The sequence below is a fragment of the Bos indicus genome, chromosome 19 (assembly GCF_029378745.1).
Source record: "Bos indicus isolate NIAB-ARS_2022 breed Sahiwal x Tharparkar chromosome 19, NIAB-ARS_B.indTharparkar_mat_pri_1.0, whole genome shotgun sequence".
Taxonomy (NCBI): Eukaryota; Metazoa; Chordata; class Mammalia; order Artiodactyla; family Bovidae; genus Bos; species Bos indicus.
In genome coordinates this window covers 6,693,688-6,802,235 of record NC_091778.1, presented here as the reverse complement: position 1 = coordinate 6,802,235, position 108,548 = coordinate 6,693,688, and the positions used below count along the sequence as shown (strand labels likewise).

General features: G+C 46.0%; 1 protein-coding gene across 4 annotated transcripts; it reads right to left on the bottom strand.

Moving 5' to 3' along the window:
• Positions 1-8,591: 8,591 nt before the first annotated feature.
• On the bottom strand, positions 8,592-62,719 carry HLF (HLF transcription factor, PAR bZIP family member). 4 transcript variants are annotated; one of them, XM_019981407.2, is made up of 4 exons: positions 62,185-62,719; positions 59,711-60,046; positions 17,872-18,092; positions 8,592-12,846 (listed from the first exon to the last, which is right to left on the bottom strand). In XM_019981407.2, the coding sequence occupies exons 1-4, from the start codon at positions 62,297-62,299 to the stop codon at positions 12,631-12,633; spliced, it is 888 nt and encodes a 295-aa protein (XP_019836966.1). In that variant the 5' UTR covers positions 62,300-62,719; the 3' UTR covers positions 8,592-12,630. The 4 variants fall into 4 exon arrangements, with proteins under 4 accessions (XP_019836966.1, XP_070628582.1, XP_070628580.1 ...); XM_070772481.1 differs by having other exon boundaries at positions 62,590-62,713; XM_070772479.1 differs by lacking the exon at positions 62,185-62,719 and adding an exon at positions 61,918-61,939.
• Between the last annotated feature and the right edge of the window lie 45,829 nt (positions 62,720-108,548).

The window sequence follows — 108,548 nt, the reverse complement described above, 5'->3', positions numbered from 1 at the left end:
CATGGGGTCGCAAAGAGTCGGACACGACTGAGCAACTGAACTGAACTGATAGTATGTTAGACCTGGGTTCGATCCCTGGGTCAGGAAGATCCCCTGGAGAAGGACATGGCAACCCACTCCAGTATCCTTGCCTGGAAAATTCCATGGACAGAGGAGCCTGGAAGGCTATAGTCCATGGGCTCGAAAAGAGTCAGACACCACTGAGTGACTAACACAGAGTATGCTAGAATAGGAATCTTACAAGTAAATCTAGCCTAAGGGGCAAAAGTGCGAAAAGGCCTCCTTGTTTTTTGTCCTGTGTTACTCTTGAATTCGTAGAAGGCAATGGCAACTCACTCCAGTACTCTTGCCTGGAAAATCCCATGGACAGAGGGGCCTGGTGGGCTGCCGTCTATGGGGTCGCATAGAGTCAGACACGACTGAAGCGACTTAGCAGCAGCAGCAGCAGCAACTCTTGAATTTCAAAGGCCAGAATGAGGACTCCAACCCTGGGCTCCTCCTTCCTTGAGTTTCTTATTTATTCCTGCAAGGTCAAGGAAAGGAGGAGTCAGGAAGAGTGAGAGAAGGAACTAATACTTGTTGAATGTCTAATATTTCAAGTTGCTAGGTGCTTTATATATGTTGCTTAATGCAAACAATATTAAGATGGCATTAAATGACTCTGAGGCTCAGAAAAATTAAGTACAGTGTTACTAGCCTAAAAGAGCTTCTCCATCATGAATGGTTAATGCATATTTGTTTATTAAGTAAATGGATATCAGAGACAGGGTTTGAACTCAAGGGTAATTCAACTTCAAAGCCTTAGTGTGCTAATCCACAAGCTGCAATTGGAATCACCTGGGAAATTTTTAAAAGTAGTGATGTCTGGGTTCCACCAACCGCAGCAGATATTCTGATAACAACTGGTTTGAGGTATGGCCTGGGAATCAGGATATGTTTTAAAGTTCCCTCAGGTGATTCAGATGAGCAGCAAGGTTTAAGAGCCTCTGTTTTAGACCTAATGCCCAGCTGACTCAAGGAAGTGGCTTCTCTGGGGTTAGATGTTCTTCCTAGTTCAGGCAGCCATGGATAAAGTGCGGGCTCACAAGGTATAAATACCCCAGCCCTACTGGACTGTGCAGGGCAAGGGGGGGCGAGGATCGGTACATCTGGATAGCAGAGGGCTCAGGAGCCCAAAATCCTGGTGCAAAATCCTGGCATCAACTTTTCCTGGGTGTAAGCTCTGCTCCAGAGACTCTGACTGGAGAACTCTTTGAGCCTTTGTCTCTTTCTTTTTAAATGTTTGCTTATTTTGGATGCACCAGGTCTCAGTTGCAGCACATGGGATCTTCCATCTGTTGTGGCCACCGGAGACTTTAGTTGCAGCTCGTGGGATCTGGTTGGTTCCCTGACCAGGGATCAAACCCGGGCTCCCTGTCTTAGCCACTGGACCACCAGGGAAGTCTGAGCCTTGGCTTCTTTAAGTGAAAGGTGAATGGTATCAAATAAGGATGTTTTATTTGTCACCAAACAAATATATATTCACAGAAATAGACTGACAACATTTTTTGTAATGTTTTCTTTTGGAGCACCTCTTCATCTTTTAAAATACACCTTCACATCTGTAAAAGAGAAGTGGCCTCCGGCCTCCCCCCTCTTTGAAGCTTGCCAAAGTTGCCGGTCAGGGATCCACATCACTCTCAGAGAATCAGTGCTGGTCAACCAAGGATGCGCAGAGGAGACGCAGCTAGGAGAGTTCTCTAGGGAAGCAGGCTGGTCTTCCAAACCAGAGGCTGCGTGTTTCCGGAGGATGCAGCACGGGTTTCTTTACAAATTCCCCAGACGTTCCCTCTCTGCACCACTAGCTGTGAATCATTGATCACCAGAAGTCACGGAAGTGAAACCTTAGAGGGATCCTCCTACCAAACTCTATGGACCAGGCTCTGAATCCATCCACCCATCACATCCCTAGAACTTTATTCAGATGGTGACTGCAGCCATGAAATTAGACACTTACTCCTTGGAAGAAAAGTTATGACCAGTCTGGACAGCATATTAAAAAGCAGAGACATTACTTTGTCAACAAAGGTCTGTCTAGTCAAGGCTATGGTTTTTCCAGTGGTTATGTATGGATGTTAGAGTTGGTCTTCAAAGAAAGCTGAGCACAGAAGAATTGATGCTTTTGAACTGTGGTGTTGGAGAAGACTCATGAGAGTCCTTTGGGCTGCGAGGAGATCCAAGCAGTCCATCCTAAAGGAAATCAGTCCTGGGTGTTCATTGGAAGGACTGAGGTTGAAGCTGAAGCTCCAATACTTTGGCCACCTCAGGCGAAGAGCTGACTCATTTGAAAAGACCCTGATGCTGGGAAAGATTGAGGGCAGGAGGAGAAGGGAATGGCAGAGGATGAGATGGTTGGATGGCATCACTGACTCGATGGACATGAGTTTGGGTGAACTCTGGGAGTTGGTGATGGACAGGGAGGCCTGGCATGCTGCGGTCCATGGGGTCGCAGAGTCAGACACGACTGAGCTGCTGAACTGAACGTGAGAACCTTCCTCAGCCCTCCACTCTTCCTAATTCTTTGCAATCCTTCTTCCATATAGCTGCCAGGCTAATCTTTTCTAAGGAGTCTGCTTGTGTCATTCTCCTGACTAGGATGAATTCCAAAGGCCTTGGAGTGACATGCAAGGACTTTTATGGTCTTGCCACATCTCGTTTCCCATCACATTGCCCCTCAGACCCTAGGATCCAACATTGTTGTCGCCCCTAGGAAGGACTCCCTGGTGGCTCAGACAGTAAAGAGTCTGCCTGCAATGAAGGAGACACGAATTCGACCCCTGGGTCAGGAAGATCCCCTGGAGAAAAAAATGGCAACCCACTCCAGTATTCTTGCCTGGAAAATCCCATGGGCAGAGAAGCTTGCCAGGCTATAGTCCATGGGGTTGCATAGAGTAGAACACTACTGAATGACTTCACTTTCACTTTCAACACATAAAAATGTTGTTGCTCTACTTCCTGTTTGTATTTCTTGGTTTTATGATCCTCTAATAGTCTAGGAGAGTTCTGGTCTCTCTCCCCACTGTGCTGCTACCTGGAATATCCCTGCCCATTGTTTCCTAACAAACTTGCTTTCCCTCACTCAGCTCAATCATCACCCTCCCTAGAGAGCCCTTCCACACCTGGAGGCCATCCTGCCCCCACAATGGAGAGGGAGGGAGGCTTGGGACCACTTCTGTTTATGGACTTTAAGGTATATTCCAAAAGATGAAGAAGTGCCCAGAGAAAGTTCCAAGAAAAGCTGCCATTCTATCTCTGTAAATGTATATTCATTTGATGACAACTCAAGCATCCTACTTAAGCATCCTAAACCCTTCAAAAATGTAAGACTTGCCCAAATGAACTTCCTGCTCCTTACCCCCCATCCATCTCCAACACCCTGCTTTGAGCTAGCATAATCTTCAAATTCAAGGAGCCATATATGTGTGTGTGTGTGTGTGTGTGTGTGTGTGTGTGTGTGTGTGTGTGTGTGCGTGCTAAGTCGCTTCAGTTGTGTCCAACTCTGTGAGACTATGGACTGTAGCCCACCAGGCTCCTCTGTCTATGGCATTCTCCAGGCAAGAATTTTATTATATATATGTAATAAAAACAAATTCCAAAAAAATTCCAAAAATTTAACATATATATGTGGTTTTGATCAATTACATAGTGGTAATAAAGGTAAATAAAAGTGGTAATAAAAGTAAATCACACCTAAAGAAATTTTAAAAATGGGGGGGCCTTATTTTCACAGAAAATAAAAATAATCTCAGTCTATAGATATGGTTTGACAGCTGAAAAACATGGAGGAGCAATACAAGACATAATTATAAGCCCCCAAATATATACATTAGAAACAAATTCAGTAATGGACAATACCATTAAAATAATGATTTCAAGGGAAAAAGAAATGACATACAAATTCCAGCTGCATTTTTCAAGTGGATGTTGGCAGGTATCCAGTCACTTGGGGTTTTGTACCTCATTGGCTACTTTAGGAAGAGGTATGCTGTGCTTTATGAAAATGCTGATATTTAGAGCAGCTATTGCTCTATTTGCAACTATTAATACTTGTGATGGGGCTTCCCAGGTAGCACTAGTGGTAAAGAACTTGCCTGTCAATGCAGGAGACTGAAGAGATGCAGGTTTGATCCCTGGGTCAGGAAGATCCTCTGAAGGAGGGCATGGCAACCCACTCCAGTATTCTTGCCTGGAGAATCCCATGGACAGAGGAGCCTGGTGTGCTACAGTCCATAGGGTCGCACAGAGTTAGACGTGACTGAAGCGACTTAGCACAGCATGGTACCACATACTTGTGATGAGAAATTTTAGATGTTAGCTTTATAATGTGCAATGTGGGTTCATGATTTACAAAGAATTTTAGGGAGTATGTGAGTCAAAAACTGGGAGGATCAGTGCTCTGAGAAATGTTAGGCCTCATTTCTAGGGAAGTATCTGAATATCTGGGGTGGGGGAGGGAGGCAGGGCCAAGGAGCCAGGGAAAAAGTCTAGGCTAGGGGGACGGTTGAGGCTGGAAAAGCTGACCTGGAGGTAGAGGCTGCTTCTCCTGAGGGAGGCTGGACAGCTGTGGATACTGTTCAATCCAGGAAAAACTGAGGCCACAGGAAGGCAGTGATATTCTGAAGGTTCAGCCCAACAGGTTGGGCCAAAATAGGGTGGCAGGTGTGTCCAGGAGGCAGGTAGACCTCAAAGTCCTGTATGTGAGAGCTGGGTTCCAAGGAGCCAGCCCCACTCCCCAGCCTGGGAGGGAGACTGGCAAAGATGCGAAGACCTCAAGTAAGGACACTGAACTGCAGAAGAAGGTTCTCAAGTCAGGGCGGACTGACCCCTGTAACAACCAGTCCCAGGATCTCAAAGGTTTAGTCCAGAGCAGGGTTTTTGTCCCTCATGTGACGGTCCAGTGATTCAGAGACCTCAGTCCCTTCCTCCTGGAGTCTGCATCTTCTCGAGGCATCTGCTGGAGCCAGGAGAAGAGAAAGAAGGAGATATTTGTGGGCCAGTTGTGAATCGATGCCTGGCTCACTCCCGCTCATGTGCCATGGGCCAGAATCCAGTTGTCTGGACACACCAAGTGCAAAAGGGGCTGGAAAAGGTGGTCTCGGTGAATGTCTAGAAAAGCAATGGGGTTTTGTGGCCTCATTGAGTCCTATTGTGACATGCAGGGCCCGCAGGATCCACGTGGTGTGCAGGCCTCTCTCTAGCCATAGCTCGGGTTCTAGGGCATGTGGACTCAGAGTTGTGGAGCGTGGGCTTAGCTGCTCTGTGGCGTGGGGCATCTTAGTTCCCCAGCCAAGGGTTGAACCCATGTTCCCAGGATTGCAAGGCAGATTCTTAACCACTGGATAGCCAGGGAAATCCTGAGAAAGCAATGGGTTTAGTAAGCTGCTGACATATTTCTTACTCTCGTCATAGACCATGGGGGCCCCAGTCTATCTCTCCATGTGATTAGCAGGAGCTAACAAGGATTGATAGAGGTATTGATAGAGGTATACAGATGGATATATGAATGTAGATGTACAGTGTGGAGACTGGGGCAGGCCTGAAGGCAGAAGCGAATGAAAGACGCTTGAGAGCCACTCATGACTTCTCGTCTCTGTAAGCCTTAGCCTGCCCTCACGCTGCAAGGGTCAGCCTTTCAGCACCACTTGGTACATTCGTTAAAGCAAAGATCTCCAGGTTCTCAATAATATCAGAGGCAACAGAGTTGACTTAAAATTGGTGATGCCTCATGGATTTTATAAGATCAATCTCAGAAACACAGCTAGGCCCATAAAGTGATCACAGCTCTCCCACTTACTCATCCAAAAGAGGCATGTCACCTAAACATAGTCTAGGATTTACAAAATAAAAGTGCGCCCACTAAAATACACAACGTAGAGTCTGACTCCATTGTAGCACATCGCTAGTGAAATTAAATCAAGCAATACTTATTAATAATTGCTATTATTACCACAAAAAGCAAATATTTGTTGAATTCCTGTTATACTCTGGACATTGATCCAAGTGTTTGAAATGCATGTTCTCACTTAATCCTGCTGCTGCTAAGTCGCTTCAGTCATGTCCAACTCTGTGTGACCCCACAGATGGCAGCCCACCAGGCCCCGCCGTCCCTGGGATTCTCCAGGCAAGAACACTGGAGTGGGTTGCCATTTCCTCCTCCAATGCATGAAAGTGAAAAGTGAAAGTGAAGTCGCTCAGTCGTGTCCGACTCTTAGCAACCCCATGGACTGCAGCCTACCAGGCTCCTCCGTCCATGGGATTTTCCAGGCAAGAGTACTGGAGTGGGGTGCCATTGCCTTCTCCCCTCACTTAATCCTACAACAACCCTACGGACAGTAGTAGTATGTCTGTTTTGCAAGTAAAACTCAGGGTGCTTTGGTGAATTGTCTATGGTCACACAGTAAATAACAGAGGGGTATTTAAGTCCAGGTTTGCATGCCCTGGGCTCACCCTCCTAATCACAGCAATTGCCTTTTGCCTTTGCTGAGTCCCTCATTTAAGTCACGGGGAATAGCAGCACAGAACACAAACTTGGGACTCAGACATCCTGTCTGGGTTTAAATTCTGCTTCCTTCATTTCCATGAACCTGTTTCTTTACCTGTAAAACAGGAAAAATATTGGTAGCAATTTCATAGCATAAGAATTAAGTGAGATGTGGCAGGTACAAGGCTTAGGACTCAGTAACTTTTGCCTTTTCCTATTGTGCCAGGCTTTGCACAATGAAAAGTCAGAGAGGGGCCTTTGCGCCCAAGTCTTCACTGACTCAAAGCACAGAGGAGCAGAAGACGCTCACCACTTTCTTCACTTGGGACTTTCTCCTTCAGTAGTTCCCTTACCTTTATTACCAAGGAGCCATCTCCCAACCACAGAGGCAAGATTTCCATAATTTCCACCCAGATCCCGGCTAAAGACACACAAAGAGACTTCCAAGCCAGTGATTTTCAAAGAAGGAATGGTTGCTGTGTTTTGAAGAGAAAGGGCTTGGGGGCGGATGGTGTGTTCACGTTTAAATGTGAGTGGAAAAGCCACCCCCAAGGCAGCATGTGACTGGCTCAGGGACTGAGTGACTGTGAGTGATGGGGGCATCTGCAGCGGGGCTTCTCATCAGTTCCTGCCATCTGAGACTCAAAAGTCTCTCCAGGCGTGGAGAAGCAATCATTCCATCTAAGAGCTGAAAATGCAAAAACACAGAATCACCTACTCAGAGAACCTGAAGGTCATTGTGCCTATTCCTCTGAGGAAGGAGAAAGCAATTTGATGGTGGTGAAATAGAGCTAACTCTGAATTATGACTGCTTAAACTGGAAGGGGCCACCTGATGGATGTCCCCCAAGCTTGGCCAAAGCTCGGATCTACTAGGGGTGTCGGAATACAAACCACACCCATGCTGGGGCGTCACGATTTCCCTCCCCACCAGCCACCTGCCCCTTCTTCTGCACAGAATTGTTTTCTGCCTTCTTTGGAGGAACGAATGGTCTGAAATACTGAATTGGAAAAAGTGCTCCAGGCACACATTCGACTCCCTGGGTCCCCATGGCAGTTATTTATTGAGGGCTGACAATGAGCCAGACTATGCATTTGTTATGTCATTAGTTCTCCCCATGACCCCCAGGGATGGAGAGTGGAAGTTCATCTCACAGAGGAGGAGATTAAAAATGCTCCGTGGCTGTTCAAGGTCACACACCTATGAAGTGACAGCTCTGAATCACTGGGCTCCTCACTGGAGCCCTTTCTCTTCTGCCAGAGATGCTGAGCTCCTTGGCTGAGGCTGTGGCCCACGCAGCAGCAGTATTCTGAGCTTCCCAGGTGACTCTAATGGGTTGCCTGGGCTGGGAACCACCACACTACATCACCTCTCCTGTAAATCAGGGATTTTTTATTCCATATTGCAGCACAGATTCCTGTGTGGGGTGGGAAGCCATGGATCCCCTCTACAGAAAATTGTTTATGTACAAAAAGTTGCATGCAATTCCAGGTCATTACAGAAGTTTTGAAGCTTCTACATGGATTCCCCCAAGGTCATGAACTCAGATGAAGGTCAAGTCTGTAAATCCTTGGGCTCCAGTTACTTGGCCACACATGCAAGTTAGCTGGGAGTCTTTAAGCAGTTCAGATTTCCAGGCTCTATCCCAGATGTACTGATTCAGAATCACTGAGTCTGTGGTCTAGTAATATGTTTCCAGATGATTCTCAAATATATGACCAGAAAACAGCCTTTGGATTGGTTTTAGGGGAACACCACTCTAAATAATGCCCATCTAATGAACCAGAACTCATTGCTGTCACTTCTACCAGCTACATAACCTCTCCAAGCTTCTACCTTCTCTTCCATAGACGGAGATAACAATTGTCCCTATCTCATGAGGTTAATGTGGGATTAAATATTCCTTGCAAGTGTTTAGCACTGGGTCTGACATGTAAGTACCCAATAAATGTTAATTTCTCACTAATTATATTATTAATCATCTATGTAATTAATCTGTCAATGGCTTCTTGGTGATAGAATTGGGAATAGAATCCGATATCCAGCAGACTATCAACAAAAATACATGAAAGACAGGAAACAATTCAAATTTTATTAAACATTAAGAATAACAGACAAAGTTTTGGACTTAACAGCATAAACAGCAACCAAAACCATGGTGTACAAACACACTGACATCAAGTGAACTTGTACCTGTTTAACAGATGCAATCTTTGTGGTGTTGCCAAAAGGATAATGGTGATTATTGTTACGTTTGGTAAGGTGCTCCACATGAAAGATTTTATGCCTTAACTACTCTCACACACACATACACACACACACACACACATACACTCCTCTACATACACTTAGCCCTCAGCAAAATGTACTGCCTTTAGTTGCCAAATCCAATGCATCATGATTAAAAACATGGCTTTGCTCATTTAAAAAATGGCATTAATTGTAGAGAAAACCTAGAGGAGATCTTAGCCTCCTCAGTGGGGGCCTAGGAGCCCTTAGAAGGAAGCTGGCAGACTGAGAGCAGGTGTCTATCACCTTCTGGAACTGCTCTGATTAACACGAATTAAGTTTTCCTAAAAGGAACTTTAGGAATAAGGGAGGCAAACTCCTTTGCATTTTACAGAATGACCTTTGTTTTAATTTGGGATGGGGGTGGGAGTGACTCTACTTAAAATTCTTATTGACTCTTCTCCAAACAGACTCAAGACCTTTCAAACATATATTTAGAATTGAGTTCCTCACAAAACCGGTAAGTTGGAAGGAACCTCTGGGCTTTCTAGCACTGCTTCCTCTCCACCCAGTGCTAGAATTCCATCTGCATGCTCATGAAGCAAACGGTCTTTCTGCTTCAAACGATGGTTTCACAGCGGCCTGTCATATGTGAAGATGAAAGGCCTGTCACTATCCTGCTCACTGTGGGTTTTGGAATGGTCAAAAGCGTCCACTTTCTCAAGAGGAGGAAGTGATTGCTTACAGCCCTCCCATTCCCTACCTATGTCCTCCAGGTGTCACAAGCAGAACCATAGGCTGATCAATTTTTGCCTTTCTTTGCAAGTCTAGTCAAAAGGAGGATGTGACCTTGTCAAGAAGTCCTAGGCTGCTCATTCCAAATCATGTCTAAATGATGTTGGCATAATATGATTTGGATTCATTTTTAATGGCCAAGTAATTAATCTCTGAAAGATGCTTATGATGAAAAGGTGAAAAATGACAACAGGACTCTTTTAATAGCTGCAGTCTGCGGAACTCATCTGACCCTGGATGATCCAAGTCATTCCAAATCGGGCCATGCCTTCTCATGTCATTTAGCAGGACTGCTTTATTTACTAGCTGACTGCCCTGGACAGAAGGCAGTGAGTTCAGGGGTTGAGTGCTTGTGTGTGGTGACAATGACCTACATATAAGGCACCTGTACAGACTCCAAAGCTTTAAAAAATTTAAAACGAGGTAGGTTTCTGAAACCTCCCCTGGCATGCCAAAGAATAAGTTTTATTATGATCTTTAAATTTCTTCTGCAGAAAACATCTGTGATGCTCATCAGATACAAGCAACCTAATTTCAGAAAGACTAGTACTCAAATACAGTTTTTTCAGTTACCATTTTAAACTTCAATGAATTTGGATTGTCTTCAGTACAATCCTTCAATACTTCTCCAGCTTTCTTGCTAGACATTGAACTATTTAACAATTCTGCTGCAGTTAGTCTCTTTACCTATAAAAAGGCCAACTCCATGCTTACTTGTGTCTCTGAATACCATTAATTCAGTTCTGCTTAAGTTTGATAGAGGTTTTGTTTATTTTATTAGTTATTTACCCGAACAAGGTTATTTCAATTCCAATATGCGTCCATCTCCCATCATAACCTGTAGCTTCAGATAAAAAGGGATATCTGTAGGAATATTCCATTATTCAGATTCCCCAAGACTATAACAGTAAGAGAGAAGCATTGCTAACAGATTGATAAGGAGATCACCATTAAAGAACCAATAAAGGTCATTAAAGAATCACATACTCTGGACACAGGAAACTACAAAATCCCACTGATAAAAGGGTATTTTAATCTTGCAGAAAATGTTTCTTTATAACAACAGCAAAATCTCTTAACACAAGTTAGTGAAACAAAAGAACAATCACCTTTAAAGTCAAGACAGCGATCAAATTATAAATCATACACATAGCACCGATATTAACCTTATACTGTGTAAGATGCATGTGCCCACAGAGGAGAACAGAATTTTGGGGGATGCTTGCAGTGATATTCATTTTTAGAAACTCATAATTTTGAAGTGAACATTTCTGTGGCAGATGCTTTTCCTAAAAATCACTGTATCATCCAATAAATATTTGACTAACATCCATTTTGTGGTTTTGGGTTTTCTTTCTGAGACCTAATAGGAAATAAGAAAACTCCTTAGATATTTTAGAGCAGAATTCGTCACAGCAAGCTTCGATACTGTTGTAAAATTTTAATTTAAAGCAGAAAACATGCTGATGTGTCAGTGACAAAATTAAAATATTTAAGACTTCAAAAACCCCCAAGCACTTCTCTGTACAACATTGATGAATATATATCTTTGCTATATAATTTTAAAACATGGAATAGTTTTCCTTTTCTCTTTGCTATATATAATATATGTCTTCCAAAATACATCGTCAGTATTTATATCTGAAAAATACTGTACAAAAAGAACTTCCTATAATTACTCTGTATAAACATTAAACAATTTAATAATCTCTCCTTTTGGTCTACAGTAAACACTTAAATTGATCGGATTAACCACAGTTTGTGACAACACCATCCCCTTTGGAGATACACCAGTGTCTTTTACATTCATTTTTCAGAAGTCCACTTAATAAGAGCACATACGTTCAAAAGAAAACAGAGAATAAGAAACATAAGCTCCAGAATCATTAATTTATGAAGCATTCAAATATGACACCACTAAGAAAAAGGGGTTTTACGAAACATCAACTTATTAACTTAACTGATTTTTTAAAACAACAAGGTATAATTCACAAAAATATATACATTACCAAAAAATGGGGAAAACTGAATCTTAAGTAATTGAATTGTATTGAATATCAAGAGGGATGTCGAAAAAGTTAACTAGAAAATTGGGGTTGGGAGCATGGGAAAAGAGAGAAAACAAAAGCAAACACATCAATGTCAAAAGCTGTTCCAAGATGCATTTTTTGGCTGTACACTGATAAGTTAACCCCTTGTTCTTAGACCTGGCGTTTCCCTCTGCTTCCCGGTCCTGGGGATGTTCTGGGCATGCTCAAATACATTACTGTAATTTTTGCTTTTTAAAAGACAGTGAAATTCTCAGGTAGGGAAAATATCCTACTTCCACTAGTAATACTCAGGCAGCATGCTCTAGCGTACAATAGGATTATTGCTTTAGGTACAGACAGTGCAAAAACACACTCTGTGTTCTATAAGAGTACTCTTACTCGCTGGAGTTGGTAGAGTTAAAAGGAAACTTAGTAGAGAGCAGTTAAGTAAATATGGGATCTAGTAAATCTAAACAGCACTTTGAATTTGAAGACGATTATCACCAAAACTTAAGAAGAGAGGAAAGCAACCTATAACTGAATGGAGCTGCAGTGTAGTGCTAAATTACTCTGTGCACCTTATTAGCATGGTAACTTACAGATTAAACAGAAACAAGAGCCTGTGGTCTTGAAAACCGAGATCTACTATTTCAGCAGGGCCCTTCTTAGTGAACCCGAGAAGGTCCTGAAAGAGTGGGCAGGAGCACACATGAAGCCACAGGAAAGGGCGGGAGGGGGGTGAGGGGGCGGGGACCAGGAAACCCGCGCGGTCTCCTCAGTCCAGTAAAAACATGGCACCTTTCGTTTCAAAATGGCGGGCGCAAAGGGATGTACAAGCGCGCACACACACTCGCTGACCACACAGGGGCACAAACACACACACACACACACCGCGCTGACCACACAAGAGCACACACACACACACACACACACACACACACACACACACCCCAAAACGTGAGTCCGTCGTGTTGCTGCGTCTGGTAAAGTGCTGATGTCAGAAAGGTCGGTCGCTGCGGTGAAGGCCTGTCCGGGCCGCGGCCGCCCGCCGCCCACCTACAGGGGCCCATGCCGGGCCTCGTACTTAGCCAGGATGTTCTTGCACTTGCCCAGCTCCTTGCGCAGGTCCGCCACCTCCTGGCGCAGCGCCGAGTTCTCCTTCTCCAGGAAGGACGCACGAATGGCGATCTGGTTCTCCTTGAGGCGCCGCGCATCCCGCGAGCGCTTGGCCGCCATGTTGTTCTTCCGGCGCCGCGCCCAGTACTTGTCGTCCTGCCGGGAGACACACGATGCGTCAGAGCGCGGCCGCCCGGGCCTCCCTCCCTGGCCTGGCCCTCCGTCGGGCCACCTCTCCCGCCAGGCAGAGCGCAAGCCCGCCAAGTGGGGCGCAGGCCCTGCACCCCCGAAGGACAGGCCGAATTCCTTCTCTTTGTTCAACCCCTTCCTTCCCTGGGCGCGTGTTCTTTCCGAGATAAGCTGGTACGGTATTGCTGGAAGACGACCTAGCAATGTCTGTCAAGAGCTGAACAGCCACCTCACGCCTGGGCTCTCTCCCTAGGGCAGTCCTCACTCAACCTGCGCACACAAGGGTGCGTTTTTACTAAAGTGTTGTCCGCAGATGGTGACTGCAGCCATGAAATTAAAAGACGCTTTCTCCTTGGAACAAAAGTTATGACCAACCTAGATAGCATATTAAAAAGCAGACATTACTTTGCCAACAAAGGTCCGGCTAGTCAAGGCTATGGTTTTTCCAGTGGTCATGTATGGATGAGAGAGTTGGACTGTGGAGAAAGCTGAGTGCCGAAGAACTGATGCTTTTGAACTGTGGTTTTGGAGAAGACTCTTGAGAGTCCCTTGGACTGCAAGGAGATCCAACCAGTCCATCCTAAAGGAGACCAGTCCTGGGTGTTCATTGGAAGGACTGATGCTGAAGCTGAAACTCCAATACTTTGGCCACCTGATGCGAAGAGCTGACTCATTGGAAAGAACCCTGATGCTGGGAAAGATTGATGGTGGGAGGAGAAGGGGACGACAGAGGATGAGATGGTTGGATGGCATCACCCACTCAATGGACATGAGTTTGGGTAAACTCCGGGAGTTGGTGATGGACAGGGAGGCCTGGGGTGCTGCGGTCCATGGGGTCGCAAAGAGTTGGACACAACTGAGCGACTGAACTGAACTGTCCAAAACTGAAAAAAATGGGCAACCCCTCCCCTCTCAATTATCAGTAGGAGCTTTGATAACTACATCATGATAGAGTCACACAACTATTAAAAATAATGATCCTGCTGAATCAGAAAGATGCTAGAGACATATCACTGTATGGGCAGAAACAGTGGAAATTTGCAGATCAATAGGTTCTCATCCCACTTCGTTTTTTTTTTTTAAGTAATAATATATATTCAGAAATAGTATAAATCCAGATACCCAGCTATTAAAAGTGGTGCCTTCAGAAGGGAAATTGAAGAAGGTAGGATCTTTGAGTTTTTATGTCCTTCTGAACTATTAGAATATTCTATAATGGCATGTATACTTTGGCAATTAAAAACAAACAATAAAGTTCCACTTGGCCATTGATTAATAAGTTCTTATTCATGGCTAGCATTTAAATAATTTACTATAACTTTTTTTGTTTAACTGTTTGTTAACTAGGCCTTCTTAGCCTGAGCAATGTTTGATTGTGGTCGACTTGAAAACAGTCCCTTTTTTCCCCCATCACTGCTCTCTCTGCCAAAAAAGGGAAAACCTTCCTAGAAGCATTAAGAAATGTAAGTCTTCTTCCATTTATGGTGCCACCAGGTGGGTTTTGCAACCCCTTTTTTTCAACACATTGCAATAGTAAATTCCTCAATCCTAGCAATGCTAATACCCGCAGTTAGTACCACCCAGAATAAGTGAGTCAGGTCAGTTCTTATCCTGCCCCAGGATTCCAAGGGGTATTTGGCATTGGAGGAGGTCACATGGTTTGAGGGCAAGTCTCCAAGCAAGTTGCAAGATCAGTGGTCTGCCTCATCCTTGCCCTTTACCCTCAGCCAACACTGCCCAGCAGACAGGAGGTGTGAGACAAAGTCAGTGCAGGCACCTTCTGTCTGCCTTTCACAAGCTAGTATTGTTCTCTTATTTATAAAGCACTCCTAGCTTACTATACATTTCATAATAATATATAACAAAGTGAAAAACATGATCTTCATAATGGCCAAAGAATTCTTAGGAGGCTATCCTTTGGAAACCATGGGGCAGGATTTGTTGCTTGCCATTGGGAAAAGGGCGTGGGGAGCTGGAGGAAGAGGAGAGAGGCCAGGCCAGCTGGCTGAAAAGAAGCTGGGAGGAGCTAAGAGAGCCTAAGACTCCGTGGGGTGAGAGGGTCTATGGCACATTAACAGTGAAACCTCCAGTTCTGATCGATGTTGTCTATGTTAGTAAGCCCCAGATCCACGCCCTTGGTAAATCAGGAAATCTACCACTCTCATCAGTGTTCGCCGAAGTGTGGTTTCCAAGATGATCTGAAAGAGGGACTAACTTAGGATGTATCAGAAGTTGCACACGGGGGCCAGGGAGTCGGGAGAACAAGGCCCTGGGAAATTGAAGAAGCTGTGTTTTCAGGGGGATGGAGAAGGGGTACCACCACAGGCCTTGGAGGTTTGGGATCAGGTCTTAAGGACCAAGGGAGTCACCAGCTGACCTCAGTGTAACAACCGATTTCTGAGCTCTTTTCACTTCTGAGGTACTTTCATTTCCCAGCCTCCTGTGCACATGAACAGATGAGCGAGCCAAGGTGTGAAATGTGGACCGTCTCAGGTTGGAGGGGAGCTGGGAGTAGGAATGGAGCAGGGGACACAGGAGGCAGGAATGATGGAAGGAGGGCTGTCCCCGAAACAAAACCAGCCTCCCCCGCTCTGTTACCTCAGAATGGGAGTGGGATGCAGAAGTACTGATTGGGGCTGATACATCACCTGTGCCCTTTCCCTCTACCTCCCAGGGTCAGATGCCATCTGGCTCCCGAGGCACCACCACCTGGCAAAGCACCCTCAGTCCAGTCCCATCTTCTTGAGGGTCTGTGTTTGATGCCACCTCCACTCAGCAGGCCCCTCCTGACATATCAGCACTCCCTTTTTCTCACTCGGGGGTAGGAACAATGTCAGTAGTGGGTCACCTCTGAATCCCCAGGCCCTGACTTGGCAGACACTAGCATTTGAAAAATATTTGTCAAGTGAATGAATGGGTCTTTGAAAGACACCAAGGCGATTAAACTGATTCTCAGTTAGGAACCAGTATGCCACCCCTTCATCTTCCTGGGTGGGGGCGAGACGCCTGCTAACCCAGATGAATGGCTCCAGAGAGGAAGGGCAGGCAGTGAGGGCCGCTTCACACACTCAGTCTGCTCAGCCAGCGCTGGAGGCCGCACATGTGGCTCCCACCTGCCCCAGCTCAGTCCTCCTGCTGCACAAGAAACACCTTAGAGTTCTGCGTCCTGTTTCACCCGTGCTCCTGGTCTGGGGCCTGAGGCTTTGCTCTCAACTGAAGGAATCCAGAGACCCCTGGCAGGAGAACGTTCTTGCCTATTCCCCACACTGGCACGTGGAAAGGCCACGTCCAGCCGCGGCGGCGGTAACATGTATAATTCCAGCACAGCAATGTTCACGTGGCCTCTGTTGCCAAGGTTACCTGGGTAATTAAAGCAGCTTGCTCCTTGCTTTAAACTTGTAAATTCAGAGACTGTGTAAGTCTGGCTAGAGGTTTTATCTACTATATAGCAGCACCTCTTCAAACTTGCCTCCACTCAAGAGGACATCCATGCTGAATGGGCTCCCTGGTTTAGTTTAAGAAGCCAGTTCTAAAATACAGAGAATTGGATGACTAAGAACACAAGGTGAGGAAAAGCATCCATTGAAAGAAGGTACTTAAACTGCCCAGGACCTAATCCCAGGGGCCCTTTTCTTATTCTATCTTTGTCTAACCATCAGTTCCCTGACTAGTCTCTGTCTTCTGGTGTGTTTACTATGCACTTTCCTCCTTTGAGTCTGACAGTTATTGAGGATGACAGTTATTGGAGGTCCTTGTTGTAGCTCCTGTCGGGGCCACATGCTGCAGTGATGTTTCTGGAAGCTAGCAGACTTGGGGACCCGGCTGGGTCTTGTTCTAACTACCAGGGCTCACCTTCACTTTCCTTTATCTCCATTTCCTCAGTGGTGCCATGACCATTTTGATCTAATGAGCCTCTGAGGTCCCCTTCACCTCGGACATTTTATGACCCTGCATCACCGCAGGTAATCTCAGGTGCTGGATGAGAGCAGTGACAAATCTGCAGGCATGTTTTCTTCCAGTGCTCCTTAGGTCTGAAAAGCAGGCATAACTGGTCTACAGTGGTTCCAGAATAATGTCCCAAACTCCCTATTTTCCCAACAGGAGTTCTCTTCATGTGAACCATGTTTAGGTTTGAGAAGTTAGAAAAGACCTAATTATGCCTGCTTCCAATGCCTTGAATGTATACAATCACATCTCTATTGTTCATATGATTAGAAAGCAGCATAAACACAGACAATTCTAAGCAATGGCTAATCAAAAATGGTTCCATTTTGGTATCAGTAGGCATGGCATAATTTTAGAAAGAATTATCTTCCTAAGGTATCATAAAGGTGTCGGATTAATTTTGTTTAAGTTGCATCTGATTTCCTAAGGTAAATCTATTTTCCTTTATAAATAATGTCCCTTCAACACAGTAGAGAAAAAAGAACCCCAAATTAACCTTTTGTTGAGATACTCAAGTGATCACTACGTGAGATGCAGAGTCAACATTACTTATAAATAGGGTCAGGAAACGCCCCAGCTTCCTTAACAACATCCCACCCTGGCATCCAAGGTTGGCAATGTGGAGAGAGGTCCTGTCTCGCTGTTACTCCCTGAGGCCTACAGAGAAATGGCAGCAGTTAATTAGCATTAAACTCCCAAAGGAAAGGTAACCCTTGAAGACTCTGAGGTCTAGGTATCCTTCCCAATATTTTTTTTTTCCCCTTTCCAACCTTGAAAGATCCAGATTTGACTTTACTAGGCTTTTATGGGTTTCCTTGCAGATAGCAGTGGGCTTGCTTCCTTCATGGGCTGCAAAGTACTTCATTTTATTGCTTTTCCTTATTTCTGTACATTATCAAGATACAAAAGGCATAGTACAGAAGACACCCAGAGAGGAAGCAACCAGCCTTGTCACGTGCTGAAAAATGGGGCCGAAAATTATCAGTCTTGGCCTCTCTCGACCCCGCTCTCCACTTGCCCACAGCCTGGTTACCAGTTCCCGTTTACCTTCAGGTCGTCCGGGATGAAGACTTTGCGCGCTTTCTTAATCATGGGTTGTGGCTTCAGCTCTTCCTCGGAGAACTTGCGTTTGCGAGGGTCAAACATCTCCTGGCCGGGGATGCTGGAGAGGGCGAGGTCGGCCGGGTCCGGCTCGTAGCCCACCGGCACCTGGATGGTGTCGGGGTCAATGGGGCTCGGAGTATTGCGGTTGGCTGGCAGCAGCTGGCCTGGAACAGCACGGGAGCTTTAGTTCGTGAGCCCTCTATGGGAGCCCAGGAGTGGGCTATCGACTGCCGTCTACTTGATGACACTCAGGACGAGGTGAAGAGTCTTAAGCTCACTTAAATGTGACCCCAACATCCCCCCTGAGGCACAGCAGGCTGAACACTTTACTCGTGTGTCAGATAGGGGGAAACAAAGACCCACGTACACATATTCACAAGCTAAATTAAAAAATGCCCACGTTCATCCCTTCCTATAATGTAATCCCGAAGCACCAACTCTGTGGCAGGTACTTTGTTTTTTTCACCTTTAAGGTTTCTTCCAAGTGAGTCAGGGAATCAGATTAAAACCAGCCAGTAAGATATAGTGAAGGGGTGAAAGGAAACCACACATGCTTGCAGAGAGCGGAGGAACAGGACACAACACAAAGAGGCCAGGGAACACTTCCCAGAGAGGATGCTTGGCGTAGCTGCATCTCTACACAGAGAACTGAGCCACAAAGGTAATCCAGGGACAGACTCAAGACAGGGGGTCAGGTTTTGAAGGAACCACGAGCAGTCCTGGGTGGCTGTCAGAGCACGAGACTGAGAGAGGCAGAAGTGCAAGAGATGTGGTCAGGAAGGTGGCCAGTAGGGATGTTCAAGAGGCCTTGAATGTCACTGAGGGGTTCTGAGCATGAAAGCAACAGGCGGAGCTGAGGTTTGGAAAGTGTGAGGAGTGAGCTGAAGGGGACAGGACTGGACACGGGAGATGAGCCGGCAGGCTGCACCTAACCCACACGTGCACTCCAGAAACACCAAGCAAAATGGAAAAGACATGGTGGAGATGCTCTAACTTCCACCTGAGGCAGCTGCGAACCAAGCCGCCAAAACGCACAAAGGTCCTCAGAGCAACAAGTTGACTGCGTTTTGGAAAGTGTCTCACTGGTGAATGTGAACTTGATAACAGACTGCAGTGTTTATGTGGGGAGCTCTGAATCCTAACTTCCAGTTTCACTTGAATTTTACAGTCACCCCTTTCACGCCCAAAGAATACACGAGGGGATATGCCTCAGCTGGGTCTGGCCCAGGTCCTCCTCTGCCTTCACTGCTGAAGGCCGGCTGTCACGTGGAACATCCTCTGGGTGCCATTAGAACCTACCCTGGACTGAAGGGCAAAGCCGTTGGCTTGCTTTCTGGCTAAACTGTGAAACCACACTTGTCTGTTTTTCAGAAAGGCCTGGTGGGGAGCTTGCAGAATGAATGTTCTGGGTGACCTTTTGGTCCTCACTCTGCTTTGAGCTCTCTTTGTATCCTGCTTGCCAGAGAGGAAGGGATGGGCCCCCAGGCACTGGCAGAGGATGGAGATTCTCATTAGCCAGGCTCTGCTTGGTTCCAGCTTCTAGTGGCTGCTGAGATCTGCAGTGGATGGTGTCAAGCCAGATTTGATCTTGTGCCTCTCGACACTGACTGAGAGAATGAGCCGTGTCTGACTCAAACTGGTATTTTATTTTCCCTTTAGGAACTCTCTTTGAACTTAATAATAAAGCCACCCCATACCCCCTCCACCTGCCCGATACAAACACACACACACACACACACACAGGCATAAATACCCTCTCCTACCATCTAATTGCTCAAAGTTACTTCAAGTACTTACGTTGTATTTAAACATTATACTCTTTCTTTATACATGTTAAGCTTTACACACACACACACACACACACACACACACACACACTCCTCCCCTACTGACCACATGGTCTTTCATCTTTCTTCTGTTTTATCCCCACCCGCTTCTCCCAGTGTGCCTACTTCAGAATTCTGCTTCTATAAAGAATATTGCTCATTTAATGGTGGCCCTCAGAAATGCTGGCTGCTGACATTCATTCATGGACATTCTAACAATTACACTTCACATGAGGCAGAACCTTTATCTGCATTCTTTCTCTTCAGCCCTTTCTTCCAATGGAAGTAGGTCAGCCCTACCTGAAGCATGGAGAAAACCTACCCGGACTGCAGATGAGTCAATGGCTTTCAGTGGCTTCCCAGCATCGCAGAGCACCCAGCAAAGGACCTGAGAAACATCCAGGTCTCCCTTCTCCCAAGATACCCTTGCATCATCTTGTTTGTCTATATTTTTGACTGCATTAACTCTGTTGGACACGTTTATTTCCCCCTTTATTACTAAATGTTAACAGTATCCCTGAGTAACAGGAGGGAGGATCTTTATTATTTTATCCTACATTTTGTGGATTTGCAAAATTTTATTAATAAGAATTTTCAAATTAAGAATCATTTAATTTTTTAAATTACCATAGATGTTCATTGCAAAATTTCAACAAATGCAGAAATGTGTCTCCCTTGCCCTCAATCCATCTTGCTGCTCTTCCCAAAGGATACCTTTAACTGTTTAGTGTGAACTTCTCAATCCTGTAGGCTTATACTACCCCTAGGTCTTACATTACTCTTTCTATATATCAGTATACCATATGCAATTACCCATGTTAGTACAAACAGAACTACTCTGTTCTTTTTAAAGGGTGAGTAGTTCCCAAAATTTGGATATAACAATTTACCTAATCATTTCCCAACTGATGCATTTTTAGGTATGTGAGGGTTTTTATAGAAGAGATTTCTAAAAGTGAGATTGCTCTTACAAAAGGCAAGTATTTTTAAATTTCTAAAAGCATTGCTAAGTCTTATCTATTTATACTTGCACCAACATTTGTGAGAGTTCATTTTTGTACAAATTAAATGATAAGTTTTAAAATGTTGCCAACCTGACTATACAAATATCACTATTGTTTAATTTACATTTCCTTCTTAGTAGTGAGACTGAACAACTCACATGTCTATTGGGTATTTATTTCTTCTCCGGTATACTACCCTTTTCTTATTTTTTGCTCCTTTTTAAGTGGATTTTGTTGCTTATTCATTTGTAAGCACTCTTTATAGAAAGAATTTTATATCAACTATGGATATAATCATTTCATCTGTTTTCTCTGTAGAAAATATTTTCCCCCAGACTATTTGTTTTCTAGCTTTGCTTAGAGTTTTGCACTATGGGTGAGATCTTGCACTATAATATAGTAATAATATCTTAAAAATTTCTTCTTTATGGCTTCTAATTTCATATCTTCTCTATCCCCAAATCATACTATATGCACACATGTATACATGTATATATACATACACTATATATGTGTACATATGTGTGTGGGTGTATATATATATATATACACACATATATATTACTCTATACTTTAATATGGAGAAGGCAATGGCACCCCACTCCAGTACTCTTGCCTGGAAAATCCCATGGACAGAGGAGCCCGGTAGGCTGCAGTCCATGGGGTCGCTAAGAGTCGGACATGACTGAGCGACCTCACTTTCACTTTTCACTTTCATGCATTGGAGGAGGAAATGGCAACCCACTCCAGTGTTCTTGCCTGGAGAATCCCAGGGACGGAGGAGCCTGGTGGGCTGCCGTCTATGGGGTCACACAGAGTCGGACACAACTAAAGCGACTTAGCATGCATACTTTAATATAACTATACTTTAGGATTTTGAGTCACCTATGATTTATTTTTGTATAACATACAAGCAAGGGCCTTTACATAATACTTTCCAAATGGATTAATATAATGGTATTAGTAAGATTTGATGTTTGAAAGGGCAAGTTCTGCCCTCTTTATGGTTCTTTTTGGAAGATTTTCTTCAGTATTCTTATACTCATAGAAATAGGAATTTCAGGATACATTAAATTATATTCTAAATTAATGGGATTTTGAATTACGAGTGAATGAAACCATAGGTTAGTTTGGGGACAACTGATATCTTTAAAATATTCAATATATCCTTAGTATACTCTCCATTTTTATGATTTCATCTTTTTCTTATATCTTTAAGGCCACTTTACTCCCTTATTAGTTCTAAAAGCTCTAACAGAGTTTTCAAGGTAAATAATCTTTTCTGCCTCTAGAGATAGTTGTTGTCTCAGTGTTTATAATTTCTACTTTAAAAATAAAAAAAAAAATAACTCACTGCATTGGCTAGGCTCTGCAAAAAACACTGAGTAAAACGGATGAGGCTAGAGTCTGTCCCAGACTTTAATGAAAATAACTTTTAATGCCTTACATCCTTAAGCTTTGTTCTAGACCCCTAGTAGATAACCTTCTGAGAAGCTAAAATAGTTCCAACCTTCCCAGCCCTACTGCACTGAGAGTTACTGTTGTTTTTTTTTAAATCAGAAATTATGTATGATAATACATTTCCTCAAATGCATTTTTAGTATCTGTTGAGATGATCACGTGTTTTGTTTCTCTTTTCGTGTATTTGTTAAGTCTGAGCTTGGTATTTTTCCAGGGCTTTCTCTGAAAGAACTGGGTGGACAGGATCAACCCCATGGTGTAGACTCTGCAGTTTGCTGGGACATAGTTTTCTTTTTCCTAAAAGCATCTCAGTGAAAGTCATTTCTAGGAGAGCCAAGGAGGATTTCTGGTGGAAAGGGTGGAACAAAGGGCTTAAATCTGGACAGAGATTCAAAGTCATCTTGAAACCAAAAATTGGCCTCTGCTTTTGTCACAGAGTAGGTATGCCTAAACCTCCAACGAGCATAACTGAAGATAGGGTGTTTACTATTCTTATATACTTAATAAGAATCTAGCAACCTTGACCCCACACAGTCATAATTTGAGTATGAAATAGCACTTCTGACTGTCTTTGCACCCACTGCCTTCAGAGGAAAACCATGATCAGGGCTCACTTCACTGCAAAATACCCTGCTTCTGAGAATCCTTATGTAACAGGGAACCAACTAACTTAGAAGACTCTGTAACGTTCAAGGGTCCATCATGAGTGACCACTTTAGGTACTGACATTAAATAAAGGCCCTACAAGCACATCCTAAGGATTCGGGCTTCCTGGACCCTGAGGCTGACTCTGGGCCCTGAGGTCTTTATTCCAATGGCAGGAACCTCTTGGCCGGTCTAACAAGCACTCTGCAAAGACAGCAGTGTCCTGAAGGCCAGAGGTCTTGCCCCTCCCTCTCCCCATGTTCTGTTACATGCGACCTTGCAGTTCCAGGCTGAGTCTATTTCCCCAGCCTTCGCATCTGGGCTGGCCCTGTGACGAGTGCTGGCCGACAGACCATGACAGAAGCGACAGTGTCAGCTCCAAGGCTGCGCCTAAGGAGGGCTCGCACGTCCTGCTGCTTCTCTGCAGCACTTCAGTCCCCACCAGTCACACCGCCCCTCGAGCCTGCAGTGTGGGGAGGGGCTGAGGGGGACAGGGGGCAGGCCAGTCCAGGCCAGCCCAGGTCACCTGTTCCCCAGACGTGCAAGTCCAGCCAAGATCAGCTAAGCCACCTGACCAACTCATAGCCGTTTCAGACAAGGGAACAATAAGCCTTCATCTGTGAATGCTACTGAGCATTTGTGAGTGTTTGGTAAACACTGTTGTGGCAACCCGACTGATCTACAGGCTGAGCTGCTGTACTTGGGGAGATGCTTATACAATAACATTAAGATTACAACAAGGTTTTAAAATGTACTGAGTAGTGGTTAAGCCGTCTAGTGAGTCAGACTTGGGTTTGATTTCTCGTTTTGCCACCTATAGGTTATAAACTTGGGTGTTTGAGTAAAGGACCAGAAAGAAATTGTCCCCACTTCCTAGTAAGGTCTATAGTAAGGACAGAAACTATGGTGAATTTTTTTCCTTTTTACAAATCTACTTCTCTGAGTTTAAGTTTTTTCATCTATAAACGCGGATTACCATGCCTGTCTCATAGGGCTGTGTGAGAAACGAATGTGAAAAAGAAATGCAAAAAGGCAAAATGGTTGTCTAAAGAGGCCTTACAAATAGCTGAGAAAAGAAGAGAAGCAAAAGGCAAAGGAGAAAAGGAGATATACCCATTTGAAAGCAGAGTTCCAAAGAATAGCAAAGAGAGATAACAAAGCCTTCCTCAGTGATCAGGGTAAAGAAATAGAGGAAAACAAAAGAATGGGAAAGACTAGAGATCTCTTCAAGAAAATCAGAGATACCAAGGGAACATTTCATGCAAAGATGGGCACAATAAAGGACAGAAATGGTATGGACTTAACAGAAGCAGGAGCTATTAGGAAGAGGTGGCAAGAATACACAGAAGAACTATACAAAAAAGATCTTCATGACCCAGATAACCACAATGGTGTGATCACTCACCTAGAGCCAGACATCCAGGAATCCGAAGTCAAGTGGGCCTTAGGAAGCATTATTACAAACAAAGCTAGTGGAGGTGCTAGAATTACATCTGAGTTCTTTCATTTGCTTAATTGGAAAAGGAGTACGTCAAGGCTGTATACTGTCACCCTGCTTATTTAACTTATATACAGAGTACATCATGCAAAATGCCAGGCTGGATGAAGCACAAGCTGGAATCAAAATTGCCGAGAGAAATATCAATAACCTCAAATATGCAGATGACACCACCCTTACGGCAGAAAGTGAAGAAGAACTAAAGAGCCTCTTGATGAAGGTGAAAGAGGAGAGTGAAAAACCTGGCTTAAAAGTTCAGAAAAATAAGATCATGGCATCTGGTCCCATCACTTCATGGCAAATAGATGTGGCAACAGTGGAAACAGTGACAGACTTTATTTTGGGGGGCTCCAAAATCACTGCAGATGGTGAGTGCAGCCATGAAATTAAAAGATGCTTGCTCCTTGGAAGAGAAGCTATGACCAACCTAGACAGCATATTAAAAAGCAGAGACATTACTAACAAAGGTCCATCTAGTCAAAGCTATGGTTTTTCCAGTAGTCATGTATGGATGTGAGAGTTGGACTATAAAGAAAGCTGAGTGCAGAAGAATTAATGCTTTTGAATTGTGGTGTTGGAGAAGACTCTTGACAATCCCTTGGACTGCAAGGAGATCCAACCAGTCCATCCTAAAGGAGATCAGTCCTGAGTGTTCATTGGAAGGACTGATGTTGAAGATGAAACTCCAATACTTTGGCCATCTGATGTGAAGAAATGACTTATTTGAAAAGACCCTGATGCTGGGCAAGATTGAAGGCACGACAGAGGATGAGATGGTTGGATGGCATCACCAATGATGCCATGATGGACATGAGTCTATGTAAACTCCGGGAGTTGGTGATGGACAGGGAGGCCTGGCGTGCTGCAGTCCATGGGGTTGCAAAGAGTTGGACACAACTGAGTGACTGAACTTAACTGATAGATGAAGTGCTCAACATAATTCACAGTGCCTGGGAAGTAGTCAGTGGTCTCCATATAAATACAAATATGAAATATCCAGAGTATGAGGCGGAGAAGGTAATGGCACCCCACTCCAGTACTTTGCCTGGAAAACCCCATGGATGGAGGAGCCTGGTGGACTGCAGTCCGTGGGGTCGCTAAGAGTCAGACATGACTGAGCGACTTCACTTTCACTTTTCACTTTCATGCATTGGAGAAGGAAATGGCAACCCACTCCAGTGTTCTTGCCTGGGGAATCCCAGGGACAGGGGAGCCTGATGGGCTGCTGTCTCTAGGGTCGCACAGAGTCGGACATGACTGAAGTGAGTTAGCAGCAGCAGCAGAGTATGAGGAGTTCCCTGGTAGTCTAGTGGTTAGGACTCTGCACTTCCACTGCAGGTTCGATCCCTGGCTGGGAAACTCAGATTCTGCAAGTTGCTTGGCACAGCCAAAAATATAGATAGATAAATAAATACTATGATCCCAGATACTTTTAAAAAATTGAATAAAAAGACTACCCCTCCTCATCTAAGCTTCATGGTTTCTTCACTGTGCATCTGAGTGTGTGTGTGTGAGTGCATGGTCAGTCATGTTCAGTTCTCCGTGACCCCATGGACTGTAGCCCACCAGCTTCCTTGGTCCCTGGGATTTCCCAGGCAGCTGGGTTGCTATTTCCTTCTCCAGGGGATCTTCCCAACCCAGGGATCAAACCCGCATCTCCTGCATTGGCAGGCGGATTCTTTACCACCGAGCCACCTGGGAGGCATCTCTCTCATCCTCCTAACTGCTCCCCCTCCTTCCGTTCGAGTCCTCACAATGGACTCTCCACACAGCCTGGAAAACATTCTAAAAATGGACCTGGACTTCCACGGTGGTCCAGTGGTTAAGACTTTGCATTGCCACAGCAGGCAGCGTGGTTTCAGTCCCTGATTGGGGAACTACAATCCCACATGCCACGTGGTGCAGCCAAAAATAAACATAAAAAAAATAATACAGAACTATGCTGGTCACCCTCCCATCTGAAACCCTCCAAAGACTTTGCACTGCCGCTTAAGGCTCCGCACCCCGAAGGCCTAGTCATGCAGCCTTCCCTCCACTCCTCACGCCCCAAGCAGGACCTCCAGGTCTGGGTCCTCAGGATTCCTTAACCTAAACATTCTCCCCTGCACTGCCTGCCTGGCCCTTCTGCATCCTTTAGTCGCTGGTGCAAAAGCCACGTCCCCTCACTCTCTGACTTTGCTCTGCCCCAACTACCAAACCACCCTGTTTCACATCCTTTGCAAAATGCATCTCTACCCCAAATTATCTTTTGTATTTGCTTGACTTGGTCAGAGACCTCCCTCCACAAACATGTAAGAACCAGGGGATGGGGACCTTGTCTTCTTTGCTGCTGTATCCCCAGCTTCTAGAAGGAGCCTGCATGGAGGAGACGTTTAATACTAACCACTGAACAAATGGAAATAAATACCCCTGGTTCATAATGAGGACTGTTTGGGGAAATATGTTTTCTTTTTATTATATTTTACCAATTATCTATAATGAGCCTCTTTTACTTTCAAAGACAGAAATAAAAATGAGCTTTTAAAATTGGACTTTGCTTCATTTTGCAAAGAGAAGAAGCCCCCAGAAAAGGAAGAAGAGGAGAAAGAAAAGGCTTAACCAAACATTAGATGTGAAAGAGTCCTTTTCAACTCCAGCAGCTGTGAATCTGTCATAACATTTGACACTTTTCTAGTGTCCTGAGCCTTATTTGGCTGATACATTAACTTTGAGGCAAAAACAAATCCCTCTGTCTCTGTTTTAGACACACACACACACTTCCCTTGTGCCAAATCCAGACAAGGTGCCCAGTAAGTGCTGTCCATGATTGCAGAACAAATACACTGAAAGGTCCCTATAAAGATCAGTTTGATCAAAGCAGCTCTTTCCTAACACTCTCTCCACAGTAATGGGCTGTCCGCAGAAATACGGGTAAAGTACAACACTGAGAAGCCAAACCAACCCATTATGTATGAACGTAAGGAAGGGTCTGTCTGCTCCATTCACTGAGAGAGTGAGTGAAATGCTGCCCTGTGGGCTGGTGGACAGGCCCCCGCCCACTGAGAAGTCGCTGTTAGGAGCAAAGGTCAGTGGTCAGCACCCCCTAGGTACCCCTCCCATGTACCACCTCACTTAATCCTCAAGATATGTGTGTAAGTTCGAATCATTAGTACCCCCTTTTTCCAGACAGTTTAAGACAAGCTCAGAAATGCTGGGGAAGGGAATGGCACCCTACTCCAGTATTCTCACCTGGAGAATCCCAGAGACAGAGGAGCCTGGCAGGCTACAGTCCAGGGGGTCGAAAAGAGTCGGACATGACTGAGCAACTATCACTCACTCACTCAGAAATGCTAAATAATGAACCAAGGTTGCCCAACTGGTAGATGAAACAGAATCTCACCTCCCAATTCTTCTGATTCTAAAGCCCAAGCTCTTAAGCACATAAATGCCTTAAAGGAAAGCAAGGGATTTTGTACTCTCCGACTGAGCTCAGTGTCAGGACCTGGGTCTCCTGGCCTCATGGACAACTTCCCACTGACCCATGAGCCTGCCCCACAATTTACGGATTAGGAAGAGGAGGGTCAGAGGTGAAATCCACATCCTCCCCCCCGCCCCAACACACACACAGTCATGCAGCTGGAAAGCTGGAGGGAGACTGGTGGGGCTCAGTCTCCCAGGGCGCGCCATGCTCCTGGGCGTGGATGCTTCCCCAAGCGGGCAGGGATACCCCCAGGCATGGACGAGAGCCCCAGGAATGAGGGCAGCCAGCCGCCCCGTTTCCTTTCCCTCCCCGCCTCCACCACCTCGGTCCTCCTGAACGGCCGCTCATGCCAAGGACACGCCTTCAACGACAAATCAACTAATGGCCCAGAGGGCCGGGGCTCCTGGCTACATATCATGCAGGCATCTTTATATATCACTCATCATCTTTAAAGAGCTGCTGGATGGCCAGAGACCAGGCCTTGTCTGTGCTGTTATGGGATGTGGCTGCAAAGGTCATGTCACGGGGGAGCATGTTTTACATCTACACCCTTGAGTGGTCAGCGTGCTAATTAACTCTGGGTCTGCGTTTGGGCACAGACAGGGGAAACACCATTCAGGCTCCTGCTCCAGCCTCTGTCCGTCCCCTCTGACCCATCCTTTGGAGACCGCCGGGCTGGCCTGAAAGCACAGATGGACTTGGACTCAGGGTGCACCTGCCCCTAACGAGCTCTGTGACTGGGGCCAGCCGCTCCCCCACGCAGAGTCCTGCTCTCTCGTGAGTTCCCCGGGGCTGGCTGCACTGGCCACGGTGTGGGGTGGCCACACGGCAACGTCTGCGCCCCCGCCCTCCAGCACACACTGCCTGCCAGCTGCCACCCGAGCAAAGCCTGCTGGACGTCACCAAGTGTGACCCTGCGTCCAGGACAAGCACGCTGCTCTGGGATCGTGCTCCAGTACCCAAAATGGCCCTGACTTGATCTGGCAGCTCCTGATTTGGCAGAGGCCAGGGCTGGATTAGCAAGGCCTCTCATTCCAAGGGTGTGGATCAGCGCAAATCTTGCCAGTGGAGTCAGCAAGAAACCTGCCTCCTTGAGCCGACTGACAGCTGAGGGGCTCAGAGCCTCCCCTGTTGGCACGCAGTGCCACGCAGCAGCACCAAAGCTCCAGCCGGGGGTCCAGGCACGCGTGGGCCCACCGGCCACCACACCGTTGTTCCCTAGACAAAGTGACAGAGCCCCTCCAGCTCCTCTTCCCCAGGGCCAGAATCTCTCCCTGCTGGGCGCATGCCATCGCCAGGTGCAGGGGATTAAAAAGGTGGCCGGAAATGTACTCACAGCCCCACAGACCAAAGCCGGCGGGTGCAGGCCGGATTCCAGGTCTGGCAACACTGACCCTGCCTTCCCCCATCAACCACAGGTGAGTCGGAAGGGCCACGGATGGGAAATGGTGCCCGGTCCTCCCCTGCACTCTCCTGTCTCTGCTCACTCCATCCCAAGTCATGGCATGCTGCTGCACAAGAGCAGGCCTCTTGGTTCCTCTGCACTTGCAGGAAATGCATGGCGGGTGAAGACCTGGGAAGTGCAAGGTTGAATCCCACCAACTGCCTGTTTGCCCAGCCTTTGAATGCTCTGCACATCAGACACACCCTCTGAGAACTGCGTGGCTGTAATCCTCCCCAGGCCGCCCAGGGAACGAGGGCTCTCATCTAGAATGACCATGTCAATCCTTTCTGCATCTCCATGGGACAGAGGACAAGCGACAAGAGGCATCTGGAGGGGACGAAGCGGGGTCTGGGTTCCCCTCCTCTGCCCTTCCTCGGCCCCCTGCATGGAAACGGTGGTGATGTCAGTTTCCGAGGAGGAGCAGACACCAGAGCGGCTCCTGCCCAGCATTATTCGCTGCCTCTGGACCTGGTTCAAGTGCACACGGAGTGTCGATGGCCTCGTCCTGCCCTCCTGACAGCCCTGCAGAGCCCCAAGGGCCAATGGGCACATGGTACCTGCGGAGAAACTGAGCCACCATGCAGTTTACGGAGGTCCCGCTCGGATGGGGCTACCTTCTCATCAAGCAGAGAAGCAAGCTCTCCATACCTGGAGGCTATTTTCGGAGGCTCTTTCCGTTTCTAATGACAACACGCACCACTGGAGTCAGCACCGCTGAGGTCCCTGGAGCCTCTTTAATTGTCCGAGTTGGTGAAAATCTGCAGGTCTAGTCATTTGAAACCTGCAGTTTTCAAAGTGCTGCCAGGGCGAGTTATTAAACTGACTATTCTCCCCTGGGCCATGTGAGTTTTTGTTTGGATTCGGGGACGAGGTAAGCACAGGGCTTGCTGACGTCCACGGCAAACCCCGGAACTGGCAGCAAACAAATGGCCCACATTCCCCTGAGCGACACCCTTCCTCCTCTCCCAACCCCTCAACCTATCCAAACAAACATAGGAAGAGAAACAGAATTGTTTGAAAGCCTGAGTTTCCGGATGAACATGAATAGGACTCAGGTGTGGCTTCTCAAGGCGATCCACACAAATTCTTTCCTGTGCGAGTCTCCAGGCTGAGCACCCAAAAGTAAATAAGCTTTGCTAAGGCCTCCTGCCTCGGCGCCCGGCCAGCGCACTCTGAAATTCTCTACCCAGAGTTCAGAGTCCTGCGCTGGTCAGGGTGCAGCCACTCGAGGCCTGTCACTCACCGCCGCTGGGAACCGAACTCACAGGCTGAGCTTGCAGGGACCACCAGCCCCTCTCCCCGGGTCTCCCAAGGCCTGGACGCTGCCGTCTCCTATCTCTTCTTCCATCAGGCTTCAGGTGTGGACCACGCCCATCTCATGCAAAAGGACTGGAATCCAGAGACCAGGCCAGTGACGCGGACTGTGGGCGAGACCCCCTGGGCTCTGGTTTGAGCACCAGTTATATAATGAGATGCGAGTTCAGGATGAGAGCAAAGGTCATTCCAGCTCTAGCAGTAACCATCCTTAAGTCTTGGGGAGGCTGTGCATCTTGGTTCAGATCCGTCAGAGGCGGGACAGGCCATCCCTGAGGACCTGGGCTGATGCAGTGCCCTCCTCGCTGGGCCCCCTGTCCCCTGCAGGCTTGTCCTGAGCACTTCAAACAGCACGTCCACCCGATCAAGGCCGCCAGCGGCCTCGCTCCGCCACCTGGTCCAAGCTTTGTCCAGAGGCCGAGGATGACCTCAGCCCTGCTCCGCTCTCAGTCCAGCCACGCTGGCTGGCCCTGTTCCAGATGCTCTTGCTTCTCATCGTCTCCACCTCTACCTGTCTGACCGCCCCTCAAGGTCTAAGTCAAGCCCCCCTCCCACTGACTGTCCCAGTGTTGGTGACAATGTCCAACATGCCTCACATGTAATATCTATATCATATCTCATGCAAGCATATGCTGGCCTGGAAGCTTCTCAGGTTAAGTGACTCTATAGCTTTTAAGCAATTATCTGTTCTCAAACTACACTGGAAATCTTTTCAGGCAAAGGCCTGGCCAATGCCTTGCACAGAAGATGATTAGCAAAGGCTTGTTGGGACTTCCCTGGCCGTCCAGTGGCTAAGACTCCACTCCCAACACAGGGGGCCTGCATCTGAACCTGGTCAGGAAATTAGATCCTGTGTGCCGCAAGTAAGGCCTGGTGCAGCCAAATAAATATTTAAAAATAATAATAATAAAGTAAAACAAAGGCTTGTTGACTAAAACATTGATTTAACAAACATTTACTAAGACCTACTATGGACTAAGTTCTGAGCGTGTGTGTGTTAGTTGCTCAGTCGTGCCTGACTCTTTGTGATCCCATGGACCCGCCGGGCTCCTCCGTCCCTGGGACTTCCCAGGCCAGAATCCTGGAGTGGGTTGCCATTTCCTTCTCCAGGGGATCTTCCCAACCAAGGGACTGAACCCGGGTCTCCTGCATTGCAGGCAGATTCTTTACTGTCTGAGCCACCAGCGAAGCACCAAAAGTTTGCATGTTCTTAATCCAGCAGAGCTGTCAGTTTCCTAGTTGTGTATTTACTTTTGTTGTGTGTGTGTGTGTGTGTGTGAGAGAGAGAGAGACAGAGAGAGTCGCTCAGTGGTGTTGGACACTGTGACTCCATGGACTGTAGCCCATTGTTCATGGGATTTCCCAGGCAAGGATATTGGAGTGGGTTGCCTTTCCCTTCTCCAGGGGACCTTACCGACCCAGGGATCAAACCTGAGCCACCAGGGAAGCCAAGCTGTGAAAATACATAAATAAAACCCAGCACACAGCCTGGAGGTGGACACTGTAAGCACACAGGTGTTCACAGCAGGTGCTAAGTGCTACAGGAGAGCTTTGCTCAGGGAACCGCAGGGTGGAGGCCAAAGGTCGATCACTAAGCCAGATCCCTGGAGGGAGTTGCAGGGACATTGGGAAAGGCTTCTCAGAGGGAGTTGGCATCTTGGAAGATTCTCAACATTGGCTGGACAAGTAAAGAGATAAGGGGTGATAAGAGACAGAGAGAACAGAATCTGTGAGGCCATGAAGATGTTGAAGAACTCCTGGATCAGGCAGGGAACTGAGAGCAGGGGGTAGCTGGAGCTTAGAGGTTGAGGAGAGGGGAAGGAAGAGCTGAGACCGGACAGAGAGGGGCCCTCGGTGGCCAGATCTCACCCTCAAGGGGCTGGTGACTGAGTGATGAGGTGATACCATGGCAACAGTGGAGGAGGCATCAGAGGGGAGGCAGGACGTGCTGAGCAGCTCCCCCAATGCTGGGAGAGGACAGGCTGGATTTAAGAGTTCTTGATGAGGTAGGATCAATATGAGACTCCGTAAATCTGTGAGGCAGCGCAGGAGAGAGCAGGTTCCAGCTTGGACAGCCAGAAAGGAGGTGATAAAACTCACCGGGACCCAGGAGACGGTGCCCTGAGCACTTTCAGAGGAAAAGTCAGAGTGTGTGGCTCCACCAAATCCAGGCACCTCTGGGCTCCAGATGGAGACCCGGGAGGATGTGGACCTCAGCTTTAGGCAAAAGTCCAGGCCTGAGAAGCGCAATTGTAACTAGAGACACGGATTTCACAGCCTTGAGATCCCCTGGGAGATAATACAGGGCAAGAAGAAAATCAGAGAAAAGGCCGTGGGGTAATCTTGACGTTCCAGGGATGGGAGCTTTAGAGGAGTCTGTGGACGGTTCTTGGAGAGGACAGAAAGGCAGGAAGTGGACTCATTCCTGGACAAGCTGGTGTCATGGGCTGACTGAGCGAGGGTTCGCCGCGTTACAGCTTGATAACTGGCTCCAGGTCGAGCAACCAGTGAGGTACAAGAGCTTACATTCAGACTTGGGTTACTTCCAAAGCCCTATTCTCTCTACACTCCCGCCACCACTGACACCTGCCCAACTACAACAGGAATGCCACAGGCCGTGGCCAACAATTCCCGCCAAGCAGCCCTCCCCTGGACCCCTCGTGCGGCTGAGTCCGGGGCTCTGACCCGCTCCTCGGGATGTCCATGTCTGCTCCGCGTCCTCTGGGGGAGCTCTCTCTGAGGGATGTTGAGCGACCAGCCTAGAGTGGCCCCTTTGCATCCACTGCCTTGATGTCCCCTAAAGTCCTCGTGACACCTTTTGATTCGCTCTTGGTCTGGAGAGTGTATGTTGGACAGAGGATGACAGATAAAAAATGCCCGTAGATACCCCTCCAGCCCACAACAGAAAAGTCTGCAGTGCGCAGGCTGTGTATATAACATGGAGCAGGGAGGTTCTCTTCCTCAGTATTAATGATGATTCTGAAAGGTTACTAAATAAGTGTTGCTAGGCAACAGGAGTCGCAGTGGGGGTGTGGGGTGGGGTTCTGCTAACTCCGGGATATGGATTCTCGGGGAGGGGGAAATCAGCTTAACCCCACAGAGTCAGCTGGTACCTGAACAAAACGCACTGTGTGCCCCCCACCCCACCCAGCGTCTCATCCGGGGCAAGGCGGGCACTCTGCTTCACGTAGGTGCTCCCGGCACGGGTACTGTCGTCCGATGGGCATACACCTTGGTGATGAGGTATCATGGGAGGAACTGCATTTTAAAGAAGTGATAGCTTGGTCTCGGTTATTTGGGCAGAGGAGAAGGGAAGACTAAAGAGCAACACACACTGTTTCCAGCGATGTAAAACCTGAATCAACATTCACTGAGCATGCGTCATGCATGCCGAGACTTGGGAAAGGCAGACACTCAGGTTTTCTCAAATAAATTTAAGTCCTACACAACGGAATATTTGCCAAACAGGCACTGGTTTTGACAAGCAATAAAAATGGAGGGGCTTAACAGAATCTAGTCCTTGCCACCACCATGCTGGTGGGGGACAAGGGAGATGCAGGTACATTTTCCTACGTATTTATAAGCCTTGCTGTAAGTCAGCCCAGAGTCATGTGGTTCCCTTACATATACTAGCATAATATTCTAAACCAGACAATTTCTTAGAAATGTGTTGTTTCGGAAAAATTGGAATTTTCCAGCTTGCACTAAGATTAGCCAAGCTAAACCCATCTGGCTCCTGCCTCATGTAGAAAAATCTATATGGGACAAAAATCTGCCTTTCTATTCCCCAGGCACGAGGTGAGGTCTGCGTGCCTCTTGGGTAAACAGAAACAAGGACCAAGTCAGCATCAAACACTCGTGCGGGTCCTCGTGTTGCAAAACCCCTTCTCGAGCTTCAGGCCAGGGCCCGCCAGGACCACGCGAGGGACAGGGGGCCCGGCACAGTCTGTGACCTTTCGGTGGACCCAGCGGGGCCCAGCACCTCCGTGACCTTTGTCATTCCAGTGTGCAACCCGCCCCCACCACCCCAGTCAACTCAGATTTCCTAATATTGATAGAAACTCCTTAGCTAACGAAAGGCAGTTCTTACCTAAACATGGGAATGAGAGAAAGAAACCAACTGAAAAGACACGTGGGCAAACAATAGATGGGCAGGGATAGGGGTGTTTCCTCAAAAAGGAAAGGACAGACGTATCGGACAGGGACGGAGGGACAGGGATGTATCCCTCCAGCGGGTGGGAGGCGTGAAGCGAGACGTGATGCCCTGATGCCAGCGGGCAAGGACGCCACTCTTGGCAAAGCTCGGCAGACAGAGGCATGGAAGGGGATGGCAGAGCACAGCCTCAAAGGACAGAAGGAGAGCGACCGAAAGCAATGAAGGCGGAGACTTTCTTCTGACACACGCTGTGCAGGAGGAGTCATTCCCCGAGACGGAGGATGCTTACAATGGGCTCTCTGAAGAAAAGATGTCCGTTTTCTCTCTATCTCCTGAAGCTAACTAAGCAGAAGAAAGGAGACACTGTTACTCCCCAAAGTGGGCCAGGCCAGGGGCTCTTCATATTGAAGTCAGACAGCAAGGTATTGACTTTCATATCCACAAACTCTGTCTCTTCTAATGGAATCTGAGGCCACTCAGTAAGGAATTACCCACTAGCTGGCCACCAAAAGGGAAGCCTTGCTATTTGGATCTGAAAGGGCATAACCGAGGCATCACCACCTAGGAGCACGGTTCCTAATTTTACCCCCTGTCTGAGGGGGTAACCCTGGTTATGGCCCAGATTCACCTGCAGAGCTTTAAAACATATAGATGTTCAAATACCTCTCCCACCTCAGTCAGAAGCTCTGAAAATGGGGCCTGGAACTCTCTATTTTCAGTTTGTTTTATTGATTTATTTTTTTAATGAAAGAAGAAATAGCCTTCACACTCACTTTTGATAGGAACTAGTACAATTCTTTTAGAGCCTACACACTTTGAACCAGTAATTCCACATCTAGGGACTTACACTTTAAATATGCTGAATGTATGGAGAATGGCAACCAAGGATGAAAACAAGCTAAAGGTACTTGTTAAATAAATTACAGCACATCCAGACAATGGAATTCCATGCAGCCAGGAGAGCTCCATATACTCATATGGAAAGATATCCAAAAAACATTAAGCAAAAAAGGCAAGTTGCATAACATTATGTATAGTACATATTCTTCGTATAGTGTGTGCATATACATATATTTCCATACTTCTCTACACAATCAATCTCTCTATAAATATATGTACACATGTATTTATACACACAAAGAAAATGTCTGGAAGAGTATCCAAGGCACTGCTGACTGTTAAATCTGGGAATGAGATACAGGAACTCAAGTTGTATTTTACACTGGTCATATATTACTTCTCAACATTCAAAAAAACTAAGACCATGGCCTCCGGTCCCATCACTTCATGGCAAACAGATGAGGAAACAATGCAAACAGTGACAGACTTTAATTTTGGGAGGGCTCCAAAATCACTGAAGATCTTGACCGCAGCCATGAAATTAAAAGACGCTTGCTCCTTGGAAGAGAAGCTATGACCAATCTGGACAGCATATTAAAAAGCAGAGACATTGCTTTGCCAACAAAACTTCGTCTAGTCAAAGCTATGGTTTTCCCAGTAGTCATGTGTAGATGTGAGAGTTGGACTATAAAGAAAGCTGAGTGCTGAAGAATTGATGCTTTTGATTTGTGGTGTTGGAAAAGACTCTTGAGAATCCCTTGGACTGCAAGAAGATCCAACCAGTCCATCCTAAAGGAACTCAGTCCTGAATATTCACTGGAAGGACTGATGCTGAAGCTGAAGCTGCAATACTTTGGTCACCTGATGCGAAGAGCTGACTCACTGGAAAAGACCCTGATGCTGGGAAAGACTGAAGGTGGGAGGAGAAGGAGACGACAGAGGATGAGATGGTTGGATGGCATCACCGACTCAATGGACATGAATTTGAGGAGGCTCCAGGAGTTGGTGATGGACAGGGAAACCTGGCGTGCTGCAGTCCATGGGGTTGCAAAGAGTTGGACACGCTAAGCGACTGAACTATTTCTTTTGTAATTAAATTATTTTAAATAACTTTTTTCAAAAAGCTCCTCCAGAGAGTCTCACATGAGGCCGAGGTCGAGAACCAATTTGTTGTTGATGTTGTGTCGCTGAGTCCTGAACCAAAGGTCTGAAGATACAGCCCACGTGAAGGTAAGTAGCTAGCACATGGAAGCCAGTAAGGAAACCCACCACCCATAGAGATTCACACCATGTCATACCTCTGACGTGCCAGAAGGTGGCGCCGCAGAGACAATCACCCAGCTCTTGGGCCAAAACTTTTCAAAACCAATTTTTCATAAACCAAAGTCTTTTTGCTTCTCTCAGGACTCTTTTTTTATGCCAACAGCATTCTTTGCTGCTGCTTCCATAGGGGAGATTTACACACATTTGTGCCATGTGCATTTTTTCACAGAAATCCATGGGTCATTCAATATATTCCAATACAGTGCTTGGGAGATGTTTTCCTGAAGGCAATGGGCTTGCTCAGAACGCCCCCTCCTGTTCAAATGGTCCCCAGTTGTCTGCTCTGGTTTACTTATCTCCTTATCTTATTCCAGAGTCAGTTCCACAAAAGCAGACAACAGTCAGCCACGTGGGGCGTCTGTCCTTCTCAATCCATCCTCACCTTTGGCCAGAACAGGCAATGTGGGGAGTAAGGCAGCCCAGGGCAAGGACCACACCTTTTCCTCCCCTCCCACCAAATGCTTTTCTGAAAGTGGGTGTGTTGCCACAGCAACTGTCAAATTCCATCAGTTTCACCGCCTCTAACCTCCCAACTTCTTTAAATGTGCCACGTTTGAGACACGTGCCTCAGCTGCCCTGGAGTGCAGACCCCCGACCCCTCACCACACACCAAAGCCTCGCTTCTCTGGGTATTCATCACATATACATTCTTTTTATTATTTTCCCTCTCATTTTAAAATTTTAGTCTCATGTCCCTTAACGCTATGATCTGAATTAATTCTTGAGCGTATTTAATGGAAATTAGTATCAGTCAAGAAAAACTCAATGAGTCATTTAAATATGTACTTCACATTGAATAATTTGAGCTCATTCTTCAAGACACAGTTCATCTCTGATCGTTTCTCTGCACCCCATTCAGAGCTGACCACTCTTGCCTTCCTGACTTCACTTTGTCCATACCCTTAACACCTTTTTTTTTTTAATTTCTATTTTCTTTCTTTACAACTTTCATTTCTTTCCAAGTGGTACTTTTTTTTTTTTACCCCCCTCTATTTTTTGGCCATGGCATGTGGCTTATAAGATCTTAGTTCCCCAACTAGGGGCTGAACTTGCGCCCCCTGCAGTGAAAGTGTGCTTCGTCACTCAGTCGTGTCCGACTCTGTGCGACCCCATGGATTGTAGCCCACCAGGCTCCTCTGTCCATGGAATTCTCCAGGCAAGAATACTAGAGTGGGTTGCCATGCCCTCCTCCAGGGGCTCTTCCCAACCCACAGATTGAACCCAGGTCTTCTACATTGCAGGCAGATTCTTTACCATCTGAACCACCAGGGAAGTGGAAGTGTAGCATCTTAATCGCTGGACTGCCAGAGAAGACCCATACACTTTAGTCACATTTATTTATCTATCTCTTTATAGTTCATAAACTTCTCAAGTTCAAGAGATAACATCCTCCTGATCTCTGAATTCCCAACATCTAGTTCAAAGCCTGATAGCTGGCCCTCAGTAAATGTCAGGTAAGGAAAAGGATAAATGCACTGAAAACAAAGGTTCATTTGCTGTGATCCTCCATTAATTTTTATCATGTTAAGTAACAGGGATAATGATGTGGTGACCAGGTATCAAACCTGAAGGTAAGAGCCAAAGAACACATGTGCAAATGCTTTTTTTAAGAAGGAGAATACAGAAAGTTCATTCCTGAGACTTTTATACCATCCTCTTTTTCATTCTTGTTTTTCAGATCCAAGAAGTGCATCGAGAGGGAGGCTCCTCCATATGGGGAGAAGCAGTGAAGCCCCGAAGAAGGAAGCTGTCACATTCCTGGAGTCCTCACCAGGCAGCCTGACATCTGGTCCACACGCAGGGAAAAGAGGCCACATCCTCACATGGAGCTCTATTTTTGCATCTGAACTGCTGATGCTTCACTTGTACAACTTGCCTCACACACAGGAAGGGGAAGGGAACTAATATTTACCAAATGCCGGCTCCACGCCCTGAGCCTCCTCACCTACCTGACTCTGTGAACACCCGTTCCCCACGTTTTGAGTCTGCAAGGAGCTCTCGGTAAGCATGTCTCTGAAAAGCACGTGAAGGTGCGCACTCCCTTCACCCACCCGCGGATGGCGCAGCACAGAGCTGCCGCCCGGCACGTCCACATGGCCGTGCGTGGTTCTCCGTGCCAGCCGCTCGGGAGGGCTGAGGAAGGAAATCTCAGCACGGAGGACTGGTGTTCTCGGGCCCCACAGGCCTCCCTGCTGCACCGGGCAGATCAGCACAGCCCGGGCCCTGGGGGCCCGCCCCTGCCCTCCGCCCTCCGCAGACCGCGCCACGAGCTCGGCACAGAGGCACTGCGTGCTGCCAAGCCTCTAGAGTGTCCCTGACTCTTCCGGGATGGCTGTGTTTACCACTTCACTGAGGTTCACTTTTAAGATCGGACTGGAAGGCTCTGTGGCTTTGAGAGCCGTACCAAAGCACAGAATCCATTTTTAAGTCACATCCGCTATGATTTGAAAGGGAAGCCTGCGCTCTGACAGCTGGCCTCCCCAGGCCGGGGCGGTGTGATCTCAGTGCCGCCACAGACACATGCATGGCCTGGTTTGGGGGTCCTTTCGCTGGCATCCCCTCCACACCCAGGCCCCCAGGATGCCTGACACTGTCATGCCATCCACACGGGGGTTCCGAGCTCCCGGGAGTTCTCCACCTTCCATGAAGGCAAGCATCTCCTGCGGGGAAACAGGAGGGTGGGCCTGCACACGGGTGCCGCAGCCAGCCCGGCTGCCCACTGACCGGACTCCGTCGGCTGTCTGCTCCTTCTCCGGCCCTTGGTTTTCTCCTCTGTGCAAGGAGCATAATAATAGTACCTACCTAGTACCAATAATAGCAGCGCCCAGGGCTTGCTTTGAGTTTTAATTGTACATGTAAAACCACTCAGTCTAGCTTGTAGCCCAGGCTACAGTAAATACTAGAGAAGGATTAGCTGTTAATCACACTGTTCCTTTTTACCCATCTGTTTGAAGGAAGCTCTGTGTTCAGAGAAAAACTGGTGCACACTGCAGACTGCCTGACTCTCAGGATTTCAGCTGTCAAGAAAGAAGGCACGAGGGTGACCGGTCCGGCTGCCTCACCTAACGGGCCTCCCCTGTGACGCTGGGTGCCCTGGGGTGAGCAGGCATCACAGCTCACCATGCAGCTTTGGGTTGTACCACGCTCTTCTCTGAACGTCTGCTCGGTGCGTTTGTCTGTTTTTCTTCCGCACCAAGGGAAGAAGATGGCCCTGGTGCAGTCTCCCCTGAAGTGAAGGGATACTCCCCTCACATTCCAAAGGGAGACACCCAGGACTCTGTGCCAACGAGCCGCCTGCCCCCTCTGACAAAGGCTAACCGAGCGGAACGCCGTGTTCCTATGAGCCAGCCTGGCCTTCCTAACCAGACTCAAGCCAGGCTTATTTATTAATACGGCGGACCCAAAGGGCCAGGACAGATTTGCACCTGAGAAAGCAGATTCGGAATTATTAACGTTCCGCCTTATGAGTTTATACATGGCTCTTTTTTAAAAGTTCCCCCCAAATCACAACTTGATCTGTAACATTTAAGTTCATAAACCAATACATACATTTATATATGAACATACATGGTAAATATGCCAAGATGTTAATTCACCCTGGATAATGGAAGGGTGCTTGCTATGCAGTTTTTAAAAAATATTTTAAACCTTTCTCAAAATGATTTTTCAAATGCCGCAGTTGTTTAAATAATTTTCTGCTCTGTTTTCTCCAGAGGCCTCTGCGACCTCACCCTAGTAGGAGGGAGGTTCTTTTCCCCAACATTCTACTAAACTGAGACACAGCAGACTGAACAGCAGCAGCACGTGGGGGAGGGTCCCACACCTCCAGGGGCCTCCAGAAGCTTCACACTGCGTTTTCTGGTGTGGGCACACAGCGGGCAGGGGGCTTAGAATGAACTCTGCTCAGAGACTGTTGAGGACATCACAGATCCAGGCAAAACCCAATCTAATTCTTGACCTGCCATGGCAGAGGACAGGAGGCCAGAAGGGCAGCTCCGGCCCCCAGGCCATCCTCAGCACAGGGTCGGCCCCCGAAGCCCCTCTCCCTCCAGCAGGGCCCTGTCTATCTCAGAGGCCCCAGCCACTGGCTGGTGAGGACAGAGCAGCCTTCCTCAAACCAACAAACCCTATGCTCAGGAGAGTTACATCCTAACGTGTCACTGGAGAGGCCTCTGCATCTGCTAACTGAAGAACTATAAGTTGGTGTTTTTCAAAAAACTGGGATTCCTCTCCATTCCTCCCTTCCCCCAACCCAACATGGGACTTCTTACTTGCCCAGTTAAAACTCCGATTAAGTACCTGTTAAATGAGTTTCACAACTCTTACAGGTGATCTGGGGACACAGAACAGTCTGGAGTTGCTGGCTTGCCACTTGGCATGGAAAGTCAGGGCTGAGTGAGTACCCACCTTTGTTTGTAATCTCTCATCCTTGGCTATTCAACAACCTATCAGAAAACAGCCCGAAGAGCAGCTCACTGGAGCCCTGAGGTCAGCCCTGACCCCATCACCGTCCACCAGGGTCTGTACGCACGGCCCCTCCTCCAAGACCACCCTGACTCAGCGCTGCCCTAAAGGAGCTCATCACATCCCCCGGACCTTCCATACAGACTTGCCATTTTGAACCAAATTCTGCCAAAGATATTGAAGTGAGCACAAGTGCTCCTGGAAAACCATTTATGGTGAAAGTAACGTCTTTGCGGTCTCAATCACTCAGCAAATGCTGACTGGGGAAGCACGTACACCAACCATGGGGCAAAGCATGGGCTTTGGTGCCTGAGAGAAACGCCCAATCCCTGTCTCTTGGATACCCACGAGCAGGGGTACAGTCCACACAAGTGCTCTGGGGAACATGGGGTTCAACACACCACCACCTGTTTTATGCAAAACTCTCATGGGACGGAAGTACCCACATTGGCACGAGACTAGGTCAAACGCAGGCCCAGCCACTTAATCTACTGATTTTCAAAGTCCCAACACAGTCAATTCTGAGTGGTAAGTGTCCTGCCATTCAAAGCAGTAAGAAAAGCAGTGTGCATTGCATCAGTTAATTATATCATCAAGTTACATTCCCTGAACCCTCCCCCAAGCAAGGGCAGAGGGTAGCCGCCTCGAGGTGCCATCTTGCTGGGTGGCAGATAGCAGCGAGCCAAGAGCTTACACACTCACCGTGGCCAACGTAGAAAGCAGGTGACCCACACAACACACCCGCCAGACTGCAGATCAGACCATCCCCGTCGTCCACCAGAGCTTCTGCCCATCCAAAAGGAAAAAGAGACAAAAAAAAAACCCTAAAAAAAAAACCTGTCTTGCTTATAAGGGGAAGGAGAACAAAGATTCTGAACTTCAACCATTTCTCAATGCTTTCAGGAGATCTCTTTGAAACTGCAGGGCAACTTTCATCTCTCCAATAACCTTGTCTGACCTCACCTGAAATGACTAATGTGATTGCAACAGTTTTACTCTGTGAAGTGGCCCTCTTTCCACCCCCCACTGTGCTGAGGCCTCTACCATCACCATGAGAACTTGGCATTATTTTTAAAGCTAATTACCTTCAGGTTTTGGAGACAGGTGGCATGGGTTTCTGCCCCCTCCCTTCTGCAGAGTAAGGAGAAACTTGTCCAGATGCCTGGCAGGAGAGCCTGCATCCTGGTCCCCAAGATTCTGGGCACCCTTCTCATGGGGGGAGGGGATCCGTGGCATTCTGTTCTATGAAGCAGCAGCTGCCGTATGCATCTTGTGGATGAAAAAGTTTCTTAAATCTTTATTAGTTGCTGTTTGGCTAGATGGGACTGACAGCAAAAGCAACATTCCAAGGCAGTCAACACTAGGATCAGAATAAGACTTGGCACTTGGGAAATCCCCAAAGGATGTATGGGCTGGCACAATGTGGAAAAAAAGAGTTTATTTTCAATTTTTTGTTTGTTTCAAGAGGGGTCAATTTCATTGAGAAAAGAGGTAAGTATGATTCCAATGAATCTCTGTGTTCTGACCATTCTGATCTTTCCTAATCAGGGTTTAAAATTCCAGAACCAAAGTTCTTTTCAAACCCAAGTCAGGCTTAGGTATCCACCTGTAAGAATGGTGTATGAGCCAACACCAAAAAGAGGAGGTTACACCACCCCTTTCCCCCAATTCCTCTTTTTGAAATTAGATATTTGTGTTACTGAAGGCGAAACAATGAGCTCAGTCCCAGAGAAAAGTGAGGTGAGGATGGGAGCAGAGGTGCAGAAGGGAGGGGGTTACAAAATGTTAAGTACCAAGGTGGGGGCGGGGCAGAAATAAAAATAGACCAGTAAGGGAAAACTGAATGGAAGAGGTTCGTTTGTTTATTTTAACAGTGTTTGCCATTCCAGGAGGCTTGCTGAAGCTCTTTCTTTCAATGGCTGGCCTTGGACCAGCATTTGAAAAGTCTTAGATCTTTGGAAAGGAAGATTTGGACAACAAAGTTGTTTTATCTGGGAGGGTCACTAGTTTACTCAAGAGTTCCAGGACTTTGGTTTTGATGTTATTACCTTGGCCTGAGTTTCTCTGTCCCAGGCAGTCCTGGCTATGTTTACTGACTTAGGAAACAGGGGAACCTGGAGGAGGCCTCTCCCGCCCACCGCTGCCATGCTTCGCTGGGTCCCCGCATTACCCGGGCCCCCTTAAGACATCAGGGACGGGGACCAGTCAAACATGCTTTAAAGGTCCTATCTCTCGACACTCATAAGAGGGAAATAACACTTCTCTAACTCACTCCCCAAATAGACGCCGCCGTGGATGTTCTGCCAAGGAGTGATGCGAAAGTGTGTTCCAAAGTGAAATGTAAGCTTGGCGCGGTGCCCAGCCCGCGGCTGGATTCTGCACAGAGCTGCGGGCTGGCGAAGCGAAGGAGCACATTTCTCTCCATGTGACTGCAAGAGCCAGGCAGCCAGAGCAGATTTCTTTGTGTTAATAAAATGTGATATCTAGACTGTACACACAGGCAGCCCTGGGAAAACGTGAGCCAAAGGGAAGGACCCGAGGAAACCCACGGCCAGGCTGAGGAGGGCTGCAGTGGTCGGCAACCTCGACTGCACCGCCCAGGGCGGCCAGGCCGGGCAGGTGCGGGATGAGCCCCGAGTCAGAGGTGAAAGGTCGTGCCAGGCGCCTGCGCGAAAGCTGCTTAAACATCAGATAATCCACGGAGGCGCAGCGAGCATGTCCTGAGCAAAGGCTTGCTCTTCCTTGACGGGCCAGAGACCAAAGTTCATGGGCACTTGCTCAAGATGTGGAGTTTACCCTGGACTCGAGGCTCCTCCCCCACAACTGAGATCCCTCCCAGGGTGGCAGGAGGTTGGCTTCGGGGTTAGACTGTGTATGCTCCAGGCTGGCACACGCCTCGCTTTTGTGGGCCACTCCTGCCTCACTGCCACTGTGGCCTCAGCCTCCTTTGACCACAGGAGGTAGCCACTGCCCGCGGACTCAAGCCTGCAAACCCACGTTTGGGGGCACCATGTGTGGGGGATTCATGGGGAGGAAAGGGGGAATTAGGGCCCCTGCTTGCTGAGTCTCTTTCAACACCGTAGATCACTTCCTCTCCAGGACTGTCAAAGGAACTGTGCCCTCTAGCTAACTTGATCTCCCCAACTTGGAAGGTAGGGGGCACAGGCAGAGCCCTGGGGCCCCAGGAGTTTCCGAACGTCTCAGGGGATGTGCTGGAGGTTGCAGGACTTGCCAGGCTTGTGGGCTCCTCTGATGGAAAGGGATGGAAGGTCCCAGAAAACACTGGCACTTAGCTCTCCTCCCCTGCAGCAGCCCAGCCCTCAGGCTCCTGGACCACGGGGTATGCAGTCAACCAGAACCAGCTAATTGTGGGGCAGCTGAATTGATGAGTACCTCCCAGGCCCAGGTGAGCCTTCACCTTGGTTAATCTGCAAACTGCTTTATCGGCCTCAGGATAATTGAAAGTTAATCGTAGGCACAGCCCAAGTGCAGTCACTGGAAACGGCAGGAAACCACAGTAGCAGAGGAAGTCAGGTCCACGTTCAGTGAACCTGTCACTTCTCAAAAGACAATGTTCAACCTCGAGCCCACTTCACGCGCGGCCCCATTCACTCCTGCAACTGACCCTTGTTACACAGCGACCCTGGCTCCTGGGAGTGCTCAGTAAGTGCTCAATAAGTTGCAGTTATTATTAATCCTTTAGTGTGGTCGAGCCTGTGGTCCCAGGTGGCGCTAGTGGTAAAGAACCTGCCTGCCAATGCAGCAAACACAAGAGATGCAGGTTTGATCCCTGGGTAGGGAAAGTCCCTTGGAGGAGGACATGGCCACCCACTCCAGTATTCTTGCCTGGAGAATCCCATAGACAGAGGAGCCTGGTGGGCAACATAGGGTCACAAAGAGTCGGACACGACTGAAGTGACTTAGCACACACAAGCACGCACAGTGTGGCTGATGGATTTAAAGTTAGGAAGTTAGGAGGTCTCCAAGACATTTGGCTGGGGGAACCACACTGGGGGAGCTGCAAAAACCACTCTACTCTCCCCCTGAGTGTGCTTTACAAAAAGGAAAATCTGAAGAGTTTAAACATCGCTAGGAAAGCGTATCAAGAGTACAAAAACATCCAGCACATTCTGAAGGGGAAGAGAAGTCAACTTCAGAATTGCTAACATGGATACCTGAGGGTCATCCTCAAACCTATACAGGTTGGTAAATTCTCCAATGCTCTTTCAGGTAACAGAACTTCTGTTTTAAACGTCAAGAATCACAGTGTGCAGTGTCCCGAGGGCCCAGCCTCCCGGTCCTTCGCAGGGCTGGGTTTCCGCCGCCACAGTCTGCAGGGCTCCGCAGTGCGTGGCTGCCCTGCGGGAAGGCGAGTGCCCTGGTCTGCGCGCTGAAGTTTCCACGAGAATCTGATGGTGACCGCTGGAATGACAGCTTCCTTCCACCCTCAACACCGGTCCTGTGACCATGGTACAGAATCAACAGATTTCCCTTCTTCCATCCTGCGACACTAACCGGAGGAAGACTCCTGCTGAGAGCGGAACAGTACCTGCCAGGGACTTGGATAAGCACTTTCCCAGGACACCAGGAACAGCACTGGCGGAAGTCCTTGACCTTCTTCCCACTGGAAGGACAAGTCCCAAAGGATCCTCCCACCCGGCTCAGTTGGGACAGCAAAGACCCGGCACAAACAAGGTCCTACCTCCGCTCAGAGCAGACATCCCTAATCCATCACAGAGCTCTTTCCACTGAGCCCAGACCAAGTTTCAGTCTTTCAAGACATTCCAGGTACCTCCTAATCCATCAAAAATGGCTGGGGAGAAACCGGCTTGCATGGGAAGTTCCTTCACACAAAAACCCGGCCACCCAGAGGGGCAGGCCAGGGCACAACAGGCCGCAGCCCTCCAGAGAAGTTCCATCAGAGCTAGCTGTGGGCCTTGGGGTTTTCCTGCTTCTCTTTTTTAAAAATTATTTCTCTGGCTAATAAAACACCACTTAAAAAAAAAAAAAAAAAAAAACTCTAACCCTTGGAGCAGTGATTTCAGCCAGAAAACTTGCTTTCAGGGTTATTCTGGAATGCTGAACACCAGAGAGAAGTCAGTAGTTCCCATTCAGAATGGGATGAAGACCAAGTTTTAGGTAGTAAAGAGCTTTAATGCTGCTGCCTTCCCCCCACCCACCCCAAATGGTGTCAAATATCTTTTGCTTTTCAGTTTTACTTTTTGAATGCTGTCATCCTTTATGAGTGGCAGAACATCAGACTCTCAATCTACTGACCAGCTTAGGAGTGGTACCATCACCCCAAGAAAATTTACATTTTTTGCAACAAAAGTTGAATATTAGTCTTTTAGTTCATAATAACCTTATAATTCAGGGTCATGGAGCTTAAAATAGCACCTGTGTTTGATAGATAAGAAAACTGAGGCCTTCAGAGATTCAGTGACCTGTCCAGAGACACACCACCCATCGGTGCAGACCAGGCCTGGAGCCTGGATTGCGAGTGTGTGTGCAAACTCGCTCAGTCATGTCTGACTCTCTGCAACCCCATGGACTGCAGCCTGCCAGGCTCCTCTGTCCGTGGGGTTCTCCAGGCAAGAATACTGGAGTGGGCCGCCGTGTCCTTCTCCAGGGGATCTACCCAACTCAGGGACTGAACCTGTGTCTCTTATGTCTCCTGCATTGGCAAGTGGCTTCTTTACCACGAGCGCCCCCTGGGAAGCCAGAACCTAGATTAGCTGATTCCAAACTCTGTGTTTTGTAAATGGCCTGCCCTGCAATTATTGCTATGTATTTTCCCCTTTGCCACTTAAAACCCAAGGGAAACAATAACACTCGCAGAACTTACACTTTGAGTTTAATTTGGTCAGTTTTCTAATTGGCTATCTTATATTTATTTGTAAGTTAGAAAAACATAGATTACTCCCATCTTACAAATGAAGAGGTGAAACCAAGAGAGGCTGATAAACCAAGAGAGGGTGGTCTTGGCACAGCTAAAACCAGACACTAGATCTGTTAGTGTATCTAAAGACACATCAGGAGGCTTGCAAAGACTCAGCCTAGCAACTCAGAAATCTAACAGTGAGCCTCAAAGTGGCGCTTTAATACTAGATTCTCACTCTGAGTTAACACTGAGGGACAACTCTCCAGATCTGTTCACCAATTAGCCCATTTAATGTCACTCAACCCTCACAGCATTCCTATGAAATAAGACTGCAATGTTCCAGACGCGAAAACAGGGCTCAGAGTTTAAGTGATCTGCCCAGGGTGTCACGGCTTCTAGGGCTCCCGCTTAGTTTAGTGTCTGAAGGATCCAAAAGGAATGTGCAGATGCTATTAGGACCGTGTTTTTCTGAACGTCTTAATCAAAGCTTGTTATTTCTGCCTTAAAATTATTTAATCCTGATCTCCATGGTTTTGGGCTACTGAGATAGGCCTACATTTATTTTTAAGCAGCTTGTAATCAGAATGGAAAGACGGATGAAGAAAAGAGAAAACGTGCTTAGGCAATGGATCCACAAGAGTCAATGCTCCTGGGAGCAGAGTAAATTCCAGAAACCAATTTCATTTCTAACGTGACTTGATTTCCTACGACCCTTACACTAAATGCTCAGCACCATCCTGGCCTGAACACATAATGAGTACAGCCATGATGTCATAGCGTTTAGTTCATTCAAACTTAGGAGCGTGGTGTCTAGTCTTTTATAAAAGCTCAGAGGTGTGTGACTGGATGTGAAATCAGGCTGAGGGAGCTTTCCCTGAAATCAAACTCCCCTCCCAAGAGGGAAGTCTTGCCTAGGTTGATGCTGATGTACTTCACCATCCTTAAGACAGGACTGTTGTGCCTTGAAAAGGCTTATCCTGCCACACCGATGTGTACAGTGCCCTCTGTACTGTATGAAGACCCACGCCAAGAGGGCCAGATCTCTAATCTGGCTGAAAGACGGTCATAACAGGTCAATCCCGAGTCTTAAGTTAATTGACTTCTAGTTCACCCCTTTGTGTAAAAACTATTTTCACACATTTCTTCCAAATCATTTACTTCTGTTTCCTTGGTTTCCATTCTACTCTGACAGAAGGCTCTATCTGCCCTCTCTGGAAGCATCCTCTGCCATGTTTTTATCTTGAAGGGAGGGTTAAGAAAATGTTTGCGAGATGTGCACCAGGGGAGCAGAAAGCTGGGGATTTTTACCATGGAAGCCCACGGTCTCACTCTGCTCCACACCCCGCTGCCCACAGCAGGGCCACGGCCAGTCTTCCAGTCCATGACCCAAAGGTGTCACCAGAAAGGAGAAAGAAGAAGCCCAGTCCCCAACCCTGTAACACACTGGAAAAGCTTGAGAGCACGAAGAGAAATGAATTGTCCCATTTCCCCCGTTAGTCTCTCTGGGTCTTCCAGGCACAGAGTCAGAGGATGGCAAGGAGGGTGGAGACGGAAGACACTGCTGCCTGAGAAAGACAGCATGTACTGTTACAGAACCACAAACAGGGTTGTCGGGGTGCGGGGGCTGGATATCTGCTCACTGAGGTCAGTACAGAGGACGCTCCCAGCTCGGCCTCTCCATCACCCTTTTCTCCGTACAAGAGGCAGAGAGCATGGCTACAGCAATCACTGCTGGCCATGATTGCTGCAGCACAAAACCCGTTCCCACGTAAGTGTCCACAGATGACGATGGAAGTAGGAAAAGAGAAAACCTGTCATTGTAGAGCAAATGAAAGTGGCGACGGCTACCATTCAGACTGACCACTTTTTCCACAGAGCATCTCGTTTACTCCTCCAGGAATCCGCTGAAGCTCAAGCGGGTGTTCGCCATCCCCACTTACAGAGGAGAAAACAAAGGCAGAAGAGTTAGAGAGCGGGTCCATCTTGGCTCGAAGATCTAAACCAAGACAGGAATTATAACCACACTGTGCTGCCCACCAGTGAGGGGAAGGGAAGAAGGAGAGGAGTCTGCTCCAGCAGGTGATGAGTTCATGAGGAAAATCCTCGGGGAAAACACCACTCTTGCACAACATCCTCTCTGATGGGATGAAAATGAACAAAAATGCTCGTTTGGTTCCATGCACTTATGTGAAAATGTAAGCTTACAAAGATGAAACTTTAGTAGATGGGGACAAGGTGGGGGAGGGCAGACAGACAAACTGCCACAGCTTGCTGGTCACACTAACCTGAAGTACTGACGTAGCTGGATGAGAGAAATTCCTTTACTCCTTGCTGATACATGCTGTGGTTAAGAACGCGGATGTATAGACACAGAGAAGGCCTTTAAAGCCTGTTTAGTACTCAAATAAGTTCAATGTGCCTTCTAAAATTCTATTTGCATAATTAATTTGTTTGGTAATATCTTTACAAAGAACACAAAGATCCAGATTTAAGTTTGATCGATGCAAGATCAAATGATCACAAAATGTGAATCAATGCAATGTTACTGCCAAGTAAGCTTGAGGATAAAAAGAGAAATAAGTAGAATGTAAGTAAACTCAAATTGCTTCTTTACACTTAATTTTTGTAATACTGAAACTTCGCATCTTTTACCTTTAAACGTCTAAGGAATCCAATAACTAAATATCACTAGGAGACCTGATATGTCTGGGTTAACTTCATTTACAATGCTAAACATATTTTTGACCTGAATATAAATATCATTTAAAAAATCATTCAGGTGTTACTGGTCATTTGAAATAAACATACTTTAGATTCTATGAGGGGAAAAAACCCACAACTCCCCTGGAAAGCATATTAATAAAAAGAAATCAATCATGATGAAATGAATTCTACCAAATTCCTATGAAGTCAGTTCTACAAATTTTCCTTTTCCTATCCTCAGAAGCTCTATCAAGGCTTTATTTCTATCTTTACATTTTATATTATTTACTCTTTCTTCCATAAATCTTTCAGTGGCATTTGGCATATTCAAACTGGATATGAGATCTCCATCCTATTTTAAAAGTTCTCTCTAGTAAAAGCCTCCATAATCTCCTTCCGTGATTCTAACTAAACCCATAGCACAATAAATCCATTCTAAAGTGAACTAAGTCTTCTGATCAATCCTTTGGGCAGACAGAGTTTGACTCTTTGCCACTCTCCTTAGAAGAACTCTTCCTGTCTTGGGGTATTGAAGTATCTGTTCTGGGTAATCTGATTACTGCCTATCTAGATGATCTTGTTCATCTGGTTTACAGCCTTGATTCCCATTGGCCAGGGCCTGGTGGCATCCCTCGCCAAACAAACCTTCACTCTGCCATTCAATTCAGGAGGCATTTACTGGGCTTGAATGGCCAGTCTCACTTAACTCTTTCCATTAAGTGCGAAAACACTTACAGAGCGGCAGGGAAGCTTTCCTTCTCTACTCCACGGCCCATGCGTGGGTTCCCCAGCAAGGACCTCCCAGCAGACTGTTACCCAGAGCCAGTTACAGAAGAAAGCACTGCTGTTTCCCACTCAAGAAGCTTCTGCCAAGGCGCTTATTTCTGCTGATCCATTTATGCAATCCCACTGTCTAAGAGAACATTTTGTCACAGATGATTTAGTGTTGCAGCTCCCTGGAGCATCTTTCTGCAGCAGCATGCGCTCATTTTTTTTAGGAATCTAGGGTCTCCCGGGCAAGATTTGAGACAGAAAGGGGCTTAATTAGCCACAAGCCGTCTCTTATTACAAGACCCCAAATTCCAAAGCATTCTTCCAAAAATCATTAATGGAAAAAAAAAAAACCCTAGATTAAACTTCTAAAAACAAAACTTTTAGGAGATCTGTCTGACAATGGAACTGCCATTTTTCAGGACAGACAATGAGACTGGATTCCCATTATGAGCTGGATGGCTAGGAACTTGAGACAGTGACAATACTTGTTAAAGTCAGAAAGGAAGGAAAACATTTTTGGAATTTTCATAGTAAGTCATGGAGTGTGTATCCACCAGAAGCCAATTTAACAGAAACAAGTACTGTATAGTTTTTCCCCAACAGATGCTTGATTCTGCCAACACTCCTGCAATTGTCTACTGTACATAGCTGGAGGTGAAATTGCACACATTCACTGCGTTTTTTTTTTTCCTTAAGTGAACTGATTTGGGTTATGGCAACTCCTCCTGCTTTCTGTAATCTTAGCTTGATCTCAGAGAACACTTCAGGGGTACCTGAGCGAGCTACTTCACGCAGGTGCTGTTCAGCAGCCCCCTTCCCTCCCCCAGAGCCTGTCTGCTCCCACAAATTCCTTTTCCTCCAGCAGCAATTCGGCACAACCCCCACCCAACCCCCAACCACCCGATCTCTGCATGACATGCAATTAATTCCGGTCTTCAGGGAAGAAGGGAGCCACAAACACAAGGTCAGGACTCAAGAATACACAACTGCAACAAGGATTCCTTTGTCTCTCAGGAGTAAAATTACTAAGCTGGCCAAACGCTCGCCTAAGTGTTTTAGCCTGATATTACTGCTGCAGGTAATCCTTATAATCAAGTACTATTTGTATCACTGGGTCCTTCCCTCCCTCTCTCACAATCACATATACACACACACAAAAAGGCACAAACAAAAACCTACACTCATAGAAAGAGGTTTAACATATTTGTTTGCAAACCCAGTAAGTTTTATAATATAGAGACATTTTAAAGTCATGAATGTTAATAGATTGGGTTTGTCTGCTTCTGTGAGATCAGGTCTGCTTTTGGACTTCTAAATTCTGAACCATTCACATCCCTCAAACTCTTTTCTTGCCAAAGAGGGTTTCCCCCAATCATCAAAATTATGGGCTTTATAAGTGAAACTTAAACCCTGTGTTTTTGAATCACTTTCTCTAGATCATTAGAACATTGTGTTTTGAAAAGCTGTTTGATGTTCAAGGAAGAGTGTTTATTTTCCAAACAACAAAAATAAGGAAGTCCCGGTTTGCCAGAGGAAACTGTTGTGAAGTATCTAAAAATGTTTCAAATCCAACCTTGAACCCAAGCGGAAACATCCACATGCCGCTTCCCTGCTCAGAAACCTTCAATGGCTCCCCACTGCCTCCTGGACCAAGTTCAAGCTCAGGAGCCTGGCGTTCATGAAGCTGCCAGCCTGGCTGGCACCTGCCTCTGCAGACTCATGCTCCTGCCTCCTTCGTGTGAGTTTTCTGCACCAGCCGAACTGGATCGACACCCTGCTCCCTGGACACCCACGGGTGTTCCCGCCTCCACGCTCCACCACACCATTGCTGCTGTCCATCCCGGCTCCTCCATCACGCACAAGACCCAGGAAGGCCTGACTCCCCAAGAAGCACCACCCCCAGGCCCTCTCGCCCCAGGCAGCGGCTGCTTCCCTGAGACCTGGCAGCCCTGACTGACTTTGGCACTGCCCCCGCATTAATTTTCAGAGGTTTTATTACTCATTTTTGGGCTGACTCTTCCACCCTCCTCTTTCAGTAGATACGGGAGGCCTCCATGGACTCATCCTTTGGCCTGGAACATGCTAGCTTGTTCCGTCACTCATGGTTTTACCTAAATGCTCCATCTTCCCTGCTGAACTCCCATCTCCTTGAGACAAGCAGCTCGATCATACCCTTGTCTGTCTTCCCCAGGAGGAAGCACAAATCCACAGCTGATGCTATTGCTGGGGATCACCCATGCGCCCCCAGCTCTGATGGCTTCCTCTGTTGCCTCCTCGTCTTCCCACTGTTGACAAGAGGAAAGTGATGGGACTGATCGGGTCAGGGTTGCTTACTATGGGAGGTGCCATGCTGGCTTTCATGGACATCAGAAACCTCACATCAACCCAACAAAGATGTTACTTTGCAGATAAGAAGATAAATGTGTGGAAAGAGTCAAGATTTCTCCATTAAAGGACCTCTGGGGGGGAGGAGGATTATTCTGGAATGCTTTTGGAAAGTCCTGCTGGTAAGCAGAAGGATGGACTAGACTTTCCTCCTTTCCCAGCGCCCTAACATGCCTGTATGGTTTCTTTACCCCTGAGTTCACTGTATTTCCTTCAAGTGGGATTCTTGCCTGTTAGTAAAAATTCACAATAGTAACATCAACTGATTGACTGATTGATTTACTAGCCATATATGTCACAGAGAAATCCTCTACTCAAGAACTTCTTTGGGCTACATTTTGCTTGTCTGATTTTTTAATCTCATGAGCAAGGAGGACTGAATAAAGGCTACAGTTAGCGATCCAAGGTTAATTAAAACTCAGAGGTGAAGAAGCGGGTGAGCAAGACTCAGCAGAGAAGCAAAGGAGAAACACCAACTCCAGAGGCCTTAACTGGCCAGGAAGGGAGAAGTGTGGAGACTCCCCAGGAACCCAACGAGAGATGAGGTCCTCCTATGAGAGATGAGACCAGACGGGAATGAGGAAGCCCTCAGAGCAGCTGTGACTGGGCCCTTGCTGTGGGCTCATCACTGTGCCAAGTATCCTCCAGCAATCCTTCAACAGCTTAGGAGGCAGGTCCAGGGATTTCTCCGAAGTTCCAGATGGGAAATGCAACGCTCACACCATTTAAAGGATGTGTCCAAGAGCATGGGTGAGTGTGGCAGGGACGGGATTTACACCAGGTGTGTGTTTTTGTGGGATCCTGTGCCCTACAAGAGTGACACGCTGCTTGGATGACCTGCGTATCAAACACAGATCACCCTGATGGACATCTGAACATGAGCCAGCAAGCACCTAGGTTGGAAGCACGTTCCAGTTTATTCCAAAACAGTGGTTGAGTGGTTTCAGGTTAAGACACATGCTGGGGGAACACCAAACAGTATAATAAAGTGGGATATGACCTGGCACCAATATTCTTGGCCCTCCCCATTATAGAACCAAATGCAGGCCCTGCACCTCCCCGTCCCTCTCTCATTTATTCTCTTCCAAAGCTTCTTCCGTCTTAATGCTTCCCCTGCCACCCTTTTGCTTCCCTCCATCTTCACTGCTGAGACATAAAAAATGATTCCTGGGTACAAGTGATTAGCAATGGTTGGCGGGGAGGCTTCTGCGAAACCCAATAAATCACCGTTGTCTGTCACCCTCTGGCTCTCCGCACCAGGATGTTATCGCGGCCCCCTCCTTCCCACCTCCCCCACCCTGTTCTTCTGCTCTACCTAGTTCTGTCTTTACACTGCTATTTTTCTCATCTGGTAGACACCGGGCTGAACTGAAAAGCCTCTGCCAAGCTCCTTGGCAGGAGCCGGCCTGCAGGAAGCCTGCCCACCGCAGTGGCACAGAGAAGACAGCGCCTCTGGGCAGCTGGGCACTTGGGGTCTGGCTAGGATGTGGGGCAGAGCAGGCTTCCCTGGCATGGGAACGGCCCTCCGGAGCTCGGCCTTCTCGTGCCAGGGTCAGGATTACGATGGCTCACTGCGCTCGCAGTGGCGTGCCTGGGAAGGGAAGCGAGGGTGGGGGCGGGAGGGTGGCAGGCGGCCAGCTCGCCACCCAAGGCTGGGCGAGCTCTGCGGGGCACAGCCACGTGCCTGGGGCACACAGAGCGCTTGGGCAGGCAGCCAGGGTCGGGGCTCACGCGGGAGGGAGCTGGGGGCTGGGCACCTGGCAAGCAGCTGTGTCTACACTGGAGGACATGAGGTGAGAACCCAGAAACTGCTGGGGTAACATCAGGGAAGTGGCTTGTTCTAATCCAGAATGAGGCCAAAAAGTCAGGCAGCCTCCAGGGTATAGGGCCCGCTGTGGAGGGGGACCACAAAACACCGCACATCCTAGTTTTGCAGTGGGAAGGGTGCTGGATGAAACAAATCCCTCAATGGAGACTGGGGTTGGGAACAGGCCGTTCCTTTCCCTGCTGGCAAGCCATGACATCCCTTCAGCTCCCAGCTTGCGGAGGCGTGTGTCACACAGCCCGCTAACACCCCATGGGAGGGGGACTATGTCCAGTGTCCATCTCCCGCTGGGAAAACCAAGGCTTAAAGAGGTCAGGAAGTGGACCCAAAGTTACACAGCACGCCAGCATACGTCCAGGTTGTGAACACAAGTCCCTGGGCCCAGAGCTGATGCTCTTAAGCACCTCGTCACCCTCACTGTGCACCCCTATCCAGAAACACCTCTTGCCAGAAGATGTGCAGTCCTGGGAACGTTATAGACGGCAAAGCCAAGAGAGCAGGGCAAGCCTGTCCTCTGCAGGGTGTGGTGGAGAAGATGAACTCGTACAAGAAACTGAAACCAAAAAAAGTCTGCCCGCTTCGAGGACAAAGCTGACGCTCTCCCCTTAAGGCCTCCTTGATCCTGATGAATGGAAAGTACTCCCAAGACGCGCGGGGCACAGTGCACCTCACCTCAGAGCGCTCCCAACACGCAGACGTGACCAGCACGTGGGACGGGAAGGTACATGAACTGCACGCCCTTAAGGGCAGGGAGAAATCGAAGCTTCGTCTCACAGTGTCAGAAAAGCCCAAAGAACTCTGTTGCTTCAGCAGGACCCCTCGTAATCTCAGAGCCCCCAGCACAGAACTCCCCGGCATCACGATTCGGATCCCATGGCACCTCCCTTCCACATCAAAACCTCATTACAAGAGGAGAACAGAGCACACACAACGCTGATTCCATCCTGCCAAGCTCCAGTGGGGTCTCCCCGACTCCCCCACCCTCTTCTTTCCACACACACCCCGACACAGAAGGGTTCTCACTTTACTCCATAACCAGCCTTCACCACAACCCAGATCGTTCTCAGAACTGGAATGAGAGGCTTCGTAATTCTCAGCTGAATATGGGTTTAATGGTGGTAGGACACCTCCAAGCTATTCAAAGAAAAACCACCAGAGGAAACAATTTCAATTCTGGCTTTACAAGCATGTGATTTAAAAATAACTCTGCCTTTGTCTGCTATAGATGACTTTCCCTAAAGGGACTGCTGTCCTTAAAGCAATCACTCAATTCTCAGGGCAAACTGATTCTTCTTTTTTCCAGAATGCAGCACATACCTCCAGGAAAGCACTCCCGGGCACCGCCTCTGATAGCATCTGACATGCAAACATTGAAGTGCTCAGGACAACCCCTGCCATCCCTGTGGGCTCAGGAATATCCAGGAAGCTGCACCTCAAATGCCTGAGAAGCCCCTGCCGATGCCTACAGCATCCGGGAACCACCACTGCTCCTGATTAAGATGTCAGCCCAGAAAGCATAGCAATAACCCCCACTGCCAGAGGAGGCTTCAGCGGATCCCTGGGTTATTTCTTCAAGGAAAACTGTATTCAGATATTTAACTCATTCTTTGAACAGACAGGTAAACAGAGGAATAATGATGGGTGTATAAAATAGGAGAGGGCTTGGAGGGCAGTCAGGGTAAACAGTAAGAGAATTCACAGGAACACTCACCTTGTCATTCCAAGACACACTTGGGGTAAACCTAGAAATGCATAATTTGTCATCTCTTTCACTTCCCTTCAGCCACACAGGTAACACTAATGGTACAATGCTACCAAGTATAACTCAAAAGATGCATGCTGAGCAGAGAGTAGAAAACAAATGTTTAACAAAATTGCTTTGCAATTATCTCCTGATTAGCCTGATGTCTTAGTTTTATTAACTAAAAGTGGATAACTATGCTCTTATTAATGTTATATTTCTTCTTGGCAACTTAAGGTCTCCTGACTGCTTCAAAAGTTTTGCCATAACGCATTACAGGAGGTATAAAGCATCCGTGTGTGTGACAGGATCCTGAATTAAGCCCAGATGTGGCCATTCAAATCGCAAGTTGAGATCAGTAGTTCTGGGGCGGGGCGGGGGTGGGGAGAGGGAGGGGGTGATTTTGCCCTCTGGGGACATTTGGCAGTAACCCGAGACATTTTTACTGGTCACACAGGTTGGGGTGGGGAGGATTTACTGGCTTCTATGGAAGAGAGGGCAGGGATGCCCTTAAACATCCCACAAAGCACAGGGCAGCCCTTACAGTAAAGACTGACCTGAAAAGTAAGAGTGCCAAAGCTGAGAAATCGTGCTCCAGACTGAGATTCTGTAGTTCCCAGAATGTTCACAGCCACCTCTGTGCTCTTCCCTTCTCAGGATTTGTTTTCCTCAAGGTTTACTTGGTATTTCTATTCGGGTCACCACTGTGATTACACAGAATCAGGAAGGACTTTCTCCTTTTTCAGGTTTGCCTGTGATTTACCATCCATCAGTTCCACATTCCCTAGAATTCACCTTGCATTATCACCTCTGTAAGAACAGCAGTGTTATTTTATCTGCCCTGGGTATTTCAAGAAGAGCTCTAACTTATTTTCCATTTGTTGTCAGGAATATCATTGAGTTTAAATGAACTGAAGAGTATTATTTATGAAGTGTGCTTCCATTATGAGAAAAGGCATGTAAGTGAAGAACTTACATGCCCAGGGCACCCTTTGATCCAAGCATCTTTAACTCCACAACCTAACAAAATGACAGCCAACCGAAAGCAGGAGTCCTTTATTATGGACTGCAAGTTTGAGGAGGGCATCACAAGTTTCTGAAACTCATTGATCAATATTGATTCAAATGACTTTCAAGCTCCAAAATCCCAATTCTTGATTTTTCAGTAGGAACCTGAGGGTGGGGACCCGACAATCAGCATGCCTTTTGGGGGGAAAAATGCAGTATTTCTGACATGACACACATCCTATACATGAACAGAGGACTGAGAAATAACTTGTCAACTGAGTGCAAGTGTTAGGCTTAGAACACTGCAAGCCAAAAACTATTGGTCAAAATCTCCTAACATTTCTCTACATAACAAAGGGTTATACACTGTACCTAGTTACTCTATGAAGGTATTTCAGAAGACAAGCATTGGAAGAAATGATGGAAGCTGACACGAACAGAATAATGATCATAACTGCTCTCATTAAGAAATATCTAGCGCTAGTCATCTGACCTCTTAGACACATGATCTCTAATTTTCACAATGACCCAATCGAACAGAAATGATACCCTCCAGCACAAAAGGGAAACCGAGGCCCAGAAAGGCTGCAGCACTTTGTAAAGTCCCACTGCTGTGAGCAGATGACAGAGGGACAGCTAAGCCTTCTCACCGGGCCTCTGTGCCCTTCCTCCTGACTCTCTTCTCGCTCTGATGATTATTTATTCTGTAGTCTATTGCTGGGAGAACGCCCCTGTATGTCCTAAGGAACAGGGGGTCAGGCTCACATGAAAGGAGTGTCTCCATAAGCTTCTGTGGCCCCCGGTGGGGAGCAGGGGCTAAGATTTCATGCTGTTCCAGGCAGCACCCTGGAAGCTATAATTCAAAGTGGGTTTCGAAGAAGGGGCTGCACAGAGAGACTGGATGGGAGAGCTTTAACTCCAGTACTAACATTTCGAGGCAGAGGCATTCTCTTCCTCCTCCGCACCGCTTCCTTTCATTTTCATCTCGCTCTGTGTGCCACAGAAATTCTACAGGAGCCGAGGACACAGATTCGGGAATGATCTCCGGCCCAAGTCTCCCACTGTCCTGCTTTCTGGCCTCCCCGCAGCTAAGGCCCCTGGCTCGGTGACCTTCCCGACAATTTATCCCCTGCGTCTTTGTTCCCGGTTACCTGTGCACATGAAACGGCTTTTCTTCCTGTGTGTTTTGTACGACAGGGGTCTAAAGGCACAGAGACAGAGCGCCCTCACTTGTGTTTACATCTGAGCGTTTGTGGGTGGGTTTTGAAGTACCGGTCATTTCAGGTAACGTTTTTGTGCAATATTTCAACACCGTTTAAAGCCAGCCTTGTAGGTTTTGATAAAAGTGGATTACGTGTGGTGAACGGATGAAAGTGAAAAGAAAAAAAAAGAACAATTTGGTAGGAATAGTGAAGAGAAAGACAGGATCTGATGCTGAAGAAGGCTAAGTCATGCTTAAGGTGAAAACTACTTTAAGACTCAGTTTCTCAACTGACAACACAAGATGAAATGGATGAAAAAGATACCTGCTCCCCACCCCTCTCTCACATCTTGCTCCCCTTCAGGCCGAAAAAACAATGAATACAGGTAAACCACAGGATTATACAGACAGTCCACCCAAATCATTCAGCAAGGTCCTGTTATCTGAGTACTTGGGGAAGGAGGAAAAGACGGGAGTTGAGACAGGGGCCTAAATTATCTGAATCATTAACCACAGGTTGGCTTTCCTCATACTGCAGTCCTTGGATCAGCTGCATTAGAATCCCCACTGGGGCTGGATAAAAATGCATATTCCAGGCCTCAGCCAGACCTGAAACGTCAGAATTTCTGGGAGTAGGTTCCATAGAGTCAGCCTTTAGCAGACTCTCTGGGTGATGCGCTCGCTGAAATGGGACCACCACTACCGTGGCTGAAATCCAAGGCTCCCCTTTTCAGATGCACCCCGGAGGATCAAGACGTTCATGTCAGCTCTGTCCTCCCCCTTTGCTCCCCTCCTCCCCACGGGAAGGCAGAACCATCTGGGAGTTTACCTGGTCGCATGGGGCTCTGCACACAGTTTGGGGGTGGGATGCCAGGGTGAATGGGTGCGGAGGCCCGACTGCTGAGGTCCATGACGGAAGGGGCCGCTGAGGAGGTCGGCTGCAGCCCCGGAGGGTGGGGGCTGTGGTCATGCTGAGACGGGCTGGGGGGAATGCCATTTTCCGACAAAAACTCCTCCAGGTCCATGTATTCCAACTGGAAGGTATCTCCGTCATAGGGAAGGGTTTTGTCCCATAAGGTGGGCCCCAAGAATGCTGACTGGGGGACCGTCGGGCTATTACTCTCATCATCCAGCTTCTTTTCCTTGTCTTTATCCTTACTATATGCTGCAAAACAAGGGAAAATACTGGAGTTTAAAAAAGACAGTGAAAAAGTCTCACTTTTTTTTTTAATCACTCCTCCTTGGCTTCTGCTACAAAAGTACTTTCCACACATACCGGGGCTGTTCTCTGGCTGCTGTTTCTTGTGGATCTAGAGTTAAAAGTTCAGGCAGGACATGGATCTCTGCCTGTTTTTCGACATCTTCCTATTTACTTTGGAAAGAAAGCACTAGTCCTCGGGACAGGGCTAGAGACTGGTCTAGGATATAAACAACACAGCACAGCCCTCAGTGCATTATTTAAGGAGACAATAATTTAAAACTACAGTGGGAAAATAACACCTGCAATTACATACAACTGCTGTGATTTTTTAAGAAAACAGCCAATAACTAGGCATGATTTATCTTCCAGGAAATTCATTACAGTGACAATATGAGGTCATTCAGATTTAGAAAGCCAGTGCATTAGTAATGCTAATTTTGGTAAAGCAGGGACTCTCTGCCCTTCTTTGATACCCTGTATTGAGCACCTACTAACATACCTGGTTCTTTTATATGTTTCTCCCCCAAAAAATCTCATAATAAACTTGCAAATAGTGACAACTTCCATTCACAATGAAGAAACGGAGGCTCTGAGGCCTATGGGAGCTTAACCAATGTATCACATTGCAGAGAGGAAAGCTGAGAACTTCCTAGCCCACATGTGTTTGCTTTTAAAGCCACTGGGGTACACTGTATTTTACAAAAGAAGTTTCTTGTTTTGGTGTGGTTTAAAATACAAAAGTGTTTTCTTCCTCCTCTTCCCCAAACACTTAGGTATGATCGAATTCAAAAATTATACATGTATGGAACCTGTCAAAAGCACAGTTACCAGAAAAGGTGGTTCCTCTGAGAACCTATGATGGAGATGTACAGTTATTTTCTACCTGCAAGTATCCCTCGCCCCATTAGGTCTTTAACCAGCGCTCTGGATTTGGACAAGTCTACTAGTCCTCAAGTGCGGGTGAAATCTGTGATTAAGGAATTTGGCTTCTACAGCCTCCATGCCATCCCTTCTAATCCTCTACAGTCTCATCTCCCAAGAATCTGACTTCAAAACTGCCACAGATGCAAAAGACTGCAGGCAGCACCTTCCTCCCAAGTGCCCCTCCTTAAAGGGGATTTAAGAGGGAAGCTCTGTTCTGCAGACTGGGAACCAAACCCCTCGGCTCTTGCAATGCAACAGGTTGTCCTAGGAAAGAAAAATGCGAATATGCCCCAGCTGCTTGCAGCCAAAGGATCTTTTAAGACTTTACACTCTTGAGCCGCAGGGCTCACCTCACAGTTCACATTTGCTCCTGGGATACCTATGGCAGGAAACCCGCCAGCCCAAATGACAAATCCCTGGCGGCACCAACTGGATCCGGCGCCTCCACGCAGGACCTCTCCGGGCCTGCCCCAGCCAGGGTTGCCCGGGGAAGGTTTGGGACTTACCCAGAAAGGGTTCAGGCCAAAGGAGGCTCCGGTGCGGTTACACTTGAGCCTGCCCCGCTCTCCCCTCCTACCAGGAAAGTGCGCGGCGAAGGGGGCCGCGTGGGGGGGTGCGGCACCCCGCCCAGGGACCACTCCTCCAGCCCACCCCAGCCCCTATCTCCCGGTCTGAAGCACCCAGCCCGGGACAACGCGCGTCTCCGCTGTCGCCTCGGGAGCTCCAAACGCTAAAACTAAGAGCTGTGATCAGCACTATCGCAAATACTCCGGCTCCGCGGTGCGACCCCTGACTCAAGCCCCCGTCCGCTTGGAGCCCGGCCCTGGGGTTCCCTCCCCGGCGAGGGGGCGCCCCTCGCCCCGGCGCTTTCGCTCCGCGTGTGGGTGCACCTCGACCTCGGGGACGCCGACCTGTCAACTTCTGTCTCCCACCTGCGCCGCCCGAGAGGACCCGCAAGGCCCGGCCGGGGCCCCGGCGCTCAACTAGCAACCCGGAATGTCCCCTCGACAGAAACGTCCCCTCCCTTTTGGGGGGGAGGAGGGGTGGGGCGATAGGTGAGTGCCTCAATTTCATTCAAGCGGGGCCGGGGTGCCGGGAGTGGGGGAGCGGGGGATGCTCCGGGGGTGCCGGCCCGGGAGGGGGGCCCCCAGAGGGGCAGCCAGCAGGGCAGCGCTCACCGTCTTCGTGATGAAGGGGGAGCTTCAGCGGGTTCTCCAGCAAGGACCTGAGCACGCCGTAGGGAGGCGGGATAAAGGTGGGGTTCAGGGGAAGCGGTCGGGACATTTTCTCCATCGCGATGCACTCAATTTTTTTTTTCTTAAATTAAAAAAAAAAACAAACCAAAAAACTCCAACCTCCCCCCAAAATGTTGCTGAGCTTTTTCCTCCGTCCTTTGCCAAAAGTATTAGCTTTCAAGGCGGTGGAGACAAGAGAAGAAAAAAAAAAAAATTACTTATGTCTTTTTAAATACATCTGCATAAAAACACAAAACCCAAAGAACTTTCGGGCTCCCAGCGCAGACGACCCCCGGGGAGCGCGCCGAGTGCCCGCGGGCTCCTCCGCGGCGGGCGGGATGCTCTCACCTGCCTCGAACCTCTCGTCATGCACAACGCTCAAAATTGCGAAAAAGAAAGGAAAAACATGCAGAGCGCTGCAGAAGGCGGAGAGCCCGCACCGCCCCGGCGCGAGCGCGAGCGCGAGGCCGCGCGCCCCGCCCCGCCCCTCCCGCGCCGCGGCCGCTGCCCCCCGCGCCGGCGGCCCCGCAGCGCCCGGCCCAGCGCAGCGCCCGGCCCAGCGCAGCCGGCCGCCCATGTGCCGCGGCCGGCCGGGAGTGACGTCAGTGCCCGCCCCGCGCGCCCAGCGGCGTTCGGGGGCAGGGCCCTAGGCTCCGCCCACTGAGGCCCCGCCCCAGCGGGCTCCGCCCCCGCCGAGGCTCCGCCCCCGCCGCGAGTGTAGCGTCGCCGCGCGCGCCGACTTTCTGGAGCCTTGTGGTGCCGGCGGGCGGTGAAGGGTGTAAGGACGCCAGGTCCCCTGGGGCAGTGGTCCTGCGCTGAGGTCCGAACTTTTTCACAGTAAGAAGACGAATGAGAAATTTATCTCTTTAGTTTTCCACCTGGGGATAATTTAGGGCGTTTGAAAAATCTCTCCCAGAGTGATTAAGGAGCAGCCAAGTTGGTCAATGACTGCTTTAGGATCTTTAGGATCCAATCGAGGATACTCTTCTGAATATTCCCCCCGGCCCCAGCCAAGTTTAGCGCCCTTTCTCTTGCCCCGCTCCCACAACCTCAGAAAAATAAGGACTTGCTAGAAGTTCAAATGAGACATAATAAAAACCAGAGAGGGGACCACAGAGGAGCACTGCGAACTGTTTCCAGAGCTTTCAAGGCAATGTTAATAGGGATACACTCTGGCCCAAAGTTGAGTGAGGGCAGGAGAGACACACACACTGAATGGTATTTCGGGAATATTTGCTCTAAAAGAACGCAGATAACTGGGCCTGGGTTACAAAGTCTGCATGGTATTAAAAACGATTTTGTAAATTTTTTCCCCAAAGTAATATAACTGTTCAAGGCCACCACAGCAGCTGCAGGTTTGTGCTTGGCCAGTATGCCGCCAGGCAGTGGTGATCGCTGAGTTCTGCGTGAAGCCGGGTATAGCTTGGCTGGTAGCGCTGGCATCCAGGCCTGGGGAGCCCCTCCCCCCCACACACACAGACATCTGGGTCTTCCTCACCTTCCCTTCCCACATCTCCTCGCTAAGATTAGGGTACTGTCATCTCCCGAAAGGTCTGCAAGAGTGAAGGGGCACAAATTAATACAATCTTGCAATAAGACAGAAAGGCCTTTGTAAACACTGGCTAAGAGTGGGCGGATAACCAACAAGGACCTCCTGTACAGCACAGGGAACTCTGCTCAACGTTATGTGGCAGCCTGGATGGGAGGGGAGTTTGCTGGAGAATGGATATACCTATGTGTACGGCTGAGTCCCTTCACTAGTCACCTGGAACTATCACAACACTGTTAATCAGCTATTCCCCAACACAAAATAAAAAGTTTTTGTTTTTTTTTAAGACTACCTCTGGGGAGTGGAAATTCTTGGTGGCTCTTCCCTGGAGTCCCCCATGGCATTTGGAAGACAGGAGACCAGGTGGAGGGGACCCTTGGCAGGGTGGCTTCTGGTGAGTGCCTTTCCCTCTCTGAGCCACAGATTCCTTCTCATTGGGCATATGATCAAGTGACCTCTACATTTTTCCTCATTTGAAAATTATGAGGAAAGGTAGGTGAGACAGTGCTAGAGTGTTTCAGACTTCAACCAAATTCTGAAAACATCAGGCTTTAAGATAATGTCACATATATGTATCGAGCATCAGCTGTATGCCAGGGACCTATACTGGAACTGAGGAGGAAAAGATGAATAAGACATAGTTCTAACCCTCAAAAAAGTTTAGTTTAGAGCCTGGCATATACAATATAGTTTTAAAGGAGCAAAAATGGGTAGATAGAGATGACATCTCCAAACAATCACTCAAAAATCTACTGGCTTCAAAGAACAGCTGATTTATTTCTTCTCCTCGTCCTGCAATCTGGACTAGACTCAGCTGGGACACTGAAATGGCCAGCCTTCTCTTCCTCTACATGAGGTGTTAAGGCTTGTCTGCTTTCACGTGGCCTTTGTATGGTCTCTCCAGCCGTGTAGTCTGACTTCTTACATGACAGCTCAGGGCTGCCAAGAGCCAGCCATCTAAGATAAGCCTCAGTCTGCAGCACTTGTTAAGATTTTGCTTGCTAATGTTCCAGTGGTCAAAGTCAGATTTGTGGTCAAATCTCAAGTCAGTGTGAGGAGGGACTATACAGAGGGGTAGAAGTTGGGTGGCATAGTTCATTAGGAGGTCCCCAAAGTAAAAGTCTACCACAGTTATTTTATCTTAAATAAAGGCAAATGAGATTAGAGAACTTATCAAATATCATTATATCAAGATCTTCTGACCATAAGTCCAGTGTGTCATTGGATGATTATATGTCCACTCAGTCATTCATTCAGTACTAGTTCAAAACAACTTGTGTAAAGCTCTGGGTGCCAGGTGAAGATGTCAGACCAGAGGGATCAGGTCAGGTAGGAGCTTAGAGACTGGCTGGTTGATATGCCATATGTAACCAATGTGAAAAGTGATGGTGTGTGAGAGACATGGGCTTCCCGGGTGGCGCTACTGGTAAAGAATCCAACTACCAATGCAGGAGACATAAGAGATGTGGCTTTGATTCCTGGGTTGGGAAAATCTCCTTGAGGAGGACATAGTAACCCACTCCAGTATTCTTGCCTGGAGAATCCCATGGACAGAGGAGCCTGGTGGTTTATGGTCCATAGGGTCAGAAAAAGTCAAACACGACTGAAGCGACTTAGCAAACACACACATGAGAAACACAGAAAGAGTACAAGAGAGATCTGGAGAATAAAGATAAGGGAGGGGAACTTGCAGCAAGCTTTTTCAAAACAAGACATTAAGAACGCATAGTATTTGGGGACTTCCCTGGTGATCAAGGAGGTGTGGGTTCAATCCCTAATCAGGGAGCTAAGATTCCACATGCCTTGTGGCAGAAAAAACCAAAACAGTGAAACAGAAGCAATATTGTAACAAATTCAGTAAAACTTTAAAAATGTGCTGTGCTGTGCTTTGTTGCTCCCTTGTGTCCAACTCTCTGCGACCCCATGAACTGTAGCCCACCAGGCTCCTCTGTCCATGGGATTCTCCAGGCAAGAATACTGGAGTGGGCTGCCATGCCCTCCTCCAGAGGACCTTTCCAACCTAGGGATCTTTACCATCTGAGCCACCAGGAAAGCCCAACTTTAAAAATGGTCCACATCAAAAATAAATAAAAAGAATGCATAGTATTTGTACATGTGGAAATCAGGGATGCGGGTAGGAAAAAGGGAATTCCAGAAAGGAATGACATTGGTCAAGATATGGAGAAAGAACATAGACAACCTGTGAATGTGTTTTCATTTCTTTGGATAAACAAATAGGAGGGCAATTGGTTTCATTGGAAGGATACATGTTTTACTTTATGAGAAACTGCCAAACAACTTCCTGAAGTAGGTGACTTATTCTGCATTTCCAGCAGCAGTTGAGAATCCTGATTGCTCTGAATTCTTACTGACATTTACCTCTGTCAATTTGAAAATATTTAGCCATTAAAGTGGATGAATGTCTCATTGTGTTTTTAATTTGAATTTTCATGATGACAATGTTAAGAACTTTTTCATGTGCGTATCAATCATTTGTATATTTTTCTGTGCAAACTGCCCAAGTCCCTTGCCCAATTTAAAACTGGGTTGTTTGTCTTTTTTATGATTGAATTTTAGGAGTTCTTTATATACTTTGGATAACAGGTCCTTTGGCAGATACATGTGTTTCCGTCCACTCTGTGGCTTTCCTATTAATTTTCTTAACATTGCCTTTCCATGAGCAAAAATTCATGGACTCATGGAACTTTAATGAAGTTCAACTTATTAAAAATTTTTTCATGGCTATTACTTTTGGTGAACTAAGCATCCTGAGTTTTGGAGATATTTTCTTCTAAACCTTTTATAGTTTAAGCTTTTCCTTTTAAGTCAATGACCCATCTCAAATTAAATTTTGTGGATAGCACTGAGATAGAGGTTGAGGCTCTGTTTTCTTTTTTTTCTCCTGGGAATATTCGATTGTTCTAGCAGCAACTATTGGAAAGACTTTTACTTCCCCCTTGAGTGGCTTTGGTAGATTTATTGAAAATTATTTGACTGTATATTTGTGAGTGATCAAAACCTTTGATCCTCAAGGGAAAATGGATGCTTTATTTCCAAGAACAGAATAATGCTATTTCTAAGTTTCCTGGGCTCTGATTCGCATCAAGCAGCCGAACAAAGTTCATCTAAGTTCAAGGCTAAAATGGATGGCTCACTTTGGATGGCCCATTTGGTTTGTTACAAGACCTTCTACAAAGCTGTCCATGTTAAGATAAATAAGAGCCAGAGGCAGAGGCATGGCTAATTTGCTTTTTATGTCTAAGAGTAAATAATCAAGTCTATTGAATGCTTTTTGTTACAAATGTGAATATTTTCAGCCCTCCTGTCCTAACCCTCATGTGCTTGGGGGATAAAAAGGTCAAAGCTAAACCTCTGTTGCATACATCCAAACAAATAAATTCTGTAAGGAGAACATTTAACAGATCAGTGGAAACTCTTTAGTTGTCTCTTCAAGTAGGGAAGGATAGCAGAGGCTCCTGGAGTATGGAACTGTCCTAAAAATAGAAATGACCTTGAAGAAAGGTTTCCCAGACAACCTCTTAAAAGCTGTCAGCACAGCCCTGCTCTGCCCTGACGGTGTGGGAATCAGCCTTCTGTCCAGCCAGTGGTTTGCACCTGGCCTGTCATTTCAGAACTTGGGTGAGACTGAGTGAGGAAGTCTTTCTTGCAGCCTAGTGGGGGAAGATTTGATGCTGCCACCTTGGCACTGCCCTGCAGGTCTGCATAAAGGTCTTTGCAGGGTAAGCAGCATCTGTGTTTCAGGTTCCCAGTGGGTGTGAAAGCTTATTGAGCACACAATGCCTGCCACTGTACCCTACCAGCGGCTGGGAGCCTAGGGTGCTGAGAAGCAGCCACTGAGGTTATAAAAGCCTTTATGTGCCAGCGAGCCAAACCTCTAGATGAACCTGTTTATCTTGTTGCCAGAAAGGGCACTTTATCCAGGGAATTAATTCAGAAGTAAAAGACATCACATGGGAGTTGAGCTGGATACGCCTCACCCAGCTTTCCCTCTCTCCTTCCTGAAACCTCTATCCCGGCTAAAATACCAAAGACGGAAAAATTATATTTAATTAGCTTAACTACTAGAGACCCTCAAATCCATTCACTTGGTGCAGAAAGACGCAAACCAAAAGCAAACACATGTTTAGCAGGCTAAGTTCTTGTCCAAAGGATGACTCATGTGAAGGACCAGGGCTGGGCTTCCTACCCTGGATCTGGGTTCTGGGGGTGTTTACTAAATGAAATGTCCCAAGGAGTAGGAAAGACAGATACCTGTAAGAGGTGGTAAGCCATCTTAGATACACCCATCATTGATAAGTGGATGTTTAATTTCCAAATACATGGGATTTTGTTTAAACTATCTTTAATTCCTTAATATTAATTTCTAAAACAAACAAAGGAACAAAAAGCAGTAGATGTGGTAAGCCAGGTAAGTGTGGTTTACTGCAATCCAGAGGAAAGAGAAGAAAAATTGTGTTGACGAGAAGGAAAGAACAGATATACAGTATGTTGAAAAGGGAGAGAAAAAATTAATATAGTGTGTTACAGTAGAATAAGTACAGAGTTTGGGGTGAGACATACCTTGGTATCTCCTACTAAAGTAGTAATTAGAACAACACGAAGGAGAAAAAGTCACATTTGTTGCGTGCTTAACTGTGTTCTGGCACAGCATTAGACACTTTTAATATATTATCTCATTTTTTGCTTGTAACATCAGCATAGGGTGTGGAGCACTGTCACCCCCATTTTACAGATGAGAACAGTAAAGCTTAAAGAAGGTAGTGACTTGCCTTGGTCCTATGCCTAGCTGGGACATGGAAAACCTGTGAGTTGAAAACAGCTCTGCTTGACTCCAAAACATGTGCTCTTAACCTCCATGCAGTAAAAGAATGACAGTCATCCATCCAGTAAACTGACTGGGCTTCCCTCTGGTTCAAATTCTTCCTCTGTCCTTTGACCTTGGATAACCTCTCTGATCTCCATTTTCTTTGTGTGAAATAAAAACTAAAGCTCACAGAATCACTAGGAGGATTAAATGAGAATGCATGTGAAGGTGCTTGGAAGGGCTGTATATGTCACCCTGCTTATTTAACATATGCAGAGTACATCATGACAAATGCCAGGCTGGATGAAGCACAAGATTCCTGGGAGAAATATCAATAAGCTCAGATATGCAGATGACATCACCCTTATTGCAGAAAGCAAAGAACTAAAGAGCCTCTTGATGAAAGTGAAAGAGGAGAGTGAAAAAGTTGGCTTAAAACTCAACATTCAGAAAACTAAGATCAAGGCATCCGGTCCCATCACTTTATGGCAAATAGATGGGGAAACAATGGAAACAGTGAGAGACTTCATTTTTTGGCACTCCTAAATCACTGCAGATGGTGACTGCAGCCATGAAATTAAAAGATGCTTCTCCTTGGAAGAAAAGCTATGGCCAACCTAGACAGCATATTAAAAAGCAGAGACATTACTTTGCCAACCAATGTCCATCTAGTCAAGGCTATGGTTTTTCCAGTAGTCATGCATGGATGTGAGAGCTGGACTATAATAAAGACAGCTGAACAGGGAAGAATTGATGCTTTTGAACTGTGGTTTTGAAGAAGATTCTTGAGAGTCCCTTGGACCGCAAGGAGATCCAATCAGTTAATCCTAAAGGAAATCAGTCCTGAATATTCTTTAGAAGGACTGATCCTGAAGCTGAAACTACAATACTTTGGCCACCTGGTGTGAAGAGCTGACTCATTTGAAAAGACCCTGATGCTGGGAAAGATTGAAGGTGGGAGAAGGGGATGATGGAGGATGTGATGGGTGGATGGCATCACTGACTCAATGGACATGAGTTTGAGTAGACTCTGGAAGCTGATGATGGACAGGGAAGCCTGGCATGCTGTAGTCCATGAGGTCTCAAAGAATCAGACACGACTGAGCGACTGAACTGACTGACTGTATGTGAGAACTTGTTAACTGGGGCACTTTTGCATTTTCTATTTTTCTGTTCCTTTGCAGGGATGTTCCATTTGTGGATCTACATATCTGTTTCTTTGGCCTGTGATATTAGATGCTCCTTTTAATCCAAACACATGTGTCCTTTTCTTTTTTCACACTTTTCTTGTGAAAGCAAGAAACCCAGGGTAGCCACCTCCTATTGCTTCCAGACTCCAAAAGATGTATGAGTTTGAAGTTCAATGAAAGAATCCAATAAAGCAGATCCCTAATAGCCTTTCAACCAGACTATGGAAAAGATATCCATTTCCTATATCTTACTAAAGGGTGAGGAATAGAAATCTGGGTGTTAATTGTGTATTAGTCACTTAGTCATGTCCTGCTCTTTGGGATCCCATAGACTGTAGCCCACCAGGCTCCTTGTCTATGGAATTCTCCAAGCAAGAATACTGGAGGAGATTGTCATTTCCTTTTCTAGGGATCTTTCCTGATTCAGGGACTGAACCCGGGTCTCCTGCACTGCAGGCAGATTCCTTACCATCTGAGCTATAGGGAAATCCCTATATAGGGTGTTAATTAGCACATGAAAATTATTTCAAATCTAGTCAGTATAAGTGAAGTTAGAGATGTTTGAGCTACAGAGGCAAGGACTTGCCATCACTGAAAATCTAGCCTTCAGTTTTCTAGAATCCAGGCTCGGTCAGCCTCAGCAAAATTGACCATTAACCACACTCTAAAATATAATTTCCAAGCTGCGTGTTAGGCTCAAGGGCATGTGTTAGGAACAAGGGCTGTGTTAGGAACAAGGGCATCTCATCACACAGGAATGCAGGTTCCCTCTGTTCATTGCATCTTCACTCCAAGACAAAACGTGATCCACAGACCTCACCACCATTTTCTATATCCAGATTTTGCACTGGGTGGAGTTTCACATGGGCCATCTCATAAGAAGTGGCCAAACCAATGCCTTTAAGTGGGTGTTTTTGTTGGGACATTGGTAATCGATTCAATTACTAGAGGCCAAGGTAGCTGGTTTTACCCAAACATGTGGCCTAAGCCATGTGTGGCCAGATCAACTTGGCACAGCTTTCTTCTGTAAAGAAGCACTGGGCATGCCAGGTGTGTTGAACTTCTAACAATACTTAAAAATTTGTATCAGCTGGATAGTGTTTTTCCTGCCCTGTAGGGATACTCCATGGGAGCATCCTTGCTGAACATGGAGTTAGAGCCAGGCAAGTGAGTTGCATGGCCTTAATGACACCAGGCAATGTTATCTGGGTGCACACGATCTTGCTGAGACTTCCCTCCCATTGCACAACTGTGAGGATGTGCACACGTCCATCACAGGGGCTCAGAGCCTGGGAGGGAAAGGCAGGAGAAAGGGCCTTGCTTGGCTGGAAGTGGCGTTAGGTCTTCTCACACATGGACAGACACATTCTAGGCTCACTTTATTCCAGCTCATTATGTCTCACAGGCTTCGAATCTGCTGGTCTTTGCTCAGAGCTGGAGGCAACCTTCCTGGCTTTTTGGACACTAATTTTACTAGGCTCCAAGCACACTGTTTCCCATCTGTTAGTGCTTTTTTCGTCAGGCAGGGAACATGAGGACTGAGGAGCTTTCAGCAGGCCTGCCTTTCTGTTTCCGCAGGTCCTCTTCTCAAGGCACAGAATGCTGATGGGTGAAGGAGAGCACTCTGGGACCCAGTGCTGTCCTGGATGCTGAGGATTGAAGCTAAGAAGAGAAATAGAAACATGGGGTTCCCTGCAATCAGCTGGGAAGACAGTCACTTAGCTAGATACGTGCATCAGTATACAATTGAGAGAGATGAACAGTGTGAAGAGGGAAGTGACTGCCTCTTACTGAAGGGCTTCAGAGAGTGGCCTCAGGAAGGTTTTGTGGATAGAATAGGAGTAAATGAGGGAGGTGGGGAGTGGGAGAGGTATGCCGGGTGTAAGGCACACAGGCATAGAATAGCACAGTTGGAACTCTAGGCTGTTCCATTTCTGGAATGCCAAGCTCACAAGAAGAAGAATGATACCAATGATCTTAACCATGGCAGTGACTATATGTAGAGCACGGACCAGGCCAGGCTCTGTGCTAAGTACTTTGCATCATCACAGACCATGTTCAAGACAACACTAGGAGATAGACACTGATAGGTTTTATTGATGAAAATTCTTGGGGTGTCATAAGCCAAAGCCACACTGGCTGAGGCGAGTATGAGGAGTTTGGGTTGGCTTTGCTTTGCCTTCTCATTGTCTCTGGATTCTCTCTCTGCAAATTGGCCTCTTCCATGCACTGTGTGGCTTCCAGTCATTTAAGAGTTTTATATCTTTGGCTTTCCTCCACCAGAGATGGACTAACTCTCTTTCTTGGTTTTATAGACAGGCTCAAATGGGCCCAGCTTAGATCAGCTGCCCATTCTGGGAGTGGGCAGTGGTGTCCTGTAGTTGATAGGAATGTGACCACCCCAAATGGGACCAAATGGTTGGAATGGAAGGAAGAGGAAGTCCCAAGAGTAGGGGGTTCTGGACTGGATGAAGCACAAGCTGGAAGCAAGATTGCCGGGAGAAATATCAATAACCTCAGATATGCAGAAGATATCACCATTATGGCAGAAAACGAAGAACTAAAGAACCTCTTGATGAAAGTGAAAGAGGAGAGTGAAAAAGCTGGCTTAAAACTCAACATTCAGAAAACTAAGATCATGGCATCTGGTCCCATCACTTCATGGCAAATAGATGGGGAAACAGTGAGAGACCTTATTTTAGGGGGGCTCCAAAATCACTACAGATGGTGACTGCAGCCAAGAAATTAAAAGATGCTTGCTCCTTGGAAGGAAAGCTATTGCCAACCTAGACAGCATATTAAAAAGCAGAGACATTACTTTGCTGACAAAGGTCCATTTAGTCAAATCTATGGTTTTTCCAGTAGTCATGTATGGATGTGAAAGTTGGACTATAAAGAAAGCTGAGCACTGAAGAATTGATGCTTTTGAACTGTGGTGCTGGAGAAGACTTTTGAGAGTCCCTTGGACAGCTAGTCCATCCTAAAGGAAATCAGTCCTGAATATCCATTGGAAAGACTGATGTTGAAGCTGAAACTCCAAAACTTTGGCCACCTGATGTGACGAACTGACTCACTGGAAAAGACCCTGATGCTGGGAAAGATTGAAGGTGGGAGGAGAAGGGGACGACGGAGGATGAGATGGTTGGATGGCATCACTGACTCAATGGACATGAGTTTGAGTAAGCTCCAGGAGTTGGTGATGGACAGGGAGGTCTGGCGTGTTGCGATTCATGGGGTCACAAAGAGTCGGACACGACTGAGCGACTGAACTGAACTGAACTGAACCGTATTCTTCCATCTCTCCCCTCAAGGGTAACAGCTCAGTCTGTGGCTGTGGAAAGCTTCTTTTGGTGACAGAGTTGGTGATTTTGCCTGTGTTTTGTGCTTTTTCAGGTGATGAGCAATCAAATGTGGCCTCAAGAGAAGACAAGAACAAGGAGAGGCTTGTGAAAACAAGTTTAATATACTCACAGGTCCTAGAAACAGGAGGCATGGCAACCCCATGCAGGGCCACGTGGGGAAGCACCAGGGCTGGTTAGGAGGCTGAAGGGGCAGGAGTGAGCGGAGAACCTGGGTGACCTTTAATTTCTGCCGGAAAGGCGAGGCGGGGAAGAGTCCACAGTCTACAGCTGGCTAGTTCAATAATATCAGCTGCAGGCTATAGGGGTGGTCCTATTTGCGGAGTACCCAGGGTACTTAAAGCAAAGTAATATCGCCCTGAGGGTGTTCAGAACAGGCAGAGGAGGTATGACTCTGGGTTGGTTCATATGTATTTCCAGAGTGTGCTCCCAGCTGAGTCCTTTGCTATCTGTAAGAATTGCCTAGCCCCAGGACTCCCCTGATGGTCCAGTGGTTAAGACTCTTGTCCTCCCAGTGCAGGGGCCCAGGTTTGATCCCCGGTCAGGGAACTAGATCCTGCAGGCTGCCGAGACCCAGCACAACCAAATTAATTTTTTTAAAAAAGAATTGTCTAGCCCCAAAACGGGTAGGAAGGTTTTTAAGATGTCAAATGTCAAACCACCATAATATGAAGAAAACAGAAACAATATGACCTGGCTGGCACAATTATATTGTTCAACCAAGTAAGCTTAGATGCCACCAAACTCGGTAATTTTCCAAATATTTGAGAGTCTAGTCCTCTCTGCAAAATAACTCTAAATAGTACTCCTCTTTCGTCCTACTCTCAAATGCACCCACCCCTCCCCTGTTGCATTTCCTCTCCCCCGCTCCCCAATAGCACCAGTTTGCTGGGTCAGCAAGTTAGAAGCTACAGAACCGACCTTTCCATCCTCACTGCCGCTGCCTTGGTTAAGGCTTGCTGCAGCTCTCCCTTGAGGGGAACCTCCTTACCCACTGCTGCCCCTGAACTTTCCGTCTTCACTTCCTGCCTTCCCAAAATAGTGTTCCTCCAAATTTAGGTTCCAAAAGTCTAATCGGGATTTGGTTTCTTTCCTTTCACTATGAGCCCTCAGTATCCCCACACTGCCTGCAGAATGAAACCCACCCTTCTCCTGCAGCAGACGCCCCGCCCCAGTTGGGCACCAGCCTGCAGGCTCCTTCCAGCCCCGGCCCAGGACCCCCACCTGTACTCCAGCTCCCCCAGCAGGGCAGCAGGCAGCGGGCGGTTCGGGAACAAGACCCAGGAGCTCAAAACCTGGCCACTGCCTCTCAGTTGGATGATGTGTGGCAAGTCCCTCAGCTTCTTCCCCAGCCATAAGATGAGGGTAGCACTTGTACCCACTTCACAGGGGAGGGTTAAGTGCATTAATATATAGGAAGGGCTGGGACTAGAGCCTGGCCCGGAGTGTGAGCTGAGTGATCATGAGGAGTCCCACTCTCACAGCTCTCAGGAATGCCTGTCTCGGCCTTCCGGGCTCAGTACAGCTGCCACTCCTTGTTGAAATTTCCCTGATGCCCTCAAAAACACTTCATCCTCCTTTGTGCCCCAGAAACTCTTGGCCTCATGTCCGTCTTCCCCCCTGCTCCTCGAGAGCAGGGTTCTTTTCTCTTGGTATTCGTCACCATACCTAACACTGTACCCACCACATACCAGTTTGAAAGCATAAATATGTAGATTTTTGGGGGTCAACACCAGTATCTAGAGTCATTTGCCTGGGTCATCCAAAGGTGCTGATTAGTTTGCCTAACCATTGTTTTCTCTACTCATGTTTCAACTGTTCCTACTTGCTTACATTCAGAGGTGTGGAAAATATCATTTACAGAGCTCAGGACTTGGTCCTTCCGCCTCGACCCGTCAGCTCTTATCCACGTCTGAGTGTCAGTTGTGTTTCTTATCAAGCTTCCCAGATTCTCCATTACCTCTCCAGCTTGGTTTCTGTTTACCTGCTGACACCAGCCCTTGACCGTGCAGCTCTCCTTCCTCATTAGTTTCTGCACAATCACAGAGGTTTCCTGTCCAGTGAGACCAGTTACTAGGTCTCCAGCTTGCGGCTCCAGTTGCTACTCAGTCAGGGCTTAAGTAATTATACGTCTCCAATAACAGTAATCTGGGCATCTCATGCCTCTGCCTGATAATCCTGGCTTCTGTGCTGAGAAAGTGGAAGACAGCCTTTGGGATTTCCTATTTCATTAAAAAAAAAAAAAAAAAAAATCTTGAAATATTGGGCCACTTCGATCCCAAAAGACAGAAGCCACACTCTGTTGTTCTTTATCTGCAGTTGTCGAGCCTTATATACTAACATTTAGAGGGGTTCATTAGAATGTAGATTCCTGGGCCTGCTGCTGAGTTTTCATTTAGTAATCTGTTGTTGTTGTTTACTTGTTAAGTCATTTGCACTATGTTTGCATCAAGGGGGATCGTTTCCTAGGGCTTCCCAGGTGGAGCTAGTGGGTAAAGAACCCGCCTGCCAGTGCAGGAGAGGTAAGACACAAGTTCAATCCCTGGGTCGGGAAGATCCCCTGGAGGAGGGCATGGCAACCCACTCCAGTATTCTTGAGAAGCATGGTGGGTTATGGTTCGTAGGATCGCAAAGACTCGGACGTGACTGAAGTGACTTAGCATGGCCCAATTAATTTCCTAGGGCTTCCCTAACAAATCACCGCAAATGTGGTACCTGAAGATGAAAGGAATTTTTCTCTCACAGTTCTGGAGGCCTAAACTGAAGATACTGGTAGATCAGGGTCCCTGCAAAGGCACTTCAGGGAGAATCTCTCCTGGCCTCTTCCCGCTGCTGGGGGCTCCGGACATTCTTTGGCTGTAGCTGCATCGCTTCAGTCTCTGCCTTCGCCTCCATATGGCCTTAGCCTGTGATGTGGGTCTCAAATATCCCTCTTATTTCTCTTATAAGGATACAAGTCATTGGTTTGGGAACTCATCCTAAATACAGGAGCATTTTACCTGGAGATTCTTAAATTAATTTCATCTGCAAAGATGCTATTTCCAAATAAGGTCACATTCACGGGTACTGGGAGGTTAGGACTTGAACATATCTTCCCTTTTTTTAGTTTTGGCCACCCTGGGTCTTCACTGCTGTGTGTGGGCTTTCTCTGGTTGTGATGAGCAGGGGCTACTCTCCAGTTGCGACGTGTGGGCTTCTCATTGCAGTGGCTTCTCTTGTTGCAGAGCACAGGCTCTAGAGTGTAGGCTCAGTAGTTGTGGCACAGGGGCTTTGTTGCCCTGAGTCATGTGGAATCTTCCCAGACCAGGGATCGAACCCATGTCCCCTGCATTAGCAGGCAGACTCTTAACCACTGGACCACCTGGGAAGTTCCTTGACAAATCTTCTTGATGGGACCAGATTCAACCCTCTACAGAAAGTTATGCTGATTTATGTGGTTCTGGGATTACACTGTAAAAATGCTACCCTAGGTCCTGGATCGGTTTTAGAGCTTATCGTTGTACTCGTCTTCGTGATATCTAGACGGTTCTATGCTAGAACACTAGTAAGTTGAAAAAATTAGAAATAAAAGGGAATGCTGTCCCCCTGGGGTTTCCCTGGTGGCTCAGACGGTAAAGCGTCTGCCTGCAATGCGGGAGACCCGGATTTGATCCCTGGGTTGGGAAGATCCCCTGGAGAAGGAAATGGCAACTCACTCCAGTACTCTTGCCTGGAAAATTCCATGGACTGAGGAGCCTGGTGGGATACAGTCCATGGGATCACAGAGAGTCAGACACGATTGAGTGACTTCACTGGGCACTTACCATTGTGGAAGAAAGGGAGGGGGAGGAAAAGCAGAAGGGCTGGCTTCCCTCCCCTGTTTCATATCGCTTCCTCCCCTCCCTTCCTCTTCCCTCTTCTCCTTTTCTCTCTCTTCTATTGAATGTCTGGTCTTTTCCTCTCCAGCCAAAATAAAACTTTACCTCTAAAAGCAAAGTTCCAGGCTCAGACACTGCCTCTTCACCAAATGCACTGAGCCTTCTGCTGGAAACACAGATATTAAATGCATGAATGAATGAACAAACACGCAAGGCACACAAAAGAATGGAAGTATTTCCTTTTCTTTCAACTCATTCAGACCTTTGTATATTGAACCTTGATAAAAATCAGCCCTTCCTCTCTGTAATCCTTATCCTGGTTTTCTCCTCTCTCTGTCTTATTAGTACAGTTTTACCACTGAGGTAAGATTCCTCCTCCTTCTCTTTTTGTATATTAGTTACCTTCCTCATCCTGTTTCAAACTAAAGAATTCCTTGAAACCAAGGATCTATAGTAACCCCTGCTTTTTCAACAAAAGTGTGGGAGTCTTCATGGCTGCAATCTGCTTTGTCTACAAGAACCTCGTCTCTTTTACTATATGTATTCCCTGTACACCTAATACTCCAAGGATTTTCTACAAATCCTGTAGCTGGTGCTCCATCTTCAGGTGTGTGTGTGTGTGTGTGTGTGTGTGTGTGTGTGTACATTTTACTTTTCATGCAATCCCCAATCCTGTCTCTTCCCCCAACATTTCCAGGAGCTGTGACTCTTCTTAACATTGGGATCAGGGTCAACTACAGCGTGCTTCATCCCAAAGCTCTGCCTCCCCCTTGACATCATCATAAAAGCAAAATCTGGCCAAAAGGGCCTCTTCACTGGTGTCCACCTCTCCCATCCTTGTACCCTTGCTATTGATTCTCCTCTCAGTGAATCCACTCTATGCAACGAAATGAATATCTCGTAAATGCAATATGGAAGAAGGCAAAGACATCAGATCCATGAGTATGTACTATGTATAAAGTTTCTATGGGTCTAGAAGCCACTATTAGTTGTTTTCCTGGGTGTAAAAACTCCTATCTCAGCCAATTTCAAGCTGCTAAAACAACGCCATTTAATTCAGAGTTGGGAGAAGCTGTATTGTAGCACAACATTATATGGAATTTCCACTGGATGGATAGATGTAAATAACCTCAAGAGCATAAATACTAATAAAATGTAGTAGAATGCACAGGAAGTAGATAATTTTGAGTATTCATTACCTTTTTCTGTGTTCCAAATGATCTGTACCCTCACTCACATACAAATTTGAAACAGCCAATGCCTTCTAAGAAGGCATGATTGAAATGACTTCAGATGTCCAACTACCCTCTCAATTTGCACCATTCTTGTTTTTCCTTGTTTTTAATTTATTTTTTAATTGGAGGAAAATTGCTTTACGATGTTGTATTGGTTTCTGCCATACAGCAATACGAATCAGCCATAATTACACGTATATCACCTCCCTCCCCTCCCCCACCCCTCCAGGTCATCACAGAGCGCCAGGCTGGGCTCCCTGTGTTACACAGCAACACCAGCTCAGCTCAGTTCAGTTCAGTTGCTCAGTCGTGTCCGATGCTTTGCGACCCTATGAATCGCAGCACGCCAGGCCTCCCTGTCCATCACCAACTCCCGGAGTTCACTCAGACTCATGTCCATTGAGTCAGTGATGCCATCCAGCCATCTCATCCTCTGTCGGCCCCTTCTCCTCCTGCCCCCAATCCCTCCCAGCATCAGAGTCTTTTCCAATTAGTCAACTCTTCCCATGAGGTGGCCAAAGAACTGGAGTTTCAGCTTCAGCATCATTCCTTCCAAAGAAATCCCAGGGCTGATCTCCTTCAGAATGGACTGGTTGGATCTCCTTGCAGTCCAAGGGACTCTCAAGAGTCTTCTCCAACACCACAGTTCAAAAGCATCAATTCTTTGGCGCTCAGCCTTCTTCACAATCCAACTCTCACATCCATACATGACTACTGGAAAAACCATAGCCTTGACTAGACAGACCTTTGTTGGCAAAGTAATGTCTCTGCTTTTCAATACGCTATCTGGGTTGGTCATAACTTTCCTTCCAAGGAGTAAGCGTCTTTTAATTTCATGGCTGCAGTCACCATCTGCAGTGATTTTGGAGCCCCCAAAAATAAAGTCTGACACTGTTTCCACTATTTCCCCATCTATTTCCCATGAAGTGATGGGACCAAAAGCCATGATCTTAGTTTTCTGAATGTTGAGCTTTAAACCAACCTTTTCACTCTCCTCTTTCACTTTCATCAAGAGGCTCTTTAGTTCTTCTTTGCTTTCTGCCATACGGGTGGTGTCATCTGCATATCTGAGGTTATTGATATTTCTCCCAGCAATCTTGATACCAGCTCACCAGCTATCTATTTTACACATGGTAGTGTATATATGTAGATGCTACTTTCTCCATTAGTGTCATTCTTTCTTGAACCCTCCTAGTTTGTCTGAATTTACCCAGCTTCTCAACAAATATTTAGCAAGCTACATTCTAGGCGCCTTTCTTTTTAACAGTTCTGTTGAAGTATAATTGACATACAGTAAACTACAGATGACTTACTGTACACACCAAGTTTTGATTTCGGTATACACACAGAAAACTTTCACCATGATCAAGATAATGAACACATCCACCAACCTCCAAATTTCCTGGTGCCCCCACCTCCATCTCCAGGTCACACTGATCTGCTTTCTGTTACTATACATTAATTTCTAAAATTTCTAACCTTTTCTTTTAATACAATGTATCTAATTAGAAATTTATATAAATTTTTGAGAGTTCCTGTGTTTAACAACCATTTCATAGACTCCTGAAAATTTGATCCTCATCACTCGCAAGCTGCCAGGAGCCATCTTCTGCATGAGTCAGGGGTGGATACATGAATGGGATGGGACTTCAGGGGAGGTTCTGGACTTGCAGTAATGTTCTGTTTCTTGATCTGGGTGCTGTTTAAATAGAGATCTTCACATTGTTAAAATGTATTGAGCTGAACACTTTCAATATGTGGACTTTTCTGAACTTCAATAAATTTATCCCCCAAAGGGATGAGGATTTTAAAAGGTGAGGGTATTGGATCACTTTTCTTCCCTGTTTAAAATCCTTCTCGTGCTTTTCTGTTGCACTTCAGCTAAAATCTAAGCTCCTTACTATAGCTCTCAGTCTCGGCCTTGCATATCTGGAGGCTGGTTCTATTTCTAGCTTCACTTACTCAAGCCTCAGGTCCTTGAGCCTGGTTCGTTCTTCCCAGCTTTCAGCCTTTACACACGCTGCTCCCTCTGCCTGGAGCTCTGCCTGGACCAGTCAGTCAAAGGCTAACCTTCTAGGTCTGCCCCTCACCCCCACCCTCTCTAAAGTCTAGTTACTCTTTTTTTTCCTCAAAGCCTTATTTGCTTCTTTATAAATACCTTTTAAATGTGTAATTCTTTGTTTCTTTGTTTCTGGCTTGCTCCCCCTGCTAAAGTATAAGCTCTGTGAGGCCAGGAATCACACATGTCTTGTTGACCAGTGTGACCCAGGCACAAGGTCAGGCTCCTAGAAGGCACTCAATATACATTTAGTAAACAAAGCCGTAGGTCCTTGGCTTTCTTGGGGCTTGTGGGAAGCTGTAGCCCAGGGGTATGTGTGGCTACAAGGAATGGCTTGTGGACCTCGTTCTAATGTGTGGACTGGAAAGCACTTTGTGTCATTCCTACACCAGTTGCAGGTTTCGCAGGTTTCTTCCCACAAGAGTCCGAGTTCATCTAGCTTAACCCCAGCACCCCTGTTTTCAGATGAGGACACTGAGCTCAGAGTGCCCCAGGCCTGAGAACGCCTTTCCCTGGCATCTCTCATCACATTGTCAGAAGCCTGGGATGGGGGCAAGATCTGCGGGCAGAGGGAGCATGAGTTTTTAACAAACACAAGAGAATCTGGCTTCATAACTTCCTTGCTCAGCATTTGTGATCAAATAGCCAAGTGTCCTAAGCCTCGGTTTTCTCATCGGTAAAATAGGGATCAGACTTCCCTGGTGGCACAGTGCGTGGGAAGCTGCCTGCCAATGCAGAGGACACGGGTTTGATCCCTGGTCCAGTAGGATTCCACATGCCACAGAGCCACTAAGCCTGAGCACCACAACTACTGAGCCCACATGCTGCAACTACCGAAGCCCAGTCACCCAGAGCCTGTGCTCTGCAGAAGAGAAGTCACTGCAGTGAGAAGCCCATGCACCGCTGTAACAGAGAGTAGCCCCCACTCACCACAACTAGGGAGAACTCACCAGCAGCAGCAAAGACCCAGTGCAGCCAAAAAAATAAAATAAATTTTTAAAAAATTAAAAAAATAAAGTGGGGATCATAATGATGATTTTAAGGGGGCCTCGTAAGGAATGAAGGAAACAATGTGTGTAAAGCACTGATAACCTTGGTATTTGGTAGAAATCCCGTTGGCTGTCTTTTTCTCCCTGTAGTGGCAGCCGCTGGAGGAGGCTGAGCAAGATGAGGCCTCTCTTCACTATTCCGTGGATTTTCTAGTCAGAGCTTTGATTGTTGCCCAATTTAATTAGTGCTCTGGCAGTGGGCTGACATTCACAGGCCTTAACTGTGTGAGAAAAGGACTGGTACCACCACACGGGGCTAGCATATCAAGCTTCTGCCACTGAATGTCTAATGAATTCATTCCTGCAGGCGCTCTAAGAAGTGTGAGAAAACTAAGGCTTAGATTGGATAAAGAGCTATCTGTGACAGTTACAAGGCATGAAATCAACAGTGCCTCACTTTCCCAAAAAATTGGAACCTTTTTAATGTCAAAAATATAGCAAGACATTTCCTGGCAAACATATGCAGTGATGTGATCCTCTTATGAACAACATTTTCTAATTACCAGTATTTAGTTTCCCATTAAAACATAGTCACATTACCTTAGGGTTTCCAGGCACCAAAATGATGTGCTGAGCAAAGTGGGGGGAGGGACAGTTCAGTTCAGTTCAGTTCAGTCTCTCAGTCGTGTCCGACTCTTTGCTACCCCATGAATCGCAGCACGCCAGGCCTCCCTGTCCATCACCAACTCCCGGAGTTCACTCAGACTCACGTCCATCGAGTCAGTGATGCCATCCAGTCATCTCATCCTCTGTCGTCCCCTTCTCCTCCTGCCCCCAATCCCTCCCAGCATCAGAGTCGTTTCCAATGAGTCAACTCTTCCCATGAGGTGGCCAAAGTACTGGAGTTTCAGCTTCAGCATCATTCCTTCCAAAGAAATCCCAGGGCTGATCTCCTTCAGAATGGACTGGTTGGATCTCCTTGCAGTCCAAGGGACTCTCAAGAGTCTTCTCCAACACCACAGTTCAAAAGCATCAATTCTTCGGCACTCAGCCTTCTTCACAGCTCAACTGTCACATCCATACATGACCACAGGAAAAACCATAGCCTTGACTAGATGGACCTTTGTTGGCAAAGTAATGTCTCTGCTTTTGAATATGCTATCTAGGTTGGTCATAACTTTCCTTCCAAGGAGTAAGCGTGTTTTAATTTCATGGCTGCAGTCACCATCTGTAGTGATTTTGGAGCCCAGAAAAATGAAGTCTGACACTGTTTCCATTGTTTCCCCATCTATTTCCCATGAAGTGGTGGGACCGGATGCCATAATCTTCGTTTTCTGAATGTTGAGCTTTAAGCCAACTTTTTCACTCTCCACTTTCACTTTCATCAAGAGGCTTTTGAGTTCCTCTTCACTTTCTGCCATAAGGGTGGTGTCATCTGCATATCTGAGGTTATTGATATTTCTCCCGACAATCTTGATTCCAGCTTGGCTCTGCTATTTTTAGTACATCCTTTGTTTTGAACACTGTGCTAGGTGTTGGCCTCCCTATGAAGTAGACACACTGTCTTCTTATCAAGGACTTCCAATTTAAGTGCAAAAGGAAATGTATCAGCTAGGTAGGATCTACGATGCTGTAACAAAGAGGCCCCCAACGGTACAGAGGTTCCAATGGGTAAGAAGGTATTTCTCTCTCACATACCAGCCTAGGGGCAGGCAGTGGCTGTGTCACCCTCAGGACACCGCTTCCACTTCTGAACCCCAGATGACTGCTCCCTCTGCTGTCACTGTGTTTGTACCCTAGACAGCAAAGTCAGGCAAAGGCAAGGTGATCTATTCTTTGAAGACATGACCCAGAAGTACCACACATCATTTCTGCTCACAGCCCTAAGTAGTAACACAGAAGTTTATTTCTCTCTCCCTCTTCAGTCTGAAAGTAAGCAACCCCAGGGCCTCCACAGTGGCAGGAACCACCTGCTCTCGTTCTCCTACCATCTCCCATAGTTTGCACCATCTACAGTGGAAGGCAGGTCACCACCACATGGTCCCCATGAGAGCCAGGGGAAAGGAGAAGGAAAGGACAGCTATTTTCATCTTCTTCTTAAATATTTATCCCTTTATTTTTGGCCGCATTGGGTCTTCGCTGTGTGAGGGCTTTCTCTAGTTTTGGTGAGCGAGGGCTACTCTTTAGTTGTGTTTCACTGGCTTCTCATTGCGGTGCCTTCTCTGGTTGCTGAGCAGGCATAGACTCTAGGCCCCACAGGCTTCAGTATTTGAGGCTCACGAGATCTAGGACCCAAGCTCGGACCCAGAAGCTGTGGCATACAGGCTTAGTTGTCCCGCAGCATATGGGGTCTTCCTGAAACAGGGATTGAACCCATGTTTCCTGCATCGGCAGATGGATTCCTAACCACTGGACCACTAGGAAAGTCCTGACAGCTCTTTTCTTCTTAAGGGCACAATTTAGAGTTGTTCACATCAATTCTGTTCACATCCTGTTGACCAGAATTTGGTCACATAACCAAAACTGGCTGCAAAGGAAGCTGGGTAATGTGCCTAGCTAAAATTGTTGTTTAGTCACTAAGTTATGTCCGACTCTTTTGTGAACCCATGGACTGAAGCCCCACCAGACTCCTCTGTCCATGGAATTTCCCAGGCAAGAATACGGGACTGCATTGCCACTTCCTTCTTCAGGGGATCTTCCCAACCCAGGGATTGAACTCTTGTCTCCTGCATTCGCAGGTGGATTCTTTACCACTGAGCCACTAGGGAAGCCTCCTAGCTAAAATTAGGTAATTCTATTAGCAAAAGGAGAAGAAATAAATGCTCTCTGGTTGAAAATAACTCTGTCATAGAAAGTCACTGTAGGGATTTGTGCAAGGTTGTGACCCAATCTGACCGATTCTTCAGGAGTTGCGTGGATGGTAAAGGAAAGCAGTTTCAAGAGAGTATGCATAATAGTGGAAGCAGAGAGACCAGTGGAGAAAGAGAGATGGCTTGGTCTAGAGTGGTAGAAGCTGAGGTGGTGAGAAGTGATATGATTTGAGATATATTTTGGAATCCACTTTCAGAAATCCTCTACTGGGCTTTCGTGAGACAAAGAAAGCGGAACTGAGGATCGTGGATGAATGGCTTCTTTAGGTCATTCAGGGTTCAGCTCAAGCACTGAAGTTGTCCTTAATCCACTGCTTCCTGGTAGTCATGCTGTTAGTCATGCTGTTAGGTCATCCTGGTTTTTCTTCCTAAAATGTATCTCCATCTGAAAGGCTCTTGCTTAGTTTTCTGTTTAATTATTTTCTGCTTCCTTCTACTAAAAGGTATGCTCCATGGAGTGGAAACTTTGTCCTGTTCATTACTCTACTGTTGGCATCTAGAACAATGCCTGGCACATAGTAACATTAAATATGGTGACCAACATTTATTTAATACTTGTTGAATGGATGAATGAGTTTAGACAGTTGGCATATCTGAAGATAAAAGAATAAAAAGAAAAGTTAATATAACAAGAAAATGGAAAGATGGAAACCAAAGAACTACACCATAAAGGGTCTATAGTATTTTTTAAATGATTAATATTGACTACTGCTATTACATAATCTTTGTGAAGTTGTTAGTCTAAAGTTTACAATCCAAAAGTGCCCCAGCAGAAATCAGGTTATTCCAAAAAAAGAAATGATCAGGCTAATCTCAAAGCAACCTTCAGCCCAGAAGGTAACAAAAAATAACAACAACAAAAAGCAATCCCCAGAGACCTAAGAGGGAAGGAAAATGACTCAAGAATTCTAAAACACGGGACTTCCCTGGCAGCCAATGGTTAAGACTCTGTGCTCCCAATGCAGGCGACACAGTCATGGAACTAAGATCCCACATGCCAGACAATACAGCCAAAAACAAAGGATTCTAAAATAAACAAATTGTCATTCTCCACCCCAAAACTATTAGAACTAATAACAGAATTCAGCAAGGTTATAGGATACAGGGTTAATATGCAAAAATCTGTTATTTTCTGCACACTAATAAAGAAATAGAGAAAGTAAAAAAAAAAAAATCCCATTTAAAATTGCATCAGAAAATTTAAAATACTGAGGAACAAATTTAACCAAGGAAGTAAAAGACATATGCTGAAAACTATAAAACACTGATGAAGGAAACTGAAGATGATTCAAAGAAATGGAAATATATCTCAGGTTCTTGGATTAGAAGAATCAATATTATTAGAATGGCTATCCTACCCAAAGCAGTCTACAGATTTAATGCAATCCCTATCAAAATACCCAGGACATTTTTCATAGAACTAAAACAAATAATTCTAAAATTTATATGGAACCACAAAAGACCCTGAATTGCCACAGCAATCCTGAGAGAAAAGAACAAAGCTAGAGGTATAATCTTCCCAGAGTTCAGACTATACCACAAAGCTACAATAATCAAAAGAGTGTCATCCTGGCAGAAAATAGGCATGACAAAACGATGGAACAGAATAGAGAGCCTAGAAATAAACCCACCCACCAGTGATCAATTAATCTACAACAAAGGAGGCAAAAATACATGATAGAGAAAAAAAAACAAGTGTGGGAAAGCTAGACAACCACATGTCAAAGCATGAGATTAGAACATTCCCTCATACCACAATAAATAAATAAACTCCAAATGGCTTAAAGACCTGAATGGGAGACATGAAGCCATAAAATTCTGGAAGAGAACATAGGTGAACATTTTTAGACATAAACTGTGGGTATATTCTCTTGGATTAGTCTCCCAAAGCAAAAGAAGCAAAACTAAACAAGTGGGATTTAATAAAACTCAAAAGCCTTTGCACAGCAAAGGAAACCATCAACAAAGCAGAAAGACAATTTACAGAATGGGAGAAAATAATTGGAAATTATGCAACTGACAGTTAATATCCAAAATATACAAACAGCTCATAAAACGCAATAGCACAAAAACAAACAATTCAATTAAAAAAGGGAGTGAGGAATGAGCAGGAGACTTGAACAGACATTTGCCCAAAGAAGACATACAGATGGCTAACAGGAACACGAAAAGATGCTCAACACCACTAATTATTAGAGAAATGCAAATCAGAACTGCAGTGAGGAATAACCTCACCAGTCAGAATGGCTATCATAAAAAAGTCTATAAACAATATGTTGGAGAGGATGTAGAGGGAACACTTGTACACTCTTGGTGGGAATGTAAACTGGTGCAACCACTATGAAAACCAGTGTAGAGCTTAAACAACTAAATACAGAGCTACCATGTGGTCCAGCAATTCCACTCCAGACTATTATATTCAGAAAAAAAAATGAGAACAGTAATTTGAAAAGATACAGACACCTCAGTGTTCACTGAAGCACTATTTACAATAGGCAAGACATGGAGGCAACCCAAGTTCCCATCAACAGATGATTAATTTAAGAAAATATGATATGTGTATATACATGTATAGGACTTCCCTGGTGGCTCAGGCAGTAAAGCGTCTCTACAATGAGGGAGACCTGGGTTCCATCCCTGGGTCGGGAAGATTCCCCTGGAGAAGGAAATGGCAATCCACTCCAGTACTATTGCCTGGAAAATCCCATGGACAGAGGAGCCTGGTAGGCTACAGTCCATGGGGTCGCAAAGAGTCGGACATGGCTGAGCGGCTTCACTTTCCTTTATATATGTATATATATGTGAATAGTACTCAGCCAAATGAGAAGGAAATATTACCATTTGCAGCAATGTAGATGGAACTAGAGAATATTATGCTTAGTAAAATAGGTCAGAGAAAGACAAATACTATATAATATCACTTATATGTAGAATCTAAAAAATAAAACAAATGAATGTACATAAACAGACTCACAGACATAAAATACAAACTTGCGGTTACCAAAGGAGAAAGGGGAGTGGGGAGGGATAAATTAGCAGCATGGGATTCACTACTACATATTAAATATATGAGCAACAAGGATACACTGTGTAGCACAGAGAATTATATCCATTATCTTCTAATAACCTGTAATGAAGTATAATCTGCAAAAATATTAAATCACTATGCTGTACGCCTGAAATTAACACCATATTGTAAATCAACTATATTTCAATTTTTAAAAATTGGCATTCAAATATGAAGACCTCTGGGAATATATCACTCATTTCTTCCTTTTGTAATGAAAAGATACCACCAGGGCCACTGGGCATGATTAAGACTAAGATATTTATGAAAGGGATGGTGTTGAGGCACATAAGGATTATTGGTGAACACTGAAATACATGAAGCATAAAATGAATTTTTAAATAATTGTGGTTATAGAACATAATGTAAAAGTTATAATTCTCAAAAGAAAATCTACACAATATAAGATAGTAACACAATATTGATTTGGTATCTTTAACAGATACCAACTTAATAGTGGTTTAAATAAGTTAGAGGTTTATGGACTCCCTTAGTGGTCCAGTGGTTGGGAACTGCCAACGAAGGGGACACAGGCTTGATCCCTGGTCCGGGAAGATCTCACATGCCTCTGAACAACTAAGCCTGTGCATGGTTACTGAGACTGTGCTCTGGAGCCTGGGAGCCACAACTGCTGGAGCCTGTGTGCTCTGGAGCCTACATTCTGCAACAAGAGAAGCCCCTGCTTGCTGCAACTAGAGAAAGCCCATGCACAGCAACAAAGACCCAGCACAGCCAGAAATACAGACAGAGGTTTATTTCTCCCTCTTATAGCAGCCTGAATGCAAACAGTTCAAGGCCAGTCTGGAGCTCCTTGGCATCAGGAAGCCAGGTTCTTCGCTCTCATGTTACTCCTCCTGCCCTGCAGGAGGCCCTCTAAGTCTTGGTTGAATATGGCTTCCCACCATGTCCACTGTCTGTACTCTAGCAGTGGGAAAGATCAAAAGAAGGAGGTGGGACAGAGGTCATACTCATATCTTCTCACATCCAATCCATTGGCCACCTAGCAGCCAGGGAGGCTGAGAAAACTTGTCTTTAGCTGTGTGGTGCATGTCTACCTAAAACTTCTATTATTATGGATAAAGTAGAGAAAATATACATAGAGGAAGGTTGATGCCATCAGTGTTTACCATCCTACTTCTGGTATTCCTGTGAGGATGAAATGAAGTGTCAGGACACATGCTACATCTATACCCGCAAAACAGCATCCAGTAATTATTAGGTATTATTTTTAAATTAAAATAATCCTATTATTTTCTTATAAAAACGTTGGCTTAAAGTATTCAAATAATATGAAAGAACACAGAAAGCCTAAACATCACTCCAAAATCCTTTAGTGTTGACCAGTGCTAATACTATATCTGATAATTTGTCAAGTGTTTGTAGTTACTTTTAGAAATGTTCCAATGCTTAAAAAGGATGTGTATTCTCTATATACAGGTTAAACTATTGATGTTTATTTCAACATTAGTCATGTTTTACTTTTTTGTGTTATTTGGTATGAAAACATTTGTGGCAGTTATACTTTGGGGTGGAGCTTCCCTGGTGGCTCAGAGGGTAAAGAATCTTGCATGCAATGCAGGAGATCTGAGTTTGATCCCTGGGTCAGGAAGATTCCCTAGAGAAGGGCATGACAACCTCCTCCAGCATTCTTGCCTGGAAAATCCCATGGACAGATGAGCCTGGCAGTCTGCTGTTCATGGGGTGGCAAAGGGTCAGACACCACTGAAGTGAATGAGCATGCACACATGCATCCTTTGGGGTAGTTATACTTCCCCTTGGTTTTGAATGTCTGATGTTAATATCACAACCCTTCCTTCCTTTCTGCTTCCACTTCCCTGGAAACTCAAGTTGATACAAAAATTTGACCCAACTTTAACAGGTTAATTTTTTTTTTAGAAGGTTAATTTTTTTAAGGGCTCAATTTTCTTCTTCCTTTTCCTCTTAACAACTGAAGTATAGTTTACAGCCATCTGCTTTGTACTTAGTAATCTTAGGTTCTATAAGAATCTGAGATCTTGTAAATACTACATATTCTATTTGAATCCACTTTCCCTGTATTGAAAAAGATTGTGCCTCAACTCCATGGAGTTTGAGCTTTCACTCTATTTCAAGTGGAACTATCAATTCACAGCTAATGTGCAGATCAAAGGAAGTTTAAGGGCTCCTTTTCCCTCCCTCGAGAATGTCACATATACCTTAGTATGTGCACACATTTTGTGCTTATATACCTTCGTACTTGTACATGTCTATAAAGAAGTAGCCACTGTAGAGTTAGCATCTGTGGTTACCAAGAGGCAAGTTGGAGATTTCCAAATTTATTTTCATTCCTTTGAATTCCTCTTATTAAGAGGGAACTTTGAAGAAAAAGTAAATTCTTGCTTATTTGCATATTTTTTTCTTTCTAAGAAAATAATAATGATGATGCCAGGACTCAGTTGAGGGCACCCATCACATGCCAAGCACTTTACATACATCATCTTTGCTCTGATACTCACAGCCAACCGCCCTGCCACATGAGTGTGACTTGCCATGCACAGAGTCAAATCACTGTAGCTCAGAAGGTGAAGTAACAAGTAGTTATACATGTAAACTAGTTGTGGTTGAAAGGAGCTGGGGTTTGAAACAGTTTTGTTTGACTTCAAAATATCTGCTTATTCCACTGCTCCAAAAGCTGAACTTCTGGGGAAAGCAGGAAATTCTTTGCTTTTCAATGTGTTGAGTAAAGTTTCCTCTTTTTTTCTCTTTGGGTGCTCTTTACTGAAGTCCAGTGAGAACAAATTCCATATGCAGCCACAGAGATGCATGGCTGAAGCAGTGGAAGAACCTGTTTAATTTACAGTTCAGCAGGCAAATGCAATTTCCTTACACAAACCCTCCAAGAGAGTTGACGGAATCAAGCCTGTTGTTATTTTAGTGCTGTAATTCCAAAATATACCTCAGTGATTTAACAAAGCACACTGATACCAAATACTGCTCTGCATCTACTGCAAACGCCATGCAAAGTTTTGTTGTTGTTTGTGGAGTACATCAGCACTGTAGCAAAACATTACTCCTAGTTTCAGAAAAGCTAACTGCATTTAGAATGGCAAAATAGGTAAAAATTTAAGTTACTTGGATGCTTTCTCTCCACGCAACCAACTAGAATTCTTAATATGTAACTTTGGAAAAAAAAAAAGAATTGTCCTTCTTAACTGCAGATAAGATATATGTGTGCAGTTTTCCTGGATTATATCCATAGGCTTCAAGGTGTTTTAACATAATTGGCCAAAAGGACCCAGGAATGGTTTGGAGCTTCCACTGTGAACTTCCACTGTGAAAGGTTTGGATCAAACACCAGTTCAGAGCTAGTGGTGTGATGCATTATACCTGTAGTTCTTTCCACAGACATGCCCTTCTCCAGAATCACTGATTCAAAATATTGAGGAGCAGAGTCCTGGGCATGTGTGTAAAAAGGATCACAGGTGATTCTGGTGTGCATCCTTGGTTCAGAACCCTTGGGCTGGAGCCTGCCTTCCTGGGATGGTACTGCTGCTGCTACTGCTAAGTCACTTCAGTCGTGTCCAACTCTGTGCGACCCCATAGACGGCAGCCCACCAGGCTCCCCCGTCCCTGGGATTCTCCAGGCAAGAACACTGGAGTGGGTTGCCATTTCCTTCTCCAATGCATGAAAGTGAAAAGTGAAAGTGAAGTCGCTCAGTCGTATCTGACTCTTAGCGACCCCATGGACTGCAGCCTACCAGGCTCCTCCATCCATGGGATATTTCAGGCAAGAGTACTGGAGTGCGGTGCCATTGCCTTCTCTGGGGATGGTACACTGAGAAGCAATAACAAAATATTTCCCTGAGATGCTGGCTTCCACTGTGAACAATTCTTCTTCCCTCCCCTTTTTTCTCGCTCTAGGGGGAAAAGTAAAAGAATCGTATAATGAAATAAACATGGGCAGATGTTCAAATATGGGAGTATCATCTCATTCTTAAGACACGCACTTTTGTTACCTGTTGTTGTTGGCAAATAACAGATAACCTAACTCCAAAGGTCAATACTGAAATTAGATTGAGTATGTTCTTTGCAGTCAAAGATGGAGAAGTTCTATACAGTCAGTAAAAAGAAGACCTGGACCTGACTGTGGCTCAGGTCATGAGTTCCTTATTGCAAACTTTAGGCTTCCATTGAAGAAAGTAGAGAAAACCACTAGACCATTCAGGAATGACCTAAATAAAATTGCTTATGATTATACAGTGGAGGTGACAAACAGATTCAAGGAATTAGGTTTGGTAGACAGAATGCCTGAAGAACTATGGACAGAGGTTCATAATACTGTACAGGAGGCAGTGATCAAAACCATTGCAAAGAAAAAGAAATGCAAGAAGGCAAAGTGGTTGTCTGAGAAGGCCTTACAAATAGCTGAGAAAAGAAGAGAAATGAAAGGTAAGGGAGAAAGAGAAAGATATACCCAACTGAATTCAGAGTTCCAGAGAATAGCAAGGAGAGATAAGAAAAACTTTTTAAATGAACAATGTGAAGAAACAGAGAAAAACAGTAGAATGGGAAAGACTAGAAATCTCTTCAAGAAAAGTGGAGATATCAGGAGAATCTTTGATGCAGATATGGGCATAAGAAAGGACAGAAATGGTAAGGACCTAACAGAAGCAGAAGAGATTAAAAGGTGGCAAGAATACACAGAACTGTACAAGTAAGGTCTTAATGACCCAGATAACTACGATGGTGTGGTCACCCACCTAGAGCCAGACATCCTAGAGTGTGAAGTAAAGTGGGCCTTAGGAAGCCTTACTATGAATAAAGCTAGAGGAAGTGTCTGAATTCCAGCTGAATTGTTTCAAATCCTAAAAGATGGTGCTATTAAAGCACTGCACTCAATTTGTCAGCAAATTTGGAAAACCCAGCAATGGCCGCAGGACTAGAAAAGGTCAGTTTTCATTCCAATCACAAAGAAAGGTAGTGCCAAACAATGTTCAAACTTCTGCACAATTGCACCCATTTCACAAGCTAGCAAAGTCATGCTCAAAATCCTCCAAGTGAGACTTCAATAATACATGAACCGAGAACTTCCAGACGTTCAAGATGATATCTCTCTAAATGGCAAAAAGAGAAGAGAAACCAAAAAGCCTCTTGATGACAGTGAAAGAGGAGAGTGAAAAAGTTGGTTTAAATGCAACATTAAAAAAAAAAAACCTAGGCGGCTGTTAGTGACGAGGTGTCGCGCACGTCGCAACCCAGGTGACTGAAAAGGCGGGAAAACACCGCGAGTTTCCCGCAATATAAAAAAAAAAAAAAAAACTAGGATCATGGCATCCGGTCCATTATCGCTTCACGGCAAATAGAAGGGGGAAAGTGGAAGCAGTGACAGATTTTATTTTCTTGGGTGCCAAAATCATCGTGGATGGTGACTGTAGCCATGAAATTAATAGATGCTTGCTCCTTGGAAGGAAAGCTATGACCAACCTAGACAGTATATTAAAAAGTAGAGACATCACATAGTCAAAGCTATGGTTTTTCCAACAGTCACGTATGGATGTGAGATTTGGACAATAAAGAAGACTGAGCACTGAAGAATTGATGCTCTCGAATTGTGGTGCTCTTAAAAGTCCCTTGAACTGCAAGGAGATCAAACCAATCAATCCTGAAGGAAATCAACCCTGAATATTCACTGGAAGAACTGCTGCTGAAGCTCCAATACTTTGGCCAAAGGGCAGACTCATTGGAAAAGCTCCAATACTTTGGCCAAAGGGCAGACTCATTGGAAAAGAACCTGATGCTGGGAAAGATTGAAGGCAAAGGCGAAGCGGGGTGGCAGAGGATAAGATGGTTAGATAACATCACCAATTCAATGGACATGAATCTGAGCAAACTCCAGGAGATAGTGGACGACAGAGGAGGCTGAAGTGCTGCAGTCCATGCGGTTGCAAAGAATGGGACATGACTTAGCAAATGAACAATAACTTCAATGACGGAAGTAACAAATGGGATGTGTTTGTCTCAAAAGATAGCGCAGGCTTCAAGTGCTGTTTGATCAGGGTGTGGCCTCCTCTGCCCCTTTATCAGGTGTGGGGTTGGCTTGGCTTGGCTGGGCTCCCCTCAAGGTGGAAAGATGGCACCAGTTGTTACACATCTTTATCTCCTTCCTAGAAGAAATAAGGTCATCAAATAACCACTAAAACAAGTTCAGGCTTTCGCTGATTGAACAGTCATTGTTACACTAATCGTAACAACAGTATCAACAACAAATGTTCACTGAGCTCTTAACATGTGGCAGTCACCCTTCTAAGTGCTTTTGCTGAATTAACTCTTTTAATTTTCATAAAAATGCAATGGGACTACTCTGATTTGTTAATTCAATCAATGCCAGCCCCAGAGGCTGCTGGGAGGTAAGTCCCTTCCCCCAAAGTGTATGGTCATTACCCAACGGGCAGAATAGATATTAGGGAAAAATACAATGTGAACTATAGCTTTGTGTCTGCAAAATCAAAACTGTACCATGCTTCTGCTTTCCTTAATCATCAAGCTTAATACAGGCAAAAAGGAAGGTATGTTCTGCTTTCATAGTCCCTATTACCTAAATTACTTTTCCCCCTAAATGTCCTTTTGAGTGTCACAGTACTCTTTTCTTCTTGTAGGTACAGATGCCAACAGAGACTTAGCTGGGAAGCATGCAGGTTTCTGGAATTTCCTTCCCAACACGTGATCAGGCTTCCTCTAAGTTATGGTGGCCTTTTGGGTCAAACTCTGGACCCCTTTGATTCTGCTGCTGTTCTGACATTTGCTGCAAGGTGTGGAACTTTCCTTGCTTGTTCTGACTTGTGTTGGCGCTAACTTCTCTGTTCCTCTTGATTCACAGCAAGAAATCAGAGACAAGTATTGGACATTAGTGCTGCTTTAGTTTCTCTCACTCCTATTCTCTGTCCCTCAACTCTCAACCCCCGCTCCCAACACACACACACACACACACACACACACACTACCTGGTTCCCTGTAAGGATGAAATGCACTGATCTGATATTTTCCATTTTTAAGACTTGAATTCAATCAGAATTTTATCATGCGTCATGAAAACTAGAAATACATATATTATGATTTATCGCATTTTGGTAAATAAAACATTAATCTCATCAGACTATGTTGATTTGAAATAATTAAAGGGTGACTTACTAGCCTCAATGCTAAATATTTAAATGCTACCTTGATACAAGTTTAAAATAACTCTTTTTGGAAAACAATTTGACAGTGCTTTACAAAAGTTACAAAATATTTGTGACTTCTATGTACCCATCCTTTTCCTGGGACTTATTTAAAAGTGAAATGGGGAAAGCATTGTGCATAATGATGTTCATTAAAGACTGGTTTAGAATAACATAAATGGAAAGTACATACATTCCAACTACATGCATGGCTAAAACAATTACAGTGAAGAAATCTGTGAGGGAAACATTATGTAACTATTAGTAGCTCCTTTTGTTTGGAACACTTACCCACCCTCTCTGCCTTACTTTTCTGCCGGCTAACTCCCACTTAGCCGTCAAGACTCAGGGTACCCACCCCTGCGCTTGGGGGCCCCTCCTCCTTTGTGCTTATGTAACACCTGGGCACACCTCTATCGAAGGATTTACAGCCCACTGAGGTGTGGCCCACTGACTTCTTTGGTCTCTTCCACTGGTTTGCAACCCACTTAGGCGGAGCCCGTCTTCGTGCAAAAGGTTTAAAATCAGAAAAGGTGGAGACAAGAAATAGTTTTTCCTAATACACAAAACCCAGGTTTCAGTTGATTCAGAGCTGCCTCATACACAGCCAGCCCCATGGGCACCCATCAAGTCTCCTGTGGAAGGTGAGAAATGTGCCTAAAATCCTCGCAGTGAGGTATCTCGGGGTGGGGGGCGGGGGGCAGATTAGAAACGGGGCCTGAGGAGCATTCCCGCAAACGTCCAGGAACCAGTCACTCTCCCATTTCCCTGGTGGCTCAGGCGGTAAAGAATCTGCCCGCAGTGCGGGAGACCTGGGTTCGATCCCTGGGCTGGGAAGATTCCCTGGACACAGTCCATTTCCCGGAATGTCTGAAGTTCCCTCATAAACAGGGACCGCGAAGGCTCGGTGGAGTCCGGCCGACATGGAGCGGCCACGCGCCCCCTTCTCGCAGCCGGCGGCGCCTCAACGAGCCGCGACCCAGTCAGCGAGGGGAGGTCGCCGCCCTCAGCGTTTCGCTCCTACTCCGCGCCGGGAGGCTCCGAGCGGAGCTTCTTTCGCCCGCCCGACTTCGGAGCGGAGCGCGCGGGAGGGACGAGAACCGGTGAATCCTCGCGGGCGCCGGGCGCTCGCGGGCCGCGCCCGCCGCTCACGTTGGCTGCGGAGCGCCTGTCGGGTGCGCCCGGGCGGGAGGCGCCGGGGGCGCTGAGGGGAGCGGGTCACGTGACGCGGGAGTCTGACCTACTTTTCCCGCCGCCCGCGCAGGCGCACTTGCGCTCTGCGCGCCCCGGCAGCTTCACGTGGACTCGCACGTGCCGCTCCTCCGGGCCCCGGGCTGGACGCGCGGGCGGGACACGCGGGCGGGGTGGCGGGCCGGGCCTGGAGCGCGCGAGGGGGGCCGGGTGTGCGGCCCAGCTCAGCGCGAGCTGGGGATTCCTCGGCCACCACCCACGGCTCAGAGAGCTGCTGAGGTGACCCCGGGGGCTGCCCCAGAACATCGAATTTAGCATTTGTGAATTCAGAAATGAAAACAAAGTTACTGTACACGAGCCCTTTGAATCAGCAATTCCACGGCTCAGAATGCTTCCTGCAGATGCGCTCTCTGTTCTGTGCAGTGCCTCCCTAGAAGGATAATCATGACATCACTGTGTGACATCCGCAAACGGTGGGAAACGCTCTAAAGTCACATTCAGGGAAAGAAACTGCGTTTAGGCAATGTTTGGAATTCTCTGCAGTGTTTAACGGAGAAGGCAATGGCAACCCACTCCAGTACTCTTGCCTGGCAAATCCCAGGGACGGAGGAGCCTGGTAGACTGCAGTCCATGGGGTCGCGAAGAATCGGACACGACTGAGCGACTTCACTTTCACTTTCCCTTTCATGCACTGGAGCAGGAAATGGCAACCCACTCCAGTGTTCTTGCCTGGAGAATCCCAGGGACAGCGGAGCCTCATGGGCTTCCGTCTGTGGTATCGCACAGAGTCGGACACGACTGAAGCGACTTAGCAGCAGCAGCAGCAGTGTTTAAAAAGAAATGGACAGCTCTATAGACGCTGATACGGAGAGACCTCCAGGTTACGTTATGGAATCTAAAAACATGGAGCACAGCACTGTGTATGGGATGCTACTGGAGCCTATAAAGAGCTCTGGAAATATACAAAAGAAATGAAAAGGAAGGTATGATTGAGGGGTCCCGGGAAGAAGAGAGACCGACTTGACACTAACTTTGGTAACTTCGACGTTGTACCTTGTGTGATTAATTTATTTTTAAAAATTAAAATTGAAAAGTTATTTAGCACTTACTTTGTGCTATGCACCAGGTGCTATATAAATCATTTCCTTCTAGAAATTTGTCATATGCAGTATCTGCTGCACTTTTAATCCCGATCAGCTTGTGTTTTAATATTTCAAGCTTTCCGGAATCTCTGTTGAGGAAAAATTTAATGCCCAAGATAATCCCCCTCCCCCACAAGACTGCTACACCTTTAAGATCCTCTCCATGTTGTATGTCTTAAGGGAAGAAATCTTAACACAGCAACTGTCAGCAACAAATATTTGCATGGTAAAAACCAATGCAGCAGTTTTGCATCTGTGATTAACCTCTACACTCCCAATTACTCTCTGAGTTTGTGATGAACTATTATTGTCTTTATAGGTTATATTGGGTTGTAAGTAACAGAAAATCCAGCTCTAAGTGGATTGAGTTGACCTTGAACAGGTAGCTCATTTTACTCAAGTCCAGGACAGGATGGACTTCAGGGACAGTTTGATGCAGCAGCTAAACAATATCACCAGTAACTAGTTTCTTTCCATCTGTCCACCATGCTTTCCATGATGTCAGTTTCATCTAAAGCTTTGGGAAGGTCTCACTTAGTGAAAATGCATCTTTTTCAGAGTCAGCAAGCAAACACCTTTCCCTTACTCATTGACCTGAGTTGGGACAAGCGCCCACATCTGAACCAACAACTGTAGCTGGAGACGGGATTATTTTCATTCATTTGGCTTAGCCCATTATCCACCTGCTTTGAGGGGAGCTAGAGAGAACAAGCAAACATACTGCATGTGGATCTTGAGGAAGCAAACAGTGCACCCACATCATTTTTATTACTCCTATTGTTTTTATTGTCCCCCTTTTCAGGTGTGGGTTGGATAGTAGATCTTCAGTTCAGTTCAGTTCAGTTCAGTCGCTCAGTCGTGTCCGACTCTTTGCAACCCCGTGAATCGCAGCACTCCAGACCTCCCTGTCCATCACCAACTCCTGGAGTTCACCCAGACTCACGTCCATCCAGTCGGTGATACCATCCAGCCATCTCATCCTCTGTTGTCCCCTTTTCCTCCTGCCTCCAATCCCTCCCAGCATCAGAGTCTTTTCCAATGAGTCAACTCTTTGCATGAGGTGGCCAAAGTACTGGAGTTTCAGCTTTAACGTCATTCTTTCCAAAGAACACCTAGGGCTGATCTTCTTTAGAAAGGACTGGTTGGATCTCCTTGCAGTCCAAGGGACTCTCAGGAGTCTTCTCCAACACCACAGTTCAAAAGCATCAATTCTTCAGCACTCAGCTTTCTTCATAGTCCAACTCTCACATCCATACATGACCACTGGAAAAACCATAGCCTTGACTAGATGGGCCTTTGTTGGCAAAGTAATGTCTCTGCTTTTGAATATGCTATCTAGGTTGGTCATAACTTTCCTTCCAAGGAGTAAGCGTCTTTTGATTTCATGGCTGCAGTCACCATCTTGGTTTATCCCAAATGATGCAGCCAGAGAATTTGCAGTTTTTCCCACGATGTACATCTTCCCAATGAGGGTGTGCTACATCAGAGAAAATCTGTCTCCACTACTACAAAAACAAAGTTATGGTAAGAGATTAAGTGATGACATTTTGGCAGAACCATATAAAGGAAGTATACAAATACCATAGGACTTCCCAGGTGGCTCAGTGCTAAAGAATCTGCCTGCCAATGCAGGAGACACAGGAGACGTGGGTTTGATCCCTGGGTCAGGAAGATCCCCTGGAGAAAGGAATGGCAACACACCCCAATATTCTTGCAGGGGAAATCCCATGGAAAGAGGAGGCTGCAAAGAGTCGGACATGACTCAGCAACTAAGCACACACACACACACACACACACACACACACACACACACACATACCATATGTGTGTGCTATTTCTTTATCCACATATACAATAAATATTAGACTACTACTATATATGGAAGCACAGGCGTCTTGTAGAAAAATGGAGGACATTCATTACCCCTAAACTCAAAGGAAATGTAGTTAAGTTAGGCAAACCAGACACTTGGAAACTATTAAAATAATGATGAGATGGCATGCAATTAAGTGCATAAATGGATGATAATACAATGTGGCAGAGAGAGACCATGTAGGCAGAGCTTAGTTTAAAGAGTTAAGAAACAGAAGAGGGCCTTGAAGGATTGCTTAGGTTAGGTCAAATAAACAGAGGACGAGGGAAGAGCTATATAGATGGTTGAATGCCATATGAGCAAAGGAGTACAAATGAATCCAGCATTCTCAAGATTAGTGACCAGACTTATTGGCACAGGGGAGGGTTGCATTGGAGAGGAGTGAGAGGTGATGGCGTGTAAGAAACGAGGTGTCCCAGGTGTATAGCCCTTGTGGGTATAGATGCACAGTAATTATTAAAATTGCCCTGGCTCCTGCTCCCTCCTGCTCATCCTGTCCATGTCTCATCCAGTTACACCAGAGAGTACCCAAGGGTGTTTCACATGTGCTCGGTGACAAGCCAGCCGATCACAGTCACCCCACAGCAGGTCCATGCACTTCCTGTGCCCAGCTGCCCCCGCCCCAACATCATCCTTTCCTAGGAAGCAGGATGAAAGATATCTCAGCATCACTTGGCTGGGTATACGGGAAGGAAAGGGAGGGGTCAGGAATGATTCCAATTGTATCCTCTGTGTTTGTGCCATGCTATGTCATCAATCACCATGTATGTATGCCCTAAAAACAGAAAACTGCAGAGATCCTGAGAAATGGTCAATAAAGTTTTCTGCCCAGCGCTATGATGCTATGGAAAGCCAGGAGAAAGAACCAGATGTCTGATATGTGGGAATTGGGAGACATTTGGGGTGTGACAAAGACATCCATTCTTCCAGTATAGAGAGTTTAAAGATTAGACAGTAGGTTTGAGCATATTTGCATAAGGAGCTAAGGGCTTTTGAAAGGGCTGGAAATTCCCTTTTACTTTCCTTTTTGATGTTTAACATGTTTGAAAATTTCTGATGATTTAGATGGTACTGACTGAAAACAGTTGGTGAAAAAGGATACCAAAATATCACAGTGATGGAGAGGTGACTTGGTTGGGGACAGGGCATTTGTCAAACTGTGGATGAAGCATGTGTCTGGGGCTGAACCAACTTATCACCGAGTTAATGTTAGCAAGGAATGACCACAACATTGGGAGCTCATAGTTGAGCAAAATGCTGGAAGGAGGAACTTTACTTTCCCTTCTCCCATATTTTCCCAGAAATACTTCCCCCCATGTCCTGGCCCTGAGAAATGCTGTGGCAGAAAGAGCCACTGGCAAAAAACCTTTTTGAATTTTCAATAAGCCACAGCCTCCTTTGAAGATGCACTTGCCATGCAATAGCTCGTGTTGAGTTAATCGAGTTCCGGTGTTGGGCTAGAGTGAGTCACAAAAACAAACAAACCCAAACTCTAGTGGCTAAAGTGGAGAAGGCAATGGCACCCCACTCCAGTACTCTTGCCTGGAAAATCCCATGGACGGAGGATCCTGGTGGGCTGCAGTCCATGGGGTCGCTAAGAGTCAGACACGACTGAGGGACTTCACTTTCACTTTTCACTTTCATGCATTGGAGAGGGAAATGGCAACCCACTCCAGAGCTCTCGCCTGGAGAATCCCAGGGACAGGGGAGCCTGGTGGGCTGCCGTCTCTGGGGTCGCACAGAGTCGGACATGACTGAAGCGACTTAGCAGCAGCAGCAGCAGCAGTGGCTAAAAGAGTGAAGACATTTCTTGCTCGTGCTATACAGCCATTACAAGCTGGCAGGAATTCTGTTCCATCTCATCACTGTTCTCAGCTGAGTTTGGGGACAGAAGGAGCAGCCCTCATCTGCAACATTGCTGGTCTTCTGGCAGGTTCTGCATCAGCAATTAAAACTCCATTGTGAAGGTGAACATGTGTTGCTTCCATTCACAACCCAGTGGCCAGAACTAGTCACGTGGCCTTACCCAACCATAGGCAGCTGAGTGAGTCCACTTCTAGCTGGTGCCAGGAAGACCAGGGACCTGTACATTTGTGAGCAGTGTCAACAACCATTGCGTCCGTGACATCCTTTGCCTCTAGCTGGCTTCCCAAATTCAGACTCCAATGTGTGCTAAGTTGCTTCAGTTGTGTCCAACTCTTTGTGACCCCATGGACTGTATCCCACAAGGTTCCTCTGTCCATGGAATTCTCCAGGCAAGAATACTGGAGTGGGTTGTCATTTCCTGCTCCAGGGGATCTTCCCCACCAAGGGACTGAACCTGCATCTCTTACATCTCCTGCATTGGCAAGCAGTCTTTTTACCATTAGCACCACCTGGGAAGCTCCACTGGCCAAACTGAAATACTGGGAATGATATTGATGGTGGGAATAATAATAAAGAATATTTATTGAGTGAGTGCTATTCTGTTAGAATTGAGCTGGACACTAGTGTAAACACTTTTCTTGTAATAACTTATTTAATTCTCCCAATAACCTGGAATCACAGAAAGAAGCAATTGCACAGCAGGGAGAAAGAGTCTCTCAACAATAAGTGTAACCTTAGAGTCATAGACTTTATTATTAGCAGAAAAATGAACTTATTTTACAAACCTGGTCTATGAAGTGGTATGTATAGATTTCACATCAGTTCAGTTCAATCACTCAGTCGTGTCTGACTCTTTGTGACCCCATGGACTGCAGCAGGCCAGGCTTCCCTGTCCATCACCAACTCTTGGAGCTTACTCAAACTCATGTCCATCGAGTCGGTGATGCCATCCAACCATCTCATCCTCTGTCATCCCCTTCTCCTCCCGCCTTCAGTCTTTCCCAGCATCAGGGTCTTTTCCAGTGAGTCAGTTCATCACATCAGGTGGCCAAAGTGTTGGAGCTTCAGCTTCAGCTTCAGTCCTTTCAATGAATATTCAGGACTGATTTCCTTTAGGATGGACTGGTTTGATCTTGCAGTCCAAGGCACTCTCAAGAGACTTCTCCAACAACACAGTTCAAAAGCATCAATTCTTTGGTGCTCAACTTTCTTCACAGTCCAACTCTCACATCCATACATGACTACTGGAAAAACCATAGCTTTGACTAGATGGACCTTTGTTAGCAAAGTAATGTCTCTGCTTTTTTAAAAAATCAATTAACTTGTTTTAATTGGAGGCTAATTACTTTACCATATTGTAGTGGCTTTCACCATACACCAACATGAATCAGCCATGGGTGTACATGTGTTCCCCATCCTCAACCCCCCTCCCACCTCCCTCCCTATCCCATCCCTCTGGGTCATCCCAGTGCACCAGCCCTGAGTGCCTTGTCTCATGCATCGAATCCAGACTGGTCATCTATTTCATATGTGGTAATATACATGTTTCAATGCTATTCTCTCAAATCATCCCACTCTCACCTTCTCCCACAGAGTCTGAAAGTCTGTTCTTTACATCTGTGTCTCTTTTGCTGTCTCATATAGAGGGTCATAGTCACTATCTTTCTAAATTCCATATATATGCATTAATATACTTTATTGATGTTTTTCTTTCTGGCTTACTTCACTCTGTATAACAGGCTCCAGTTTCATCCACCTCATTAGAACTGAGTCAAATGTGTTCTTTTTAATAGCTGAGTAATACTCCATTGTGTATATGTACCACAGCTTTCTTATCCATTCGTCTGCTGATGGACATCTAGGTTGCTTCCATGTCCTAGCTATTGTAAAGTGCTGCGATGAACACTGGGGTACACGTGTCTCTTTCAATTCTGGTTTCCTAGGTGTGTATGCCCAGCAGTGGGATTGCTGGGTCATATGGCAGTTTTATTTCAGGTTTTTAAGGAATCTCCACACTGTTCTCCATAGTGGCTGTACTAGTTTGCATTCCCACCAACAGTGTAAGAGGATTCCCTTTTCTCTGCACCCTCTCGTGCATTTATTGTTTGTAGACTTTTTGATAGCAGCCATTCTGACTGGCATGAGATGGTACCTTGTTGTGGTTTTGATTTGCATTTCTCTGATAATGAGTGATGTTGAGCATCTTTTCATGTGTTTGTTAGCCATCTGTATGTCTTCTTTAGAGAAATGTCTGTTTAGTTCTTGGCCCATTTTTTGATTGGGTCATTTATTTTTCTGGAATTGAGCTGCATGAGCTGCTTGTATATTTTTGAGATTAATTCTTTGTCAGTTACTTCATTTGCTATTATTTTCACACATTCTAAAAGCTGTCTTTTCACCTTGTTTATAGTTTCCTTCATTGTGCAAAAGCTTTTAAGTTTAATTAGGTCCCATTTGTTTATTTTTGCTTTTATTTCCATTACTCTGGGAGGTGGATTGTAGAGGATCCTGCTGTGATTTTTCAGAGACTGTTTTGCCTATGTTTTCCTCTAGGAGTTTTATAGTTTATGGTCTTACATTTAGATCTTTAATCCATTTTGAGTTTATTTTTGTGTGTGGTGTTAGAAAGTGTTCTAGTTTCATTTTTTTTTGAAGTGGTTGATCAGTTTTCCCAGCACCACTTGTTAAAGAGATTGTATATTCTTGCCTCCTTTGTCAAAGATAAGATGTCCATAGGTGCATGGACTTATCTCTGGGCTTTTGTTCCATTGATCTAGGGAAATATACCATGTTCTGGATCAGAAGAATCAATATAGTGAAAATGAGTATACTACCCAAAGCTATCTATAAATTCAATGCAATCCCTATAAAGCTACCAATGGTATTTTTCACAGAACTAAAACAATTTCACAATTTGTATGGAAATACAAAAAAAAAAAAAAAAAAAACCTCGAGTAGCCAAAGCAATCTTGAGAAAGAAGAATGGAACTGGAGGAATCAGCCTGCCTGACTTCGGACTATACTACAAAGACACAGTCATCAAGACAGTATGGTACTGGCACAAAGACAGAAATATAGATCAATATATCTGCTTTTTAATATGCTGTCTAGGTTGGTCATAGCTTTTCTTCGAAGGAGCAAGCGTCTTTTAATTTCATGGCTGCAGTCACCATCTGCAGTGAGTTTGGAGCTTCAAAGAATAAAGTCTCTCACTGTTTACACTGTTTGCTCATCTGTGTGCCATGACGTGATGGGACCAGGTGCCAGGATCTTAGTTTTCTTAATGTTGAGTTCTAAGCCAACTTTTTCACTCTCCTCTTTCACTTTCATCAAGAGGCCTTTTAGTTTTTCTTTGCTTTCTGCCATAAGGGTGGTGTCATCTGCATATCTGAGGTTACTGATATTTCTCCTGGCAATCTTGATTCCAGCTTGTGCTTCTTCCAGCCCAGCATTTCTCATGATGTACTCTGCATAGAAGTTAAATAAGCAGAGTGGCAATATACAGCCTTGACGTACTCCTTTTCCTATTTGGAACCAGTCTGTTGTACCATGTCCAGTTCTAACTGTTGCTTCCTGACCTGGATATAGGTTTCTCAAGAGACAGGTCAGGTGGTCTGGTATTCCCGTCTCTTTCAGAATTTTCCACAGTTTATTGTGATCCACACAGTCAAAGGCTTTGGCATAGTCAATAAAGCAGAAATAGATGTTTTTCTGGAACTCTCTTGCTTTTTTGATGATCCAATGGATGTTGCCAACTTGATCTTTGGTTTCTCTGCCTTTTCTAAAACCAACTTGAACATTTGGAAGTTTACAGTTCACATATTGCTGAAGCCTGGCTTGGAGAATTTTGAGCATTACTTTACTAGCGTGTGAGATGAGTGCAGTTGTGCAGTAGTTTGAGCATTCTTTGGCATTGCCTTTATTTGGGATTGGAATGAAAACTGACCTTTTCCAGTCCTGTGACTACTGCTGAGTTTTCCAAATTTTCTGGCATATTGAGTGCAGCACTTTCACAGAATCGTCTTTCAGGATTTGGAATAGCTCAACTGGAATTCCATCACCTCCACTAGCTTTGTTTGTAGTGATGCTTTCTAAGGCCCATTTGACTTCACATTCCAGGATCTGGCTCTAGGTGAGTGATCACACCATTGTGATTATCTGTATCATGAAGCTCTTTTTTTACAGTTCTCCTGTGTATTCACAGCAGCAGTGTGTATTCTTGCCACCTCTTCTTAATATCTTCTGCTTCTGTTAGGTCCATAACATTTCTGTCCTTTATCGAGCCCATCTTTGCATGAAATGTTCCCTTGGTATCTCTAATTTTCTTGAAGAGATCTCTAGTCTTTCCCATTCTGTTGTTTTCCTCTATTTCTTTGCACTGATCACCGAGGAAGGCTTTCTTATCTCTTCTTGCTATTCTTTGGAACTCTGCATTCAGATGCTTCTGTCTTTCCTTTTCACTTCTCTTCTTTTCACAGCTATTTGTAAGGCCTCCTCAGATAGCCATTTTGCTTTTTGGCATTTCTTTTCCATGGAGATGGTCTTGATCCCTGTCTCCTGTACAATGTCACAAACCTCTGTCCATAGTTCATCAGGCACTCTATTTATCAGATCTAGGCCCTTAAATCTATTTCTCACTTCCACTGTATAATCATAAGGGATTTGATTTAGGTCATACCTGAATGGTCTAGTGGTTTTCCCCACTTTCTTCAACTTAAATCTGAATTTGGCCATAAGGAGTTCATGATGTGAGCCACCGTCAGCTCCCGGTCTTGTTTTTGCTGACTGTATAGAGCTTCTCTGTCTTTGGCTGCAAAGAATATAATCAATCTGATTTCAGTGTTGACCATCTGGTGCTAGTCTTCTCTTGTGTTGTTGGAAGAGGGTGTTTGCTATGACCAGTGCGTTCTCTTGGCAAAACTCTATTAGCCTTTGCCCTGCTTCATTCTGTACTCCCAGGCTAAATTTGCCTGTTACTCCAGGTGTTTCTTGACTTCCTACTTTTGCATTCCAGTCCCTTATAATGAAAATTACATCTTTTTTGGATGTTAGTTCTAAAAGGTCTTGTAGGTCTTTGGTTTTCCCTACTTTCTTCAATTCCAGTCCAAATTTGGCAATAAGGAGTTCATGATCTGAGCCATAGTCAGCTCCTGGTCTTGTTTTTGCTGACTGTATACAGCTTCTCCATCTTTGGCTGCAAAGGATATAATCAATCTGATTTCGGTGTTGACCATCTGGTGATGTCCATATATAGAGTCCCCTCTTGTGTTGTTGAAAGAGACTGTTTGCTATGACCTGTGCGTTCTCTTGGCAAAACTCTGTTACCCTTTGCCCTGTTTCATTCTGTACCCCAAGGCCAAATTTACCTGTTACTCCAGGTATCTCTTGACTTCCTACTTTTGCATTTCAGTCCCTAATAATGAAAATGACATCTTTTTGGGGTGTTAGTTCTAGAAGGTCTTATAGGTCTTCATAGAACCATTGAACTTCAGCTTCTTCAGGATTACTGCTCAGGGCATAGACTTGGATTACCATGATATTGAATGGTTTGCCTTGGAAATGAACAGAAATCATTGTGTTGTTTTTGAGTTGTACCCAAGTACTGCATTTCAGACTCTTTTGTTGACTATGATGGCTACTCCATTTCTTCTAAGGGATTCTTGCCCACAGGAGTAGATATAATGGTTATCTAAGTTAAATTCACCCATTCCAGTCCATTTTACTTCACTGATTCCTAAAATGTCAATATTCACTCTTGCCATCTCCTGTTTGACCACTTCCAATTTACCTTGAGTCATGGATCTAACATCCCAGGTTCCTATGGAATATTGTTCTTTATAGCATTGGACTTTACTTCCATCACCAGGCACATCCACAACTGGGTGTTGTTTATGCTTTGGCTCCATCTCTTCATTCTTTCTGGAGTTATTTCTCCACTGTTCTCCTATAACATATTGGGCACCTACCAACATGGGGAGTTCATCTTTCAGTGTCCTATCTTTTTGTGTTTTCATACTGTTCATGGGGTTCTCAAGGCAAGAACAGTGAAGTGGTTTGCCATTCCCTTCTCAAGTGGACCACGTTTTGTCAGAACTCTTTACCATGACCCAATCGTCTTGAGTGGCCCTGCATGGCATGGCACATGGTTTCATTGAATGAACCACATTCAAAGGCTGTGGTCCATGTGATCAGTTTGATTAGTTTTCTGTGATTGTGGTTTTCCTTCTGTGTGCCCTCTGATGGAGAAGGATAAGAGGTTTGTGGAAGCTTCCTGATGGGACAGCCTGACTAGGGGGAGCTGGCTGTAGTTCTGATGGGTGGGGCCATGCTCTGTAAATCTTTAATCCAATTTTTTTGTTGATGGGCAGTGCTGTGTTCCCTCTCTGTTGTTTAACCTGAGGCCAAACTATGGTGGAGGTAATGAAGATAATGGGGATGTCCTTCAAAAGGTCCCATGCCTTCACTGGTGCACTCAGTGCCCCTGGCCCTGCACCAGGCCACCACTGACCCTCACCTCCACCAGAGACTCCTGCACATTCACAGGCAAGTCTGGGTCAGACTTTTCTGCTGAAGGAGATGGTGGAGTAGAAGAACGTGCACTCATCTTCTGTGAGAACTTCAAAATTACAACTCGCTGCTGAACAACCGTCAACAGGAGAATGTTGGATCCCACCAAAAATATATACCCCACTTCCAAGGGCAAAGGAGAAGCCCCAGCAAGACGGTAGGAAGGGTGAAATCGCATTTAGAATCAAACCCCATACCCGCCAGAGATGCTCGGAGAGCTCAAACAAAACCTTGTGTGCACCAGACCTGACAGAGACTGATCCAGACCTGCCTTTGAGTGTCTGAGTGTCTCCTGTGGAGTTATGGGTCAGCAGTGGACTGCTGCAGGGATAGGGGCTCTGGGTGCTGCGGACTTGGGTATGGCATAAGCCCTCTTGGAAGAGATCACCATTAACCCCACAATAGAACTGCCAGAACTTATACAGGACTGGAGAAACAGACCCTTGGAGGGCACAAACAAAATCTTGTGCACACCAAGACCAGGAGAAAGGAGCAGTGACCCCACAAGAGATTTCACATATATATCCACTTTTGCTTTGTAAAGGATGGATTCAGTGTGTAACAGAACAAGGGAGATACATTTCAGGGCCTGAATAAATTGTTTCTTGTACTCCATTCTCTGCAGTAAAAGTAGTTACTTTTTCAATTCATGCCCAACATTTTATCATAGGCTTTCCTCATCCCAAGGAACCACAGTCTTCTCAACGGAAATTGTGATGAGAATGCCTTTCTCCATGTTGGCTCAAGGATCATCCCTGGAGGGGCAGAACCAAGAGTGCTTGCTGTGACATATTGTTTGCAGAATTCTATCCAGGGGACATCTGGAAAAGGGAGTGTGTGTGTGTGTGTGTGTGTGTGTGACAGACCCAGAAGCAAAGAATCAGGCATGCCTGTGTGTCTCTGGGTGTGTTTCTCTCTTTATGCCTGAACATCTTCCCTGTTACAGTCTGAATGTTTATATCCCCCCAAAATTCTTACGTTGAGATCCTCTCCCCAAAGATAATTTTATCAGGTAGGTCTTTGGGAAGTGTGTAGGTCATGAGGGTGGGACTCTCATGAATGGCATTAGTGCTCCAGAAGAGAGGCCCCAGAGAACACCCTGGTCCTGGCCAGCATGTGAGGGCCCAGCAAGAATGCATGGGCTATGAACAGGACGAGGACTTTCACCAAAGGAAGCCATGCTGTCACCTTGAGTCTGAAGTTTCAGCCTCTAGAACTCTAAGCAATAAATTTCTGTTGTTTATAATTCCTGTTGTTTATAACCCAGTCTATGGTATTTTGCTCCAGCTGCTCCAGGTAAGATCTTGCCCAATTATTTATTAGTAGTTTATTGAGAATCTTCCTTTCATAGCTATTTTCAGAGCACCCAACCTACTGAATATTTCTGAGAAATCGAGGCTGATTTGGGAAAATGTTTTATGAGTTGCACACAAAAATAATGACATAATAGTTAATGCTTGAGAACTTATTAG

Excerpts from the sequence above, each read along its gene's own strand:
- HLF (XM_019981407.2), bottom strand. The coding sequence starts at position 62,299 with ATGGAGAAAATGTCCCGACCGCTTCCCCTGAACCCCACCTTTATCCCG. Across the intron at positions 60,047-62,184 it reads CCCCCTTCATCACGAAGACG|CATATAGTAAGGATAAAGAC; the intron begins GTGAGCGCTGCC and ends CTTGTTTTGCAG. Across the intron at positions 12,847-17,871 it reads TCATCCCGGACGACCTGAAG|GACGACAAGTACTGGGCGCG; the intron begins GTAAACGGGAAC and ends GTCTCCCGGCAG.